The sequence below is a fragment of the Salvelinus fontinalis genome, chromosome 32, assembly GCF_029448725.1.
Source record: "Salvelinus fontinalis isolate EN_2023a chromosome 32, ASM2944872v1, whole genome shotgun sequence".
Taxonomy (NCBI): Eukaryota; Metazoa; Chordata; class Actinopteri; order Salmoniformes; family Salmonidae; genus Salvelinus; species Salvelinus fontinalis.
In genome coordinates, this window is record NC_074696.1 from 43,010,987 (window position 1) to 43,132,281 (window position 121,295).

Genomic DNA, 121,295 nt, shown 5'->3' on the forward strand with positions numbered 1-121,295 from the left:
ACTAACGGAATCCTCAACTTCTGAGCGAGTCCGCGATCTATAAAGTTCCCAGCTGCGCCTGAATCGACTAGCGCCTTATGCTGGAGAGAGGGAAAAAATTTAAGGAAACATATTAACAAAAACATGTGACCAACAGGAAGCTCTGGGAGAGTGTGGTGCTGACTCACCTGAGGTGACCGAGAAGTGTTCTGCCTGCCCTCTCGATTCCCAGATGACGTCCTCCAGCACCGACCGGAAGTGTGCCCTCTTCGGCCACAACTGGTACAGGAGGAGCCTCCTCCGATCTCCCTAGATGCTGCCCCTCCTAGCTCCATCGGGATGGGAGCAGGAGGGTCAGGAGATGGAACGGACAGGACCCTTTCAGAACGTCCGCGAGCAGCTAGCAGATGGTCTAACCGGATAGACATGTCTATTAGTTCATCCAAACTTAGCGTAGTGTCCCGACAAGCCAGCTCTCTGCGGACGTCCTCTCTCAGGCTACACCTGTAATGGTCTATCAGGGCCCTGTCGTTCCACCCTGCTCCAGCGGCCAAGGTCCGGAAATCCAGCGCAAAGTCCTGCGCGCTCCTCGTCCCCTGTCGTAGATAGAACAATCTCTCACCCACCGCTCGGCCATCTGGAGGGTGATCGAACACGGCCCGAAAACGGCGGGTGAACTCCGGGTAGTGGCCCCTCGCTGAGTTGGCCCCGTTCCAGACCGCATTGGCCCACTCTAGGGCTCTACCCGTCAGGCAGGAGACGAGGACACTCACGCTCTCATCGTCCGAGGGAGATGGTCGGACGGTGGCCAGGTACAGATCTAATTGTAGCAGGAATCCCTGGCACCCCGCCGCCGCTCCATCGTACTGGCTTGGAGGCGTAATACGCAAGGCGCTGGTACCGGATCCCGCTGGAGGAGATGGTATAGTTGCTGGAGGGAGGGTAGGTGGGTTAGTAGGGAGACCACTCCTCTCCCAACGATCCATCCTCTCCATCATAAGATCCATAGCTGATCCGATGCGATGGAGGATGGACGTGTGATGAAGGACTCTCTCCTCCATCGTGGGGAGAGGGGTGGTCGCTGCTCCTGCTGGCTCCATATGTGGTGCGGGCTTCTGTTACGATCAATGAGGACAATTGTAAGGAGTCAGGCGCAGAGAGCAAAGGTAATGGGGAAAACCACTCTTTAATGTCCAACCAGATGAACAACTGGTAACGTCAAAAACATTTGGCGTAAAAATCCGACTTGAATAAAGTACACACTGGAAAATAAATCCAGACTGTGGAAAAACCCCAACATGAAAATAACAACCTCATACAAAAACAGAGAGACAAGCCCGCACAAACAGAAACGGGCTAAACGAACTTAAATAACACCACCCTAACAACCAAACAATAACCAGGTGAAATCAATTAGTCAAAACCAAACGAAAAGGAAAAAGGGATCGGTGGCAGCTAGTAGACCGGCGACGACGACCGCCGAGCGCCACTCGAACAGGAAGGGAGGCCACCTTCGGTAATACTCGTTACATGAAGCAAAAATAGAACTGTTTGGCCATAATGACCATCGTTATGTTTGGAGGAAAAGGGGGGTGGCTTGCAAGCCGAAGAATACCATCCCAACCGTGAAGCATGGGGGTGGCAGCATCATGTTGTGGAGGTGCTTTGCATCAGGAGGGACTGGTACACGTCACAAAATAGATGGCATCATGAGGATCAAAAATGATGTGGATATATTGAAGCAACATCTCAAGACATCAGTCAGGAAGTTCAAGCCTGGTCGCAAATGGGTCTTCCAAATGGACATTGACCCCAAGCATACTTCCAAAGTTGTGGGAAAATGGCTTAAGGACAACAAAGTCAAGGTATTGGAGTGGCCATCACAAAGCCCTGGCCTCAATCCCATAGTAAATTTTTGGGCAGAACTGAAAAAGCGCGTGCGAGCAAGGAGTACTTTGTAACAATAAAATTAGAAAAAATCCAGGGGTTCTAAATACTTTTGCAAGGCACTGTACATTTACATTTAGTTAATTTAGCAGATGCTCTTATCATACCATAGTGCCATCAGACTTTTGAGGCCAATATAGGGTGAAAGGGGGCCACAAAATGGTGCACAACTATAAAGAAATAGTATAGAAAAGTATTTTCTATTTAGAAAATACAAATTACAGCTTTCGAAAGTATCTTGTTACAAAATACATTATAGTGTAGTTCAGGCCAGTATAATACAACATACAAAATACTCTGAAATAATAAAAATAGGAATTTCAAATACATGCAACAAAAATACTGCCAATCTCTGGGTACATGTGCCGTAATTGTTGGCACAGGGATAAGAAAGGATAGGAATTCTTAAAGGGACTGTGTCACAGCAGGGTCCAGGGAAAGGGTCCAGGTCTTCAGGGAAATATCTTTTGAGAATGGAAAATGTCACCACACAATGTTGATGTTGTTGTCTTTGTCTGTTCAGAGTGCTTTCAACAAGAACTGACAAAACCCTGAGACGAAGTGAATGAAAGTCCCTTGAACTTATTAGAGTCAGTGCAGATAGAAAACCTAGGCCTCGTGCTGAATGTTCTTCAATATCACATCTAAAAAAAACCTGGCATGAACCCCAGGGACAATAGGAAAGCACTGGTAAACAATACTCACAAATCCAGGGATGCACGATATATCGCTGAACATATCGGAATCGATATTAGCTAAAAATGGCAACATCGGTATCTGCCACAATGTCTAGTTTAACACCGATATTAAAAACCGATGTCAAAGCTACCATGCATACCTATATAATGTAGGTACAGGAAGTAATGACGGCACTTAAAATTTTGAGCTACACGTGCAACACAGCATTCCTAACCTAGCCCACAATGTCTGCTGTGTGGATGTGAAGATAGCCACAATAAGGATTAGGCACAGTAGTGGAATTTGCGGTTTGCCTTCAAAATAAAGGTATGCAATTGACAGTGATGCAAATGAATACAAATAATATAATTATGCCATACTTTTATTTTGAAGGCTAACCGCAAAGTACACTATTGTGGCTAACCCTTATTGTGGCTACTGAAACAGATTATGTCCTTTTGATATGTTTTTGGGGAAGCACTACATTGTTTGCATCCATGAGCTAGCTAGCTTTTTTTTATGACCAGCACTGTCCAGAGCTTGGGGAAGGGCAGGTGCGCGAGACAACTTTACCAGCGTCATAGCATATGTATCGAAGAATCGTTGTGACATATGAAATACGAGTGATAGTGTAATCAATGTGTAATAACCCACGTCAAACATTTATGAACGTGTTAAATTATTATGTGACGTGCTGTCATATTTTACATTTACATTTAAGTCATTTAGCAGACGCTCTTATCCAGAGCGACTTACAAATTGGTGCATTCACCTTATGACATCCAGTGGAACAGCCACTTTACAATAGTGCATCAGATCTTTTAAGGGGGGGGGGGGGGGGGGGGCAGAAGGATTGCTTTATCCTAGGTATTCCTTGAAGAGGTGGGGTTTCAGGTGTCTCCGGAAGGTGGTGATTGACTCCGCTGTCCTGGCGTCGTGAGGGAGTTTGTTCCACCATTGGGGTGCCAGAGCAGCGAACAGTTTTGACTGGGCTGAGCGGGAACTGTACTTCCTCAGTGGTAGGGAGGCGAGCAGGCCAGAGGTGGATGAACGCAGTGCCCTTGTTTGGGTGTAGGGCCTGATCAGAGCCTGAAGGTACTGAGGTGCCGTTCCCCTCACAGCTCCGTAGGCAAGCACCATGGTCATATTCAGGTCCTGGTTGGTCAACAAGCTTATTTGACACATCAAATAGTGTTATTTGAGGTGTATCTTTTTTGACACGCAAAGACCCAGACACGCGTTCCATAAAAATTCTGGTTGAGAATGAAACGACTGAACAAATGAACAAATGAACGAAACAGCACAGCAAGTAAGTGAAAGAAATAGATTTTGATGATGTTTTACTGGTAATGGGGACATACGTAAATGCCAACAATAACTTTTTGATCAGTGTGGCGTGTGTGTATGTGTGTGTGTAACCTTTATTTAACTAGGCAAGTCAGTTAAGAACAAATTCTTATTTACAATGACGGCCGGAAAAAGCTGGGCCAATTGTGCACCGCCCTATGGGACTCCCAATCACAGCCGGATGTGATACAGCCTGGATTCGAACCAGGTGCTGTATTGGGAGGACTGTACTGTGGCCCTCATCCCCTCCAGGTGTGCTAAACGCATGCATTCTCCAAAGGCGGCTGAGGCTAAACAACTTTTGGGTTCTCTAACCGCTCTCCATACGTGATCTAACCCAAGACAAGTCATTAAGGCAGAGTGTGCATCCCCTTAGGCAGGGGTACCCCGCATCTCTCACAATAAAACCCCATAATAGTTATGTAGTTTCTCCGTGAAAGGGAAGCCAACAGTGTGATATTACTAGGTGTCTACAGTATACACTACGCAACACTGTAATAGTCAGATACTACAGACCTTCAGCACCAGCCTTAGTCTCATACACTACCTGATGGAGAGGAGACTTGAACTGGGTGTGAACTGCCTGATCGTGGGGGTAGGGGCAGAGCACACAAATTCACTCACACGTTAGCTCAATCTTTGCTTATACGTGCGGGTTGGCTGTAACTCACGCCATGTTATAGTTTATTCTACTATAGGTGGGGGTGTTGGCAGGATGTACTGGCAGGATGTTGGCAGGATGGTCCCGTGTGGCTCAGTTGGTAGAGCATGGCGCTTGCAACGCCAAGGTTGTGGGTTCAATTCCCACGGGGGGACCAGGATGAATATGTGTGAACTTTCCAATTTGTAAGTCGCTCTGGATAAGAGCGTCTGCTAAATGACTTAAATGTAAATGTTAAATGTAAATGTAACGAGTGTGCTTAGTGCTGCAGTGGTCTGCTCTCGTTAAGCGAGCTACTGCGTAGCTCGTTCACCATGGAACACAGGAGAGTCTAGTCAAGATGGCTGCGCTCTGTGAGAGATAAGTGTGGTGCGCCTAGCGACACGTGACTCACTCTCCAGGGAGAACTACAAGCCCGCTGGAGTGAAACATACACAGACTCCGATCTTGTGGGGTTAGGTGCGGGAGGCTAACCGGGAATGTTCCGGTGGACAGACAAGACACAGACAAATAAGACAAACACTCAGGCGCAAAATACTGGTCGACCAGGTTGGTCCACTGTCATAAGTAATTAAATACAAGGACAAAACCCAAACGAGATGGCAGAAGCCAAACTGATTTGGGGGACAGCAGAGCACCCAGGTGGAGAGGCTAGCTAGCTAGCTGCTCCAAGCTATTGAATGGCTGCGTGTATACTTCTGCGCTTATACTCTCTAACATAGAGCTCTTACCAAGCCAATCCTCTCTGGAATGAGCCGAGAAAAGGAAGAGGTGGGAGTAGTGCGGCGGAAAAGTGTGCAAAGCTGTCAACAAGGCAAAGGGTGGCTACTTTGAAGAATATAAAATATAAAATATATTTTGATTTGTTAAACACTTTTTTGGTTACTACATGATTCCATGTGTGTTATTTCATAGTTTTGAGGTCTTCACTATTATTCTACAATGTAGAAAATAGTAAAAATAAAGAAAAACCCTAGAATGAGTAGGTGTCCAAACTTTTGACTGGTACTGTATATGCATGACTTACTGACATGGAGTGCTCCATGTTCCTGCTGGTAGCAAGCCTCAACCTGGATGCAGGGAAATGTCCTGCCTTGGATTATGGTTGTATCCATCTCCACCAGGCTCCTGGAAAGCATATGTTACACCTGCATAGATTAACAAAAGAAAATACTAACTGTATAAATACAGCTAAAGTCAATTGAAGTCATGATAGCCATAGGTTCTTTACAACGGAGTTTTGCAGGTTTTTGTTCCAGCACTTCATTCAAATAATTGTGGTCTATGTTGAACAAAAACTTGCACACAGTTCGGCCCCCTGGAACAGAAATCACCCACGTTTGAATTATTGAATGAGCTTCCCAAGTTGCAAGTTTAGCGACAATTCTGCATGATAGAAATAGATCCCCACGTTATTCTCTATCTAATCTTGTGAATAAATTCCAAGAACATTATGATTTTCCTGGTGGTTGGGAGGTTCCCATGTTCTTTAGATCTTTCTGAGTGTTGGAGATGTGCTTTAACCTGAGAAAAAGATCGGAGAGTGGAAAGAAATTAACCTCACTGCTCAAATTTCAGTGCTGGTTCAAGTTGTCATTAAACTATCTTTAACTACCTTTTTTGCAGTTTTGCATATTCATAAGCTTGATCAAGTTGTTGTCACCAGTTTACTTTTAGCTAGCTAATCTATTTACAGTGAAATTCATTTTTTGGGGCAACTTTTTCAGTCATCAATTAATCAATAAACAGGCAGTGGAATTTAGTTTGACAAGTGTTCAAAAGTCAGTAACAAGATGTTTGTCACCATCCAGGCCCTGTAAAGGAGTGCGTAACTAGCTGCAGGGAAGTCAGGCGCAGGAGAGCAGAAATTAGTAGCAAACGGAGCCCTTTATTGAGGCGAACCAAACACTGTACTAAGAAAACTCAACACACACGGGTTACAATAACCTGGCGCAAACCAGCCTGGAGTACACATACATTTACATATAACAATTCCACACACAGACATGGGGGGAAACAGAGGGTTATATGCAAGACGAGTAATGAGGGAATGCAAATGTAATAAATACCATTTGAAAATAACACAAGCATATTGCTATTACATTGTTATAACTAACTTCTTTCTAAGCAGGGTTTCTCACACACCCAGAGACAGATGGCTGACACAGAACATTCAGAAACACTGATAAGAAAAGGGTGCAGACACACACACATACTCAAGGACAGAGGGCTGACTACGCACACACAAAATCTCCTGTTTTAGCTGAACATTTTGATAACAAAGAACTTTTGTTGCAAGACTCAGAAGGATGACGCACAGCTCATCCGGACCAATCTGAGAAGACAACAACCTGTCCAGAACCAACCAAAGGACCAGAACTTCCAGACTCAACCTACTTTCTGTGTTGTATAAAATGTCTATGCATTCTGTTATCTGGGCTTTTTTCTGGAGGTTCTCTATGAGCTAAAGGAACGAGACCGTATACGCTTGTACCAGATATCTTCACTCTGAATAAAACTGTCACTTGTCATACAATTTACCACCTTGTCCGAATCGATCCTTGACCGGCTCACCCTTCTCCATATCCAATTATCAACAGAAACATGGTAAGCAGAGGATGGTTGCCTAGATACCCGGTCCAGAGTGGTTGATATAGATGTGAGGGGGCGAGTTGGTGAAAGGACGGTTCACGGAGGACAGGTGAAATCTTTTGGGGGGAGGACAGCAGTTCTGCTCAGCTCGAGAAACTGATCTCCTGGTCGACCATAAATAAGGTAAGCAAGACCAGTTAAATCAAACTTTGCATATTGTCGTATAGTTCTTCCAAATTTTGATCAGTGGTACCGAGTCTGGGTAAGAATTCTTGTTTAAATTTATGAGCATAGATGACATGTGAACGACAGTGAAGTGAACATATGTGGGAATAATTTGTAAGTCTTAAGCGCTATTATATAGTCCGGCTTGTGACCGGTGAGGAATAGGCTTAATTTGTGTTAAAAGCGCTATTATATAGTCCGGCTTGTGACCGGTGAGGAATAGGCTTAATGTGATAAAAAGATCTATTCGTATAGTCCGGCTTGTGACCGGTGAGGAATATAGTAAGCACTATTCAATAGTCCGGCTATTCAGTCGGTGAAGGGTAGGCTTAAAATTGGGATAGGCACTATTCAATAGTCCGGCTATTCAGCCGGTGAAGGATAGGCTTGTTCCATCCCCATTCATATAGTCCGGCTGTGACCGGTGACGAGTGGGGTAAAGTTTGTCAAGACCTATTAGTATGGTCCGGCTTGTGTCCGGTGAGGAGTAGGCTAGACTTATTCAATAGTCCGGGCGATTGTCCGGTGAAGAATAGTCTATTTGTGTTTGTAGGCGCCAGGTTGAAAAATGTTCAATGTTTAAGTGTAATGTTTCCAATGTCTAAAGTCTAAGTGTTCAACGTCTAAAGGGTAATGTTCATAATGGGAAAAATGTAAATGTTTAATGTAAAAAAATACACACTCATAACTCTTAGAGCTGTACAGAGAATGGACAGAAGATGGCAGTATTGCAGCACTCAACGGTCTCTTAGCAAACGGGAGCCTGTTTGAGTGCTGATGACAGAAAAAACTTAGAACCAATTCGGAGTAGAGAGAATACATTTAATAACTTATTTAGGTTCAATTTACAGACTAATGATATTATTGTTATGGATTGGCTGACATGCGATATAAATTTAGCGAAGTATATGGTAAGTTTACACTTTGAAATGGAAAGAGTTGAGAAGTTGATTTTACTTATAGGATAGTTTTGCTGCTAAACTTAGTTGGAGTAACTAGATGTTTTGCCTAGAGGCATGAATAAGACAGTCATTTTTGGTATTATATTGGCTAGTTGCTGCGTTCTGAATACAGGTTGAGCGCTAGTAAACGCATATCTTTATTTGAACTATACTAATCTATTTGATAAAAGTACTAAACCTGTATATTTAACATTTGATAATGATTTACCGGGTGTGGCCGTATTAAATTATGCTAGAGAAAATTGGTTGTGTCATTTAGAGGGAAAATGTGTACATTATAGCTTTGAGATACTTTTCAAAAGTTGCTGAAAGTTATGGGTTTTGGTTTAGGTAACACCAGAGAATTCGAACAATAAGTAAACGTATTCTAAACGTGATCTGTTTTCATTATGGGGAACAAAGAACGACTCGCAACCTGGTATGGCAGGCATGAGAGTTTTTAAAGGGACAGTGTACGTTTATCACAGTTGTATGGTTAGTACATGAAACATCGGGGAAATTTAAAACGAATGATTTAAGGCAGGGGTGTCAAACTCATTCCACGGAGGGCCTTGTGTCTGCAGGTTTTTGGTCTTTCCTTTCAATAAAGCCCTAGACAACCAGGTGTGGGGAGTTCCTAACTAATTAGTGATGTTAATTCATCAATCAAGTACAAGGGTGGAGCGAAAACCCGCAGACACTCGGCCCTCCATGGAATGAGTTTGACACCTGTGATTTAAGGGTATTATCATAATTATTAGGTTTTGTTTTTGTGGTAAACGTTTTGGGTTAAGGGGTTTTCCGTGTTCCGAGAGACAAGATAATATTAGGTGTTTTACTTTGAGTTTTATTTAGACAAGGGACTTTGTTAAGATAAAGGGTTCTTTTAGTAAATCTAGATATAGTATGAAACACGAATGTAAGGAGGTGATGTAACCTCTTGACCTGTCTTCATTGCATTTTCGTGTGGATTGATCACCCACAGGGGAAATGTAGTGAGGATAATGAAATTGTGGTCATTTGGGAATACTAGTTTTGAGGTAAATTGATATAATAGAGTTTATAACTCTTGACCATAATTGTAGTTTTAACCACAGAGGAGTCAGGATTCTGTTTTTAAACATTGGCGATGACGGTTTTGAATGGGCTGTTATTGAATTGGTTTGAACAGGAGATATTTTAAGCCTATAGGGCATGGAAATAAAAGTGATAGAGAGCTTATTAGTAAAGAAAGGAATTTATATGGTTAGCATTTGTTTTGGCCATAAGAAGATAGAGATAGGTTTATTAAGGTTATGTAAGGACTTTAGAGATTGACACTATAAGACATGTTGTTAATTTTAAATCCATGATTTTAGATAAAGTCAAAACAGTGAGACACTTAGTTAATGTTTGGGACCAAGCTACAGACAGATAAGGGAAAGGGCAGACAGAGTGGCCCTCCCCGCACTGCTGAGACCTTGAAGGTTTGAGAGCAGAGAAGGGAGTTTTGGAAGGGGTGCCAGGACAGAGATAACAGAATGGGTAGATAACAGTTACTGAATGGAGACAAAAGGGAGAATTGGACATGTGGAAAATAAAAGGGGCGCTCCTACATAATAATGTAGAACATAAGAAAATGTAATAAGGTTGATACCTGGGCAGAGCCAGGTATCAAACGGGGGAGGGGTACATTGTGGTCTAGGATAGGATGGGGCCTATTGGATAATAAACTAATAAAAAAAATCTTTAAAAATCTTTAAAAAAAATTCTAGCTAATAAATAGGCATAGAAGTTAAATATATAATCAGATAGAACAAATGACAAACTGTTTGTTAACCAAACCTGTATGTCCAAGATTTTATGCACTACAGGTGAATTACAGGTGAACTCACTCAATCCAGTCCCTGAGGCCTGTTGGGGGGACCATACCAAGGACTCCTGGTAACAGCTAGCTGAAGTAGCTACCCGGATTCATATCACACTGCGGGAGGGTAAGACACATTGACACTGTCGAACAAGCACAGTGTCCGAGAGGAGAACTGGAATTAACAGAATTCTGGGGGCCATCTCTCGGATGAAAATTTCCTTTTCCCGTCATTCCATCCCTGTGTTTGTTCATAGAAGTGAAGGTGTGTCTGGCTTCTTGCTGGTGATGTTTTCTCTGGGAGAGGGTGGGGCTTTACAGGATTGCTTGTGGTCCTGAGTTGTCTGTTTAGGATACGATGGGGATGTTACCATCACAGTACTGCCAGAACCACCACCAGTTCCAACAGACCAGGTTCAGCCGGCCTCCTCCACCACTTCAAGACCAAGTCCCACACCACCACCTAAGCTCTCCAATCTGGTACAGGTAATAAATGTGAAAGACATCTCAGATAGTGACCAATCTGATTCTGGTTATGAGGGTGGGGAGAACATGTGGTTGGCCTATATGAGATACACTGCCAAAACACTTAATAGAAAGGACTGTGTCGTATGTGGACATGCCAGACCTATTCTGGCTGCTCACCCATTTGCCCTAAGCAATGGGAAAGGTTGGATGTGCATATTGGAAAGTTTCTATTATACTAAGCCAAATTCAACCCTGTGTAAAACTCTGAGTCTTGTGTTCCCAGAAGTCCCTTCCCAGAAGACACCATGGGGGGTTAAGGCATATGGGGGATATTACAGCTGTAACACTGGTACAGGTAGAGGTATGGACTATGGGAGGTTCCCTGCTGCTGCCTGCATCACTAATGTCACTATTAACTAGAGGTGTTGCTGATGTATGGTGGATGTGAGGACCTGCCAGGCGGTTGACCCCATTTTGAAAGGAGATTATCAGGGAACATGTGTTTTGGCCAGTCTGATAAACACCATTGCCTATTATTGAGGTTACAGCTAACCAACTTTTGGGAGCTGCACATGACAGAGGCTTGGGACCAACCCAGGAGTCGGCAGAAACGTGACGCTCCTTGGTCCAAGAGTACAGATAACATCCACACCAACCTGTTGGGGGTCCCAATAGGGGTCCCCCACGAATTCCAGACATTAAACAGGAATGATGGCCTGTGGCATCTGATGCCCATCATTGGCCCAGCTATTGTTGATGCTAAGCATAATGCCTGGATCAATTATATCTACTATAATTAATGATGATTTGTTAAATACACCCACACAGCACTTACGGGGGTGGCTGAACAATTGGATGCCACCTCGTAGACCAAATAGACTAGCACTGGACATGATTCTGGCCGACCAGGGAGGCGTATGTAAAATGTTTGGAGAACAGTGTTGCACGTTTGTCCCTAACAATACTAGTTCGGATGGGAGCATTTCAAAAAGCTCTGAGTGGGTTGGCAAGGTTATCGGTGGAGATGGGGGGTCTTGCAGGTGTGGAGGAGAGTGGACTGTTCCCCTGGCTGGGTGGTTGGTTTGGTAAGTACACTACAGTGATGATTACTGGATTTCTGACCCTAAGTTGTTGTTTTTAATATGCTCATGTTCCGTAATGCCTGTATCATACCTTGTTTGAAGAAGTCTGTTACAGATGTGGAAAGGGCCTATGGTATGATGCCGCTGCTTGATGCTCCAGTTGGAGAGGCTGATACGAAATCAAGCTTTCGCAGGAGAGTGGGCCTGACAGAGGGGGACCCTTGGTTCGCTGTAGTTGATGTTGTCGAATGAATAAAAAGTGATGTTTGTCCTCCCTGTTGTGAAGGTTTTAAGTTCCCGGGTGGCGACGAGCCCACCTGGTACAGAGTGTATAGAGGGATGGACCTGAGGGTTTAATATGATCTAGCTTTTTATGTCACGTCTCTTTTGAGACGTGAAGAGAGGGAATCAAAACTTTTTCCTTCTGAAAAAGTTCCCTGTCTCTGCTTGTCTTAGCTATTTTTGTCACGTCTCTTTGGAGACGTGAAGAGAGGGAATCAAAACTTTCTCTCTGAGAAAGTTTCCCTGGTTGTTTACTTTTGCTTTTCTTACTTTTACCTAGTTTATGTCACGTCTCTTTGGAGACGTGAAGAGAGGGAATCAAAACTTTCTCTCTGAGAAAGTTTCCCTGGTTGTTTACTTTTGCTTTTCTTACTTTTACCTAGTTTATGTCACGTCTCTTTGGAGACGTGAAGAGAGGGAATCAAAACTTTCTCTCTGAGAAAGTTTCCCTGGTTGTTTACTTTTGCTTTTCTTACTTTTACCTAGTTTATGTCACGTCTCTTTGGAGACGTGAAGAGAGGGAATCAAAACTTTCTCTCTGAGAAAGTTTCCCTGGTTGTTTACTTTTGCTTTTCTTACTTTTACCTAGTTTATGTCACGTCTCTTTGGAGACGTGAAGAGAGGGAATCAAAACTTTCTCTCTGAGAAAGTTTCCCTGGTTGTTTACTTTTGCTTTTCTTACTTTTACCTAGTTTATGTCACGTCTCTTTGGAGACGTGAAGAGAGGGAATCAAAACTTTCTCTCTGAGAAAGTTTCCCTGGTTGTTTACTTTTGCTTTTCTTACTTTTACCTAGTTTATGTCACGTCTCTTTGGAGACGTGAAGAGAGGGAATCAAAACTTTCTCTCTGAGAAAGTTTCCCTGGTTGTTTACTTTTGCTTTTCTTACTTTTACCTAGTTTATGTCACGTCTCTTTGGAGACGTGAAGAGAGGGAATCAAAACTTTCTCTCTGAGAAAGTTTCCCTGGTTGTTTACTTTTGCTTTTCTTACTTTTACCTAGTTTATGTCACGTCTCTTTGGAGACGTGAAGAGAGGGAATCAAAACTTTCTCTCTGAGAAAGTTTCCCTGGTTGTTTACTTTTGCTTTTCTTACTTTTACCTAGTTTATGTCACGTCTCTTTGGAGACGTGAAGAGAGGGAATCAAAACTTTCTCTCTGAGAAAGTTTCCCTGGTTGTTTGCTTTTGCTTTTCTTACTTTTACCTAGTTTATGTCACGTCTCTTTGGAGACGTGAAGAGAGGGAATCAAAACTTTCTCTCTGAGAAAGTTTCCCTGGTTGTTTACTTTTGCTTTTCTTACTTTTACCTAGTTTATGTCACGTCTCTTTGGAGACGTGAAGAGAGGGAATCAAAACTTTCTCTCTGAGAAAGTTTCCCTGGTTGTTTACTTTTGCTTTTCTTACTTTTACCTAGTTTATGTCACGTCTCTTTGGAGACGTGAAGAGAGGGATTTGTAATAAATACCATTTGAAAATAACACAAGCATATTGCTATTACATTGTTATAACTAACTTCTTTCTAAGCAGGGTTTCTCACACACCCAGAGACAGATGGCTGACACAGAACATTCAGAAACACTGATAAGAAAAGGGTGCAGACACACACACATACTCAAGGACAGAGGGCTGACTACGCACACACAAAATCTCCTGTTTTAGCTGAACATTTTGATAACAAAGAACTTTTGTTGCAAGACTCAGAAGGATGACGCACAGCTCATCCGGACCAATCTGAGAAGACAACAACCTGTCCAGAACCAACCAAAGGACCAGAACTTCCAGACTCAACCTACTTTCTGTGTTGTATAAAATGTCTATGCATTCTGTTATCTGGGCTTTTTTCTGGAGGTTCTCTATGAGCTAAAGGAACGAGACCGTATACGCTTGTACCAGATATCTTCACTCTGAATAAAACTGTCACTTGTCATACAATTTACCACCTTGTCCGAATCGATCCTTGACCGGCTCACCCTTCTCCATATCCAATTATCAACACAAACCAAGTGTGCAGGAAAACAAGACAAAACAAATGGAAAATGAAAGGTGGATCAGCGATGGCTAGAAGACCAGTGACGTCGACCGCCGAACAAGGAAAGGGACCGACCTCGGTGGAAGTCGTGACAGGCCCATGTCTCAGCATGCACTAAAGCCGTTTTAGCATTTACTGCACGTTGCTGAACTATCCAACCATTTTGTTAGTGTCATTGAAATAGAAATGGGCAATTCAAATACAATATCCAGTCCTTTGGTGGTCTGGCAGTATGCTGCTTTCTACTGTTCTTACTCCCTCTACACCTGAAATGCAATAACAAAAACATGAATAACAATAATCCTGGTCAGTCAGTAACTTGGCTAACTAGGGTAATTAAACACTCATGTAAATGTGTACATCAACCAAATAATACCCAACCAGCCTAATAGTCTATTTGCAGCGAAACGTCAACAGTGAAGAGGCGACTCCGGGATGCTGGCCTTCTAGGCAGAGTTGCAGAGAAAAAGCCATATCTCAGACTGGCCAATAAAAAGAAAAGATTAAGATGGGCAAAAGAACGCAGACACTGGACAGAGGAACTCTGTCTAGAAGGCCAGCATCCCAGAGTCAACTCTTCACTGTTGACGTTGAGACTGGTGTTTTGCGGGTACTATTTAATGAAGCTGCCAGTTGAGGACTTGTGAGTCATCTGTTTCTCAAACTAGACACTCTAATGTACTTGTCCTCTTCGTCCGTTGTGCACCGGGGCCTCCTACTCCTCTTTCTATTCTGGTTAGAGCCAGTTTACGCTGTTCTGTGAAGGGAGTAGTACACAGCGTTGTACGAGATCTTCAGTTTCTTGGCAGTTTCTCGCATGGAATAGCCTTCATTTCTCAGAACAAGAATAGACTGATGAATTTCAGAAGGAAGGTCTTTGTTTCTGGCCATTTTGAGCCTGTAATCGAACCCACAAATGCTGATGCTCCAGATACTCAACTGGTCAAAATAGGGCCAGTTTTATTGCTTCTTTAATCAGATCAACAGTTTTCAGCTGTGCTTACATAATTGCAAAAGGGGTTTCTAATGATCAATTAGCCTTTTAAAATAATAAACTTGGATTAGCTAACACAACGTGCCATTGGAACACAGGAGTGATGGTTGCTGATAATGGGCCTCTATATGCCTATGTAGATATTCCATTAAAAATCAGCCATTTCCAGCTACAATAGTCATTTACAACATTAACAATGTCTACACTGTATTTCTTACCAATTTGATATTATTTCAATGGACAGAAAATGTATTTTCGTTCAAAAACAAGGACATTTCTAAGTGACCCCAAACTTTTGAACGGTACTGTATATGTGATGGTATGTAAAGACATTATGGACAGTATGCGGATAGAATATACAGTGCAGTGAAAAAGTACCTGCCCCCTTTCCATACTGAACGTTATCACATCCTCAAAATCCTCAACCAAAACCCAACACTAGACAAGAGAACCTGAGTTTACAAAAAAATACACTTGTTTTCTTTATTTAATCAACAAAGCTATACACACCCAATTCCCCTTGTAAAAAAGCAATTGCCCCCTTACACTCAACAACTGCTCCTGCCACCCCAAGCTGCAATGACTGCAACCAAACGCCTCATGCAAATCTTATTGAATGTATTCAAATGTCAAGTTACAAGTTTGTGATCGGTGTTAAATCTTTCACACATCATGAGTCAAGCTTGCAAAATGTAATTACACATTTGCAAATCGTACTTGCAACCACGAATCTCAATGTGCGACCACGAAATTCAAAATACAACTCATTATAATCCCTTAAAGAAGTGGCATATTATACTGACATTTGCTCGCATGATTAAAACAAAGATATTGACTCATCCCCAGATTGTCGTTAGATAGCAGCAAATAGTTGTGCAATGTCTTCGCATGTGGATCCTTAGACCTGTTCCAGCCACGCCCACACGTTGAAATTACACATTTCCGCATTTTAAAGTACACAGCCAAGGGTTGGGCAGGAGTGGATTTGAAACGGTACCTGCTGCAGTAGGCCTGTTAATCTGCATAGTTGAGAAATTGTAATGGCAAGGCTACTATTAAGATCCAACTTTAGTGGCTTCTTTGCCACCCAGTTCAGGATGTAATCCGACCAGGCAAATGTAAATACAGTGTTGTATGGTATAGTAGTTAATTTAGTTGGAGCTCCCATAGGTAGTAAGTAGCCTAACAAGACTGATAGCAATTTCCTATAAATAGTCCTCGTATTATTTGTCGCATATTGATAAATTCTATATTACAGATGGTTATAAAGCTGTTCCAACAGCTTCACCTGGCTATCAGCAGAGCCGTATCTGGCAGCAAAACAGTTAATTCACCTTAATTTCCTGCCTTTTAAAAAAACATAGCTGATATGGCTGACTTGCTTAATAAACAAATGTGGTTTCAACTGACAATTGAGATGTACAAACTATGGAATACCTGGACAACAAGCAGATAGACAATCCGTCAGAACAGAACAGTAGGCAAAATTAAGAGCGGAAAATAGACCTAATTATTAGGGTAAGGCACATGGGCTACTAACAGCTTACTACACAACATACACTTAGTATTACTTTCTTAGCTACAGTATACATATCTCCCTGGCATATTACATAATTAGGGCATACAACTGCTCCTTCTGCCTGAGGAGCGAGAGGGAGAGAAAAGGTTGGTTGATTTCTCTAACAAGGCTTAAGTAAAACCAGGGGTGTATTCATAATGCCAAATATGTTGCAAACGTTTTGCAACAGAAGGCCACGGTGCAACCTGTGCCGGCTCCACTCATCAGGCCTCCAGTGCACCTCCCCAGTCCGGTACGTCCTGTGCCTGCTCCTCGCACTCGTCCTGAAGTGCGTGTCACCAGTCCGGTGCCACCTGTACCGGCTCCACGCACTAGGCCTCCAGTGCGCATTCACAGTCCAGAGCTCCCGGCGACGGTTCACAGTCCGGAGCTTCCGGCGACGGTTCACGGTCCGGAGTTTCCAGCGACGCTTCCCGGTCCGGAGCCTCCGGCGACGGTTCCCGGTCCGGAGCCTCAGGCGACTGTTCCCGGTCCGGAGCTTCTAGGCACAGTGTCCAGTCCCGCTCCAAGGTCTGAGCCTTGCTCTGCGCCGGTGCCCAATCCAGGCACGGCGCCGGTGCTCAGTCCAGGCACGGCGTCCCGCTCCAAGGCAGGAGGCTTCCTCTGTGCCGGTACCCAGTTCAGGCACGGCGTCCAGTCCCACTCCATGGCCGGAGCCTTCGTCTGCGCTGGTGCTCAGTCCAGGCACGGCGTCCAACCCAGCTCCATGGCCGGAGTCCTCCTTTGTGCCGATGCCCAGTCCAGGCACGGTGTTTAGCCCGGCGCGATGGCTGAATCCCAGCTCTGGGCGGGGGCTACGACCTACACCGGAGTCCGCACCTTTGGGGGGGGGGGGGGGGGGGGGGGGGGGGTACTGTCACGCCCTGACCATAGAGAGCCCTTGTTTCTCTATGGTGTAGTAGGTCAGGGCGTGACTAGGGGGTATTCTAGTTGAATATTTCTATGTTGTGTTCTAGTTTATATTTTCTATGTTGGTGTTTTGTATGATTCCCATTTAGAGGCAGCTGGTAATCGTTGTCTCTAATTGGGGATCATATTTAAGTAGCTATTTTTCCCACCTGTGTTTGTGGGATATTATTTTGTGTTTGTGCATGTGCACCAGATAGTCACGTTTCGTTGTTCGTTTATTGTTTTGTTTTGCTGAAGTTTCACTTAGTAATAAAGATGTGGAACTCTACGTACGCTGGGCCTTGGTCCAGTTCTTACGACAACCGTGACACAGAAACCATTTACTTCAAACAGAAAACGTTTTGTATTGAAAACAAGAGTTTCTATTAGACAAATTCAGGTAGACCCCTCCCAAATAGTATCATCTCACAAGTGTCACAGGTGGATCTGAGTTCAGGTCTCCCACGGGGAAAAACAAACAAATCAAGGCGTCAGCATGCTTCAGTTGCTAGGCGAACCAAATTATTTTGCTCACATACTCCCTTAACCCCTAACCCTTAGCCAGCTAGCTAACATTAGCCAGCTAGCTAACATTAACCAGCTAGCTAATGACGGCCTACCCCGGCCAAACCTGGATGACGCTGGGCCAGTTGTGCACCGCCCTATGGGACTCCCAATCACGGGCGGATGTGATACAGCCTGGATATCATATGTGCCTCATATTTGTAACATTTGTAACATTTTGCAAATTCGTAATTTATTGTACATTTTGCTAATTTGCTATATTGTAAGTTACGTTTTGCAAATTGTAACATATTGTATGTTTTGCAAATTTGCTATATTGTAAGTTACGTTTTGCAAATTGTAACATATTGTATGTTTTGCAAATTCGTAACATATCATACGAAATGAGTGATGGACATCCACAAATGAATACATACCATACGAAACGTAACATATCATACTAAATGGAGTGTCTCTGATTTCTATACAGAATAATATGAAATGCTCGTAGGCAGTTGTAAGAGGTTGTATGTGAGTCACATTCAAAGCATTAATAAAGCACTAAAGTTGTTTTCTGATTGGGAGTTTTTTGTGATTACTTTAAATACCACTGTAGAATGTTAATCTTGAAATCAGGAACATTTATTATGACAGAGGAGTATTTGATTTCAGGTGTGCAATATTCTCAAAGCGTGAGCTGCACACATTTAGCCGTGACAGGCAGCCCAATCTCAAATCCGAACCAGTTCTAACAATGATAACAATAATCCCATCTCTTCCACATATCTGATTTCCATCGCCAAGACCTCGTACCAAAAACTGCACAGAATTTGTCACATTCCGTTCAGTACGTTCACACTTTAATTCAATCAAAGCATTGTGCAGTATCGAAATCCAAATATGTGCTTATTTTGAATGTATAGATACAGTCATTGATGTACAATAACCCTAGACATTCTGTCTGGAAATATGGGACTTTTATTGGTGAAAAGTAATGTCAATCCGCGATTAACCACTTCGATTGGTTAAGATTGTGAGGCCCTACGTAGTTAGGTGGGGGCGTACTCCTTCGTCGCCGAGTGGTGTGCGAGCGACTGGGCCGTCTCGAAAACTGTCTCGTGGGTAGACTCAAACATATGATTAATATTGACCATAGTGCATATCTATTTTGGGTCATTGTTGAGAAATACATTTAACGATACTGTTATATTTCTAGAAAAGATAGGTAAGCGTTTGCTAATTATTCATTTTTCATCTCTTTTGGCGGGTGGTTTGTTTGAATGCTGAAAGGTGTCCAGCATGCTAACAAGGCCTTAGCTAGCCCTGTTAGCTATTTTCTTGGCAAAGCGTATGAACCTTAACGTTATTTTAATTTACATTCTCGTATTTCTAACGCTAAACGTTTATTTTGCTGGGTGTAAATGTTCCAAATTGTGAATTCAGTCGAATTCGTCTTAACAATGTAGCTAACTAAATCTAGTTATGTACTGTAGCTAGCTGCAGTAATTGAGCTTGCTATTATTGGAAGGGGGCGGGACGGTGTTTAACCAAGAAATACACACCACCAACTAAGCTTGCTTCAACAAGAACATGTTTGCTAGCTAGCATAGTCATTGTTTTTGTTTACTGTCTGTTGGAGTTCACTAACTAGCTTGCTCCCGATATAACCTTACTGTTCACTTGTCCCCAGGTATTTCATATTTCAGACATCGTGGTTGTCTGCATTAAAATGAATGGTTCAGATTTTCTAGTGTAGTTATAGTATTTTAGCCAATCTGAACTAGCTATTTGATCTATTTACAATACTTGCAGAGGTTTAGCTAGATTACATGAAGTTACTATTGCTGTAGGAAAAAATGTGCACAATGTATTTTATAAAAGGGAGAGTTTATGTACCATACAAGTTGTTAGTCTTGATCTGTAAAGGGCACCTGAAGCAAATCTTCTTACTGAAATCTTGTTTTTGTCTTGTCTTTTCCCCTTTCTCTCAAGAGAATGGCTGCTGCCGCCGAGGTGAACGGTACTTCTTCCCTGGTGAGGGAGGAAGAGGAGCCTATGGAAGTCACTGCCGAAGGCGAGCACACAGAGAACTACCAGACACTCATCGACGCTGGACTGCCTCAGAAAGTGGCCGAGAGTCTCGACAACGTATTCTCAACTGGTGGGGAATCGGTCATACAATGGCTGAGTCTAATCTGTTTTCCGAAGAAGCATGATGATCTTGCTTGAGGTTCCATGAAGTGGAGAAAGGCCAGGTTGTAATGTTAGGAATCTGTTTTGTACCCTCAGGCTTGGTGGCGTATGCTGACCTGGATGAGAGGGCCATTGATGCTCTGCGGGAGTTCAATGAAGAGGGAGCGCTGTCTGTACTGTTGCAGTTCAAAGAAAGTGACCTGTCCCATGTGCAGGTGAGTCAAGGGGAGAGGAATGAAAGAGAATGAATACAAGTCAGTTTGGATGATGACGCATTAGTCTAAGACATTGACATGGAGGGGTCTATACATTTTCCTCTGCTCATAACACCAATACATGAATCATCTGTCCCGTGGTTTGCTTTCCAGAACAAAAGTGCTTTCCTTTGTGGAGTCATGAAGACGTACAGACAGAGGGAAAAGCAGGGAAGTAAAGTACAAGAATCCACCAAGGGTCCCGATGAGTCCAAGATCAAGGTAAAATGCAACGTTTAGAAAGTTGTTTCATTTGCTTAAATATAACCTGCTGTGTAACTCCTGTGCGTACACAAAGTTCTCCGTCACTGTGACGGATTTCCATCATTTGGATTCTGGAGAGATCATTTTTTAGATCAGTGTAGACCAGCTCCCCAGAGACTTTTTTTGCAGGTTTGGCGATGATATAGACCAACGGAAGCGTGTGTTTTGTGCTAAATAAATTCCCAAATGTATTATCAAAAAAAAATACGCTGTATGCACTGACCGGACATGCATGATTGTTGCTAACGCTGATGTTCAGATAAAGGGAATTTAATTGTTTATAATGCGCAGCTCTCAACTCAAACAGCGTTGTGTAGCCTAGTGTACTTATGCATTTTAGTAATTTAGCAGATGATATTATCCAGAGCGATTTGCATACATTAAAAAAAAAAAAAAAAAATGGTCCCCTGTGGGAATTGAACCCACAACCCTGGCTGCGCCATGCTTTACCACATGGGGCCACTGTAGCTGCTGGCAAAGTCATTCAAAGCCTATACTTATTGCTCAAGATGTAACTTTACAGGGCTGTTTCCCAAAAGCGTTGTAGCACTAACATCTTAATTCCATTGAACCCAAATGCACGAAAGATGATCTTAGTGCTACGATGCTTTTGTGAAACCCTGCCCTGTGCGACTATTTTTGCCATGTAATGTTAAAACAAAGTCGGACAACCCCATAGTAGAATAGTTGAACTATTTACCTAGTCGGCTTGTAGTTTTCTATTCGAAATAAATATGCTTGTCAATGCACAACAATTCTTAATGGCGCTGCCATTTACTGGTTGCTGAAATTCTAATACCGAATTTCAGTTTGACAAAACAAAGTATAGTGTAGAGAATCGTACCATCTAAACTGCTGTGAAATATACTTTACATAACAAAAAATGTAGTATTTTCAGCTGTTTGAAGCTGGTGTAAAAAAGTGAAAGACACAAATTAAACTTAAAGGAAAAATCCACCAAAAATCACTCATTACTTTAATTTACAGTGTTAAATAACACTGGAAACTATTTTTTTGTGAACAAATGTTTCATTTTGGCGTTTGTAATAAGGTTGGTAGCAACATGAAAAACTGTTGTGGAGATCTGTTGCAGCTCAAGTCGACAACAAAATCAGCAATGCTCTCTGGGCTGGCTAGGTAGGTAGCAAGCAAATGTAGCTACTCACAATACCATAGACAATATCAACATGTGAAGTAGCTAGTTAGCTGTAAAATCGCCTAAACAAACTACACTATCAATTTAGGAGTCTACAATCTCTCCATGTTCAACCTAGACAGATGTGCCTCACAGTGAAGTCTGACATTTACAACAGCAGATACTTTTGTATATATAGTGTATTTGGACACCCCTTCAAATTAGTGGGTTCCGCTATTTCAGCCACACCCGTTGCTGACAGGTTTATAAAATCAAGCACACAGCCATGCAATCTCCATAGACAAACACTGGCAGTAGAATGGCCTTACTAAAGAGCTCAGTGACTTACCGTGCCACTGTCATAGGATACCACCTTTCCAACAAGTCAGTTTTTCAAATTTCTGCCTTGCTAGAGCTTCCCCGGTCAACTGTATATGCTGAAGCATATAAAAAAATGCCTTCCCTCTTGCAACACTCAATAACGAGTTCCAAGCTGCGTCTGGAAGCAACGTCAGCACATTAACTGTTTGTATGGAGCTTCATGAAATGGGTTTCCATGGCCTAGCAGCCGCACACAAGCCTAAGATCACCATGTGCAATGGCAATTGTCGGCTGCAGTAGCGTAAAGTTCGCCGCCATTGGACGTTCTAGACGATTCTGTGCTTCCAAATTTGTGGCAACCGTTTGGGGAAAGCCCTTTCCTGTTTCAACATGACAATGCCCCAGAACACAAAGCGAGGTCCATACAGAAATGGTTTGCCGAGATCATTGTGGAAGAACTTGACTGTCCTGCACAAAGCTCTGACCTCAACCCCATCAAAAACCTTTTGGATGAATTGGATCGCCGGCTGAGAGCCAGACTATTCGCCCAACATCCGTGCCCGACCTTACTAATGCTCTTGTGGCTGAATGGAAGCAAGTCCCTGCAACAATGTTCCATTTTGTCTAGTGGAATGCCTTCCCAGAACAGTGAAGTCTGTTATAGCAGCAAAGGGTGGTGGGCAACTCCATATTAATACCCATGATTTTAGAATGAGATGTTCGGCGAGCAGGTGTCCATATACTTTTGATCAAGTAGGCTGTCCTTAGACATGGTCCTAGGGCTCAGGTCCTCCGGGAGAGAATTAGAGAGGGCGTACTTAAATTCACACATGACACCGGATAAGACAGGCAAAATACTCCAGATATAACAGACTGACCCTAGCCCCCCGACACACAAACTACTGCAGCATAAATACTAGAGGCTAAGACAGGAGGGGTTGGGAGACACTGACCCCGTCCGACGATACCCCCGGACAGGGCCTAACAGGCAGGATATAACCCCACCCACTTTGCCAAAGCACAGCCCCCACACCACTAGAGGGATATCTTCAACCACCAACTCACCATCCTGAGACAAGGCCAAGTATAGCCCACAAAGATCACAAACCCAAAGGGGGGAGCCAACCCGGACAGGAAGATCACGTCAGTGACTCAACCCACTCAAGTGACTCACCCCTCCTAGGGACGGCGTGGAAGAGCACCAGTAAGCCAGTGACTCAACCCCTGTAATAGGGTTAGAGGCAGAGAATCCCATTGGAGAGAGGGGAACCAGCCAGGCAGAGACAGCAAGGGTGGTTCATTGCGCCAGTGCCCTTCCATCACCTTCACACTCCTGGGCCAGACTACACTCAATCATAGGACCTACTGAAGAGATGAGTCTTCAATAAAGACTTAAAGGTTGAGACCGAGTCTGCGTCTCTCACATGGATAGGCAGACCATTCCATAAAAATGGAGCTCTATAGGAGAAAGCCCTGCATCCAGCTGTTTGCTTAGAAATTCTAGGGACAGTAAGGAGGCCTGCGTCTTGTGACCGTAGAGTACGTGGAGGTATGTACAGCAGGACCAAATCGGAAAGATGGGTAGGAGCAAGCCCATGTAACGCTTTGTATGTTAGCAGTAAAACCTTGAAATCAGCCCTTGCCATAACAGGAAGCAAGTGTAGAGAGGCTAGCACTGGAGTAATATGATCACATTTTTGGGTTCTAGTCAAGATTCTAGCAGCCGTGTTTAGCACTAACTGAAGTTTATTTAGTGCTTTAGCCAGAAAGTAGAGCATTGCAGTAGTCTAACCTATAAGTGACAAAAGCATGGATTGGACAAGGTTTCAGATTTTTGCAATGTTACGTAGATGGAAAAAAGCTGTCCTTGAAACAGTCTTGATGTGTTCGTCAAAAGAGAGATAAGGGTCCAGAGTAATGCCGAGGTCCTTTAGTTTTTTATTTGAGACGACTGTACAACCATCAAGATTAATTGTCAGATTCAACAGAAGATCTCTTTGTTTCTTGGTACCTAGAACAAGCATCTCTGTTTTGTCCGGGTTTAAAAGCAGAACATTTTATGTTTCCGAGTGACATCACCAAGAGGTAAAATATATAGTGGTCCTACAACGGAGCCTTGAGGAACACTGAAATTTACAGTTGATTTGTCAGAGGACAAACCATCCAGAGGCGAACTGATATCTTTCCGACAGATAAGATCTAAACCAGGTCAGAAGTCCGTGTAGACCAATTTTGGTTTTCAATCTCTCCAAAAGAATGTGGTGATCGATGGTATCAAAAGCAGCACTAAGGTCTAGGAGCACGAGGACTGATACAGAGCCTCGGTATGATGCCATTTAAAAGGTAATTTACCACCTTCACAAGTGCAGTCTCAGTGTTATGATGGGGTCTAAAACCAGACTGAAGCGTTTCGTATACATTGTTTGTCTTCAGGAAGGCAGTGAGTTGTTGGGCAACAACTTTTCTAAAATTTGAGAGGAATGGGAGATTTGATATAGGCTGATAGTTTTTTACAAATATTTTCGGGGTCACGGTCTGGCTTTTTCAAGAGAGGCTTTATTACTGCCACTTTTTAGTGAGTTTGGTACACATCAGGTGGATAGAGAGCCGTTTATTGTGTTCAACATAGGAGGCCAAGCACAGGAAGCGGCTCTTTCAGTAGTTTAGTTGGAATAAGGTCCAGTATGCAGCTTGAAGGTTTAGAGGCCATGATTATTTTCATCAGTCAACAAGCAAATACGAATACATTTATCTGCACAAAAGGACTTTATTACAGATTGAAATACTCCTCAGTTTCATCAGCTGTCCGAGTGGCTGGTCTCGGACAATCCCGGGGGTGAAGAAGCCGAACGTGGAGGTCCTGGGCTGTCGTGGTTACACGTTCATCTGACTAGTGAGGCTTGACCAGACTGGGTTATGAGTTGTGGCTAGCTTCACACGTGGAATTTGCGTTTTGCCTTCAAAATAAAAGTACCTCTTTGCAAGTGATGCAGAAGCTTACAATTGCTGGAATCATGCCATATTTAGACTAGATAATGTCAAACATGGTTGGAATGTGAAGCAATGAAATGGGGTATCAGTCCACTCGGTGACACCCACAGAGCACAACTTTGACGAGTTTATGCAAATATTAACATTGTAGCTCTTATCGTGTGACTGTGTGAAATCACATTCCCAGTCAGCCTATTTGGTGTAATGACATTCATATTGCACTGTACAGCTTTACCTAGGAATTGGGGATCAGTCTACTCAATACCCAATATATTTTTTCCCCAACGTTATCAGATTCCCTAACAGCCACGCAGTATTGTTTTTCCTCTGGAATAGTGTTCAATACACATAGGTTGACAAATGTGGTTCAATTCAGTTGTTTTAGAGTCCCGCAATAAGAGCTACGACACTAATGTTCTCTGGATGTCACTGAGTAGACCGATACCCCATGTCATTGATCCACAATTAGGTTTGCAAAGGTTTAGAAACTTTCCAGGAAAGTTTCCATGGGAAGTTAAGCCTGGGATTTTGGGGGATTTTGCTTAAATTCATCAAAGGTTAGCATTTAAAAGTGAACCTTTTTTGTGGGATACACAAGGCAATTCTAGGTCTTGTGGCATGTTTTAGTTAAACTATTCCCAATTCAGTGAAATTGCAACCCTCTGCATGCACAGTGCACTCTTCCATCACATGTACAGCTGATTCTAAAGATCTTACACACTATGAGATGCTATTGAGCCCACACTACTACACTGTCTGAGCCAAGGACTGCATGCTTTCTGGTAAGTTTTGATTACAATACTGGGTGGGGTGAATATATTTTATGACATGATTTTTTTGTTAACTAGTAAATAGTAGCATACAGCAAAGTGAGTTTAAATCATTTCTAACTTGTTAACAATTTCTGCTAGTTAGTTTTTGCTACCATGTGGGTTTTAGCTTGCTTGAGGCTGCTAAGTGTTTCCATACACGTTTCATTTAAAAACATTTATCTTACAAAGGAGTTTTGATCTAACTGCTGAACTATTTATCTGTACATTGTATTGTTTAAAAAAATATATTTACCGGAAAATGCCACGGGCACTATCTGATTTGTGGAGACATTTCACTGCAACTAATGTAGAAGGAAAAGCTGTGTACATTTGCAAATACTGTGCCAAATCATATGTGAAGAATGAAAAAAGATGCAGAATCATCTGGCCAAGTGCATAAAGTTCCCTCGGCGCTCACAACAAGCAACCTCTGACAAAAGTCTCTGCTTCTATTCGAGGTGACAATGATGAATCGGACACCTTATCAATAGCAACAGTTTCTGGTCCTCCTGGAGATGCAATGGATCATATTGCCTTTTGTTTTTCAGTGAAATCATCCCATGTGAAGAGTCAACTCATTTAATTCAAGTTCAATTCGTAACTAAAAATGTTTTTATTTCTATTGGAAGGATTTAATCATTTGCAATTGTCTACTTAAAAGGTTTCTGTCTCCATATGATATGGTAAAAAATCTACATTTTAAATGCTATTAATATTAATTCCCATATATTCCCACGGAAAGTTTCCACCTCTGAGTATTCCCCAAAATGTGCAACCCTATCCACAATACATAGGTAGGGCTGAACAGTGAGATAAGTATGCCCCCAATGCAATTCTAAGGTATAATACATCCAGTGTGATTTCAACAGAATTTTGTCAAATTAACAAATGATTAACTTTTTGTTTTTAACATTCCAACCTCGTTTAGCATGATATATTCCAATTGTGGCATAATTCTACAATTTTTATTCAATTTCATCACTGTCAATGACATACTCCTATTTTGAATGCTAACCGCAAAGTCCACTATTGTGGCTAATCCTTATTGTGGCTAGCTTCACATAGATGTGTCCGGTCACCATTAATCAAATAAGAACCGTCTTATAAATTAGGGTTATTTTAGATGACACCTAGCTAAATAGTTATAATTTGTTTCAGTAACTATCGTTTTGCTATGTTTTTGGGGAAGAACATTGTTTGCATCCTTGAGCTAGCTAGCTTTTTTTATGACCAGCACTGTAGGTGCGCGAAACAACTTTACCAGCATCATAGCATATGCATCGATAAATCATTGTGACATGAAGTACAAGTGATAGTGTAATGTGTAACTACGTAAAAAATTATGAACACGTTCAATTATTATGTGACATGCAGTCATATTCAGGTCCTGATTGGTCAACAAGCTTATTTGACACGTCAAATAGTATTATTTGACACGCAAAGACCCAAATGGATTCCATAGTATGAGAAATCCTGGTTGAGAATGAAACGATTGAACAATGAAAACACAGCAAGTAAGTGAAAGAAATAGGTTTTGATTATGTTTTACTGGTACTGGGGACATACGTAAATGCCAACAATAACTTTTTGGCGTGTGTAACCTTTATTTAATTAGGCAGGTCAGTTAAAAACAATTTTTATTTACAACTATTTAACTACTAGAATGCTTAAGGCTGCTAAAATTTAAAGTATTGGTATTGCTTATTTTGGCAAGGAAATTATCGAATATTGGTATCGGCCAAAAATGTCATTGCAGCCTGCAGATAGAAAATATCATGATTTAAAAATATATATAAATATATATATACCCTCTAAATCAAATTGGCTATGTATGGCCTGTATCCAAGGGTCTAGGAAACATTGTATCAACTTGGTCCGTTCTGAAGCTCGTGCTAGCAAACTTGCAACGTTGTGTAAAATAGTCTGGTCCCTCAGTTTCCAGCGCCAGTGAGCTCTGGACAGACACAGCTGTAGGCTATTTGCGCGAGGCATAAGAAGTAATCAGGTAGGCCTATTTTTGACATCTCCACGGAATCAGAGCATGACTTTTTTTATTTACGCTGAGTGGTTATTAAAGTTTTTAGGAACTATTGTCATTCTCAATGGATATAAAAACAGACTTCTTACTTGCTGTTGTCAGGTGAAGAGAATTACTTTGAGAAGCTCCACAGTGGTGGTGAGTTAAGACAATCAGAAATACTTTCAGATCTGCACATTTATAGCCCTACATTTGCAAGCATGCCAGGTAGCCTGCATAATCAGGTGCGCATCCTTACTCAACATTCGCAGGAGCGTTACAAATAAAAGACAATAATAAATTGACAACTTGTAAATGGAATGGAATAAACTTATTCCACACCGACAATGAGAAGTGTAAAAGACTAATAATATATTGAATGCATTAATATAAATGACCGTAACCTAACAAATGTTGTAGGTTATAAATTAAATGAATTAACGGTAAATGTACTGCTTGTGATGCTGGTGTGTGGTCCCGTGTGGCTCAGTTGGTAGAGCATGGCGCTTGCAACGCCAGGGTTGTGGGTTCATTTCCCACGGGGAGACCAGGATGAATATGTATGAACTTTCCAATTTGTAAGTCGCTCTGGATAAGAGCGTCTGCTAAATGACTTAAATGTAAATGTGTGCAGTCCCCCCAATGGATTGGTCTACTGAGACAGGAGTGACTCAGACCAGCGTCTCCTGTGCCATATTTTATTTATTTGCGACTGCTCGACTAAAATGATCTTAGTCGCCCAACCGCCTGTCGACTAAATGGAGTCAACCCTACCAACTATCAATCACTTAAGTCATGTGTTTTCAGGTAGAGCTACCTCGCGATGCAACTACTTCGTCCCTCTCAATCACGCATTCTCTCTTCTCGGTCTCCGGACAAGTAGGCGTGCAGTGGATTATGGTCATTGTAGGTAGTTTAGCACAGACAAGTGGTAATTATGTTGAATATTGGCCTGTTGGAAACTCCCTACTACATATCACAGTTAGGGCTACATCTGATTTATCTCAAGAAAAACTGAGGTGGGAAAATGCGCATTGAGCAAAAGAAATGGAATTCAAATAAGTGAACTGACATCAGTCAATTAGTTAAATGGAAAATATCGCTAGCTGTAGATGGACTAATTCTCCCATAGGAGGTGCTGCCAAACCTATTGGGTTTTTAATACATTTTTTATTTTGGATATAACGTTGAAGATTTGATGACAAGGTTTGTCTTATGTTGAAAATTGGATACCATGATGACAATCCTGTGGTTGAAATTTCGTCCTCGTGTTGTGTATTGGTTATGCTGATGTCTACATGTTCCCCAGGCTCTGTTGGAGCGGACAGGATACACCTTGGACGTCACCACGGGACAGAGGAAATATGGAGGGCCCCCACCAGAGGAAGTGTTCCAGGGAGCACAGCCTGGGATTGGAACTGAGGTAAAGTTGCCCGAGATGTACCATTATAAAATTGTGGCAAAGCCTTTGACTGATAAGAGATGCGTTTGTAAGACTTTGGCCCCAAGAATGGCAACAGACTTTTATAGCAGCACTACAGCAGTCTTCCCCTGCTGAAGTATCATGAGCTGCTCTGATTACATTGTGGAACCCTCACTGATCTAGGCTCTGTTTTCTGCCTTCAGGTGTTTGTGGGAAAGATACCCAGAGATCTGTATGAAGACGAGCTGGTGCCACTGTTTGAGAAGGCGGGAACAATCTGGGACCTGAGGCTAATGATGGACCCCCTGTCGGGTCAGAACCGGGGATACGCCTTCATCACCTTCTGCGGCAAGGATGCAGCAGCTGAGGCGGTGAAACTTGTAAGTCCCTGCAGTCAGTCAAGTCTTACTTCCCCTTCTAAGAACCAAGTGGCTTGTTTCCCAAATGCAGATGAAGCATAGTCCTTGACTAAAAATCACTTTCAATAGAGAATCTCCATTGAGTGTGCTTTTTTTTTTTTGTCTAGGGCAGTGGTTACCAACCTTTTCTGAGTCCAGATCACTTTCTGAGTCAAAATGCAAACTGAGATCTACACTTCAGATTTTTTTTTTTTATGACTTAGAAAACGTAAGCCTATGCAACGTTACATTAACCAATTAAACAGTTCTTCCGCAATTATATTTGTGCAGTAGGCTATAGGCCCAATACATTATCACTGCATATTGACTATGCTTGAATTGCCCTGCCAATGTTTTTCTTCTCAGACCATTTTATAATTATATTTGAAAAAATGACATATGATCACACTGCTAATAGATCATTTGTTGTGTTACTTTTTTTGCCTCTCACCTGACTCGTGTCCCTCTGCTCTCCCTCCCTCTGCTGAGAAAAGGGGAGTCTTTCAGCTGATGGCAACTCAAGTCACACTGCACTATTTCTGTCTCATGCACCAATTCATGTTATTACTCCGATGACCAGAGTGTAATATTCCTCTATTAAAATTGACAAGCTGCTAATAATAACAATGAAACACTTTGCTATACTCATTAATTGCAGCTGCAGAGCTGGTTGCAGCGTGAGTGGAAGTAGGGAGAAGGCACATTTTATGGCTTATAAAAGTTTTGAACAACGTGTTGACGGCTTAAGAGCTGTCATTTTTATTGTGAGGAACTGCAGTTCCTCAAGGACAAAACAGAATAATAAAGCGGATAGAACTGCAGTTCCTCGCAATAAAATGACAGATCTTAAGCCATCTTTCCTCGATTCTTGTTTTCAGTGTGATAACTATGAAATCCGGTCTGGGAAATACCTTGGAGTGTGCATATCTGTAGCAAACAACCGCCTGTTTGTTGGATCAATCCCAAAGAACAAGACCAGAGAGAGCATATTGGAGGACTTTGGCAAAGTCACAGGTCAGTGAAAGTGCAGACACCCCAATTTGGTTTACATTTGTTTTATGTTCTGTGGGTTGTCATTGGTCAGATCAGTCATGTGACGCCAGTCTCCTTCTTCCTCCAGAGGGGCTTCAGGAAGTGATCCTCTACCACCAGCCGGACGACAAGAAGAAGAACCGTGGCTTCTGTTTCCTGGAGTATGAGGACCACAAATCTGCAGCCCAGGCCCGCCGCCGCCTTATGAGCGGCAAGGTGAAGGTGTGGGGGAACCCGGTCACTGTGGAGTGGGCTGACCCGGTCGCTGAGCCCGACCCGGATATCATGGCGAAGGTAAGTCATGTCTTGCTCTCTCATTTTACAATGACCTCTCTCTGCATAAACTGAGATTAATATGGAGTTGAACTTTAATGTTTGTGTCATCAGGTGAAAGTCCTGTTTGTCAGGAAGCTAGCCACCCCGGTCACAGAGGAGCTACTGGAGAAGACCTTCTCTGCGTTTGGAAAGCTGGAGCGGGTGAAGAAGCTCAAAGACTACGCCTTTGTTCACTTTGAGGACAGGGACGCAGCTGTGAAGGTGGGGTACCCTTAGTAAAAACATAGTCCTTATTTTCTCAGTTAAAAAAATAAAAATGTTTTACCTTCGTATGTGTGATACAAATTTTCTGCTCTCCTCAGGCAATGGCAGAAATGAATGGGAAGGAGCTGGGGGGAGAGGAGATTGAGATAGTCCTGGCCAAGCCCCCTGACAAGAAAAGGAAAGAGAGGCAGGCTCAGCGCCAGACCACCAGAAACCCAGGGTGAGGTCACAGCGAGACTGTGCCTGACTAATATCTGAGTAGATCTCCTGTCTTGGGATTACGTTGAACATTATGTGTTATTCTTGTATTCTGCAGGTATGATGACTATTACTACTACCCACCGCCACGCATGCCTCCACCAGGTAGAGGCAGGGGCCGTGGTAGCAGAGGGGGCGGTGGCTACGCCGCCTACCCCCCAGACTACTACAGCTACGAGGACTACTACGATGACTACTACGGCTACGACTACCACGACTACCGCGGGGGTTACGAGGACCCGTACTACGGTTACGACGATGTGTACAGCATGAGGGGCCGTGGCAGCCGCCCCAGCAGGGGAGGGCCACCCAGGACCCGCGGAGCACAACCCCCACGGGGCCGAGGGGGCTATGCCCAGAGAGGGCCACCCATCGGCGGGCCCAGGGGTGGCAGAGGGGGCCGTGGGGGACCATTCCAACCACAGAGGGGCCGAGGTACCCGAGGAGCCAGGGGGAACCGCGGGGGCAATGTGGGCGGGAAGAGGAAGGCGGATGTCTTCAACCAGCCTGACTCCAAGCGCCGGCAGATCAACCAGCAGAACTGGGGGTCCCAGCCCATCGCCCAGCAGCCCCTGCAGCAAGGGGCCGACTATTCCGGTAACTATGGTTACAGTAATGACACCCTGGAGTTTTCACAGGATTCTTATGGGCAGCAGTGGAAGTAGACGCATCAAAAAAGGTATTTGGCAAAATAAAAACAAAAAGTACAGGGGGAGAAAACATAAGGAGATTGGCGCAATTTTTTTGATTGACTTTTTATTCTTCATCCCTCACGGAGAAAAAAAAATTCACTGAGAGAAAAAAATGGACAGACACCCCCAGAATTGGCACATGATTGGCTGGAATTGCATTTTGGCCTGAAGATGTGAATGTAACCGTTTTGCTGAATCATTTCTTACTCTTACGGTTACATGGGACAAATGTCTTAAAACACACATCACTTTTACCTTCCAACATTTTGTTTGTTTATTTTAAAGCCAACAATGAGCATTTTAAATGTGGACATTCATTTTCAAAAGTCTGAGGACATTAAAATCATGATCTTGCCTTGCAGGAAAGTTTGTGTCCAAGCCCCTCCATCCCCTACCTGTATTCCCCTTATTTCTGGTTTCTAATAGTGGCATAGTGACTTGCTTGTAAATAATTGCTTATGGCTAGAGCTTCATATTCATTTTTTGCCGTGATGGAGAAAAGAATCCACAGGAAGTAGAAAAATTGAACGTTTTGTAATGTTAAGTGTATGTCAAGCATTTCTAGAGGTAGATCAATTGTGTTTTTTAAAACTGATATTATTATATAACTTCCTATGTTTTCTTTGAACTTGCCCATTAGTTTGGTTTGGCTTACCTTAAAAGCCATTGCAGTTTGTTCTGATGTTTGTATTTATAACTTTTACGTTTGTTCCGTTTCAATAAAACTCAGTTGAGCATTATTCAATTGTCAGATACCTTCAAATTCAATGGTGTCATTCAGTATTTGAGTCTACTCCTAAACCTACCTCAAATTTCACATTTGGAACGAGATTTTGTCGGCTTTTTGCTCAAAGAATAAATAAAGATTCCAAATGAAATTGTCAAATACCGAAAGACTGGATGACAGAGAGCATAAATGATGTTTGAATGACTGAATAAAAAAGGATTTATAACCCTTTATTTTCCAGGATATGCCACCCTCTTATGATCTGGTAAAGGTTCCAAAGGTATACAAATAAAATGAACACAAGAGTTGTACATTTTGTACAACGATGCAGATATTTCTACCTCGCAATCATTTACATTGGACTCTACAGGAAGACCAGAACAACTGAGAATTCAAATACATTCCCCTTCCCTGAAGGCACTGGATCAGTTGCAACTCACCTCCACTCAAACATCATGAGGCCCAATTATTCAGTCATTTCTTATTACAGACTGGGAACCTCCAAAGGATAAAAATGATTCACAAATGATCAAAGTAATGTCTGTGCTGCTGCTGTATGTTTTGTCTTTTGCTGCTGTAGCAATGACCCTTCAAGCCCTGCTGTTGTTCCATAGAGAAATGCTTAGAGCAAATGCCTTTGGTTTCATTTATATTATTATTTGTGTTTTATCTTTTGTCCTTTTATTCCAACTTACCCAGGTGGTGAAGCGAGAGCGGCATCGCTTGAGTGAGGAAAGAACTCACCCTGAACGGTGTTCCTTACAAAAGGCCCGGGTGAGCTAGTTGAGTACTGTCTCTCCTCACCTACAACTGCTGCTAAAATCAAAGGGGGGGACTTCCAGCCACAGTCATGTTATTGTTGTTACTAATATACTACCGTGAGTGACGTAGGCCTACATTTCAATTGATTCTTTTTGTCAGTGTCAACCACATCAATCCTTGCATCCTCAAACTAGGGTAATGAAGCTTCTAAATAATTGCATTGTTATTGTAAGTATAGATAGAAGACAAATGACTTTCTCCAGATTTGAAGTTATCATCCCCCTTACTTGGGATGTAGCCTAGTCATCGTGATTGACCAAGAAGTGGTAGGTCACAGTAGTATTAAAGCCAGTTGTCCACATTTACTCAGAAGCAGATTAGTTTGTTAATCTACGGAAGGAAATGGACAAAAGCAGACAGTCCAACTCGAGGCTTTTCTATAAAGGAGATCGGCCTAAACCCCCAACGCCTGTCACTTGGACAATTCCCTATATGGTGCGCTACTTTCAAACTACCGCTAGGGCCCTGGTCAAACGCGGTGCACTACATGGGGAATAGGGTGCAATTTGGGACACACTTAGCTACACCCTGTTGTGATAATCGCTTCAGCTGTCACATTCTTTAATCTCTAGAGGCAGCTTTCTTAACGAAAGCAAGGGGGTCTAGAATTCCTTTTATTTTCTCTAACCAAGCATATTTGTTTTATTGGGCAATTCTAAACTGACATTGGCTTTCTGTATGATGGATACCTGTTACTACTGTGGTAATTGATAACTACACTGATCCCAATGCCTTTGAAGAGTACAATTTAGCCAACTGCTGGGCAAGCGACAGAACAAAAGACAGTGCCTGGAAATTGGTCTTTACATTTTAAATCCACAGGAGGGCAGTGTCTATTTGTTTTACTGACGTGCCTTATATAATGCACCAGCAAATTTTATCCATGTTGTACACAATGTAGCTTTGTATTAATGTCTGATTTTAAAGGATGCTATTTAATAAGAGTAGTTGTGTTTTATGTTGCTTCTGTCACCAGACTGTAGGGGAGCTTCCCTCAAGCTAGCCCTCACCCTGCCCTTCCTGTGGACCAGTTAGGTTGGGCTCATTTGAGATGGAGTGGATTTATGGGTAAGGTCTTGTTCCTTTTCTATTTTGTTCTGTATTATACATCTATCATTTGAAATTGGAGCCCTTCATTTATATTACAGTGTAAGAGGTACATCCATTGAAGATGCTCTGAGATGTGATGTCATAATTGTTATTCACTGACGTTTGCATAGAATATTCCAATAGGATTCCATTGATAACCTAGCATTCTGATTTTGTTTTCAAGACTCTATTGAGTTGTTGCCAAACGTATGCTATGTTTCACAGGAATGTCTGATATTTGATATGGCTTTCTCTATGTGGCCCTTTTCCAGCCCTCCTAAGGAGACCTCTGTTATTTTCTCCAAACTCCCAGCCTGGGCCACAGTGGGCATCGACATCTCCCCTGACGAACTCCTGGCATATTTCCGAGCCCAGGCTGATGAAAAAACTCCAAGGCTACTCTACTACATTGATCTCCTGTCCCCATACCTCTCACCTCTGCTGCTAGTCTTTGTCATAGCTGCTGCTGGCTACCATGCTTACAGAAAAATACGGAAATGGAAGGTAAAAAATAATATTTTCTAAAATATAAAACCTTTAATTTTTATAAATATTTTTTGGGTATTGACACTGTTTAATCTGTGGATTTCTTCTGGTCATTAATGTTTTGATGTGTCCACATCCCTATCCAGGAGTGGTCGGAGGCAGATGCCCTGTCTAAGCAGCTACATCAAGGCCTGGAACTTAAGGAGAGCCTGGCAGCAAGGGTGAGGGAGGCCAGTCAGTGCCTGGAGGCCCTGCAGGAGGCCAAGCGAGCTGTCCGGGGCAGAAGGGGCAGGCACTGTCGCCGCTGTGGCTCCTCCACCAGATACCATGAAGACAGCCTGCTGGACACCAGCAAGAGACAATAAAATATGAGGGGAAAGTTGGACTGTGTGTGTCCCATTTTTCATTAACTGAAATAAAAGATCCCATTTTCCATATGCACAAAAAGCTTATTTCTCACAAATGTTGTGCACAAATGTGTTTACATCCCTGTTAGTGATGATTTCTCCTTTGCCAAGGTAATCCATCTGACCGGTGTGGCATAAAGAAGCTGATTAAATGGCATGATTATTATACAGGAGCACCTTGTGCTGGGGTGTGTAATTGGCATGCTGACTGCAGGAAAGTCCACCAGAGCTGTTGCCAGAGAATGTGATGTTCACTTCTCTACCATAAGCCACCTCCAATGTTGTCTTAGAGAATTTGTCAGTACGTCCATCTGGCCTCACAACCACAGACCATGTGTAACCATGCTAGCCCAGGACCTCCACATCTGGCTTATTCACCTGCGTAATTGTCTGAGACCAGCCACCCGTACAAGTGATGAAACTTGAGTATTTCTGTCTGTAATAAATCCCTTTAGTGGGAGGAAAAGGTATTCTGATTAGCTCGGCCTGGCTCCCTGCTCACATCAGTCATGTAAAATCCATACATTGAACAATGAATTTATACTGAACAATATAAATGCAACAATTTCAACGAATTTGCCCTAATCTATGGATTTCTTGTGACTGGGCAGGGGCGCAGCCATGGGTGTAGGCCCAGTCAATCAGAAAAAGTTTTTCCCCACAAAAGGGCTTTTTACAGGGCCTCCCGAGTGGAGGGGCGGTCTAAGGCACTGCAGCGCTTGAGGTGTCACTACAGACCCAGGTTCGTTCACAGGCTGTCACAACAGGGAGTCTCAGAGCGGCACACAATTGGCCCAGCTCATACTGCTTAGGGGAGGGTTTGGCCGGGGGGGTAGGCCGTCATTGTAAATAAGAATTTGTTCTTAAGTAATTTGCCTTGAGGACAGCTTGGCACACTCTTAGGATTCTCTCAACCAGCTTTGTGAGGTAGTCTCCTGGAATGCATTTCAATTAACAGGTGGGCCTTGTTAATTTGTGGAATTTCTTAATGCGTTTGAGCCAATCAGTTGTGACAAGGTAGGGTTGGTATACAGAAGATGGCCCTATTTGGTAAAAGACCAAGTCCATATTATAGCAAGAACAGCTCAAATAAGCAAAGTTTCTTCAAGTGCAGTCGCAAAAACCATCAAGCCCTATGATGAATCTTGCTCTCATGAGGACCGACACAGGAAAGGAAGACCCAGAGTTACCTCTGCTGCAGAGAATATGTTCATTAGAGTTACCAGCCTCAGAAATCGGCAATTAACTAAGATTGCAGCCCAAATAAAGTCTTCACAGAGTTCAAGTAGCACACATCTCAACATCAACTGTTCAGAGGAGACTGCATGAATCAGGCCTTCATGGTCGAATTGCTGCAAAGAAACCACTACTAAAGGACGCCAATAATAAGAAGACACTTGCTTGGGCCAAGAAACACGACCACATTAGACCAGTTGAAATCTGTCCTTTGGTTTAATGGGTCCAAATTTTAGATTTTTGGTTCCAACCACCGTGTCTTTGTGAGACGCAGAGTAGGTGAACAGATGATCTCCGCATGTGTGGTTCCAATCAATCAATTTTATTTTATATAGCCCTTCGTACATCAGCTAATATCTCGAAGTGCTGTACAGAAACCCAGCCTAAAACCCCAAACAGCTAGTAATGCAGGTGTAGAAGCATGGAGGAGGAGGTGCTTTGCTGGTGACACTGTTGGTGATTTATTTAGAATTCAAGGTAAACTTTACCAGCATGGCTACTACAGCATTCTGCAGTGATACGCCATCCCATCTGGTTTGCGCTTAGTGGGACTATCATTTGTTTTTCAACAGAACAATGACCCCAAACACACCTCTAGGCTGTGTAAGGGCTATTTGACCAAGAAGGAGAGTGATGCATCAGATGACCTGGCCTCCACAATCACCCGAACTCAACCCAATTCAGATTGTTTGTAATGAGTTCGACCTCAGAGTGAAGGAAAAGCAACCAACAAGTGCTCCGCATATGTGGGAACTCCTTCAATACTTTTGGAAAAGCATTCCAGGTGACTACCTCATGAAGCTGGTTGAGAGAATGCCAAGATTGTGCAAAGCTGTCATCAAGGCAAAGGGTGACTACTTTGAAGAATCTAAATATAAAATATATTTTGATTTGTTTAACACTTTTTTGGTTACTAGATTCCATGTGTTATTTCATAGTTTTGATGTCTTCACTATCATTCTACAATGTAGAAAATGGTAAAAATAAAGAAAAACCCTTGAATTAGTAGATGTTCTTAAACTTTTCATAGGCATTTTTTTATTTATTGTTTATATACAGTTTTGTTCAAGTAAATGTTCAAGTAAATTGACTGGTTCTTCTTTGGGATTTCAAGACTGGTGTGATGTATGTGAAAGGTGGGGATATGACTTAGCTTGGCAAAAAGCAACAGTGCCTATTTCTATTGAACATGTAGTCTTTTATGACATATTTCACAGTTGTCTAGCACTATTACATCACAATAGAGGTTGTGGAATTTCATATTCTCAAGTCTGCATATACCGACTTTGGTTTCTCATGAGCATACACCTCGTTAATTGACCGGAGAAGAAAAAGAGGACACTATCAGAGATGGCGTGCATGAATCTCTGTGGGATCCCCTCGTGGTCACAAGTTGGAATGGAGTTCCCTCAAGTGGGCATTCGGGACACATCTGTCCATGGCGCTTGCAGTGATGCCATGTTCTGGGCACTTCATGAGTGGCCCAATGTCACCTTTGCTCTGGTTGTGGTCTTGCTGATCATCCTCTTCATCAGCCTTGGAATCATCAAGAGGAATCAAAACCAGGTGACTGACCAATACATTTCATCATATATGTGTCTGGGGTTTATAAGATATTTATCCATACAGTATCAGTAGTAGACAGCACACGTGAGCTTAATTCATATTTTGGAGACAAATGTATATAACTTGCAACAATGATTGAGATAGTATTGGTAATTTTCATTTCAACCGCTGCCGCCTCAGCTGCAGTACACTGCGGACATGCAGTCGATGTTTCAACAAGGATTCAGGCTACAGGAGGTGATGGAGCAGAAGTTGACAGCTCTGGACACACGACTGACCACCCTAGAAGACTTTCTCTATGGACTCTGGAGACCGTCGCGTGGAGGACGCTTCACCGGCTCGGAATCTGATGAGAGCTCCCTTCCCAGGAACACGCACAGACACTCTGAATTGTCCGACTGAAAAGTGCTTTTTCTGTTCATCGGCAGTGAAGGATAATTGGTGGACATGTTGTATCTTTTTGAACACCCGAATAATTTTTTGAGCAAAATAATAAATATTTTAACCTGTTTTCAAGTTTTTTTCAACATTTTATTAAAAGTTTTATAGTGTAAGCTTTTACATCAGCTAGCTATGTTGAATGCAATTTATTGAATTGTTTGGAAAACGTTTCAAAGGACAATCTGAAACCATACATCTTTGCAATATTTTTTATATATTTCATTGACATTTATTGAAGGTCCCTATTTTTTTATATTTTTTATATATTTATGTATTTGAGCGCAAAAACTCCAAAACTGCATTGACAGTCATGTGATCGTGGATATTGTGACGTCAGGTGAATGAAGCCTTAGCCAAGATGGCGGCTGCTGGAGGAGAGCCCTCTACCCAGAGTGGTCCGGATGATTTGTTCAATCATTTCTACACAGAGGTAAAATATATTTAGGAAATCCATGTTACTCAGTGTGTTGATATGTAACCTGACATTATGGATTTGACAAATACCGATAATTCGTCCCCTGGACCTGCATTTATGAGGCTTACAAACATCTGCTAGCTAAAAAGCTAGAGGGGCTAAAGTTAGCTAACGTTAACTTGGCTAGCTAGCTCGCATAACACGGTGTGTGTGAACGTGCTAGCTAGCTAGCTAAGCTAAGCTACCAATTGCTAACGCTAACAGAGTAGTGTTGTTTATTCGCCAGTACACTTCTCCGTAATCATTACACGCATATAGTTTGTTACACCGCTATTCTATCAGTGTAGGGGCATTTTGTTTCCCATTTAAACAGTGATGAAATGGTTGAGTATTTGATCTGTTTTGTGCTCTTGCTAGCCAGCATAGCAGATTCGACCCTCTTCACAGCTAGCTGCACTAGGTTGGACAGGCTTCCTGTGTAGATTAAGATGTATGACTCGGAAAATATACCTCAATGCAGGGATGAGAAATGCGTTGTATAGTACCCCCTAATTGTCCCATTATGCCAACTTTTACACCAAGAAGATTGAAAGACTACTCGTTTTTAGAAGTCATTCAATCTTCTCGGTGTAACAGTTAGGGTAATGGGACAATTTTAGGAGTTCAAGACATTTCTCATCCCAGGATGGAGTTTCATTTTCTGAGCCATATCTCGCACCAGCTCTGGGGTGTCTTAATCTAGTCAGGAAGCCTGGTTGACCCTAGTGCAGCTGTAAGCAAGCGGGTTGGATCTCTGGCATGAATGTAAACATGCTCAGTTCCATCTATCCAACCTTCCCCAAGTGGACTCATGAGTCATGACAGATAATGCTACGCCAGCTGGTGAAAGGGACCAAGATTATGTACATATCCATTTGCTTGCTAATATGACCATGACTGAACTTCTGTGACCCTAACTAATATGGCATGTCTCTGTCCAACAGGTAAAGCAGATAGAGAAAAGAGACTCTGTGCTAACCTCGAAGCAGCAAATAGACAGGCTGCTCAGACCTGGGTCATCCTACTTCAATTTAAACCCGTTTGAGGTAAGTGGCTAGTTCCTGTCACATGCAGCTGTAGTTGATCTATTATTATTGTGATAAGATTGTTGTGTATAACTGCGTTGAAGTGTTCTTAGAACGACACCAGCGACCTCATTAAGAGGTTCAAGCCTCTTGCCAAAATGGCTTAGGTGTTGGTGCTGACAGACACATCGTTGCAGGTTTCAACCCATTTGAGATACTTGTTGAAGGTGCTGCATTAGTGTCAGAAGTTAAATGATGTTAACTTTGTGTGACTATTTATTTGGGTGCGATGGTAAAGTGCAAGTGTGTTTCTCAAAGGAAAAGGGGTAGTGTAACATTTTTATTTAACTAGGCAAGTCAGTTAAACAAATTCTTATTTACAATGATGGCCTACCAAAAGGCCTCCTGTGGGGACAGGGGCTGGGAAAGAAAAAAAATAAAGAAAAAAAATAAAAAAAATAAGAGGGTTTTAAAATAAGCATCAACCAGTGGGTCTTGCAACCTCCTTTGCACAACACCGGCAACTTTGTCTAGCTATTTGAATCGCTTGAGGTAAATACACATCTGTGTTGCTTAAGCAATGCAGTGTAAAATTCGCTTCCAGTGAAATGCCTAATTTGAATTTCAGGTGTTACAAATTGATCCAGAGGCAACAGATGAGGAGTTGAAGAAGAGGTTCAGAGCGGTAGGTAGACTACATATCTGACAGTAGGTACCGGAGGACCCGGTCTTGGACCTACCGGTTCCAACACAGCTTCCAGGTCATAACACTGTTGAACAGCTAACCCTAGCTTTCCACCTGCACATACTGTACCTGCTAGTCATCCACACCCTATTAAAAGACTATTTGCACTGACTCTTGACACACCCATTCACACTTTCAAACATACACACTTTCACTCACTGCCATCATTGCTGTTATTATTTAATTGTACTGCTCACTTTATCTACTGTAAATAACTGTCACATTGACTATCAAAATCAACATTCCGTAGTAAATACTGTATATTCTATAGTTTTATATTTCCCACCATATCGTTATAGCTGATATCCTTAATAGTGAAACAGCCACAACCATATTACAACAACAAAGAAGTTACTGCAAACAACGAACACTGTTTTTTTCCCCTCTGACATCAATGCATGCATGAAGAAAGTAGAGCCCGACTGATATTGGATTTTGGGGTCCAATACCAATTTTAGGGAGGCAAAGGTCACCGATTATTTATATGTACAGTTGAAGTCGGAAGTTTACATATGCTTAGGTTGGAGTCATTCAAACTCGTTTTTCAACCACTCCACAAATTTCTTGTTAACAAACTATAGTTTTGGCAAGTCGGTTAGGACATCTACTTTGTGCATGACACAAGTAATTTTCCCAACAATTGTTTACAGACAGATTTTTTCACTTATAATTCACTGTATCACAATTCCAGTGGGTCAGAACTTTACATACACTAAGTTGACTGTGCCTTTAAACGGCTTGGAAAATTCCAGAAAATGATGTCATGGCTTTAGAAGCTTCTGATTGGCTAATTGACATCATTTGAGTCAATCGGAGGTGTACATGTGGATCTATTTCAAGGCCTACCTTCAAACTCAGTGCCTATTTGCTTGACATTATGGGAAAATCAAATCAGCCAAGACCTCAGAAAAAGAATCGTAGACCTCCACAAGTCTGGTTCATCCTTGGGAGCAATTTCCAAATGCCTGAAGGTACTACGTTCATCTGTACAAACAATAGTATTGCAAGTATAAACACCACGTAGCCTTCATACCGCTCAGGAAGGAGACACGTTCTGTCTCCTAGAGATGAACGTACTTTGGTGCGAAAAGTGCAAATCAATCCCAGAACAGCAAAGGACCTTGTGAAGATCCTGGAGGAAACAGGTACAAAAGTATCTATATCCACAGGAAAACGAGTCCTCTATCAACATAACCTGAGTGGCTGCTCAGCAAGGAAGAAGCCACTTCTCCAAAACTGCCATAAAAAAGCCAGACTACGGTTTGCAACTGCACATGGGGGCAAAGCTTGTACTTTTTGGAGAAATGTCCTCTGGTCTGATGAAACAAAAATAGAACTGTTTGGCCACAATGACCATAGTTATGTTTGGAGGAAAAAGGGGGCGGCTTGCAAGCCGAAGAACACTATCCCAACCGTGAAGCATGGGGGTGGCAGCATCATGTTGTGGGGGTGCTTTGCTGCAGGAGGGACTGGTGCACTTCACAAAATAGATGGCATCATGAGGATCAAAAATTATGTGGATATATTGAAGCAACATCTCAAGACATCATTCAGGAAGTTAAAGCTTGGTCGTAAATGGGTCTTCCAAATGGACAATGACCCCAAGCATACTTCCAAAGTTGTGGCAAAATGGCTGAAGGACAACAAAGTCAAGGTATTAGTGGCCATCACAAAGCCCTGACCTCAATCCCATAGAAAAATTGTGGGCAGAACTGAAAAAGCGTGTGCGAGCAAGGAGGCCTACAAACCTGACTGTTACACCAGCTCTGTCAGGAGGAATGGGACAAAATTTGCCCAACTTATTGTGGGAAGCTTGTGGAAGGCTACCTGAAACTTTGACCCAAGTTAAACAATTTAAAGGCAATGCTACCAAATACTAATTGAGTGTATGTAAACTTCTGACCCACTGGGAATGTGATGAAAGCTGAAATAAATCATTCTCTCTTATTATTCTGACATTTCACATTCTTAAAATAAAGTGGTGATCCTAACTGACCTAAGACAGGGAATTTTTACTAGGATTAAATGTCAGGAATTGTGAGTAAGTGTATTTGGCTAAGGTGTATGTAAACTTGAAAAACATACCTTTTTATAACACAATTGACGCTCCAAAAGATTAACAGATACTCTAATTGTTGATTTATTAACTAAGTATTTCAATTAACATTATTTAAGAACATTCTAATTGTGGTTTACATGATAACCATCAAAAAGCAACTATCTTCTATAAGTATGAAAGTAAATACAAAACAGTTGTTCAGTTTACCTTCTTAGACAAATCTTTAAGTTGTACCTATCTACTGCAGTGGGTAAGAATCCATAAGTGTTTGTGCTGAAGCACCACAAGCACACGAATAAACAATAAGGGCTGAATGAATTAAACTCAGTCTCAAAGTAAATCTGAAACTGCACTGTTCATAATTTATACAGAAACTTGCAGTTCGTAATGTCACCACTAGGTGTAATTTGTATTGAGTAGATACACTACAGTGCTTTACAAAAGTAATGTAAAGAAATACTTTTTTTAAATGTATTTTTTATTTAACTAGGCAATCAGTTAAGAACAATTTCATATTTACAATGACGGCCTACCCTGGGCCAAACCCTAACCCGGACAATGCTGGGCCAATTGTGCGCCGCCCTATGGTACTCCCAATCATGGCCGGTTGTGATAGCCTGGAATCGAACCAGGGTCTGTAGTGACACCTCTAGCACTGAGATGCAGTGCCTTTATGGCAACCTTGCAATGAGAGGGTTGTCACTAGTTGCCACAAAGTCATAAACCCTGCCTATTTCTACAATTTCTCTTAACCTCACTGCTAGCCTTATGACCTACCCTAACCTTAAATTAAGACCAAAAAGCAACATTTTGTTTTCCTACATTTTTTGTGACATTGTGCCAGTGGAAACCTTGTTATGACAAGCACATGCTAGCTCTTTATTAGGACAATGTTTTCTTACTGAAACCATAATGTAAATTACTGTTATTCAATACCAAATTAATTGACTGTATATTTCAACTGCAAATGGCATCCGCTGATGACTGAGCGGTCATGCAGTAAAATACTTACTGCACTGGTTTTAGTAACACACGTTCTAATTTAGCTAGCTAATTAACAACAATCTTATCTCATCATGAATGCAAGCACATCGCCTGAATGATAGATCTGCGCCAACTGTCTTGCTTTTTGCAGAAAACAAACTAAATAAGCCCACTGACATAATAGGGCCCAGACAGTAATGTATCAAGGAGGAGTGTCCGCACAGATTGCTAGCTAGCTAAGCTAACTACCTTCCTGCAGAGCTGCCAACTTTTGAAGAAAGCTTGGAGTGATATTTGCTATGTGAATTTAATTGCGCCCTGGCACAACCCCTAGATGGAAAATTGTTCTGTTTTAAATCCAATTCTATGTATTTTGACATGGCTGAGGCGTAGGACCATGGTGGATAATGTTAAAATAAAAACCACAGGTCAGGTGTATTCAGGATGCTTTGAACGTTAACACATCATTCACTGAGTTTGCTACTTAGATTACATTTAAAGTCATTTTTTTCTATATTAATTGGCAGTGGGTAACCAAATCATAGATTGCAGCCTCCTTGTCCATAGACTGCTTTCAAGGTAAGGACACAAAGATTTTGTAATTTGGGTGAACTCTCTCTTTAAAATAGGGCTGGAAGAAATTCCTGCTTGCTGTGTTGGCTTCCCCTGAAGTGCTGGGTGTTTGAGAAATGAATTGTTATAACAAGAACATTTTCAATCACCCAACCTTCAAGTGGTTTATGCCAACTAGTTGAAGCTCCTTAACATCATCTTGCTCTACATGGACAACATAGGATTGGTTGTGAGTCCCCCTACCATCTCTGCCTAGCATATGCACAATACTAAAGTGTCAAATTGTATTTGATACCTAGAGCAGTTAATATCTAATGTCTATTTATATGACTTATTCAAAACTGTCCACAAAGTACTGCAAAAATGCATAGCCTGATATAATTCATTTTCAAAGACACAAGTAGGCATATGTGATTACACTGGTAAAATTGTGAAGAAGATGAATAATACAATAAGTTAGGGGAATAACAGTACAGTGTTCTTACTGACAAGCACAGTAATTACCCTATATTTTAGCCTATTGTTAAGAATGAGAATTGTTCCACTGATCAGACTAAAAGTAAATCAATAATAGGATATCCTGAAGACAAGATGACGAAAATCTTGCTCTACACACTAACCCAATTATTTTTCAATTTATTGACGCCCCTCTAGAATAAAACGTACACTTTTGGGTTCACGATCTGTTTGACAAAATTATTTTCATAGTTACAAATCAGGTCACCCTACCAAACTTCCCTGCTATAACTTACTGTAGGTCTGCCTGCTGGCTTTCCGTTGTCACAGCCGAAACGCCAATCACCGAACGAGGGGACTAGTGTGAATTAAATCGACTTTAGTATATGCTGTCAAACGGCTGAATTCGGCAATAGAGACTGGAGTAACAGCAACCTAATTTGGTTGACAACGAACAGCGCCACCGTGCTACTCTTTTTAGAGCTGTATAAGCAGAGAACGTTATCTCTCTCTCTTCAGCGCCACTGTACCTTGAGGGGCGTTTCTTTAAAACATGCATCCAATCTCCTTTATCTTTTATATAACTAGACCAATCATATGCTTCAATGTGCCGCGGTTCAGCGCTGTGGCGAAACATCACAATTAGAGGTTCAGCTCGTGGTGTTAAATGGCAGTTGCAGATGCTCTGATTTCAAAACGATTTCGAGTCTAGTTGAAAAGTTAACGCGCTGACTATACAACGTACTAATTGAAAAGTACTGCATTTATTTTTCTAATGCGTGAGAAGAGGGTGAAATTGCGTTTGTCTCACGGCCAATGCGTGAGAGTGGGCAGCTCTGTCCCTGGCTAGATGGAGCCTGACTACATTGCTTGCTAGCTGGCCAGCTAACGTTAACTAAGTGATGATGACAGGTAGCCTAGTGGTTAGAGCGTTGGGCCAGTTACCGAAAGTGGATCGAATCCCCGAGCTGACAAGGTAAAAAATCTGTCGTTCTGCCCCTGAACAAGGCAGATAACCCACCGTCACTGTAAATAAGAGTTTGTTCTTAACTGACTTGCCTAGTAAAACATTATATATATATTTTTTGATAATAAGGCCTATTCTCACCTCGTGGTTTAGGGCAGAATTATGTTAAACGAGCAATACACAGAGCACCCCCTGGGGGAAAAACGACTGCAAATTAGCAGACGTATTTGTTATTTCGCCGCTTTATCTGTGGAATAAAGACCAATGCAAATATTTTTGTAAGGGTGCTATCGGCCAATAAAATGGGTTTATCGGTCAACTGATTTATCGGTCAGACTCTACAAAGAAGAACACTACGTATTGCAATTTTCTTTACGTTCTGCTCACACTCCTCAGCTCTGCAACAAAAACAAAGGTGGTGGCACTGTTTCCGCACACTGCAGATTCAATCTTTAATGTTCTACTGCCTTATTTGTATTGCACCGTTACCACTTATTGCCTTATATTATTATTTTGAGTTTTCATGTTTCACTGCACTGTTGAGAGAGCTCGCAAATAAAGCATTTCATTGCACCGTTTACCAGTAGTGTAAAGTACTTTAGTTAAAATTCTTGAAAGTACTACTTCACTAGTTTTTGGGGGGGTGTCTGTACTTTGCTATTTATATTTTTGACAATTTTTACTTGGGACGAGCATTTGGCCAGTAACTGCAAGGTTGACAATGTAAAAATCGGTCCTTCTGCCCCTGAACAAGGCAGTTAACCCACTGTTCCCTGGTAGGCCGTCATTGTAAATAAGGATTTGTTCTTAACTGACTTGGTTAGTTAAATTACATTTATTAAAAATATAAATATTTTACTTCTACATTCCAAAAGAAAATATTGTGCTTTTTACTCCATGCATTTTCCCTGACACCAAAAAGTACTCGTTACATTTTGAATGCTTAGCAGATCAGCACTTATCAAGAGAACACCTGATCATCCCTACTGCCTATTTTCTGGCGGACTCACTAAACACAAGTGCATCTTTTGTAACTAATGTCTGAGTGTTGGAATGTGACCCTGGCTATACATACATTTTAAAAACAAGAAAATTGTACTTTCTGGTTTGCTTAGTATAAGAATTTGAAATGATTTATACTTATGTATATTTTATCAAATAAATTTACTTTTGATACATAAGTATATTTAAAACCAATACTTTTAGACTTTTACTCAAATAGTATTTTACTGGGTGAATTTTACTTGAGTAACTTTCTATCTATACTTTTACTCAAGTATGACAATTGGGTACTTTTCCCACCACTACCATTTACACCCCAATGTGTCCTGTGTATATAAGGAATACACTTTGATTTGATATTGTTGATTCTCACACTAATGAAAGCAAACTAATTTCTCCTTCCATTTCAGTTGTCCATCTTGGTCCATCCAGACAAGAACCAGGATGATCCAGACAGAGCACAACTAGCCTTTGAAGGTAGGAATATGATTGCCATCACAGTATGTCTACATCAGTTAGCCTAATACATTCAAAGTGTTCTTAACAACTCCAATCCCACTGTATTTCTAGCTGTGGACAAGGCATACAAAAACTTGCTCGACCCAGAACAGAAGAAGAGGGCAGTTGATGTGATCCAAGCAGGAAGGGAATATGTAGAGCATAATGTGAGTAACTAACCACCTGTCCCTCTGTTCACATGTCTCATAGGTACAGTAGCTTCCCAAATAGAACCCTATTCCCTATACTGTCCACTACTTTTGACCATGACCCATAGGGTTCTGGTCAAAAGTACTGCACTATAAAGGGAATAGGGTGCCATTTGGGACACACATTTACTGTACAATTGTATTAATACTAGTGATGCCAATATTACAGTTGAGTTCATGTATTGCCACAGCATATGACACTTCAACTGCATCTTTTTCTTATTGCAACAGATGAAAGAGAAGAAGAAACAGCTGAAGAAGGATGGGAAGCCTCAATTTTTGGAGGAGGATGACCCAGAAATGGTATTGACAAGTGGTTTTAAATATAACTTGTAACAGATGTAAGGCTGTTTTTGAGATTGGGCTTATTGTTATTTTACTAAGGAAACCACTCTTCTCTTGATCGTCAGTTCAGACAGGCGGTGTACAAGCAGACTATGAAGCTGTTTGCAGAGCTTGAAATCAAGAGGAAGGAGCGGGAAGCCAAGGACATGCATGAAAGGTAATGGTGCCATTTCAGTCAACTTGCCATAGATTTTCAAGCCGATATATTTTTTTATATATATATATATATTTATATACTTTTTTTTAATCCAAACTTTAGCTAGGCTACTTGGTAACATTCAGCGTCATCTTGGTAAGCGCCTCCAGTGTATATTTGGCCTTGTGTTTTATGTTATTGTCCTGCTGAAAGGTGAATTTGTCTACTAGTGTCTGTTGGAAAGCAGACTGAACCAGATTTTCCTCTAGGATTTTGCCTGTGCTTTTCTCTATTCTGATTATTTTTATCCTAAAAAAAAATCCCTAGTCCTTGCCGATGACAAGCATACATGCAGCCGCCACCATGCTTCAAAATGTGAAATGGTACTCGGTGGTTTTGGATTTGCCCCAAACATAACACTTTGTATTCAGAACATAAAGTAATTATTTTTTGCAGTTTTACTTTAGTGCCTTGTTGCAAACAGGATGCATGTTTTGGAATATTTTTATTCTGTTCAAGCTTCCTCCTTTTCACTTAGTATTGTGGAGTAACTACAATGTGGTTGTTGATCCATCCACAGTTTTCGCCTATCACAGCCATTAGATTCTAACGGTTTGAAAGTCACCATTGGCCTCATGGTGAAATCCCTGAGCGATTTTCTTCCTCTACGGCAACTGAGTTAGGAAGGACGCCAATATCTTTGTAGTGACTGGGTGTATTGATACACCACCCAAAGTGTAATAACTTCACCATGCTCAAAGGGATATTCAATGTCTACTTTTATTTTACCCAAATAGATGCCCTTTGCGAGGCATTGGAAAACATTCCTGGTCTTTGGGGTTGAATCTGTGTTTGAAATTCGCTGCTCGACTGAGGGACCTTACAATTATCTGTATGTGTGGGGTAGTCATTTACATTTTATGTTAAACACTTATTGCACACAGTGAGTCCATGCAATTTATGTGACTTGTTAAGCACATGTTTACTCCTGAACTTATTTAGGCTTGCCATAACAAAGGGGTTGATTGACTCAACACATTTCAGCTTTACAATTATTTATTAATTAAAAAATTGATAAACATAATTCCACTTTCACATTATGGGGTATTGTGTGTAGGCCAGTGACACAAAAACGTAATCTATTTTAAATTCAAGTTGTGTAACAACAAAATGTGGAAAAATTCAAGGAGTGTGAATACTTTCTGAAGGCATTGTATATCGTCCATGAAATACAGAACATATCAGCACAAAAGACTCACAATGTGTGCAGTTACATGCACACAATAAAGTGATTGTTGTGGATAGTCAGATTAATATAATAGTTCATTTAAAACGTTTACGTGCTTTGCAAGATGAACGATTGCCTTTATAATCCTATTTACGTGGACCCATCTGAAATCAGGCTACCTGGTGGCACTCTAACTGCAGAAAATCGTTGATGAAAATAAACAATCTACCGCAGCGAACATGTTATTTTTGGGAAGCATATTTGATTCTGAGTTTGGACATACTGTATAAAGTTTGAACAAATTCTAAGACTCATACATTCAGTTGTTCGGAACACACTTCACTCGCACTAAAGAGGGAAGCTCGCTCGGCTGGTGCTAGCACATGCGCAGATCAGGTACACCGCTGGAAGACCGTTTTAAGGTGTTTAAATGTCCTAATAATTTGACAGATTGATCAGAAAAACAGGTGTTTTATTGGTGTATGCTTACTTTAAACCTGAAGCTGGCCACCGGCCAAACTGAGCAATCGGGGGGAGAAGGGCCTTGGTCAGGGAGGTCACCAGGAGCCCAATGGTCACTCTGACAGCACTCCAGATTTCCTCTGTAGAGATGGGAGACCCTTCCAGAAGGACAACCATCTCTGCAGCACTCCACCAATCAGGCCTTTATGGTAGAGTGGCCAGACGGAAGCCACTCCTCAATATAGGGCACAACCCGCTTGGAGTTAGCCAAAATGCACCTAAAGGACTCTCAGACCAGGAGAAACAAGATTCTCTCTGAACTCTGGCCTGAATGCCAAGTGTCACATCTGGAGGAAACCTGGAACCATCCCAATGGTGAAGCGTGGTGGCAGCATCATGCTGTGGGGATGTTTTTCAGCAGCAGGGACTGGGAGACTAGTCAGGATTGAGGGAAAGATGAATGGAGCAAAGTACAGAGAGATCCTTGATGAAAACCTGCTCCAGAGCGCTTAGGAACTCCGACTGGGACGAAGGTTCACCAACAGGACAATGACCCTAAGCACACAGCCATGACAACACAGGAGTGGCTTTGGGACAAGTCTCTGAAAGTTCATCCTTGAGTTGGCCGGCCAGAGCCCAGACTTCAACCTGATCGAACATCTCTGGAGAGACCTGAAAATAGCTGTGCAGCGACGCTCCCCATCCAACCTGACAGAGCTTGAGAGGATATGCAGAGAAAAATGGGAGAAACCCCCCCAAATACAGGTGTGCCAAGCTTGTAGTGTCATACCCAAGAATCCTCAAGGCTGTATTCGCTGCCAAAGGTGCTTCAACAAAGTACTGAGTAAAGGCTCTGAATACTTATGTAAACGTAATATTCGTTTTTTTATGTTAAATATATTTGCAAACATTTCTACAAACCTGTTTTTGCTTTGTTATGGGGTATTGTGTGTAGATTTCATATTTTTTTAATAAGGCTGTAACGTAACAAAATGTGGAAAAAGTCAAGGGGTCTGAATACTTTCCCGAATGCACTGTACATGGCCCTTAATGTCTTTGTGGTTGTGTTTTTGTGTCCTTAAGGAATTCAATGTTTCATGTTTTCCTTTTCAGGAAAAGGGCAAGAGAGGAAGAGATTGAGACGGCAGAGAAAGCTAAGCGAGAGAGGGAATGGCAGAAAAACTTTGAGGTATGTTGAAAAAAGGTTGTAAATACATTTTAGTCATTTTTTGGGGGTGGTAATGTTTTGAGCAGAACTTTGATCATCACCCAAAATAAGCTGGGATGAGGAGAGACGGAGTACCTACTGTTGAATAACTAGCTCTTCAGTTGTTTAACTGAGATTCAGGGGTATGGCGTTGCCACGAGCAGCAGGGTGAACTGCAGAGAGTTGTAGTTTCAGAAGTCGTCCCCGATATTGCTGTTGACTTCGTGCATCGCTGTCTCTACCTTATATTTTCACAAGGAAACAAGGGATGGGCGAGTGGACAGTTGGAGGAGTTTCCAGGCAGGCAAAAGCAAGGCTAAAAAAGAGAAGAAACCCCGGTCCTTCCTGAAGCCTCCTAAAGTCAAGATGGAGCAGAGAGAGTGACGTCTGTTGAGATGTGAGGGTTAAGGATACTACCGAGAGGCTACATCCAGATTATTCACCCTTTTCCAGAAGTGTGTACTTGCACACTCCACATGATGTTTAAAAGCATATGAGTGGTGTGTAAGCATCGGCTGGAGGGAGTTTCCACCATTGTAAAAATTCCACCATAGCAAGTGTACACTTCGGGAGAAGGATGGAGAATCGAGACTCAGCCCAACATTCTTACTTACACTTGACAGTGCATCCACCCTCCTGAGAAATGTAGTTTTGTGCTCGTTTTTTTAATGTACATAATTGTGATCTGCAACCTCCATGGGACCATCACACTTACTGGCCTCAATCAAAGTAGAAAAGATGACAGGAAATCTTAAATTTCTGTAACCACCTTAGTTTGACTGGACTTTTTGTGCTGTATTTTTTTTAAGATTTTTTTTTAACCTTTAAATAAAAGCTTGTTTGTAACAAGCCAATTTTGTGGTCTACCAAGTATTGACTCTGAAACGAGTCAATCTAGTTGAGGGTAGAATAATGAAATCCTTAGCTAACGACTGCCTTGTATTTGTGTTCGTCAGTAGGTACAAGATGCTATAACATGTTATTAAGGCATTTTCCCCTTACTGTGAAACGCAAGGAGAATATCCAGCCACTCTTGGAGGACAATGGGAGTAGTTTACTCCTCTATTCAGGCACCGTGGTTGTAAAGTGAGGAAGAGAGTATCCCCACATCTCAAGTATCCTGCCATCCAGATTATTATTTTTTCCCTTTAACTAGGCAAGTCATTTAAGAAAAAAATTCTTCTTTTTATTGACGGCTTAGGAACAGTGGGTTAACTGCCTTGTTCAGGGGCAGAACGACAGATTTTTACCTTGTCAGCTTGGGGATTCGATCTTGCAACCTTTCGGTTACTAGTCCAACACTCTAACCACTGGGCTACCTGCTGCCCCGATGATCTGCTCATCACAATTTCAAACCCACAGTGAGTTGGGATTCCACTACACAGGTCCCAATTGGCATCCTATTCCATATATAATGCACTACTTTTGACCAGAGCCATATGGGTCCCGGGGAAAATAAGTGCACTAAATAGCGACTGGGGTGTCATTTGGGACAGAGGCACAAATCCACTCCTATTCCCACGATGATACCCCCTCTGACTTTGTTTTCTCCAATACATTAAAATATTACCCCAATTGACCATTGGTCGTGATCCTATCCCTATCATCTAACCACTAGTAGTGTTCTTTAATTAGCAGTAGCATTGTGCATCCATGCTGTTTTCATATCAAATGTTTAATTGTAGCAGTGTTTCACTCAATCTACAGTACCATGGAAAGTCGAAGGCTAGTCTGTGAGAGCTGTTTTTCTGTCAGTTGAACTGTAATCGTTACACTATAACAATAAAAATGTCTAAGATATTCTTAGGAGATAGTCAGGTCGTCTGTGAGTGTGATCAAAGCAAAGACAGTTGTCAGTTTGTTCTTGCCTGTAAGTGAAGCATGACGAGGCCAAGTTTAGTCTTGTTCAACATTTTGTCTTTAATAATCATTAATTGAAAATACATTCAATTGCTCATTTTGTCAAAGACAACTAGACTAAATTGTGACAGAGCAAAAAATTATACAAATGTATATTTACTTAAAGTGCCTAAGTTGTAAATAAATTCAATGACAACTATCAAGTGTGCACATATAGGATACAACATGAGGATATTAAACTCATGGCAATACAGATAGAAATGACTACCAAAGTGTTCTCTTCGGCTACAGAGGCATAAAGAAAAGATGAAGCAATGAAATGCATCTTCAGATTCCCTGGATACCCGCAATGTCGGAGTCCCCACACCCCTAAAATATGATGTAGTCTACTGTGTTAGCCAGACAGCCACTCACAAAGTATAGACTACCGATTGTTGTCCGTGGTGCTTAAATTGCGATTTATCTATGCTGCGGCATGCCTATCGAGTCGATGTTAGGCTTTCTGTGGTGCCAGGCCATGTATAGCTTTGCTTTACCTTATGGATAAATGTTTATTGGTAGGCCTATTTGTTCATAAAGTTCTCATTTTAAACATTTCTCAAAGCTATACAAGGTGTAGCAAAGCTGCCAGTAATTAAAAGTTGGAAATTCAAACATTGCAGATTGTAAAATAAATGTTCGATGCAACAGCATACTAATCAGCTACCAATAATGTTTTAGAATATACAACTTTCCTGTATAGGCTAGGTGAACCTGCATCACGAGCCGTCCTTGCGCTGTAGTGCTGAGCGATTAACCAAAATGCCAGTTATTTTTGTTTTTTAAACAACTAATTGACCAATGTTGGTTAAATTATTTGAATTCCATTTCGTTGAGTTTTTTTTTCCTGTGAGCTCACATAGCTCCGTTTCTCTACAGACAAATCAGATCCATCCTGAACTGTGTGATGTAGTTTCCAACAGGCCAATATTCTACATAGTTTAGGGCATAAAACATAGAAATTAACTACAATGATTCATTGCGCATCTACTTGTCCGATCTGTTTCTTTTACGCCTGCTACAGAAGAGAGAATGCCGATGGTGAGATCATATACAGAGCAGCTGTTGCTTCACAAGGTATCTCTACCTGAAAATACATGATCTAAGTGGTTAATAGTTGGTATATTCAGCAGTCATAAAAGTATGCCTTGTGTATTTGAAGAACTACAAAATTGTGATTTTTGTCAGACAGCATAGGCAGCAGCTCTTTAGCGATGACATGACATGGAACGAAATGAAGTCATCAAATGTAATCTACACAGTTGAAATATTGTTAATAAATTATTGTTAAGTGATAAACAGTAATGGGCAGTCACTATCATCATTGGACTTTTAATAATTGTTTTATTCTGTGTTACAGCATTCAACCCACATAATTATCGAAAACGAAATTGAAAACCATGATAATTTTTTTAATAATCAGACTTTAAAAAGCACTAATCACTTAGCACTATTGCGCGCTCTCCTAGCTTGGATAGAAAGCTGAGTGTCCATCCTCAAGACATTAGAACCCCCCCCCCCCCCCTCCCCCCCAATCTGCGTTTCAATATCCTTCTCTGGTTCAGACTGGTCTCTGCCTGGGGCCTCCAAATCACTAAGTCCGCCCCTGATGAGAGGCTCAACTAAATATGTTGCAGAACTGCTGTATTTGAAGCACTCACACCCTTCTTCCCCGTTTCCCTGATGTTGCTGTGGCAATCAAGCTGTTTTTACCATCCCTGTAACTGTTGCTTCTGCGGTAAGATCGTTTTTATCAACTAAAACTCATAAAGAACTATGTAAAAAGCGTTAGGCTCTCGGTCTGATATGAGCTTTTGAACACTTCAGTAAGCTCCACTAATTGCACTGGTTCCGTCGTAGCCTTGACCACGGCATTTGTTCACGATATCCCCATATACTTTGTCAGTTGAATTTGTAGAGACTGATAATGTAATAACTGCCTATAATGTAATAGCTGCTTCTAATGTAATAACCTTTGCATTTATAATGTAATAAATGCTAATAATGTAATAACTTGCCAATCATGTAATAAATATGCTGAACGCATAACATAACGTTTTTGAACATGAAGTTGAACTATATAATTATTACATTATGCATTGACTTTTACATTTTATACCATGGCATTGTTGAGTACTGATTAGCTTTAAGGGCATTCAAGAGCGTGCACTACGTAAGCGATAATGCCCGAGAAGCCAGTGTTTGGAGGATATAGTGGCATGGGTGTTGTTTGAAACGAAGTCACTTTTTTACAATGGGTTACCAACGTTCAAATAATGATTGATGAATGTATTAATACTATTTCATCCTTCTACGAGATATAGTCCCGACACAAATCTAAGGTTTCTACCCAAGCATTCGTTCTATCGGTTCGGTTGCCAGAGACGCGACCCACTCGTTAAGTCTTTTTGTTCTGCATCTATGGACGCGATCGCCCCAGTCATTCGTTCTAAATGTTCCATTGCTATACTGGCTGGCAACGTTCCTAATCCCTTGCTTACTAGCTAGCCAACCACAGCTAATTTACAGTCATGTCAAACAGTGCAGCCAGAATAAAAGCAAAGTAGCTGCATTTGCGTTTGTTTGATCTGTTTTCCAGTGACATTTATATGCTTTTGTTACTTCTAGGTTAGACTACTGCAATGTTCTACTTTCCGGCTACCCGGATAAAGCACTAAATACACTTCAGTTGGTGCTAAATACGGCTGCTAGAATCCTGACTAGAACCAAAACATTTGATCATATTACTCCAATGCTAGCCTCCCTACACTGGCTTCCTGTTAAGGCCAGGGCTGATTTAAGGTGTTACTGCTAACAAACAAAGCATTACACGGGCTTGCTCCTACCTATCTTTCCGAATTGGTCCTGCCGTACATACCTACACGTACGCTAAGGTCACAAGACGCAGGCCTCCTAATTGTCCCTAGAATTTCTAAGCAAACAGCTGGAGTCAAGGCTTTCTCCTATAGAGCTCCATTTTTATGGAATGGTCTGCCTACCCATGTGAGAGACGCAGACTCGGTCTCAACTTTTAAGTCTTTACTGAAGACTCATCTCTTCAGTGGGTCATATTATTGAGTGTAGCCTGGCCCAGGAGTGTGAAGGTGAACGGAAAGGCTCTGGAGCAACGAACCGCCCTTGCTGTCTCTGCCTGGCCGGTTCCCCTCTCTCCACTGGGATTCTCTGCCTCTAACCCTATTACAGGGGCTGAGTCACTGGCTTACTGGTGCTCTTTCATGCCGTCCCTAGGAGGGGTGCGTCACTTGAGTGGGTTGAGTTACTGACGTGGTCTTCCTGTCTGGGTTTGCGCCCCCCCTTGGGTTGTGCCGTGGCGGAGATCTTTGTGGGCTATACTCTGCCTTGTCTCAGGATGGTAAGTTGGTGGTTGAAGATATCCCTCTAGTGGTGTGGGGGCTGTGCTTTGGCAAAGTGGGTGGGGTTATATCCTTCCTGTTTGGCCCTGTCCGGAGGTATCATCGGATGGGGCCACAGTGTCTCCTGACCCCTCCTGTCTCAGCCTCCAGTATTTATGCTGCAGTAGTTTATGTGTCGGGGGGCTAGGGTCAATTTGTTATATCTGGAGTACTTCTCCTGTCTTATCCGGTGTCCTGTGTGATTTAAGTATGCTCTCTCTCTTTCTCTCGCTCTATCGGAGGACCTGAGCCCTAGGACCATGCCTCGGGGCTACCTGGCATGATGACTCCTTGCTATCCCCAGTCCACCTGGCCATGCTGCTGCTCCAGTTTCAACTGTTCTGCCTGCGGCTATGGAACCCTGACCTGTTCACCGGACATGCTACCTGTCCCAGACCTGCTGTTTTCAACTCTCTAGAAACAGCAGGAGCGGTAGAGATACTCTTAATGATCGGCTATGAAAAGCCAACTGACATTTACTCCTGAGGTGCTGACTTGCTGCACCCTCGACAACTACTGTGATTATTATTATTATTTGACCATGCTGGTCATTTATGAACATTTGAACATCTTGGCCATGTTCTGTTATAATCTCCACCCGGCACAGCCAGAAGAGGACTGGCCACCATAGCTTGGTTCCTCTCTAGGTTTCTTCCTAGGTTTTGGCCTTTCTAGGGAGTTTTTCCTAGCCACGTGCTTCTACACCTGCATTGCTTGGTGTTTGGGGTTTTAGGCTGGGTTTCTGTACAGCACTTTGAGATATCAGCTGATGTAAGAAGGGCTATATAAATACATTTGATTTGATATGGATACATCCATAACAATGAGCTAATGATGAGCAATTTTGTCTGGCATAGAACATGTGCTCTCTCGTCAGGACACTGTTGTTCAGAGGAGCTAGCCAACAACACAGCCAACACAATCACTTCAAACTGAAGCTGGAAAGACTGCAAACGTGCTGCATTTAGATTAGTTTGACCTGTTTTTCTATTGATATTTCTTTGTATATATATCCATGAAAATGATGCCAGCTGATTCATGATTTCGACTGGCTGAGAAAAGCTGTCTGTCTCATCCTGACATGTTCATTACTATGGGACAGCTAGAGATCGAATTTCAATATTGAAACAATATTGCAAATGTTGGAGAGACAGACAGCAAGGTTTATACAAATCTCCGCTGTTGAAAACCAAATGCTAGTCGAAAAGAAACGGGAGTTAATGTCTACATGCTTTTTATAGTGGAGATCAAGTTTATAAATTGCCTGGCTGGGCTGATGAGACAGTGGATTGCGGAGATGGAACAGAGTGAATAGGCATTTCAACTTCATTGCTTTAGCTGGTGGGAACTTGTGGAAAAGACACCGGCTGGAATGCGGTTTTAAACCATCAGCATCCAGGATTAGACCCACTAATTGTATAATTCAATGGCTATAGTTAATTTTTACATGTTTTGTTTGAGCTGCTATTGAAAGCAAAAGTCAAATTGAAAACAGTATTGGTATTGTTGAACTCGATTTTCATAAAGGCAAGCTAGGACTGATGGTTTGGTTAGCTAAACTAGCAAGTTTGTTTGGTGACCACAGCAACTACTGAAGCTGTCTAGTGAACTTGCTAGCTACTTCAGTGGATGTTGAACACATTTCTATCAGCAAATTAACATTTCTAGTGGTTAAATTATAGCCATTGGTATAAAAGGGATAATCAACTCCGGGCTCCATGCGTTCTCTGGAAAATAGTGCTACTCTGTGGAATGTCAGTTCCTCTCCGCTAGCGTCGTGGAACACATCTTCCAAGGCGTTCATTATTTCCATAGAACCCATTTGCCCTTAGAACAGCCTCAATTCGTCAGGGCATGGACTCTACAAGGTGTCCAAACCCATGTTGACTCCAATGCTTCGCACAGTTGTATTAAGTTGACTGGATGTCCGTTCTTTGGGTGGAGGATCATTCTTGATACACACAGGAAACTGTTGAGCGTGACAAACCCAGCACCATAGCAGTTCTTGACACAAACCAGTGCACCTGGCACCTACTATCAAACCCTGTTCAAAGGCACTTAAATATCTTGCCCATTCACACACTGAATGGCACACACACTGTACAAATCCATGTCTCAAATTCTTATTTACAATGACGGCCTACCCGGCCTAACTCTACCCTGGACGACGCTGGGCCCATTGTGCGCCGCCCTATGGGACTCCCAATCATGGCCGGTTGTGATACAGCCTGGAATCAAACCAGGGTCTGTAGTGACCCCTCTGGCACTGAGATGCAGTGCCTTAGACCGCTGCACCACTTGGGAGCCAAGAGCAGGTGTTCTTAATGTTTTCTATACTCAGTGTATAGATAAAGATATCCCCTGATATTTTCTCACAGTGACCCACTACACAGCCGCCTCCAGAACAATATTTAGTTACCAAGATGTAACTAAGGACCATGTCAGGACGTTCTCAGGACTTTCATTTTAATAGCCATTAGGACATTGCATGATGGTCCCAATGGAACGTTCTCTGGGGGACCTTTTTCTAGTTCCAGGACATCACCGAGTACCATGTCAGAACATTCTCAGAACTTTCACTTTACTAGCCATTAGGATGTTTGCATGATGGTCCCAAGGGAACGTCCCTGCTAACAAAAATGTCTCATTAGGCTGTCCCCGGAACATCACAAAATGGTTGCCTAAAGTGGTCAGGACGTTATGTTATGGTCCCACAGATGTTTTTGTCTAGTACTTAGTTTGTTCCGAGGACACCACCTGACTCATTTCTCTTTTCAGGGATATACACTGCTCAAAAAAATGAAGGGAACACTAAAATAACACATCCTAGATCTGAATGAATGAAATATTCTTATTAAATACTTTTTTCTTTACATAGTTAAATGTGCTGACAACAAAATAACACAAAAATGATCAATGGAAAAATGTATCAACCCATGGAGGTCTGGATTTGGAGTCGCACTCAAAATTAAAGTGGAATCCACACTACAGGCTGAGCCAACTTTGATGTAATGTCCTTAAAACAAGTCAAAATGAGGCTCAGTAGTGTGTGTGGCCTCCACGTGCCTGTATGACCATCCTACAACGCCTGGGCATGCTCCTGATGAGGTGGCAGATGGTCTCCTGAGGGATCTCCTCCCAGACCTGGACTAAAGCATCCGCCAACTCCTGGACAGTCTGTGGTGCAACGTGGCGTTGGTGGATGAAGCGAGACATGATGTCCCAGATGTGCTCAATTGGATTCAGGTCTGGGGAACGGGCGGGCCAGTCCATAGCATCAATGCCTTCCTCTTGCAAGAACTGCTGACACACTCCAGCCACATGAGGGCTAGCATTGTCTTGCATTAGGAGGAACCCAGGGCCAACCGCACCAGCATATGGTCTCACACGGGGTCTGAGGATCTCATCTCGGTACCTAATGGCAGTCAGGCTACCTCTGGTGAGCACATGGAGGGCTGTGCGGCCCCCAAAGAAATGCCACCCCACACCATGACTGACCCACCTCCAAACCGGTCATGCTGGAGGATGTTGCAGGCAGCAGAATGTTCTCCATGGCGTCTCCAGACTCTGTCACGTCTGTCACGTGCTCAGTGTGAACCTGCTTTCATCTGTGAAGAGCACAGGGTGCCAGTGGCGAATTTGCCACTCTTGGTGTTCTCTGGCAAACGCCAAACGTCCTGCACGGTGTTGGGCTGTAAGCACAACCTCCACCTGTGGACATCGGGCCCTCATGGAGTCTGTTTCTGACCGTTTGAGCAGACACGTGCACATTTCTGGCCTGCTGGAGGTCATTTTGCAGGGCTCTGGCAGTGCTACTCCTGCTCCTCCTTGCACAAAGGCGGAGGTAGCGGTCCTGCTGCTGGGTTGTTGCCCTCCTACGGCCTCCTCCACGTCTCCTGATGTACTGGCCTGTCTCCTGGTAGCGCCTCCATGCTCTGGACACTACGCTGACAGACACAGCAAACCTTCTTGCCACAGCTCGCATTGATGTGCCATCCTGGATGAGCTGCACTACCTGAGCCACTTGTGTGGGTTGTAGACTCCGTCTCATGCTACCACTAGAGTGAAAGCACCGCCAGCATTCAAAAGTGACCAAAACATCAGCCAGGAAGCATAGGAACTGAGAAGTGGTCTGTGGTCACCACCTGCAGAACCACTCCTTTATTGGGGGTGTCTTGCTAATTGCCTATAATTTCCACCTGTTGTCTATTCCATTTGGACAACAGCATGTGAAATTTATTGTCAATCAGTGTTGCTTCCTAAGTGGACAGTTTGATTTCACAGAAGTGTGATTGACTTGGAGTTACATTGTGTTTAAGTGTTCCCTTTATTTTTTCGAGCAGTGTATATCTATTAAAAAAACATTGCATATTAGTTGAGAACAAATTGCATGCACACACACGCTCATTCGCTCCCTCATTTACAGAGATTCACTGACTGTCTGGGGCTGTGTATTGACATTACTGCTAAAGTCAGGTTTAGAGCTAGGATTCAGAAATGTGGTTTGGTGTGTAGTCAGCTATTACTGAAGCACGAAAATAAAAATAGAGTGAATATTACATTATTGGTTAAAGTTACACTATTCATAATGTAATAATCAACACAATGTAATAATTATTGCAGTAATTATTACATTGTGCGCAAAAACCTTGTTATGCATTCAGCATATTTATTACATTATCGGCATTTATTACATTATGAATGCAAAAGTTATTACATTAGCAGCTAGTACATTATTGGCAGTCATTACATTATCAGTTGCTACAAGGCCTGAGGCACTTTTTTCAGTCACATTTCTGAAGCCCAAAAAACAAACACTTAGCTTCTTAATACATATGGAAATTGAAAAGGTTTATGATTGACTTGAGGGTTACTGTCAAAATGATTTATTAAATAAAATAAAAATAGACATTGATGACAGGCGCATGGGCCCCCAGAGCTTGTGGTGTCAGATATGCTAGCGCACTTACCCCCTTCATCTTTAAACAAACTGAAAAGGTAGACTCAGCAAAATGACGTTGCCACGAGTAGCACCGCAGATACTGGGATATACGGAGATGCAAGATGGCGCTCTCACACAGTATTTGAACATGCACAGGTTCGCTTCAAGCTGTCAGAGGGTCGTAACTAGTTACCACAGCCACAAAGTCCCGCCTATTTGTACAATTTCTCTTCTTAAAGTGATTTTTAACCTAACCTTATCTACACTGCTAACCTTATGCCTAACCCCAATTGTGACTGTGGAAACCATATTTAAAAAATAGTTTTATTTAACTAGGCTAGTCAGTTCAGAACAAATTCTTATTTACAATGACGGCCTACCCTTGGCCAAATCCTAACCTGGGCCAATTGTGCGCCGCCCTTTGGGACTCCCAATCACAGCCGGTTGTGATACAGCCCGGAATCAAACCAGGGTCTTTAGTGACGCCTCTAGCACTGAGATGCAGTGCCTTAGACCGCTGCGCCACTCAGGAGCCCAACGTGGTAGGTACGGGGCCAAACAGCCTTGCACTTAGTTGTTGCGGAAATTTACCCACTATTCTGTTTACTTTCTGCATCTACATCATATTGTTGAGTCTACCTTTAAAACGTTGGCTTCATTGTGATTTCTCATCACCAAACAAGACCTGTTGTTTTCCCCCGTTGTTCAGTCTTCTCAGAATGTCTCAAGGGAAAGTGTAGGTAACCTCGTCCCCAGTCTCAAATGTTATCCCATACACATGTCAACAGAGAGAGCCTGCTGGTGGACGTGATTAAAGTGTTAGATGATATGTTGCCTCGGCCCAGGCTTTCACGCACGTGAGCGAAGCCTGGAAGCCTAGGCCAGGTTATGAGTCAAGTCTTTTGTCTCACATGACTTTACACTGGTCTCCGCCTGAGGCCATAGAGCTCTGGGCGCCTCCCGTCACGTTCAGACTGAGCCCCTGGAAGGCACCAAACAGCGAATCATCCTTCGCAGATTTCTGGTTCCTCTTGGCATTTGTCTTACTCTACACGAAGATAGAAAAAAAAAGTTCAATTATGCCTTTTGTAAGTCTAAAATCCTGGCCAACAGTACCCATGTAATCCCTTCATATAAAACGAGAGACATATGGAGGGCAGTTCAATTAGAATAGGTCTCGTGATTCCCAAGTTTCACCCATTACTCCTTCAAAATTAAATTGCTATCTTCTCAGATCAGATGTCTACTGAGTGAGTGACCTTCTGTTCTTATGACCAGTCACATGACATGCACACAGACTGAATTACCTTTGGGAGGCAGTGCTGGCTCCTGAAATGCTGACTCCTCCTTCTGATGGACCTTTCGGCAATCTTCTTCTCTCTCAGTTTCCTACAGTAGCACAATACGTAAACATTAGAGATGCTTCAGTGGCATTTTGTGAGTCTCCCAAGCAGATATACCTAAAAGTTTGATACTTATCTATGTAAGCTCTACGGGTCGGTTTCCCAGACACAGATTTAGCCTAGTCCTGGACTAAAAAGCACACTCAATTAAGAATCTCCATTGAAATTGCTTAAGTCCAGGATTAGGCTTAATTTCCTTCCGGGAAACTGGCCTTTAATGATTTTATATCTACTCAAAACAATGGCCAACCATCCCTACCTTTCTCTCTGAATGTCAGCCTGGTATGCACTGAGCCAGGAGTCTGGTACGGCTCTCTGCTTGGTGCACGTTTTGGCGCAAGGGACACTCTTCCTCCTGACTATGCTGTGCCTCCGGACTACAACTACACTCTTCCGTCTGGCCCCTGTGCTCACGACTATGCTCTTCCGTCTGGCCCCTGTGCTCTTTTTGGTGCCTATTTTGTTGTCCGGTTTGGTCCCGGTCCCTGACACATAATCGCTGAACTGCTTGATGGGATCACCCAGGGACTTAAGATCCACCATAAGATCCATCTAGTTGTGTGTGTCTGTGCTGCTTTGAGCACTACAGTAGTGTTTCAGTATCTCTCAGCTGACTGACTGGAGGAACTCGACTGATGGGCTGTTTTTCAGACCTGTCAACAGCAAAGATAGAATAACGATTGAGTTGGGAGTACAAAAGGAGGGAAATGACACAAAACGAAATGCATGCAGTGTCTCTAATTGCAAGTTGATCTGAACAGTCTTAAAAAGGGGCATTATCAATGACAATGGAACCAACGTCAACGACAATATTTAGAATACAGCCAACACATACTGATAAATAATTGCAAATACATTATCAAAACCAAAATCAATTTCAAGTGTGACGTGCATCCTTTTCTAATTGCACATACCTGTAAATATTGTCTATTTGCAGTATCCAATATAGTCAAGTACTCCAAATAACTCCTCACAGTGACAGCATTGTTTGAGGTTGGACTAGTGCGCATTTGTCCGGGAAAGTGGCTAGTCTCCTCTTATGGGGATTTAACAGATGACCCTCCTAGCTTCTCAGGCAGATTAGCTGAAGACGTAAGCGCTACTTATTTAATTAGAACCTACAGGGTCGCAAACAAACCAGTGTAAGAAAGAAACAAGCATGTCATGTTGATTTCAACGATGACATGGAATGACCTGTTCCCATTTCTTAAATTTGATTAGTTTGTAATGAACTGTCAGTATAGGCCTACGTGTTGCCAGGTGATGTTAATTTTAGTTCTGATGCAATGGATGGGTAATCTGACCATAAATCATAGTGAAAGAGGGGGTAGGGAGAGAGAACCGATGGTCTGGAGGAACAGTGTTAAAAGGAATCACTTTATTTTCAATGTCAGAGTGTGGGGAATACTATTTTCTTTAGAATAGCTGCCAATTGAAGTTAACTGATTCATTGATGCAATACCAGGTCAAGATCCTATGTGGAAACGTCTAACCTTGACCCATCAGCCTTCCACCACTTTGTACCTGATCATGTCTATACATTGACTGATGGAAATAAACTGTTGGTAATGCAAAAAAAATACACAATCTCAATTATAAAACTTGGTTACTTGGGTTATTTTTTTATTTCTATAGCTAGACGTTTAAAGGTTAATAGTTTTGTTCATCCAGTGAACTTAACTCTCAACCTAATGTCTGCCTTTGTTGCTACATATACAGTGCATTTGGAAAGTATTCAGACCCCTTCTCCACATTTTGTTACATTAGACTTATTCTAAAATTGATTACATTTTCCCCCTCAATCTACACACAATTCCCAATAATGACCAAGCGAAAAAAAGTTTAGAATTTTTAGCAAAGATAAATATATATTTTTTTAAACAAATGCCTTATGTAAATAAGTACTCAGACCCATTGTATGAGACTCAGGTGCCTCCTGTTTCCATTGATCATCCTTGAGCTGTTTCTATAACTTGGGAGTCCACCTGTGGTAAATTCAATTGATTGGACATGATTTGGAAAGGCACACACCTGTCTATAGAAAAGGTCCCACAGTTGACAGTGAATGTCAAAGCAAAAACCAAGCCATGAGGTTGAAGGAATTGTCCGTAGAGCTCCGAGACAGCATTGTGTCGAGGCACAGATCTGGGGAAGGGTATTAACACATTTCTGCAGAATTGAAGGTTCCCAAGAACACAGAGGCCTCCAACATTCTTAAATGGAAGAGGTTTGGAACCACCAAGACTCTTCCTAGAACTCAGCTGGCTGCCCAGCCAAACTGAGCAATCAGGGGAGAAGGGCCTTGGTCAGGGAGGTGACCAAGAACCCAATGGTCACTCTGACAGAGTTCCTCTGTGGAGATGGTTGTCCTCCTGGAAGGTTCTCCCATCTCTGCAGCAATCCACCAAATCAGGCTTAATTTTTTTTTTTATACATATGCAAAATGTCTTGCTTTGTCATTATGGGGTATTGTGTGTAGATTGATGAGGGTGGGGATTACATTTTAGAATAAGGCTGTAATGTAAAAAGGTCAAGGGGTCTGAATAAACTTTGTCTGCCTTAGTTTACCAGCATATATCTACAGATTCTTGCTTTGCTAAACTTTGCTCTAACTTTTATGGTAGCAGATGGGAGAAGCAGATGGGAGAAACAGACGGAGCGAGGATAAGCAGGCCAGGGACAGTGAGGCAGAGACTAAGGTAGTAGAGAGATGACGAGTTAGTGACAGATGAAGGAGTACCCATGACGTTAAGTACACCTGCCAGGCGGCTGCCACAGCAGATCCTCTTGTCCTTGGCCCTTCCCGTGGGTGAGCCTGCTATGTCAGATCTGGAAGGCAGACTTCAGAGGAGTTTCCATGGGTGAATCTCAAGCTTCCCTTGCATTCTACCTATTCCTTCTCAAAACACATTGGCGTAGAACATCTGAGGGGAGGGACCTTGGACCTCCTCTAATAGGGTTGAGGTGGGGAGAAGATCAGAATGAAGGAAATATGAAGAGTGTAGCGCTACAGACTATTTGGTTAGTAGTAGCATAGTTGGTGGTAAAATACTATGAAAGAGCCAATAGGCCAGGGTCATTAAGGGGTTTCCTGTCAGCCAGCTATATCTTATGCCAACACTAGTTGCCAGACACAGAGAAATCCTCCTAAGGGCTACAGTCACAAGGTAAATCAGGGATTCAGAAGACACAGTCAAGCATCTAAGACAAAAAGCCTTCGCATAACTGTGCCAGAGGCCAAAGCTGACATTAACAGCACTATAAGCCCTGGCAAAGGAGGACTTCACTTTAATTCTAAACAATCATACATATATACAGTTTTATACTTTTAAATCTTATACAAAAAGTACTGTACAGGGAGAGGACCAGCAGTAGCGTCTCATAATAAATACTGTAAACTGTGCTGCTGTGTGCATGTGGCATTGGGATGCCACACATGACTACTATGACCCTGTGGGTACGTGCACTCTCATAGACCACAAGCCTGATCCTATCACAAAGTATAAAAGGCAGTTTGCGTTGTGTGTGTGTGTGGGTCAGTTCCCCAGACAAGATGACCAGCTGAGAAAACACGTCTAGGCGTGAGTACTATTATTACATCAATATGGCAGCATAATCCCTCTCCTCGAAAGCATTACGTAACAGAAATAAATATAGCAATAGGAGAGGCCTGTATAAACAATGTGATGTGTCAATCACTCATTGACAAAACATGTCATCCAATTGGCTAATATTAGTCCAGATCGATGGTTCCCAAATAAATAGTGCTCTTTAAATGGAAGAACTAACCACGTTACAATTCCCCTTTTCGCCAATTGTCTGACATCAAACGAAAGGGTCACAACATTTGATTTCGTAGCGAGGATCCCTCTTGCTCTCACTAGTGTTCCACTTAAATGGACCTAGACCAGACCGGTCCTTTTCTTTACATGCGGAAGACTGGAGCTGGGTAGTTTAAGGTTGGGCTAAAAACTCTAATCTCTTCATGTCTTCTGTTGGGAGTAGAAGCCGAGAGGACTTAGAGGACTGTCCTTTTCTGAAGTTCTTCTGGTCTTCTAGCTGCCAGCATGAGCCCCTCTCCTGGCTTTGGAGGTGGGGCAGTTTAGTAAGCAGGAGGGAACAGGTTCATGCTGTGATACACCACCTTAAGCAGTCCTATCTGTCTGCTCCACCTTAAATCCCTCTATCCTTAAGAGTCTGGAGGCCCTGTGTCACCGGCTGATGTCGCGGTTGCCCTCCCAGCTCTTCCCCCCCACCGCATCGCCTGCTGTCCCCGATTCGAAGAAAGGGTGTCTGAGGGAGTTGGCCAGAACCAGGCGCTTAGTGGGCTCGTACTCCAGCATGCTCTCAATCAGGTCAAACAGCTGATGGTGCTCCTCAGCCTCCGACAACAGGTATCTCTGAGAGAGAGAGAAAAAAAGAGAGAGAGGGTATACAGAGATGTGATGAGCATAACAATGAAAACCAGGAACCGTTGATACTAGATTCGGGGTTAGGGTTGATTTAACATGTCTAAAGAGAGGATGATTTTAGAAGTTCCTGGTTAATCCGATATGAGAGGGTGAATGAGAGGTAGAGGGCAAGGAAGATAAAGTAGTGGGGTGCTACACAAGGAGGGAAAAGGAGCTGCTCTCTTACCCGTAAGGGTTTGCAGTTCTCCCTCACGTATCTCCCAGCCGATGAGCTTTCGTCCCAGTCCAGACGGCCGCGGTAAAAATATTTCTGCTTCCTGAGTTGAGAAATTGCCGCAAAGATTGAGGCGTGGCATACGGAGATAAAAAACACTTAGAAGAACAGTTTGTGTGTGCACGTGCATGCAGGGGCAGCACCCTGGAGGAGTTGCCATGGGGGTTCGACACAAGACATAATGACAAACATCAGAAACAAAAAAGGCCCTTTAAAATGTGGCATGGACCAACCTTTACTTTGATGCCCTGCGTCAACAACTAGACGCTACGGGGGTGTGTGTTGGATTGCTTTTTGACCTGCAACTAAATACACAAGATGCACCTGGTCGTGTGTATGTGTGTGAGCTCTGACCTTGTCTTGCGTATCATCCTGGAGGGCACTGGCCCCAGTATTCTCTCCATCATAGCCAGATGCTCCCTGTTATCATGAGTCTGAGGGCGGGACGAACAAACAAGATAGCCACGGTGAATCTTAATTTCATCACCATTTCTTATTCAATGTATAAAATAGCCATAAAAGTAGATAGTGGATATCAGCGATGCAAACATACATTTATCAGAGTGCTCACCTATCTTGAAACAATTTTAATAACGCTGAGTAAAATGTGGCTGAAGGTGAGAGCTTTGAATAGAATGTGTGAGCTGGCATCTATGGTGTTAGAAGCACAGCCAAGCAAAACTCAGAATACGGAGGACAACCTCAACCAAGGGTTGATCCTCAATAGGATTAGCAGCTGTGTTTCCCTGCTGCTCTCTCCGGCTCAACATGTGCGTGTTTTCTTGCACGTGTGCAAATGTATTTGTGGGTACATATGTTGGTGTGATACTGGTCCGACTCCGGGTTGACCAATCCGAGTGACCAGGCAGCAAGCTATTCTGGGCTTTGTTCAGTCCTTCCTGACAACCTGAATCGACCAATCTAGGAAGGCAGCTGTCGCCACAGACAGAATTGGGTTGGGAAGTGAGGTGGGGTTTTACCTGGAACAAGGTGAAGCCTAGATAGTACTCGAACAGGATGCAACCGATGCTCCACACGTCACAAGGCTGGCTCCAGCCCAGCTCTGCAGGACAAAACACATAATGGGTGGAAAATAACATTTCTCAGGTGGTTTCCCGGAGACAGATTAAGCCTAATGCTGGATTAAAAAGTATTTCAATTGAGATTCTCCATTTAGCTTGTCTTTTAGTCTAGGACTAGGCTTAATCTGTGTCCAGGAAATGGCCCCTTATTATTCAACGCATATTGAATTGGTGTAGGCTGGTGGAACCTAACAAAACAGCAGGAAAAACTCAATTTAAGACACTAGCCTCACTCTTTCTCCAGTGCTTCGATTTATCAAAAGCAACAACCCAAGTCTCAACACAGCAGCTTTCTGCCTAAACATTGTTTATCACTTCAGATCAAGAGGGTGAGTGTGCAGCTTTTGAGTTTCTTTAAATAGAACAAGGGAGGCCTTACCCAAGCCACATAACATGGCCAAGGGTAAGCGTACACCTTGAGCTTTTAAAATGACGTGAAAAGACAAATCAACCCTGCTCAAAGCACACTCAACTAATTATCTCATGCACTACTAAGCGAGGTTAAGCCGATCAACTGCGCTTAGTGTCTGACTGAGTTGTTCAGTGTCTACCTGACTGGAACAGAACTGGCAGGCTATGACAGTTCAACACGACTGCCAAGGAACCCCCCCCCCCCCCCCCTCTGTTTTAGAATAGCCCTCCTCGCCCAACTGAAGCAACCAGACAGACTACAGCAGTTCATTGCCAACGTAGCGGCTACACCACCCTTAGTTTAGAATAGTCCTCATTTGGGCTGTGGCGGTCATGAAATTGTCAAGCAAATAACTGCCAGTCACAGTAATTAACAAACACATTTCCTGGCTTCCAAACATTGCCTACAAGCCACTGATGCAGACCTTTAGAACATCTACATTAAACAGTCTAATAAACCCATGTAATATAGCCTACACCTTCCAAATAAATCAATTATTTTAGACAGGTCTAAAGAAGCATGATATGAAGAAAATTTAGTCTTTCAGAAGAACAGAATAGAATAGACAGAATAGAATAGAATAGACTCTTAGTTGTCCATGTTAAGCCCTGATCTGGCTATGCCATATGGCTGTGGGCTACACTAGTTCATTTAGCAGACAAGATTTGGTTAAAATTCCATGGCATTATTTTATAATATGAAGAATACAAATTGAACATAACGGAATTAAATAGGATATTTTCTCCAAACAATTTGAGTGCACACATGCGGCTATTCTATGTTGAGCGTTTAACAAAAAAAAAAGTACTCCTATATGCTTAATTTAGAGTTATTCATGTAACTTTAGTTGTGATACAAAATGTTGGGCTATATGTTTAGATTTTTAATACACCAAGGCTGCATGAGACTAATGATTTGAAAAAAGTCGCACGAAAAGGCACTAGCTCGGCTTTGTTTATTGCGCAGGCTGTACACACCTCAGTCTCTCATTCACAATGTGACAAGCACTTGATAATACCTTTAAAACATTACATTCACAGATTTCACAACACACTGTGTGCTCTCAGGCCCCTACTCCACCACATATCTTCAGTACTAAATCCATGTGTATTTATAGTGTGTATGTAATCATGTGTGTGTGTGTGTGTGTGTGTGTGTGTGTGTGTGTGTGTGTGTGTGTGTGTGTGTGTGTGTATATATATATATATATATATATATATATATATATGCATGTGTCTGTGCCAATGTTTGTGTTGCTTCACAGTCCCCGCTGTTCCATAAGGTGTTTTTTACTGCTTCTGTCAGTTACTTGATGTGGAATAGAGTTCCATGTAGTCATGGCTCTATGTAGTACTGTGTGCCTCCATAGTCTGTTCTGGACACGGGGACTGAAGAGACCTCGTGGCATGTCTTGCAGGGTATGCATGGGTGTCTGAGCTATGTGCCAGTAGTTTAGACAGACAGCTCAGTGCATTCAACATGTCAATACCTCTCATAAATAAAAGTAGTGATGAAGTCAATCTCTCCTCCACTTTGACCCAGGAGAGATTGACATGCATATTATTAATATTAGGTCTCTGTGTACATCCAAGGGCCAGCCGTACTGCCCTGTTCTGAGCCAACTGCAAAGTCCTTTTTTGTGGCACCTGACCACACGACTGAACAGTAGTCAAGGTGTGACAAAACTAGGGCCTGTAGGACCTGCCTTGTTGATAGTGTTAAGGCAGAGCGTCGCATTACTACAGACAGACTTCTCCCCATCTTAGCTACTACTGCATCAATATGCTTTGACCATGACAGTTAATCATCATCATGTGATGGGTGAATATTAACCTATTCTTGATTTAATCTTTTCTTTACATACACTAAACAACACACAGTGCATTCTGAAAGTATTCAGAACCCTTCACTTTCCACATTTTGTGGAAAAAGTGAAGGGGCCGGAATACTTTCTGAATGCACTGTATGTGTGACATTTGTTTCGATTTAGAATGACCCATTACCATGAATCGGTCTCAAAAAAAAAGTAATCTATGCACTTAAACAGCAATTGCATAGCCTATAATAATGTTGCGCAACATGGGCTCTCATGAAGTGTTTGATTAGATTTTTGATTACATTAGCATTGATGTCAGAGTTATTAGAGGGACAATAGAGTGCTGAGTACCAGGCAGTTAGCAAGTTTGGTCATTAGTAGCCTACCATCGGCAGCATCAGAGCTTGGAGAAGCCGAATTATTGTGACTAAATGGTCATGTGGAATTTGACTGCCGCCGTGAATCGTGACCACCGGTGTGGCCGTAATACGGTCACTGTTACAGCCCTAGTCCTCATCCAATTGATCAGCCAACTGGCCTGAAGGAATGGAGTCTGAAGTGGGAGGTCACTCACCTAGTATGACTTCTGGGGCGCGGTAGTGCCGTGTGGAGACGATGGTGCTGTGGTGCTCGTGGTCAAACGTGGCACTGCCAAAGTCCACCACCCGTACATCCGTGCTCTTCACGGTCCGCTCTTCGCGCTTCTGTAGGGAGTAGGGAGGAAGGTGAAAAAGGACATGGTTTAAAAACAGAAAACGTCCTAAAAATATATATATATATATATTAAAAAATAAAGTTTCCACTATCAATTAACTAATTTCAAACCTCATGAAACAAGTAAAAGGTAAACTTTTAGAAAAGGGGCCCGTGAGTGATGCCTTGATTACTCAATTTCTGATATCTAGTAACCTTGACATTAACCATACCTGTACCCAAACAGAAAATGCTTCATTTTTTTTGCGGTGGTACATTTAGGCCAATTCATCATCTGCACTTAAGGCCTGCTTAAGCAGTTGCTATGACACTCAGGTTGCATCCCAAATGGTACTCTTTAACCTATAAAGTGCATCCCAAATGGTACTCTTTAACCTATAAAGTGCATCCCAAATGGTACTCTTTAACCTATAAAGTAGACTACTTTTGACCAGGCACTGGGTAAAAGTAGTGCACTATTAGGGAATAGGGTGCAACCCTGTTGACCACAAAACAGGCTCTGAAGAAAGCCCATTATCCTGAGGCCTGACTTCTCGTCTCACCTTCTCTACGTTATAGGTCATGGTGAAGTCGGAATTGACAAACAGGATGTTTTCTGGCTTCATGTCTGTGTGTGTCAGCTTGGTATCATGAAGAACTGGCAGGAGAAAAATCACAGTTAAAATCCCAACAAACGAGACATCCACATTCGATGGTGGCGAATGAAAAGAGCACTCCTCTTCTGACAGGTGTTTGAACAAACGATGCCCTCATGTGGCTAAAGGCTTCTTATTGTAAACAACGGTGGCCTTTTATTCCAACCTCTGTCTCAAGGGGAGATCTATATAGGGGTTGTTGGAGTGAGACTTACAGTGCATTTGGAAAGTATACAGGCCTCTTCCATTATCCACATTGTTACGTTAAAGCCTTATTCTAAAATGTATTAAATAAAACATTTCAAAGTGAACACAGGTTACACATTTTAGCAAATGCATAAAATAAAAAAAATAAAAAAATACCTTATACAGTACCAGAGAAAAGTTGACACCCACTCATTCCATGGCTTTTCTTTAAATGTACTATTTTAGACATTGTAGAAGAATAGTGTAGACATCAAAACTATGAACACGTTATAACTTTTTTTTGTTTTTTTTGTTAAGACATCAAAATCGATTTTATATTTGAGATTCCTCAAAATTGCCACCCTTTGCCTTGATGACAGCTTTGCACTCTTGGCATTCTCTCAACCAGCTTCACCTGGAATGCTTTTTCAAACAGTCTTGAAGAAGTTCCCACATATACTGAGCACTTGTTGGCTGCTTTTCCTTCACTCTGCAGTTCAACTCATCCCAAACCATTTCAATTGGGTTGAGGTCAGGTGATTGTGGAGACCAGGTAATCTGGTGCAGCACTCCATCACTCTCCTCAAATAGCCCTTACACTAACTGGAGGCGTGTGGGGTCATTGTCCTGTTGAAAAACAAATGATAGTCTCACTAAGCCCAAACCAGATGGGATGGCGCATCGCTGCAGAATGCTGTGGTAGCCATCCTGGTTAAGTGTGCCTTGAATTCTAAATAAATCACAGACATGTCACCAGCAAAGCACCCCATACACCATCTCCATGCTTCACGGTGGGAACCACACATGCAGAGATCATCCATTCACCTACTCTGCGTCTCCAGAAGACACGGCGATTGGAACCAAAAATCTCCAATTTGGACTAGTCAGACCAAGGGACAGATTTCCACCGGTCTAATGTCCATTGCTTGCGTTTCTTGGTCCAAGCATCTCTTCTTATTGATGTCCTTTAATTAGTGGTTTATTTGCAGCAATCTGACAATGAAGCCATTCTTGGCATAATATGGACTTGGTGTTTTACCAAATAGGGCTACCTTCTGTATACCTTGTCACAACACAACTGATTGGCTCAAAACGCATTAAGGAAAGAAATACCACACATTAACAAGGCACACCTGTGAATTGAAATGCATTTCAGGTGACTAGCTCATGAAGCTGGTTGAGAGAATGCCAAGAGTGTGCAACTCTGTCGTCAAGGCAGCTACTTTGAAGAATCTCAAATAAAACATTTAGATTTGTTTAACACTTTTTTGGTTACTACATGAGTCCATGTGTCATTTCATAGCTGACGTCACTATTATTCTACAATGTAGAAAAAAGTAAAAATAAAGAAAAATCCTTGAATGATTATGTGTCCAAACTTTTGAGTGGTACTGTAACTATTCCACTCCTTTGCTATGAGACTTGTAATTGAGCTCAAGTGCATCCTGTTTCCATTGATCATCCTTGAGACGTTTCTACAACTTCATTGGAGTCCACACACCTGTCTAGATAAGGTCCCACAGTTGACAGAGCAAAAACCAAGCCATGAGGTTGAAGGAATTGTCCACAGAGCTACGAGATAGGATTGTGTCGAGGCACAAATCTGGAGTTGCCAAAAAAAAAATGGGTGGCAAAAAATGTCTACAGCATTGAAGGACACCAACAACACAGTGGCCTCAATCATTCTTAAATGGAAAAAGTTTGGACCCACCAAGACTCTTCCTAGAGCTGGCTGCCCAGCCAAACAGAGGAATCGGGGGAGAAGGGCCTTGGTCAGGGAGGTGACCAAGAATCCGATGGTCACTGAAGGAGCTACAGCGTTCCTCTGTGGAGATGTTCAAACCTTCCAGAAGGTCAACCATCTGTGCAGCACTCCACCAATCAGGCCTTTATGGTAGAGCGGCCAGACGGAAGCCACTCCTCAGTAAAAGGCACGAGAGCCAACAAGTTTCTCTGGTCTGATGAAACCAAGATTTAACTCTTTGGTCTGAATGCCAAGCATCACGTATGGATGAAACCTGGCACCATCCCTACGGTGAAGCGTGGTGGGGCAGCATCATGCTGTGGGGATGTTTTTCAGTGGTAGGGACTGGGAGACTAGTCAGGTTCCAGGGAAAAATAAACAGAGCAAAGTACAGCGAGATCCTTGATGAAAACCTGCTCCAGAGTGCTCAGGACCTCAGACTGGGGCGAAGGTTCACCTTCCAACAGGACAACAACCCTAAGCACACAGCCAAGACAATGAAGGCATGGCTGCGGGACAAGTCTCTGAATGTCCTTGAGTGGCCCAGCCAGAGCCCGGACTTGAACCCGATCAAACATCTCTGGTGGAATCTGAAAATAGCTGTGCAGTGACGCTCCCCCCCCAACCTGACAGAGCCTGAGAGGATCTGCAGAGAAAAGTGGGAGAAACTCCCCAAATACAAGTGTGTCAAGCTTGTAGCGTCATACTCAAGAAGACAAGACTGAAATCGCAGCCAAAGGCGCTTAAACAAAGTACTGAGTAAAAGGTCTGAATACTTATGCAAATGTAATTGTTTACTAAAAAGTGTAATACATTTGCAAACATTTCTAAAAACCTCTTATGCTTTGTCATTATGTGGTACTGTGTGTAGATTGAGGGGGGGGAAAAAACTTTAGAATAAGACTAATGTAACAAAATGTGGAAAAGGGGTCTGAATAGTTTGCAAATCCACTGTATGACCAGTTGACGGTCATGTTGAAATTGTTGAAGTGAATGTGTTCTTGATAAGTCATCTGGTTAAATAAAGGCAATACAAACAAGACAGTAGCGTAATATCGGAGTGCACGTACACTTAAGAATTATAATAAGAATTATGACTAGATGACTGGTAGTATCATAGCATCTGAGTGTACTTATGTCAGGTCATTAATGTGAAAGAGAACATGCCCTCAACGACTTAGCGGGTTAAATAAAAGTCAATTAAAAAAAAAAAAATATATATATATATATATATATATATATATATATATATATATATATATATATATATATATATATATATATATATATATATATATATATATATATATATATATATATATATATATAAAACTTACACTTGACAGACAGGCATAGCTGGTAGGCCATGTGTCGGACCTGGGCGATGGAGTAAGGCAGGTAGTTGTTCTCCTTGAGGAAGTCAAAGGTGCTGAGGGCCAGCAACTCAAAGGAGATACACATGTGTCCGTGGTAGTCGAACCAGTCATACATCTGCACACACAGGCTGGGAGTAAAGAGGAGTTTCATATTAAATAACACAAACAATTCAACAACAACGAAATGATACAGGATCGAGTCAGGCCATTTTTTCGGATCAAAAAGGGCCGTGGAAATGGGCATGTTCAGCACTGCTTGATTTGAGAACATTTTAGAGGCCCCCCCCATTGTGCATCGCTAAGCTAATTTCCTGCAATTTTACAAACTTCTCCACGGAGTCGAGACACAAGAAAATGTTTTCGTTTTAAAGCAAATTACCTGCAATTAAAAGCATTTTGCCACGGCTAATGCTTTGTTCTTTTGCTCACACCTGCTAAATTCATTGATTTGGGAATTTAATTATCCCCAACTAGCTAGCTTTTGGTGATTGTTGGTGGTCAAAAATTATATTACTTAAAGATAACGGACCTATATATTTTTGACATACTTTATATGTCAAAGAGGGCCCTATGGTGTTTAGGTATTTTTCTTAAAACAGCATTGTTGGTTAAGGGCTTGTAAGTAAGTGTTTCACTGTAAGGCTACACCTGTTATTATTTGGCACGTGACTATATTTGATTTGATTTTAGTCAGTTAAGTTTACAGCCAAAGTGTCTCCCTTCCGAAACTGTATTTCTAATACACACGAAAAATATAAACTCAACATGTAAAGGTGTTGGCTGAATGTTTCATGAGCTGAAATTAAAGATTCCAGAAATGTTCCAAGCACAAAAACCTTTAAACAAATTAGTGCACAAAATTTGAGTACATCCCTTTCGGGAAGCATTTCCCCTTTGCCAAGATAATCCATCCACCTGACAGGTGAGGCATATTAACAAGCTGTTAACAGCACGATCATTACACAGGTGCACCTTGTGCTGGGGACAATAAACAACCAATCTAAAAATGTGCAGTTTGGTCACAACACAATGCCACAGATGTCTCAAGTTGAGATGCCATTGGCATGCTGACTGCAGGACTGTCCACCCGAGTTGTTGCCAGAGAATTTAATGTTAATTCCGCTACCATAAGCCACCGAACACCGGTTTAGAGAATTTGGCAGTACGTCCAACCGGCCTCACAATCGCAGACCACATGTATGGTCGAGCGGTTTGCGGATGTCAACGTTGTGAACGGAGTGCAGGCATAAGCTACAAACAACGAACACAGTTGCATTTTATCTACGGCACCTTGAATGCACAGATATACCATGACAAGATCTTGAAGCCCCTTGTTGTGCCATTCATTCGCTGCCATCACCTGTTTGGCAATGACAATGCACAGCCCCATGTTGCAAGGATCTGTACACAATTCCCAGAAGCTGATAATGTCCCAGTTCTTCCATGGCCTGCACTTACCAGACATGTCACCCATTGAGCATGTTTGGGATGCTCTGGATCGATAGTGTGTTCCAGTTCCTGCCAATATCCAACAAGTTCGCGTAGCCATTGAAGGGGAGTGGGACAACATTCCACAGGCCACAATCAACAGCCTGATCACCTCTAAGTGAAGGAGATGTGTCGCGCTGCATAAGGCAAATGGTGGTCACACCAGACACTGACTGGTTTTCTGATCCACACTCCTACTTTTTTCCCCTACCAGATGCATATCTGTTTTCCTAGTAATGTGAAATCGATAGTTTAGGGCCTAATGAAATTTAAATGTACCGATTTCCTTATATGAACTGTATCTCAGTAAAATCTTAAATTGTTGAATTGTATATATTATTATTATTTTATTTTTTCTTCCCTTCACTGGTAATGAACAATACACCAGTGGTCTAAGTAGTAGGTGTACTCACTGTTTGTTTTCCGGGTCTTTCTCATTGATTCTCTCCAGCACATTGATCTCCAGACGAGCTGCTTCCTTGTATTTCTCCACATTTTTTATGATCTTCAAAGCAACAGTGGCTCCTCCCCTGTAAAACACAGAATGAATGAGAAAGATAAACGGTTAAGGTAAGGCTAAGGGGTATGGACGTCCCAAGGATCCCTCATAGCACTAACCTTAGGTATATTCAGACAAAGATTTTTGAATATTCTTCAGGCTTTTCCTCTGATATACACTCCACCACTGGTACCACCCTATATTAGAGCAAAAGTCTGAAGATATACCCTACCTCAGTGGATTTAGCTAGCGATTAGTATTAAAGGCTAGCCTAACAAATGTTTTAGGCACATTGGCAGCTTGCGAAGACCAACTAACTAGCGTGTTGCACAGAGCAAGTTACACAAGCGAATAGAATATCGAAACATTTGATTTATATTAAGAAGCAAAGTGGAAAGCTGCGTTCTTGTTTGGAAAAATCTGTTGACTGCATGCTGTTCTTTGGTCAATGCATGCAGAGTGAATCTCTAGCACTAGGAACTGCCTGCTTGAGTGACAGGGGGCGGGACTACGTGTGTGGGGGGGGGGGGTTGAGAAGCGGCAAAAAGGAGAGAGAGAGAACGTCAACTGAGCAATAAATCAAAAGTATTGCGCATGTCAATGTCACAATTTAGGTGCAGTCCTAACACACAATACATTAGGGAATACCTTATGGCGTAAAGCTCTTATTACCTAAAGTGAGTCATGTTAGAGGTTTATCTACATTAACCAAGAGTGCTGTTGCTTGGAAACTTGGTGTCACAGGTTTGGTAGCTAAAATAAGACTGACGGATACACTAAGATTGAAAAAGCAGGTTTCAAAAGCAATCTCTAAACATGATTTGTCCAATTCTATAACTATGAAAGTCCACCTGATTTCATAGAAGAAAACAATTGTGATGAGTAAATTCTTGTCTTTTCATGTTGATTATGCAACATCTTATGTTCCCATAATGACGTTTGGTTAATTATCACATTTAAGTTCAAACTCATATTGTGCTTCAGGGAGCCCAGGCAGGGACATTAGCATGGCACACATTTGCATGGGGTATAATCGCCCAGCCAGCTAAACTCACGGAGCCACGTCACTCTTCCATAATTACATGGGAGGGTGATATAGGCAGAGGCGGTGTCCCAAATGGCACCTAATTTCCTTTATAGTGCACTACTTTTGACCAGGGCCCACAGGGCTATGATCAAAAGTAGTGCACTATATTAGCTAATAGGCTGCCATTTGGGACACACTCTGAGTTTACACAGAGGTCTGTATGTCTAGGACTAAAACCTGTAAATAGTAAACACCTAGTGCAGGGAGAGGGAACACGTCACAGAAAACAAATAGGAATCTAGAGGCTTTAAAAAAGGCCACCAGCTAATGGCCGGAGAGCAGTTGTTTTTAATGCAGATACATACTGGCGATGGTCAATACATTGCATCACCCTCCCAAAGGTGCCTTCCCCCAGAGTGCTGACAATCTCATCTGGAAGACAGAGAGAGAGGGAGAAAGCGGGAAAGAAGGGAAGAGAAGAATTAGACATGTGGACAGGAGCAGGGAAACCAAGGCAAAAAAAGTTAGGCGTTTCAATGCTAGCGCCCATTCCCCTTTTCAGGTTGTGGACAAATGGGATGCCTATAAAAAAAATATTTACTTTTCCACAGTCCTAGATAACCTATGATTATTGGGGTCCTCATACTAACAGGGGCAGAAAAAAAAAAGATGAGGGAGTAAATTTGAGTGCCCCCCAGCAGCTTATAGGAAGGAAAACAAAAGTATATTCCCTACAGATGTGGTGGTCTGCCTATTTTAGGGCAAGGGAGTGTGAGGAATGCGTTTGGTTTTACTGGTTAACCTATGTAATTAAAGAAGACCCACTCAAGCTAAACTTTTCCTGAAATAAGTGTGAATGTGTAGACCTAGGGGGGGGGGGGGGGGGGGTGGTTCCAAACATGAATTACTGAAGATAACATACAAGTTATGCCAGGGATATGAGCTAGAAAGTGGTAAAACTATGTTAATTGTGTGGGTGTTATGAGATCATGATAACTGGTTTTTATCATGCTCTTAATTTACTATGAAGTGTAGCATTAAAAAGATGCAACACTGTCAAAGGAAAAAATTGCAACACTGCAGACAACTTAAGTTGTAGAGGCCCAATGAATGTTTACTAGCTACACCTCATGTTAGTTGAGGGAAAGCGCTAGATATGAGGGATTGGAAAAATATTTAAAACTTTCATAATTGCTTTGCCTAATTAAATGCACTACAAAAAAAATATATTTGTATATCTGGACTTGAGTTTAAACTAAAGCGCAAGAGACGATTAAGAAGTTAAGGAAATGCGGTGGTAGGGGAAGATATTTTTTATGTCGGTTGAATATCTCCGATATAAAAACATACCACAGCTAGATATCTTCAACACAACGAGCAATATTTATCTAAAACCGCTATCCTCAACATTGTGTGCAATCCACCCCGCCTTTTGAGCTAGAGCGAACAACATTCTACCATGGCATCATCATCAGGCACTCCCCTGTCAGTGAATGCTCTATGGTATTAAATACTCATATGGAGAAGGGTTACGATAGAGTAGTGGCAGTGAGTACATCTCTCTTGCAGGACGTCCCCACTCCGACAGATCAGGTGCCCTTCCTCGTCGTCCCTCACACTCAGTGCCCGCGTCCGGCTGTCGCTCCGCTGTTTGCAGCCCCCACGGCATCAGCAGGTCACGACACGACCGACAGGGGGACAGGGGGTTTTCAGGGGCAGCCGTAGCCACGGCGATGGAAGGCAGCACAGGTAGAGGAGGGAGGAGGAGGGTGTTGTAGTTGACGTAGTGGTTGTGGTGGTCATTGGGCGATTCGTATGACACCACGTGAGGAAATATATAACGATAGGGATATAGTGCAAGGGAACAAGTCAAAGATCACATTTCGTCCTCTGCTTCTCTCCCCCTCTACCTTTTAACTCGTGCTGCTTACAAATAAGGAAGCAACCTGCATATCCATTCATGAATAAAAAGCCAATTCATAAAAGAGCAAAAATATCTACAAATTATAATATTGCTCACTTAAAATTAAGCAGAGTACTTCCCAGAAAACAAATAAACTGAGAATGATAAGGAAATGAATCAGAAATAGTTTGAGATTAAAATCAGTGATACATCCCAACCTATGGTTACCTCTCATTCATGTCTACTTAATGCAGAAGGATAAAATGTGGCTGAAGCTTTATCCACAAGGTGTCAAAAAACAATCAATGTCTCACTACACAACTCATTTTATGAAAAGACTGTATAAAGTACATTTGGATTTAATTACTAAGACCAAAAAAAAAACTAAAATCCTGCTGACAAAAACAAAACAAAAAAGATTGTACTACTTACCAAGTCCAGGAGCTGTGGACAAGAGAAGGTTAAAGAGAAGTAGAGAGAAAGACATGAGGGAGAGAGAGAGAGAAGAGAAAGAAAGGAGTGGGAGGGTTAGAGGACAAGCTCGGGCTGGGCTGTACTCACCGACGAGGATGGGCTATAGGACCTGGTTCTACGCCGCCTTCGTTTGTGCTTACGCCTGCTGCCCTTCCTTCGGTATGACTCCTCCCGTTCCCTCTCACGACCCCGCCGGTAGTCGCACATGCTCGGTGATAAGTCAGGTGCGTAGTAACCATCGGCTGCTGCTCCATGTTCCCTATCCCTGTTTCCGCGATCTCTGTCTCGTTCGCGGCTCTGGTCCAGGCGCCGATAGCCCTCACAGTAGCGTCTGTCGTACGGCCTGCGGTCTGCCGAGCGATTATTGTAGCTGCGAAAGACGGCAACACAATGGGTTAGAGCAATGCTGTCTGACCATTTAAGACACATTGCTTAAACTCAGGTTACACATTATTAAATGAATGCCATCGGGCACTGGTACAGGTACATACATCTATTGAGATTTCAAGACTATGAAAACATTTCTACCAGATAAACAGTCACACAGTACAAAAGCTACCATACCAATTCATTCAGTACACAAGTGAACAAATATAATACAGCCATACAAACACACCTCCTAGAGCGAGCATAGCTTCCCTCCTGTCTGTTTCCCCGTCCCCTTCGGTCTTTGTCCCTTTCCCGGTCACTGCTAGAGGAAAAAGAGGGCGATCTGCGTTGCCTCTGCTTGCGTCCTCTGTCTCGGTCTTGATAGCTGCTCCGGCTGGCCAGTTCTGAGGACGGGTACCGTCTTGAGTGTGGCATCTGTGACAAGACAAGAGTTGTTACTTGGTATTCTCATTGCAGTTGGTGAGGGGTTGGATTGCATTCAGTATGGGAGGGTGGGATACATAACAGCTGCATTGTGGGGGAAAAGGAAGAAAAGTAGCCAAAGCAAACCTGGCGGGGAGTTATACAATTAAACATGACTTACATTTGTACATTTAAAGGCGTTGAAACACAAACTCTATATTGTGGCGGCGGGTAGCGTTTGGCCAGTAACCGAAAGGTTTCTAGATCAAATCCCCGAGCTGACAAGGTATAAATCTGTCATTCTGCCCCTGAACAAGGCAGTCAACCCACTGTTCCTAGACGTCATTGTAAATAAGAATTTGTTTTTAACTGGCTTGCCTAGTTAAACAAAGGTTAAATAAATAAATAAATACTGGTGGTTTGGCAGTATTGACGATCACAAGTGTTAAGCCAGTCAAATGTCAAGAGTACAGTAACGTTAGCCTACTGCACTCAATAACAAAAACTTAGCTAGGTTGGGATGGCCTTATAATAACAACAGTAGCTAAGAAGAACGTTAGCTGACGTACCTAGTTGACGTTACCTGGCTTAATGCAAATGTTAGTTAAGTAACTTAATGACGTGGGTTAGTCACTGTGACAGTTTAACTAAATGTGATACCTAAAAAAGACATGGGACGACCAAAATGTGCAGTTAGACAACTAAGTCAGTTCGCTAGCCATCATGACAACAAATGGCAATTTGTTGACTCAGACTAGTTAGCTAACTGCGACGTCAGAATTCAGTCGAGTTGGCTGCATAACGAACGCTTTGCTAAATTCGCTACTAAACGATGACCCGATATTTCGCAGAAATGCACCAATGTCACACGAACTGCTTTCGTTAAGAATAGCATAAATTGTCATTTTTTCGAAATAAGTAACTGTTTGGCTATTTCTGAAAATATGTCGCTAACGTTAGCAAATAGCTATTTAGAGCGGCTACCTAGCGCCCTAATACTAGCTAATTTTGACCGCCATCTTACCTAGCGTTAGCTAGCTACTTGTTAGCTTTGATTCTAACTGACTGTACTTTGACTCGCATGGATTACCTTGTCATTGAAACCCGAATACAATTACGTGTATTTCCACTTTATTGTTTACCGTTTTAGCAGCCAGGCCTGTGTGTTTATCCCACAGGAAATCCGTGTTGGCAATTGCTCGTTTTCGCTTTTCTTTTCACTGTTGGAATCCTATCTATATCTGTTCCTAGCGATGTAGCCTCATTCCAACCATCACGGTCTCGCGAGCTTACGTCTGTTTTGCGACAGAACGTAAGCTCGCGAGATCATGATGGTTAGTAAAACGCTTCTAGCGCTCATCTTCTGTGCTTGCAACTTTTAAAAACATGTAAAAAAAGATGTTTCTTTACAGGACAAGAATTGTTTCAGATCAGATCTACAGGACCGCAAATTGCGAAATTTGCCTCTAAATGGGTAAGGGAAACATATATATTTTAAATTAAACAGTGATTGTGGTTGTTTGTAGGCTTGTGTGGTCTTAAGTGAGTCTATGATCGTATGCTATCCATTTGTATTTATTGTATGCTGCTCTTTCTATGCCATTTTAATATTTGAGAAATTAACCAATGATATTAGGCCACTCTTGGTCATGATTACAGACACCTGTGTGTCTTGACACTATATATAAACGAGTCATCCCGCAGTGTCTGTTATTGTACCCTGATGAAGACAGCTTGCCTGTCGAAACGTTGGTAAATTAAATATTTTTGCATCTGAGCTCCTAGAGTGTGCGGCTCTCCTTTATTTTTAATTAAACAGTAACATACAAAACACAAAAAGACCGAACAGCCAGGCGGATTACATAGACATTACAAAGAGGAAAATTAAATAAAAACATATCCATATTATATAAAATCAAATACAGACATTTAGCTTAAAATCCTGAGTACAATAAAATATTAAATTGTGATTTACAGTATCGAAAGCTTTCTGAAAATCACCAAATAAGATAACAGGGTAGTCATCCAATACTCAACCAAATCTAACATCAGCCTCAAATTATTATACAGTGCATTCGGAAAGTAATCAGACCCCTTCACTTATTCCAAATTTTGTTACGTTACAGCATTATTCTAAAATGTATTAAATATTTTTTTCCCATCTACACACCCCATAATGATAAAGCAAAAACAAGTTCTAACATTCTTGCACATTTATTACAAATAAAAAAACATTTTATTCAGACCCCTTACTCAGTACTTTGTTTGGAGCACCTTTGGCAGCGATTACAGCCTAGAATCTTCTGGGGTTTGACGCTACAAGCTTGGCACACCTGTATTTGGGGAGTTTCTCCCATTCTTCTCTGTAGATCCTCTCAAGTTCTGTCAGGTTGGATGCGGAGCGTTGCTGCACAGCTATTTTCAGGTCTCTCTAGAGATGTTCGATCGGGTTCAAGTCCGGGCTCGGGCTGGGCCATTCAAGGACATTCAGAGACTTGTCCCGAAGCAACTCCTGCGTTGTCTTGACTGTGTGCTTAGGGCCGTTGTCCTGTTGGAAGGTGAACCTTCACGCCAGTCTGAGGTTGTGAGCGATCCGGAGCAGGTTTACGTCAAGGATCTCTCTGTACTTTGCTCCGTTCATCTTTCCCATGATCCTGACTAGTCTCCCAGTCCCTGCTGCTGAAAAACATCCCCACAGCATGATGCTGCTACCACCATGCTTTACGTAGGGATGGTGCCAGGTTTCATCCAGACGTGATACTTGGCATTCAGACCAAAAAGTTCAGACCAAAGCATCTTGTTTCTCATGTTCTGAGAGTCTTTCAGGTGCCTTTAGGCAAACTCCAAGTGGGCTGTCATGTGCCTTTTTCTGAGGAGTGGCTTCTGTCTGGTATGCACCATCAACTGTGGGACCTTTATATAGACAGGTGTTTGCCTTTCCAAATCATGTCCAATCAATTGAATTTACCACAGGTGTATTCCAAGTTGTAGAAACATCTCAAGGATGATCAATGGAAACAGGATGCACTTGAGCTCAATTTCGAGTCTCATAGCAAAGGGTCTGAATACTGTTTTTCATTTTTAATACATTTGCAAAAAATGTTTTACCTGTTTTCGCTTTGTCCTTATGGGTTATTGTGTGTAGATTAATGTGGATTTTTTAAAATCCATTTTAGAATAAGGCTGTAATGTAAAGTGAAGGGGTCTGAATAATTTCTGAATGCACTGTATATATGACACTCTTTCATAAACCCTGAATGACATTCATCAATCAGATCATTCAAGCCTGACTTTAACCTTTTCACAAAGATTGAGGCTATACTTTTGTAGTGCGCTTGGATGCCAATTAACAATAATTAAGAAATCCTAGTGTTATTTAGGTATGAGAGTAATAACCCCTTGCTTCAGAGGCAGGTATGACTTAGGTATGAGAGTAATAACCCCATGCTTCAGAGGCAGGTAATTCTCCCTTTTCTAGAGCATCAAAGGTTACAAGTAAAAATTGTGCTATTTCTTCAGAGAAGTTTTCGTAAAAATCAGGAGGTTAATCCATCACATGCTGGAGACATGTTATATTTTAATTGAGCAATCCCATATTGGATATTCATAATAGACAAATCTTGACAACAAGTCCGATTGAATTTTTCACTAACCGAGTTAACGTTCTCTATAGAATCAAGGAGTTCCTTAGAGTCACTCAAACTTATCTAAGGAATAAAGATTATCATAAAACGTAGTGGTAAAGTCTGATAACTCTCTATCCTAATCTTACATTTCCGATGTGTGTGTCGAGTTTCTCTCTTCTCTTTTCCAAATAAAAAATGTATTTACTGTTCTTTTCGCCTTTTTCAAGTCATTGTTTTCTGGACCTTATGAAGGCTCCTCTAACCTTTTCCTCAAATTATCTAGTTGGTTCTGTAAATTAGGTATTCCCCAACTGGAGTCTCAATGTCGTCGGGGGTAATCCAAATACAAATGTGATTCACATTTTAAAAAACGAATAATTTTTTTCACATTTTTTTTCACATTTTCAAACAGTACATTTATATTTTCCAACGGGGCTATACAATTGGGTGAGGTTTTTGTCTCGCCTGAGTAGCCTCGTTTCACTACCAAAAATAAAATGAAACCATCTAAAATCAAATACAGACATTTAGCTTAAAATCCTGAGTACAATAAAATATTAAATTGTGATTTACAGTATCGAAAGCTTTCTGAAAATCACCAAATAAGATAACAGGGTAGTCATCCAATACTCAACCAAATCTAACATCAGCCTCAAATTATTATACAGTGCATTCGGAAAGTAATCAGACCCCTTCACTTATTCCAAATTTTGTTACGTTACAGCATTATTCTAAAATGTATTAAATATTTTTTTCCCATCTACACACCCCATAATGATAAAGCAAAAACAAGTTCTAACATTCTTGCACATTTATTACAAATAAAAAAACATTTTATTCAGACCCCTTACTCAGTACTTTGTTTGGAGCACCTTTGGCAGCGATTACAGCCTAGAATCTTCTGGGGTTTGACGCTACAAGCTTGGCACACCTGTATTTGGGGAGTTTCTCCCATTCTTCTCTGTAGATCTTCTCAAGTTCTGTCAGGTTGGATGCGGAGCGTTGCTGCACAGCTATTTTCAGGTCTCTCTAGAGATGTTCGATCGGGTTCAGGCCCCTGAACTCTCGTGTATTTTCTGCATTATGCAATGGTATGGGCAGCGACCATGTAACACTTTTACAACATACAGAAGTGCGCTAGTAAGGATTGCTATAAGATATCATACAGTCAAAGGGTAAGTATTGACACATTTTTGGGAATTGAGAGATGAGCTTAAAGTTCTCTTTACTGGCCATAATTCTCACTTGTCTGACCGCTTGCATGATGACGAGTTTCTCACACGACTGACCTATCTGGGTGATGTTTTTTCTCGCCTGAATGATCTGAATCTAGGACTGCAGGGACTCTCCGCAATTATATTCGATGTGCAGGACAAAAATTTGGCTATGATTAAGAAGTTTTTCTGTCTGCATTAACAAGTACAACACACAGGTCTTTCCATCATTGTTTGATTTTTTTGTGTGCAAATGAACTCAAGCTTACGGACAAAGTCAAATGTTATATAGCGAAGCACCTGAGTGAGCTGGGTGCACAATTACGCAGGTTCTTTCCCAAAACAGACGACACAAACAACTGGATTCGTTATCCCTTTCATGCCCTCCCTCCAGTCCACTTAATCAGAAGCCACTGCCAGATTTCTGGATAGGGCTGTGCCCAGAATTTCTTGCCTTGGCAAATCGCGCTGTTAAGACACTGATGCCCTTTGCAACCACGTACCTATGTGAGAGTGGATTCTCAGCCCTCACTAGCATGACAACTAAATACAGGCAGCCTGTGTGTGGAAAATGATTTAAGACAGACTCTCTCCAATACAACCCAACATTGCAGAGTTATGTGCATCCTTGCAAGCACACCCTTCTCATTAACCTGTGGTGAGTTATTCACCATTTTTGATGAGCAAATAAAGTTTTATATGTAAGATGATTAAATAAAGAGAAAAATGATTGATTATAATCATCTGTGCCCTGGTCCTATAAATAAGAGCTCTTTGTCACTTGCCATGAGCCAGGTTGTGACAAAAGCTCACACTTATGTTTAATAAATGTATTGTATAGTGTGTGAGGCAGGCTTACAATAATGTCAAAAAACAACATTTGAGAGTGTGCTGATCCTGGTGCTACATGGGGTACGTAGCTGGAGGTTGAATGTTTGAAGAGGTACAGGACTATAAAGTTTGGGAACCACTGCTGTATATCATTCAATTTAGCCTTCTCATTGAGATCAAGATGCTCAATCTCCGTGATATCAGAGAGCTCAGTTACCTCACATCTTCTTAAAGGAAGCTGCTCCCCATAAGTAATACAGGCTGAGCAGATAAAAAAAAGTCAGCTCCCAATATTTCCCATACTCTGCATTAGAGATATCTAAATTCCAATTAACAAAAATTATATTCTTAAAACATTTTAAATCATGCAATAACAATTATTCAATTTCTAATAACCATCAATGGGAACTTCTCATCATTGCACATTTTAACAGTCAGCCCTATTAATTCATGATCCATCAGGACTGCAGTACTTTTTACCTCTACCGTGTAGGAAAAACACAACCTACCAGGCAGTTGTCACATCTACTTTCTATGCAAACTTTCTAAATGTCGACGACAAAATAACTGGACAAGTTAATGGAAACATAGCTACTGAAACAACCCCACTCTTCCAGCCGCAGCCAGACCAAAGACTTACTGTACTGTGTCGTGGAAATTAATGTATACAGAGACACATTGTCATTTCTTCAAACAATCATCTTTATTTAATATCTATTAATTATTGCAATAATGAAGCAGTCGACCGCATACTCTAAGGTGTGTTGCCGAGAGCTTAACCTTTACAGACAATGCAGAGTTCTTATATAGCTGACACTAAAATTGCTTAGTCATGGCTGGTTCCATCCCTCCCATGCTGATCGGGTGGGGGGCACCACAAGCCACCTTGGGTTCATCTCCTGGTTATCTGCACAGGATGTTGTTTTACTCCCAATCCGGCTTAGTTTCCCAGATGCAAGGATGAAGATGAGACAATGAGGGATGGTTCTAAACACTTCCAGCCTATTTCCATCTTGGGTCACACAAACCACATCTTGTCTATGGAATGCCAGCTGTAGGTTTTTATCACCAAGTCACTGTCAGCTCAAGCGATCTCTCGCAAAATCCATTTCTTGACAATACGCCCAGACTAACTGGAGGAAGCTAGAGTGGAAACCATCCCTTTACAGAAACACAGAATTAACAGAACAGAAATGTCTTACTATTTATTAAGTATATAAATCATTAACTATTAATATCAAACAAAATCAGGTAAATATGTAATTTCTCTCTCACAACTGTCTTTGGCCAGACCCTTCTGCACAACTGCTTGATGGTTTAATACATTTACAAAACATTTTCTTTGGAAACATTTAAGGAAAATGTGAGAATATAGTTTAACGAAATATTATTTGGGGCCGAATAACTTTGCAGAACAAATTTGGAATGCTGAAAAGGACATTTCAACATTTTTTATTTAACTAGGAGACAATACTTCCGAATGAACTTAATCGAGCAAAATTTAAGAATCGTAATATGAACAAAAACCTCAGACACCGCATGGTTTAAAATACAAAAACTAGACCACCTACTACAGTATTTTCATAAATGTACTTCAGGGGTTGAAGCTAGAATTAGACGTAAGGACATTCATAACTTTTCCCTACACTCTGGATCACAGCGACAATTTCGAATTCTTGACGACCTTTTCACACCGAGCTCACATTTATAATCCCACGCCAGTTCTGTACCAGCTCTGATGCGCCTGAAAAACACCGAGACAATATTATGATCAATATACAGAAGTGCATATTAGAATGCACATGCTTTAGTCCCCCTGGGCATTTGCTATAGAGCCAAAGACATGAGCAGAACCCGTATTAATCCTGGCTTCGCCTCTCAAAAGACCAACCATTAGCACAAGCAATAAATAATATCCCATGAGTCATAACAGAAGGTCACTAACTTGCTGGTGAAGAAAGCCACCCAGGGGAATCGAAGGTCATGTGTGTCCACAAAAACATTCTGCGCAAACAGGTTTGGGTGGCAGCTATGCTGAGAGACACAGCGGATGTGAGCTTTATGACAATTTCTATCCCCATTCGTGACGAGTAGGAGGATGACATTCGTTGTTTACTCCTGCCCTTTATTGTAGCCTGGGTAAGATGCTGAGTTGACGGATCTCTGAGAAGTATGGATATAGGTCAAATCATACAGTCGGCATACTATCCGACACGATACCCTCTGATTATTCCTCCTCATGACTCACATTGAGGTAGCGACCCACATTCCCCTCCAGCTTTGCATCGATGATGCCGTCCTCACCGTCAGAGTAAACGCCTTGTGGCGTTTGAGGCCTGCTTGTCATTTCCCTCTGCTGTACCGTCCTGCTGGTCAGAAGACTTGGCGTCAGAGCCCGATTTCTTCGCTGGGTCTATGAGAGAGTCATTTTGTGAGTCATTTGATGAGTCTGGGAACCAAAGTCCTATAACTTCTTTTAAAAATCCAGAAATAAAAGTGGAGAGTTCATGAACTCGTATCCGTCTATATTTGTGTCTGTGCTTTTTTTCCACTTTACCTTCCTTTACCTTTACCTACCTTCCAGTATTTTGAGAAACCAACATTTATCAAACCAAAAAAGAATGAATACTCTACTAAACCGCAGTAACCTTTTCATTTCCCTCAATGTTTGTTTTTCACTCAGTATACTTTTCTGTATATAGTTTCCTCTTACCCTCCTGTAGTATTTTGGCATGCCTGCGTGTGACGTAGCTCCTCTCCATAGAGGAGACATTGTGCCTGAAGTCAGAGTCGCCATCATCTTCACTGACATCGTAGTCCTTGTCCTCATAATTTTCGTCATCATCGGGTTGTTCTTCATCTTCGTCATCCGAGTTCTTCTTCATCATACGTCGCTGCTCTTTCTCGTGTTTTCCCTCTTCCTCATCCTTGCCCTCGTCATCACCTCCATCACAGTCATCATGCTCACTGTTGACGTCTTCTATGGGCTCTTCTTCTGAACCTGATGGGGAACAGAGGCCGCAACATTAGAGATGGTCAGTTCTGTTGCTTCTCTTCGCACTCCCTGTGTGTCCATCTTTTTTTGCATTCGAATAAAGATAATACACAGATAACATCAAATCCATCCTATAGTTGCCGGTGAGTCCATGATCTCTGCGTGTCTGTACCGGACTCATTGTCGGAGCAGCGTGTCTCACTCTCATAAACCTCCTTGCTCTCAGCTCCCTCTTATGTGGTTCAGGTTGACCACGTACATGTTGTCCTCTGTCCCCAAATTCTTCTTGTTCATGATTATCCCTAAGGGGAGAGGGAAAAGTTGTGAGCTTTGTGTGCAGTACAACCGGAAGAAAGACATTGCAACAGTAGAAGGAGAGAATGGAAGAGAGTAACACTAGGAGAGGTCTTGGGGATTGAGCAATAAAAGGATGCCCAAAAGATAAAGACTAGTAGTGTATGTAATCAACAGAAGTCATACTTAACAGCAGTCTGTCTGTCGGGTGAGGTTAGATTGGGTTCCTAGCTCAGTCTCACCAGTTCAAGTGCAGATGAAGGTGCCCTTGGCAACGTCATCCAGGCAGCGGATTCCCCAGCTCTTCCCCGCGGTCATGAAGAGCTGTAGCCGCAGCTGAAGGCCATGCTGAACCACCCGGTTAGAGCACACCCGTGGGTCACAGCGGCACAGTGCGTTACACTCATATATACTGCAGACAGAGGGAGGTGGAGAGGGTTGATATAATAATAATAATAATATCTATAAGAGCTTTTCAGACATTGCTCTCAAAGCATGTCACAGACGACACAAATGCATAGAAAGAGCTGAGAGCTAGAGGAGAACGATGACCAGTAAAAGCCAAAGACTGACCAGAAAAAAATAACAAAAGACCAACAGTCAAAGCGATGTTGCGACTGATGGATAATTGAAAGATGTTCATGAAGGCACATTGACAGCCTCACCCTGCGGAGAGCCGTTTCTCCAGCCTCTTGTGCCAACGTTGACGTCCTCGGGGCCGCCCGGTGACAGGGTTGGGGCCTGGATGGTCAGCTGGTGACAGGAGCATGACGACCTACAGCAACACAATACACATGTCCATAAATACACGTCAATACAACCTCCACATACCATGTAAAAAAAAGTAATGACCGTTTATGCTTTCAGGGAAAGAGGATCCTTTGCTAAATGTATTAAACTGTACCTTCTTTAAATACATTTAAGGAAATACATTGCAGTAACAGAACTTTAACCCCTGTGACACACACACGTGCACACCTGTTCCTGCAGCCGTCGGTGCAGTTGCAGCCCACCAGAAAGTCTGAGCTGGTGTTGAGGGAGACCGCGCTGGCTGCCACACGCTGCTTGTTGTAGATCACTGAGATTGGCCGGATGTTGCTGAGTTCATTGATGCAGGACATCGGCTGGTTCTCCCTGCCAAGCGTCAGGTCTAGGATGTTGATCTTGTATGGCCCGGGGTTGGTGGGTTGTAGTCACAGACACAGGTCAAGACAGAACATGTCCAGGAAGAGGAAGTCACAGCGGGTCTGTTGAAGATAGTCCTGCACCGCAGTCATGTTGCTCAGGCTGAGGCCACACGGCGACTGGTAGAAGATGTGGAAATACGTCTGAGAAAGACGGAGGGCCCGGAGGAAGGTGAGAAAACACAAAGAGAGCATAACCACACCAGAGTTTTTAATAACTACAAGGAGTATGACAATAGGATGACAACAGAATAATACATCATTTTTCATCTGTTACATTGGAAATGTGTCATTTGCTCTGCTCCCAACTCTCCAGTTAAAAATAGCAGTGTCCGGCACGATGCAGCAACCCCAAGAGCAGAGTCATCACTATAGGTAATGGCAGAGTTCTGTATCACGAAGTATGACGCTCCAGACAGACCAGTCATATAGGTGCTCACCTAATTGACCTGGGGAGAAGTTTCCCCCTAGGCACAGATCTTGGATCAGCCCCCCCTCTCCCCCCCCCCTCCCATGCTAACCTTAACCGTCAGAGAGGAAAATGCTAAACTGACCTAAGATCAACATCTAGGGGAAACTTCACCCCGCCCCCACCTTGTTATTGACCCGGCGGCGGCCCTTCAAGCGGCGGAACTCGCAGAGCAGGGGGATGAGCAGCGGGTTGAGTCCACGGTGCTCGGCCTCGACCTTTGACCGGATGCATTCCAGGCAGGCGGGGGCAGCAACGGTGGAGGGTGAAGGTGACCGAACCTTTAGCTGTGATAACAGATGACTCACCGGTTGAACGGTTCTGGCCATAGGGCCTCCTGACGTGATCAGTGAGAAGATGACATGGGTTTGAGGGAGAATGAACAAACTAGGAAATATTGCCATTCTGAAACAAGGATCCAAAGGAGTAAAGGTCAAATAGGGGGTGCTTATATTTGTCCTGTTTCACACATGTACAAGTGTGTAACCTATACAAGCGTGTGGTGTGAAACGGAAATTTGTTTTCTGCATATCCCACTCCCCCCTCGTGAGCGGGATCAGCCTTTATGGACGGTGACCCTGGAGCAATTATGGTTAAGTGCTTTCAATGAAAATGTATTCATAAAGCCCTTCTTACATCAGCTGATGTCACAAAGTGCTGTACAGAAACCCAGCCTAAAACCCCAAAACAGCAAGCAATGCAGGTGTAGAAGCACGGTGGATAGGAAAAACTCCCTAGAATCCCTAGATTCGAACTAGCAACCTTTCGGTTACTGGCCCAATGCTCTAATCGCTAGGCTACCTGCCAGCCCAAATAAAATCAAATTATAAATGCATGCAGGAAATACATATTCATGAAATTTGTGCAAGACTTTTGAAAATAGTACAGCAACACAGTATAAACACAGAGACATACATTCTACTCACCCTAAGGGTGCTGAGGCGGTGACGTGAGGTTTGCTGGCAGCGGCCGTGCTGGTCTTGTGGATAGTATTAGCAGTCTAAACTGGTTCCACTGGGTGGTGGACAACGAGAGAGTGCGCTCGCGAAATAAACACGTTGTCCACTATATGAATCCAAATACAGGAATGATTCAAAGTACTGTGCACACCATGTAAGGAAACAGACGTCTGACTTCGATGCTCATTCAGTCAGACAGACAAGGCGGTAGATGTGTTCATATTTATCTACAGGACACAGTAACACAGAGACAGACATTTACCAGCGTTGGGCCGTGTCACTGTCGGTTTATCCTTTGACTCCTCAACACGTTTCTTCATGTTGGCCATATGCTCCAGGCGCAAAGAGCCTCGATACAACCATCAGGAAATACAACCAACACAACAGGAAAAAAGGATTGGTATTATGTGCGTCAGTGAAGAACTAGACTTTAGTTAGGTAAGCATAACCAGCGCACCAAGCACAATATACTGCAAGTCAATCACTATCACTTCAATAAATGGTTACATCGTAAGCAGTTGTAGATTCTCACCTTGTAGACGACACACAACAAGCTGCAGTCGATCTGCTCTACTCCACGTTGATGGGCTGGCCTGGTCTGTACTGGACCATGGGCGGGTTGGGGGTACACCTTGATGAACTCCCTGTTGGCCTCATCCTGTATGTCCTCCCACACCTCCGGCACTTAAGACGATAGAGCGAGACAGTAGGCTTAGTTTGTGTGGGTATGTATGTGTGTTTCCCTGCATCTCACCAACACCTACATTTGCAGATTAAACTTGTTGTATGACAACAGCCACAGTATGATTTTTGTTGCTCCATACAAGCCAATGAATTGAAAAATGTATAGCTCAAAAGAGTATTACATTGGAATATATACATGTATTGTCACACAGGTGGATCTGAATTAGACATCTTTCATTTGGTAGGAGGATCAAACAGAATTGAGCCAAGAAGTATTGAGTAAATGTTAAAGATAGAAAATAATTGTCCGAGGCTGTTCTTACGTGGTCTGCAAACAATGTGAAGATCCGGCAAGCCTACATAGGAAGGTGTGCCGTCATCAAAAAAATATCAGGAACCTGAAACACAAGGGGAAGCGCAACAGAGCTTTACTAAGGCATTGATGAATCATATTTAGCATTATGTTTCCATATATAATCATCCAACCACACCCACAATAGCTATCACACACACAAACATAGGGCCGGTCCTTGCCGTTCTGCAGGCCTAGGCAAGACCAAAAAAATGTACGTTAAAAAGACAACTAAAATACTTATTTTTCCAGACTTTGAAATCATTTTCGGTTCTGAATGAAAGTTGAAAAGACGTAATTTAGAGACGTCTATGTATGGTCCAAATCAAGGCTGTTCCAGACCGGACAAAATTCATTGTCGGTGAACATCAAAAAAAGACACCCAAAGGGCGTCAGCGTCGGTCCATCCTTACTGAGGTATATCCTACAGTGTCGGGGGCCCCTATCCTAGCCTGGTAGGGGCCCCTAAATCTTTAGAAACTTATTTAGCATTTAAAAAAATGTTAGACAAAAATTATTTTAAAAATAAAAATAAATTAAAACGTATAACCATATATAACGTATAACGGACCTCGGAGGTGAGGAAGTTGTTTTGTAGCAGCAGCAGCATAACTAAACAATTTTTTTTATTGTAAAGTTAGGCACATGATGACTTAGACGCAATTAAATACGTATTCAATTTGATATGTATACTATTATTAAAACTTTTTTTCTTTCAGTAGTACATTTTTTGTATTGTAACCTTTGTAGGAGCGAACATTAAACCTAACATTCCCTATGTTTACTCACTTCCTAGTGCCTAGAGAGCCCCAGGTTGGCAGAATCTCAGCAGAAAGCTGTCAGACAGACTGATGCACAGGAGAGCAGGGAGGAGGAAGAGTTAAAGAGTAGCAGCAGTGCCAGTGAAGGACTGACAGAAGAGATTGAACAAGCAAGTAATAAGGGAAATGAAGAGTATGGACAGATTTGAAGTGAGGAAGATGAGGTTTTAGATGATCCAGCACTGTGGCCAGAGAAAGTACAAGACCATGAAAGAGAAGCTATTGTTCGCAGACTAGCCAACAGGTATGGTGAGAAGACAGAACTATATAAAATCCTGCCCCTAGACTCAGAAGGCAAGCCATTCCCCAACTATTTACAGTACAGTAAGTCAGCAAACGGAAGAGAGAAGATGCAGAGACTAGCTTATTTATAGTAAGAGTGTAAAGGAATTATATTGCATTCCATGTGTTATTTTTTCTCACGAGCAAAGTAAACCATCACCCAGTTCTCTGAATAGTAAGGATTGCTATAAGATATCATCAGTGAAATGGCGGAGACTGTATGACAAACTACCAGAGCATGAGGATGCTGTGTCTCACAAGAACTGTTACTGGAAATGGAAAAATCTGCAGCGTACCGTAACAGCTACAGGTATAGACAGTCAGCTGCAGAAACAAATCCAGTCAGAAATGTATAAAAACAGAGCACTTCTTGAAAGGATTTTGGATGGGACACTGTACTAAGCATCTAGGAATCTGCCATTCTGGGGGAAATCACTCAATCTTGATGATGTGCATAATGGACATTACCTAGGTTTACGTGAACTGTTGTCAAATTATGACCAGCTATTACGCGAGCACTTACAGAAAGTCAGGGACAAAAAGAAAGGAGCACGACTGACTCATAACCTCAGTACTGAGAGCCAAAACGAGTTTATAGGAATATGTGGTCAAAGGGTTTTGAAAACAATACTTTATGAAAGAGAAGATGCAATCTATTACTCGCTTATATGTGACGCAACTCCAGACATTTCCCGTACTGAGCTAAATGTATTATTGGTGAGATATGTACACAGAGATAAAGTTCAGGGAACAGATGAATGGGAAATAATTGAACGTTTTCTTGAATTTAAAGACTTTGCTAGAAAGACAGGCAGTGACATTTCTAAAATGATTGAGTGCAAGCACACATACTAAATAATCCACTGACCACATACCTTGTGTTTACCATACTCCTAATCTTGTGGGTGTTCATGCAGCTCAGTCGTGCCCAGAAGTATCAACCTTTTTTGGCTGTGTGAAACGTCTTTACAATCTGTTCAGTGTCAGCCCAGAGCGATGGGCCATTCAAGGAAAAGACTGGCTGCTGTCTTAACCCCCTTTCAGACACGTGATGGAGAGCGCTGCGGTCCAGCTGCAACTCATTTAGCGGTCTATCATTAAGGCCCTAGACATGCTTCCTGCTTCCTGCTTCCTGACAAACGAAGCCAAATCAGAGGCAAAAGGTTTGAAAAGCTAGTTCGTGTCTTTCAAGGCAATCTTCCTGCTCACTTTCTGGGTAACAGTTTTGCAGTGTATTGACAATTAAAAGCCTAATTCTTCAGTCAGGAAATATTTATCTGGATACTGAAGCAGCTCACATCAGGGCACTACAGGAAGAAATTCAGGCTCTGCGTAATCAATGGAACGCTCTTCTGGCAGACGCCTCCACGGTGTCAAATGAAATGGATGTAAATAGTTTCACAGTGAACAGAGGAGCTGCCAGGACAAAAAAGAAAACAGTTTCCCTGATGAGACCGAAGATGACATACCAAAGGGACAGAAGTCAGACAATGGATTTCGCAACACAGTGTTTTATATGGCTCTGGATAGTATAATCAGTCGTTTAACAGTTGCTGAAGGTGAACGTGCCTTCAGTAAGCTGAAACTTAAAGAACTATCTAAGATCTTTCTTTATTTTACCTTTATTTAACCAGGTAGGCTAGTTGCGAACAAGTTCTCATTTACAACTGCGACCTGGCCCATTGTAGATCTAAGATCTACCATGTGCCATAACAGGTTGAACAGCCTTGCCAAACAGCCGCAAAATCCTGGCAATGACCCTGGGCCCACCGTTTGACAAAAACAGGCCGTTGTATTGGCTTTATTAGTCCTGAATCCTGTGATGAATCCATTTGGCTATTTTAGCTCTGAATATCAGCTACCCAACTTTGCCAGGAGTTATCCTGAGCCTATTTGCAATGTGTTTACACAGCGGGAAATGCAAAAAGTATTTAATTTTTCGCTATGACCAGCTCATACATTTTTTTATGGCTACAAACTTGAACCCACTGATCATGACAATTTAGCACATGGGATGAAACTCCTGGACAGCAGTTGTGAGTAACGTTATTGTCCATTTTACTTTCACCTGTCCTGTTTTTAAGGATACGTTTGTTAACATGTCAGCACATGTTTTATTCGCTTTGGTGTCATTTAGGTTCGGCTATTTGATCGGAGAAACATGCATGATGTAAAAGGTTTCCTTGTCATTACATTGTTGTACATTTGATCTTCAGCCTGTAGGCTACAGAAAAAGGTCAAATACTCTATCACATGCTATATATCACATGCTATAAACAAATACACAATATGTTTTTTCACAGAATGTTGGTGGAGCACTGTAGCGATGCGTTTCTCCAACAGCACCCTGGAGAGGCGCGCTGCGAACAGACAAGATAACTATTGTGTGTCCCTGCCAGCTACAATAAATGCAGCCTCAGGATATGTGGTTTCCAGTTTACATAGAGTCAAATTAAGTTCTTTCAGGGCCGTCAAAGTGTCTGCTTGGGGGGATATACACGACTGTGATTATGATTGAAGAGAATTCTCTTGGTAGATAATGCGGTCGGCATTTGATTGTAAGGAATTCTAGGTCAGGTGAACAAAAGGACTTGAGTTCCTGTATGTTGTTATGATCACACCACGACTCGTTAATCATAAGGCACGTTCCTGACCTTATTTCCTTTGTTCAGTCTTTGTTTAGTTGGTCGGGACGTGAGCTGGGTGGGCATTCTATGTTAAGTGTTTCTATGTTGGGTTTATTGTTTGGCCTAATATGGTTCTCAATCAGAGGCAGGTGTTTGTCATTGTCTCTGATTGGGAACCATATTAAGGTTGCCTGTTTTCACTGTTTGTTTGTGGGTGATTGTTGCCGTGTCTGTGTTTGTTCGCCACACGGTACTGTTTTCGTTCGTTTGTTCACGTCGTTTATTGTTTTGTATTTTGTCAGTGTTCTGTTTGTTGGATCATCATTAAAATTCATCATCATGAACATTTACCACGCTGCGGCTTGGTCCTCCTCTCTTCCACCTAACGACGAGGTGGTGGGTGACAGAATCACCCACCACAAAAGGACCAAGCAGCGTGGTAACGGGTTAGCAGCAGCAGCAGCGGCCAAAATCTCAGGACTCCTGGACATGGGAGGAGATTTTAAACAGAGAGGGACCCTGGGCACAGGCTAGGGAATATCGTCGCCCCAAAGCTGAGCTGGAGGGAGCGAAAGCTGAGCGGCGGCGATATGAGGAGGCAGCACGGCAGCGCAACAGGTACGAGAGGCAGCCCCAGAATTTTATTTTTGGGGAGGGGGGGCGGGAGTGTGGCTAAGCCAGGTAGCAGACCTGAGCTCACTCCTCGTGCTTATTATAAGCAGCGCGTTACTGGTCAGGCACCGTGTTATGCGGTTAAGCGCACGGTGTCGCCTGTTACTTCCCCAAAGCCCGGTGCGCTATAGTGCAGCCCCCCGAAAGTGTCATGTGAGTGTGGGCATCCAGCCAGGGCGTAGTGTGCCTGCTCAGCGTGTCTGGTCTCCTGTACGCCGTTTCGGTCCAGGGTATCCTGCGCCGGCTCTGCGTGCTGAGTCTCCGGGGCGCTGGGAGGGTGCAGTGCATCCTATGCCTGCGCTCCGCTCGTGCCGGGCAAATGTGGGAGTGGAGTCTAAGGGAGAGGTGCATGTAGTAGGCACTAGATCTCCAGTGCTCACCCACAGCCCGGTTCAAACTGTGCCTGCACTCTGGACGGTCCGGGCTAGAGTAGTATTCCAGCCTGGGGGAGTGGTGCCAAGGCTGCGCACCAGAGCTCCAGTGCTCCCCCACAGCCCGGTCCTTCAGGTGCCTCCTCCTAACACCAAGCCTCCTGTAGGTCTCCCCAGCATGGTGGGTCCTGTGGCAGCCCCACGCACCAGGCTGTCTCTCCGTCTCCTCCCTACAGGTGTGCCTGTCTGCCCAGCGCCGTCTGAACTGCCCGTCTGCCCAGCGCCGTCTGAGCTGCCCGTCTGCCCAGCGCCATCTGAGCTGCCCGTCTGTCCTGAGCCTTCAAAGCCGCCCGTCTGTCCTGAGCCTTCAAAGCCGCCCGTCTGTCCTGAGCCTTCAGAGCAATCCGTCAGTCAGGAGCCGCTAGAGCCGTCCGTCAGTCGGGAGCCGCTAGAAACGTCCGTCAGTAGGGAGCCGCCAGAGCCGCCCGCCAGACAGGAGCTGCCAGAGCCGCCTGCCAGACAGCAGCTGCCAGAGCCGCCCGCCAGCCATGACCTGCCAGAGACCGTCAGTCAGCCATGACCTGCCAGAGCCGTCAGTCAGCCATGACCTGCCAGAGCCGCCAGCCAGCCATGACCTGCCAGAGCTGTCAGTCAGCCATGACCTGCCAGAGCCGCCAGCCAGCCAGGAGCTGCCAGAGCCGCCAGTCAGCCATGACCTGCCAGAGCCGTCAGTCAGCCATGACCTGCCAGAGCCGCCAGCCAGCCATGATCTGCCAGAGCCGCCAGCCAGCCATGACCTGCCAGAGCCGCCAGCCAGCCATGACCTGCCAGAGCCGCCAGCCAGCCATGACCTGCCAGAGCCGCCAGTCAGCCATGACCTGCCAGAGGCGTCAGTCAGCCATGACCTGCCAGAGCCGTCAGTCAGCCATGACCTGCCAGAGCCGTCAGTCAGCCATGACCTGCCAGAGCCGTCAGTCAGCCATGACCTGCCAGAACCGTCAGTCAGTCCGGAGCTGCTCCTCAGTCCGGAGCTGCCCCTCAGTCCCGAGCTGCCCCTCAGTCCGGTGCTGCCCCTCAGTCCGGTGCTGCCCCTTAGTCCAGTGGGGTTAATATGGAAGGTCGCCATTAAGAGGAGGCCACGGAAGCGGGGATTAACTATGGTGGGGTACTGTCACGTTCCTGACCTTATTTCCTTTGTTCAGTCTTTGTTTAGTTGGTCAGGACGTGAGCTGGGTGGGCATTCTATGTTAAGTGTTTCTATGTTGGGTTTATTGTTTGGCCTAATATGGTTCTCAATCAGAGGCAGGTGTTTGTCATTGTCTCTGATTGGGAACCATATTAAGGTTGCCTGTTTTCACTGTTTGTTTGTGGGTGATTGTTGCCGTGTCTGTGTTTGTTCGCCACACGGTACTGTTTTCGTTCGTTTGTTCACGCCGTTTATTGTTTTGTATTTTGTCAGTGTTCTGTTTGTTGGATCATCATTGAAATTCATCATCATGAACATTTACCACGCTGCGCCTTGGTCCTCCTCTCTTCCACCTAACGACGAGCGTACTTGCCTTGTTAAATAAAAGGTAATTTTATTTTTATTTTTATAAATAAAATAAAAACTCATCCCAAACCATCTCAATTGGGTTGAGATCGGGTGATTGTGGGGGTCAGGTCATCTGATGGATCACTCCATCCCTCTTCGTTCTTGGTCAAATAGCCCTTACACAGCCTGGAGGTTTGCGCAAACCAGATGGCGTGGCGTATCGCTGCATAAATGCTGTGGTAGGCATGCTGGTTAAGTTTGTCTTAAATTAAAAATAAATCACAGACACTGTCACCAGCAAAGCACCCCCACAACTCCTCCTCCATGCTTCACGGTGGGAACCACACATGCAGAGATCATCCGTTCACCTACTCTGCGTCTCACAGACACGGCGGTTGGAACCAAAAATCTCACATTTGCACTCATCAGACCAAAGGACAGATTTCCACCGGTCTAAAATCCATTGCTTGTGTTTCTTTGCCTAAGCAAGTCTCTTCTTATTGGTGTCCTTTAGTAGTGGTTTCTTTGCAGAAATTCGACCATGAATGCCTGATTCACGCTTTCTCTTCTGATCAGTTGATGTTGAGATGTGTCTGTTACTTGAACTCTGTGAAGCATTTATTTGGGCTACAATCTAAGGTGCAGTTAACTCTAATGAACTTATCCTCTGCAGCAGAGGTAACTCTTCCTTTCCTGTGGCGGTCCTCATGAGAGCCCGTTTCATCATAGAGCCTGATGGTTCTTGCCACGATGTTTACATGTTGCGTTTATGTTTTTGTTCAGTGTATTTAGTAAACAAGTTGTTAGCCAATCCAAATGTATTAGGTAGCTATGTAAACTAGTATAGTTAGCTAGGTACATGTCTAACTAGCTAGTTAGTTTTTTCTAGGCTGAATACTACGTTTCTTCGGTTAACCAAATTTATTTGCACAAAAAAAAGATTCTCGCCTGAAGCTTCACCCAAAAGCATTTACTGTCCACTTCCACTAACGACGTTAACTCAGTCAGCTAGCTAAGCTAACGTTAGCACCCAAGGCAAAGGGGAGGGTATGTCGTTGACTTCTGTTTCGGCTCTTTTTTCAACATGCTGCGGTTCGTTTTAAACGCAGGTAACTTATCGGTTTGTCCAATTTTCCCATGCATAATCTTTAGTCAACGTAAAGGCGTGCAGGCTAGTTTACTATTGATACCCCCAGCGCTGGGACTCTTCCAACCAGGGCAGTGGGCAGTAACGTTAAGGCAACATATCGATTGAATAACTCTTGCATCCTCTCTCATAGTTTCCTCAAACCCAATTGGATGAAAAAAAACCACCCATATAACCCTCTCTAAATGGTTTTGAGAAGGAGGCGATGAGAGAGGATGCAAGGAGAACGCAATCGAGGTTCTGCCTATGTAAATTGAAGTTGCAAAGCTAATGGCTTTATTCTTGAGTCAGCACACACTTTTTGTTACGTGTTTCAGGGTTAATTGATAGCTATGTTGACAGTTCTCTGACATAACCCTTTCAATACGTTTCTTCGCTGAGTGTACAAAACATTAGGGACACCTTCCTAATATTGAGTTGCACCCCATTTAACCCGCAGAACCTCCTCAATTCGTCAGGGTATTGACTCTACAAGGTGTCAGAAAGCATTCCACAGGGCAGTTGACTCTGATGCTTCCCACAGTTGTGTCAAGTTGGCTGGATGTCCTTTGGGTGGTGGACCATTCTTGATACACACGGGAAACTGTTGTGTGAAAAACCCAGCAGCGTTGCAGTTCTCGACACACTCAAACCGGTACGCCTGGCACCTACTACCACACCCTGTCCAAAGGCACTTCAATCTTTTGTCTTGCCCGTTCGCCCTCTGAATGGCACGTATACCCAATCCATGTCTAAAGGCTTCAGAAATCCTTCTTGAACCTGTCTCCTCCCCTTCATTTACACTGATTTGAAGTGGATTTAACAAGTGACATGAATAAGGGATCATAGCTTTCACCTAAATTCACCTGGTCAGTCTATGTCATGGAAATGTTTTGTACACTCAATGTATATAGGACAGTGTAAAGGGGTCTCTGCCTACATTGTGACAATTCCACATGTTCTGATTCCCAAATGTTTGGTAAACCAAAATAAGAGTATCAACCCACTCTAAATACAGTAAACATTGATCTGATAAGGTTGTCTGGCATTAAACCTGTCACGATCGTGTGGCGGATTAACGGACCAAAATGCAGCAGTTGGAAAATATGCCATCTTCTTTTATTTTAACACGAAGATGAACACGACACAAAAACACTTTAACAAAACAACAAAATAACAAAACGACCGTGAAGCTACAAACGTTGTGCACAAACATACAGGCTACTAACGTTCTTACATAGACAATTACCCACCACCAATGAGAGCCTATGGCTACCCTAAATAAGGCTCCCAATCAGAGACAACCGAAATCAGCTGTCTCTAATTGGGAACCCATTCAGGTAACCATAGACTCTCCTAGATAACTAACCAACATAGACAACGCTAGACATATACACTCAACACAAAACCATCTACTACACCCCATAACCCCTTTACCAAATAAACACCCAAAACCAACAAAACATAAACATTACCCATGTCACACCCTGACCTAACTAAAATAATAAAGAAAACAAAGAATAATAAGGCCAGGGCGTGACATAACCCCCCCCTTGAGGCGCGAACTCCGGGCGCACCATACACAGTCTAGGGGAGGGTCTGGGTGGGCTCCCCTCCACGGTGGCGGCTCCGGCTCTGGTCGTAGTCCCCACGTCACCACAGTACCTAACCACCTCCTAGGCTTCCTCCAAACGACCCCCCTCCACCTTAACCCCATTGCATTCAGGGGCAGTTCCGGACTAAGGGGCAGTACCAGGGTAAGAGGCAGTACCAGGGTCAGGGGCAGTACCAGGGTCAGGGACAGTACCAGGGTCAGGGGCAGTACCAGGGTAAGGGGCAGCACCAGGGTAAGGGGCAGCACCAGGGTAAGGGGCAGCACCAGGGTAAGGGGCAGCTCCGGACTGAGGAATGGCAGCTCCGGACTGAGGGACTGCAGCTCCGGACTGAGGGACTGCAGCTCCGGACTGAGGGATGGCCCATGGCTGGCTGACGGATCTGGCTGCTCATGGCTAGCTGACGGATCTGGCTGCTCATGGCTAGCTGACGGATCTGGCTGCTCATGGCTAGCTGACGGATCTGGCTGCTCATGGCTGGCTGACGGATCTGGCTGCTCATGGCTGGCTGACGGATCTGGCTGCTCATGGCTGGCTGACTGATCTGGCTGCTCATGGCTGGCTGACTGATCTGGCAGATCCTGTCTGGTTGGCGGCTCTGGCAAATCCTGTCTGGTTGGCGGCTCTGGCAGATCCTGTCTGACGGACGGCTCTAGCGGCTCCTGTCTGGCTGGCGGCTCTAGCGGCTCCTGTCTGGCTGGCGGCTCTAGCGGCTCCTGTCTGGCGGACGGCTCAGTGGGCTCATGGCAGACGGGCGGCTTTGCAGGCTCATGGCAGACGGGCGGCTTTGCAGGCTCATTGCAGACGGATGGCTCAGATGGCGCTGGGGAGACGGATGGCTCAGATGGCGCTGGGGAGACGGATGGCTCAGATGGCGCTGGGGAGACGAGCAGTTCAGTCATCGCTGTGCAGACGGCAGACTCCTGCCGACTGAGGCGCACTGTAGGCCTGGTGCGTGGTGCCGGGACTGGTGGCACCGGGCTGGGGACACGCATCTCAGGGCTAGTGCGGGGAGCAGGAACAGGGCATACTGGACCCTGGGGACGCACATTAGGCCTAGTGCGTGGGGCCGGAACTGGTGGTACCGGACTGGGGACACGCATCTCAGGGCTAATGCGGGGAGCAGCAACAGGATGCACAGGACTCTGGAGACGCACAAAAGGCTTAGTGCGTGGTGCCGGAATTGGTGATACCGGGCTGGAGACACGCACCATAGGACGAGTGCGTGGAGGAGGAACAGGGCTCTGGAGACACACTGGAAACCTGTTACGTGGTGTAGGCACTGGTGGCACTGAACTGGGGCGGGGAGGTGGCGCCGGAAATACCGGACCGTGCAGGCGTATTGGCTCCCTTGAGCATTGAGCCTGACCAACCTTACCTGGTTGAATGCTCCCCGTTGCCCGACCAGTGCGGGGAGGTGGAATAACCCGCACCGGGCTATGTAGGCGAACCGGGGACACCATGCGTAAGGCTGGTGCCATGTAAACCGGCCCGAGGAGACGCACTGGTGGCCAGATATGTAGGGCCGGCTTCATGACATCCGGCTCAATACTCAATCTAGCCCTGCCAGTGCGGGGAGGTGGAATAACCCGCACCGGGCTATGCACACGTACAGGAGACACCGTGCGCTCTACTGCGTAACACGGTGTCTGCCCGTACTCTCGCTCTCCACGGTAATTACAGGGAGTAGGCGCAGGTTTCCTACCTGACTTCGCCACTCTCCCTTTAAGCCCCCCCCAAATAAATTTTTTGGGTTTTCCCACAGGCTTCCTACCGCTTCGTCGTGCTGCCTCCATTCGCCGGTATCCCTCCTCGCACTGCGCCAGAGAATCCCAGGCGGGCTCCGGCACTCTCCCTGGGTTGATCGCCCACCTGTCGATCTCCTCCCACGTAGTGTAACCCAGATCCTTTGTAGGTTCCTTTTCCTGCCTCCGAGCTAGCTCCTCATATCGCCGCCTCTCTGCTTTCGCTGCCTCCAGCTCAGCTTTGGGGCGGTTATATTCTCCTGGTACCTCCCGGTCTAAAATTTCCTCCCATGTCCATAAATCCTTGTATTGCTCCTGTTGCCGCTGGTCATGCCGCTTGGTCCTATGGTGGGTAATTCTGTCACGATCGTGTGGCGGATTAACGGACCAAAATGCAGCAGTTGGAAAATATGCCATCTTCTTTTATTTTAACACGAAGATGAACACGACACAAAAACACTTTAACAAAACAACAAAATAACAAAACGACCGTGAAGCTACAAACGTTGTGCACAAACATACAGGCTACTAACGTTCTTACATAGACAATTACCCACCACCAATGAGAGCCTATGGCTACCCTAAATAAGGCTCCCAATCAGAGACAACCGAAATCAGCTGTCTCTAATTGGGAACCCATTCAGGTAACCATAGACTCTCCTAGATAACTAACCAACATAGACAACGCTAGACATATACACTCAACACAAAACCATCTACTACACCCCATAACCCCTTTACCAAATAAACACCCAAAACCAACAAAACATAAACATTACCCATGTCACACCCTGACCTAACTAAAATAATAAAGAAAACAAAGAATAATAAGGCCAGGGCGTGACAAAACCCTATACAGTCAATGCATTAAACATTCATCACTTATCAAGGAATGTGCAGACGAGAGAAATAGATACAGTACAAGTCATGCAAAAACTTTATTTACAAAAGAATAGAAAGGAACAATGCAACTCAGCTGCCATTGTGGAAATTATCCCCAGTGATAATCTTGGATTATACACTGGCCTGCGTAGGCTTAGCCTACAGTATTAGCTATTTCTGCTGCATCTCCCAAATAAACCAAAGGTTGTTGCTAAGTCAAATGACATCCCCCATTTAGGCTATCTTTTCTGAAAGCTTAGTGATGCCTGCTGTATATCTTCAGCATGGTGAGTAGCAGAATGTCAACTCTCTCCAGCACATGACTTGTAAGTGCCTCTTTTTTGGTGTGGTACTCTCGTCTTAATTGGTGATCTGTTCCTCTTGATAGGTGGAGGTTGAGATGGCACCATAAGGGTCCACCACTGTCTGAGCGCAGCGCACCACCGTCAGCAGCAGGAAGAAGCAGAGGAGGGCAAGAAAAAAGAGCGCAAAGCCCAGGTCCACGTCCACCTCCAGCTTAGACAGAGAAGGAGCTGGCTGGTGCTGGTCCATGTGGCTGATCAAGGAATGGGTCAGTAGTAGCTTGAGAGATGCTTGTGTTGCAGATCCTGGATGAACAGGATAAATGAAGACAACAGAGACTTAGCTGCTTTTCCTATGGCTTGTCTTCCAATGTATGAGACCGGTTGCCAGGTAAGTTAAAGTCTTCTCAGGTAGGTAATGTCTTGTCATGAAATTGCAATGTAAATCATATGATTATACGATATCTCATTAAAGATCCAAGTTAAGTCTTGTACGGTGGGTCACTTGCAGCATAAGTGAATGCCACATTGGGGGCCCCAGCTCAGCGTGTGTCCTCCTGTGAGAGAGGAAATATCATCATCAGCCTAAACTTAATCAAACACACTCATTGGCTCTGAGGTGTACATGTACCCTTGTTAATGTATTGCTCAGAGAAAAAACAAAGAAGACATACATACACTCATACAAAAATGTTGCTCTGACAGAGAAGAAATAGACCAAAAAATAAAACTGGCCAATGTATTGTATTTCGGAGCACCCCTTGGTATTTCCAAAATCCCAATAATGCTTAAATGTGTTTCTCTTTTCAATATTTTGCATACACGTGTCAGAAAAGTATTGTTTATTTTAGCATATTGGGGCTGCAGGTTAGTGGTTAGAGCGTTGGCCCAGTAACCGAAAGTTTGCTAGATCGAATCCCCGAGCTGACAAGGTACAAATCTGTCGTTCTGCCCCTGAGCAAGGCAGTTAACCCACTGTTCCTAGGCTGTCATTGTATATAAGAATTTGTTCTTAACTGACTTGCCTAGTTAAATAAAGGTTAAATAATCAAATAAAAATACATATTTGTGGGTTATACATCACACAATTTGAATACAGTTCATATGAAAGTTCATAGCTGTTAATACGTTTAGTTTGTGTTTTCACCAGTGCTTGACATGGACTGAAATAGGTGCCGGTACTGTTTATATTTAGGTGCAGGAGCTCCACAATACTTTTGAGCTAATATTCTTTAACAGGGGTTCCCAAACTTTTTCACTTGGGACCTCCCTTCCAGCATTGGGGAACATCTTGTATTTTGCAGTTTTAAAGCACATTTTCTTGCAATTCTATAAATGTTTTAATGTCTAATGTATTCATGTGATATTTGAGGGACAAAAAAATTACAACTATCTACGGGCTAAAAAAACGAAATAAATAAACGTTAACTGACATGGGCTATATGATCTGGACATTTCTGACAAGTTATAAATAACTCTCTGAGGTATGCAATGACTATCATGACAAGAGGAACTGATGATGCACTACCCAATCCCGAAATTGCACCTTGTGCATTCTACTATTACAACATTCAGGAGTAGGTTTAAAGCTGGACTAAGTTCCTTCATTTTTTTAATACAAAATAAAATAAATGGTGGGGGGTGCACCCCACAGTTTGGGAACTACTGTCCTATAAGAGGAACAGGAGATCAAGCAGTAGAACATTTGAGGTGACGGTACTCAGCTCCAGTGAGCTTCAACCCATGTCAAGCACTGATTTACACAAAACAGTAAAAGTACTTAGCAGTAGTCTTAGAACAAAAATGCACACATATGAAAAGCTATAACTGTGGCAAAAGAGCACTCGAATGGCCTCAATTAAACAACAAACTAAGCTTCGCACATACACCATATATACAAAAGTATGTGGACACCCCTACAAATGAGTGGATGCGGCTATTTCAGCCACACCCGTTGCTGAGAGGTTTATAAAATCGAGTACAGTCATGCAATCTCTATAGACAAACATTGGCAGTAGAATGGCCTCACTGAAGAGCTCAGTGACTTTCCATGTGGCACCGTTATAGGATGCCACCTTTCCAACAGTTCGTCAGTTCGTCAAATTTCAGCCCTGCTTGAACTGGCCGGTCAACCTTAAGTGCTATTATTGTGAAGTAGAAACGTCTAGGAGCAACAACGGCTCAGCCGCGAAGTGGTAGGCCACACAAGCTCACAGAACGGAACCACCAAGTATTGAAGCGCTTAGCAAGTAAAAATCGTCTGTCCTCGGTTGCAACACTCACTATCGAGTTCCAAACTGCCTCTGGAAGCAACGTCAGCACCAGAACTGCAATAACTGTTTGTCGGGAGCTTCATGAAATGGGTTTCCATTCCCGAGCAGCCGCACACAAGCCCAAGATCACCATGTGCAATGCCAAGCGTCAGCTGGAGTGGTGTAAACTTGCCGCCATTGGACTCTGGAGCAGTGGAAACACATTCTCTGGAATTATGAATCATGCTTCACCATCGGACGAATCTGTGTTTGGCGGATGCCAGGAGAACGCTACCTGCCCCAATGCATAGTGCCAACTGTAAAGTTTGGTGGAGGAGGAGTAATGGTCTGGGGCTGTTTTTCATGGTTCAGGCTAAACCCCTTAGTTCCAGTTGATTAGCGTTAATGGTAATCTTAACGCTACAGCATACAATGACATTGTAGACGATTCTGTCCTTCCAACTTTGTGGCAATAGTTTAGGGAAGGCACTTACCTGTTTCAGCATGACAATGCCCCCGTGCACAAAGCGAGTGAATTGGAATGCCGACTGCGACCCAGGCCTAATCGCTCGTATCAGTGCCCGACCTCACTAGTGCTCTTGTGGCTGAATGAAAGCAAGTCCCCGCAGCAGTGTTCATCTAGTGGAAAGCCTTCCCAGAAGAGTGGAGGCTGTTATAGCAGCAAAGTGGGGACCAACTCCATATTAATGCCCATGATTTTGGAATATGTCCACATACTTTTGGCAAAACAATAAATACAATCTCCCAATTTAAATGAAAATGAAAGAGCATAACTCCCTATGAATCTGAATAACATAAAACATTGATTATTACGTACATATTGTTCACTACTGAATGAGTATTTCAAACAGCTAATGATTTAAAACTCACCGTCCTTGCTTGTCTTTCACATGTAGGAAAAAATGACAGTTTTATTGATCTCTCTGTTGTTTCACAGAACTTTTCCCTACCTGCCTGCACCCCTTTTAACACGAACCACCCCCACCGTCAAGAGCCCTCATGTATCGCTCCCCTCTTAAGTTCTCTTATTGCTTTTTCTTACATAACGCAGTCCTGAGTCCTCTATTCCAGATCTCTTCATCCTCCCATCCTGTCACGATCAGAGGAAAAATGAGCACCCCACAAAATACTTCTCTACACATACACATGCAGACACACACACATCCGTGGGCACATGCGACCTCCCCTTGGCGCTAAAGTCTTCATAAATAGTTTAAGAGGAGTTGAATAACAGTCGCTGCAGTTCACATGTGAATCAAACACCCCCGTCCTTTGTTCACCTGTCAGAAAGACCTTAAGCCTGGTTACCTGCTAGACTCGACACCTCAATAACTCCAGCCACATCAAGAGTCAATGCATGTGCCTTCATCGTGGAAGACTGAAGGGTTACTAATGAGGCAGGGAAAGCTTGACTTGGATGAAGGCAAAGGTTGAGGAGGAGCAAGAGACAGAGGCCTGACGTTGGGAATGCGCTAGAGAGAAAGACGATACACATGAGCAATTAAATTCTGTAGCCGGGGGCATGACCAGGATGAAATTGAGATTGCTTCAGGGGAAGCAATGGAGATTGTTTCAGTTAGGCTGCCAGTCAAGAGGAACGATATAAAGTAGAGGCTGAGGGTGCAGGCGTAAAGTGATCCCGATCATATGCAATTAACTGAGGAGGCCTTTAGGCTGCAGCCAAACAGAGGGAGAGAGAGGAAAGAGACAGAGTATGGTATCTACATTGAACAAAGATATAAACGCAACTTGTAAAGGGTTGGTCCCATGTTTTGGGGCGGCTGGCAGCCTAATAGTTAGAGCGTTGGGCCAGTAACCGAAAGGTTGCTGGATCGAATCCTCCAGGTGACAAGGTAAAAATCAGTCCTTCTGCCCCTGAACAAGGCAGTTAACCCACTGTTCCCCAGTAGGCTGTCATTGTTCCCCAGTAGGCTGTCATTGTAAATAAGAATTTGTTCTTAACTGAATTGCCTAGTTCAATAAAAGTTCAATAAATAAAACATGTTTAAAAGAAAATCCATGAGCTGAAATAAAAGATCCCAGAATGTTTCCATATGCACAAAAAGCTTATTTCTCTCAAATTTTTGGCACAAATGTGTTTATATCCCTGTTGGTCAGCATTTCTCCTTTTCCAAGATAATCCGGATGGATTATGTCAGGTGTGGCATATCAAGAAGCTGATTAAACAGCATGATTATTATTATTATTATTACACAGGTGCAGCTTGTGCTGGGGACAATAAAAGGCCACTCTAAAATGTGCCGTTTTGTCACACAACACAATTCCACAGATGTCTCAAGTTTTGGGGGAGCGTGCAATTGGCATGCTGACTGCAGGATGTTCACCAGATCTGTTGCCAGAGAATTGAATTTTAATTTCTCTACCATAAGCAGCCTTTCAACGTCATTTTAGAGAATTGTCAGTATGTCCAACCTGACTCACAACCGCAGATCACGTGTATGGCGTTGTGTTGGCAAGCGGTTTGCTGATGTCAATGTTGTTAACAGAGTGCCCCATGGTGTCACGCGGGTGACCACATAGGGTGACCACATAGGGTGACCCTATGTGACTAGGGTGAGCATTCTAGTTTCTTGTGGTTCCCAATCAGAGGCAGCTGTCTATCGTTGTCTCTGATTGGGAATCATACTTAGGCAGTCCTTTTTCCCTCTTTCATTTGTGGGTAGTTATTTTCTGTTTAGTATCTGTTTACCTGACACAACTGTTCACTTTCGTTTTTGTTACTTTGTTTGAGTGTTTTCGATACGAAATAAAATCATGAACCTTTACCACGCTGCGCTTTGGTCCACTGTTCCTTACGACGACGAGCGTTACAGAACTACCCACCAAAAAAGGACCAAGCAGCGTGTTGAGGAGGAGCAGGGATCCTGGGCCCGGGAGAAAAAAGAGTGGAGGACATCCTGGACCTGGGAGGAGGTAATGGCAAGACCCTGCCATGGAGACAGCGAAAGAGGAACGGCGACGATATGAAACCCGAGAGGCAGCTCCAAAAATATTTTGGGGGGGGGGGGGGCACACGAGGAGAGTGGCAGAGTCAGGGTTCAGACCTGAGCCAACTCCTCGTGCTTACCGTGGGGAGCGAGTGACCAGTCAAGCACCAGGCTATCCAGTCCTGCGCACCATGCCTTCAGTGCGCATCCACAGCCCGGTGCGCTCTGTGCAAGCTCCCCGCAGTGGCCGTGCTAGAGTGGGCATTCAGCCAGGACGGATTGTAACGGCTCAGCGTTCCTGGTCTCTGGTGCGTCTCTTCGGCCCAGGCCCAGGAGCCTCCGGTCACGGTCCCCAGTCCGGGGCCTGCGGCGACGGTCCCCAGTCCGGAGCCTCCGGCAATGATCGGTGGTCTGGTTCCTCCGGCGATGATCTGCGGCCCATGATCTTCCTCCAGTGAAGGTCCATGCACCAATGTCTTACTGTATTTAAATTATTTTATTTCAACTAACTTATGTTTTAATTCAATTAAGTTTAAGTTCCACCAAAGAGGAGGGATTTGTGGGCGGAGGGTGGTCTACGTCCCGCACTGGAGCCGCCGCCGTAAGGGATGCCCACCCGGACCCTCCCCTTTAGAGTCAGGTTTTGCGGCCGGAGTCCGCACCTTTGGGGGGGTACTGTCACGCCCTGGCCATAGAGAGGTTTTTATTCTCTATTTTGGTTAGGCCAGGGTGTGACTAAGGTGGGCATTCTAGTTTCTTTATTTCTATGTTTTCTATTTCTTTGTTTTTGGCCGAGTGTGGTTCCCAATCAGAGGCAGCTGTCTATCGTTGTCTCTGATTGGGAATCATACTTAGGCAGTCCTTTTTCCCTCCACTTACCACGCTGCGCTTTGGTCCACTATTCCTTACGACGACGAGCGTTACACATGGTGGCGGTGGGGCTATGGTATGGGTAGGTATAAGCTACGGACAACAAACGCAATTGCATTTTATCGATGGCAATTTGAATGCACAAAAATACCGTGACGAGATCCTGAGGCCCATCTTTGACCAACAGCTGCATATACAGTACCAGTTAAAAATTTGGACACACCTGTTCATTCCAGAGTTTCTTCATTTTGACTATTTTCAACCCTGTAGAATAATAGTGAAGACATCAAAACTATGAAATAACCTGTCAATCCGGAACATTTCAAGAACTTTGAAAGTTTCTTCAAGAGCAGTTGCAAAAAACATCAAGCGCTATGATGAAACTGGCTCTCATGAGGACCGCCACAGGAAAGGAAGACCCAGAGTTACCTCTGCTGCAGAGGAGAAGTTCATTAGAGTTAACCGCACCTCAGATTTCAGCCCAAATAAATGCTTCACAGAGTTCAAGTAACAGACACATCTCAACATCAAAACTGTTCAGAGGAGACTGTGTGAATCAGACCTTAATGGTCGAATTCCTGCAAAGAAACCACTACTAAAGGACACCAATAATAAGAAGAGACTTGCTTGGGCCAAGAAACACGAGCAATGGACATTAGACCGGTAGAAATCTGTCCTTTGGTCTGATGAGTCCAAATTTGAGATTTTTGGTTCCAACCGCTGTGTCTTTGTGAGACGCAGAGTAGTGGGTCTGACTCTGTACTGGCACCCCCCTGTATATATTGCTATTTTTTACTGCTGCTCTTTAATTACCTGTTACTTTTATCTCTTATTCATATTTTTTGGAAACTGCACTGTTGGTTAGGGGCTCGTAAGTAAGCATTTCACTGTAAGGTTGTATTCTAAGTAAGCATGTCCCGATTTTCAGGAAAAAGTTTGACATTTCACCTAGATATCCCTAATATGATGACTGAGGTGTACAGCATAGAAGATTATCGGGTTTTGATCATCTTACTATGCTTCTTCACCCGAGATAGGCCCCAGATTGCTAATCAATAAGTTCTTTATTCTCCAGGCTCCGGCTTTGTCATCAACATGGGCAACCTTGCAATGAGTAACATTTATCCATTGTGATTTTCCCTAGACTTTTACTGCTGACCTCGTTATGAGCAAAATTGATAAGGACCTTCCCATTTTGGCCCTAACGTGTCTGTTACATATTTTTGTTACCATCATGGGTAACACCGAAAGCATACCTTGAGTCTGTGTAGATATTAGCTGTTTTTCCTTCATCCTGTTTGCATGCTTCTGTCAAAGCCACCAATTCCTCCACCTGTGCTGATGTTCCTGCAGGTTATGGTGGAAATTACAAGATTATGTTAAAATACTATTATTGCATCAAATGGTTGTTTTATGCAACAGAATAAGGGGTTGTTAGAACGCTCATCTGTGTGCGTTCTACTGCCTCTGGGAGATAACACCGACAGGAGATTTACGATTACTTTTGGGTGATAAAACCTAAAGAGACCGCATTCCAGAGCATGATTTAATGTTTCTGTTCTATATGGTACCAGGGAGAGATGACCCCAGGTCCTTGGTCTCTACACAAAGAGTACTGTTTTTACAGCACATACTGTCATTTCATACAAATCTTAACCTATTTTTCATACAAATCTTAACCTTGTGACCCATTCTATACATCCGTTGTTCGTCATGTAGGTTGAAAGGGGTGTATCTTGGCGATAAAAGACCTATGTACTTTTGTCTCGGGGCTCTCAACGAATCATCTGTGGGTGATTCGTCGACCAGCCATCGTTATCGTAGAGCACTCAATCGATTCCCTTTATATGTGTGCGTTGTCTTGACCTGCTCCCTTATTATTAAGTGAATAAAGATTTAGTTTGAGTATAACTCTGACTTGTGTGATAAGTTTGTCTCTCTTCATTTGATAGTAAAGAAAGTACCAGAAATTGACCAGAAATCCTGCAATAATGACATACACCAGGTTTCTCTTCTGCTGAACGAATCATGTTGTTGGTTTGACTTGGAACCTGCACAACTCTGATGACAGCCTGTTTATTATGTTGATTGATGTCTCTGTCCAGTCCTGACAACCTGTCGATGATGTCACCGTAGTTGTGTCTCTCCCAATCAGTAGTTGTGGAAACAAATCGTCGTGTATGGATTGTATCAACGGATGGGTGATTGCCCCATTTTGGGAGGAATTGAGTGCATCTTCATCTCCCATGTCGGGTAACCCACTGTGTCTAACCACGTCTGCTCTAAATCTTTCTTCAAATTCAACAAACAGTTATTTTGGTTATTGGACACATTTGGTTATCTCTCCCCAATTGGTGGTTGCATTGGTCAGACCCTTAAGGAAAACAGGTATGGCTCTCCATCCATCGGCCACATCTTGCTCTTCACCACCCCACAGCTCTATAAACGTTTTCTTCAAGTACGCGATGTGCACGGTTGTTCAAAACAAAGGCTAATACCTGTAACCCATCATAAGGATGTAGATTGTAGAGTTTCTTATATCGCTTCAAATGGTCCCGCGTCTTTATACCCACGTCTCGTGGATACTTCAAAGTCTTTGACCGTTCATCCAACTGTTTTGGAGATGCTGATTTGTGTGTGATTACTGTCACTGGAGGGTTGTCTTTACTTCCTTTAACAACCTGTGTTCTGGTTGGCCTAAGACATCGTTCGTCACCGCTGTCAGAATCTGTTGACTCAAAGCCAGGCAGTGCTGACCAGATGCTTGAAACCTGATCTGCCTTGCACAATTCAGTGTGAGGATAGATGGAAGGAACAGAGAGCCAACAGGTGGGGGTCAAGTCTGACTTTTTCACCTGTGTCTCCTGCAATAGTTGAATTTCTCATTTTAAGGATTTTATCTGTTCACTAAGAGCTCTCGAGCTCGCTTTATCTCTCTGCAATGTCAATGAGTTTGACATTCTTTGTATTTTTCCCCAAGCTTTTTGTATATCAGACAGATTCCAAATTTGTCAGCAATGACAGAATATTTCTTTATTATCTCTTACCTACACTCCTCTACTTTGTAATGGTTCTTCACATCACTAGACAGTGAATTTAAAATATTTTTTTATGTTCACATACGGAGCAGCCGTTCCGCCCTTTTCCAGTTTGGTTTTCTCACTTAAAAATGGCATTACATTAACTTCAAAAGTTGTATAATACAGTATATATCTATATGTTTATTTAACCCCAATATATATATATATATATATTATGAGAAGAAAGAGAAGCAGATCGAGCAGCAGAAGAAAATTCAAATGTCTTATACAAGGGGTTATACATATATATGTATAACCCCTTGAGGTCTCTAACCTCTTCTTCTAGAACACAAATTGTTTCTGTAAGGCCTGGTTACCCATAAAACTTGTGTTCACTTCAAAAGCTTGTACAATGCTCACAAGGCTTACATTTCCCACACATGTAAAAATCACTACTCAACTAGCAACTCACTTCTATGCAACAGTAAGGTTTCACACCCTTAATCAATTATAGCTTATTGAACTGATATGGCTTTAACAAAAAGGACTCAAACCTTTAATAGAGGACTCAAACCTTTAATAGAGGACTCAAACCCCTATACATCACAGATACAGTTGAAGTCGGAAGTTTACATACATCTTAGCCAAATACATTTAAACTCAGTTTTTCACAATTCCTGACATTTAATCCTAGTACAAATTCTCTGTCTTAGGTCAGTTAGGATCACCACTTTATTTTAAGAATGTGAAATGTCAGAATAATAGTAGAGAGAATGATTTATTTCAGCTTTTATTTCTAAAGTTTACATACACTCAATTAATATTTAGTAGGATTGCCTTAAATTCCTTGCTCGCACACGCTTTTTCAGTTCTGCCCACAAATGTTCTATTCACCCCCGTGCTTCACGATTGGGATGGCGTTCTTTGGCTTGCAAGCCTCCCCCTTTTTCCTCCAAACATAACAATGGTCATTATGGCCAAACAGTTCTATTTTTGTTTCATCAGACCAGAAGACATTTCTCCAAAAAATGTACGATCTTTGTCCCCATGTGCAGTTGAAAACCGTAGTCTGGCTTTTTTATGGAGGTTTTGGAGCAGTGGCTTCTTCCTTGCTGAGCAGCCTTTCAGGTTATGTCGATATAGGACTCATTTTCCTGTGGATATAGATACTTTTGTACCTGTTTCCTCCAGCATCTTCACAAGTTCCTTTGCTGTTGTTCTGGGATTGATTTGCACTTTTCGCACCAAAGTACGTTCATCTCTAGGAGACAGAACGCGTCTCCTTCCTGAGCGGTATGACGGTTGCGTGGTCCCATGGTGTTTATACTTGCGTACTATTGTTTGTACAGATGAATGTGGTACCTTCAGGCATTTGGAAATTGCTCCCAAGGATGAACCAGTCTACAATTCTTTTTCTGAGGTCTTGGCTGATTTATTTTGATTTTCCCATGATGTCAAGCAAAGAGGCGCTGAGTTTGAAGGTAGGCCATGAAATACATCCACAGGTACACCTCCAATTGACTCAAATGATGTCAATTAGCCTATCAGAAGCTTCTAAAGCCATGACATAATTTTCTGGAATTTTCCAAGCTGTTTAAAGGCACAGTCAGCTTAGTGTATGTAAACTTCTGACCCAATGGAATTGTGATATAGTGACTGATAAGCGAAATAATCTGTAATCAATTGTTGGGAAAATGACTTATATCATGCACAAAGTAGATGTTCTAACCGACAAAACTATAGTTTGTTAACAATACATTTGTGGAGTGGTTGAAAAATAGAGTTTTAATGACTTCAACCTAAGTGTATGTAAACTTCCGACTTCAACTATACGTATCACTCATTGCATGCACTAATTTTAACTTGATTTGGTTCTTTTAAATGACATAGGTCTAGACTCGCCCAGGAATATGATATGCCATCAATCATGAGATTAAGAGTTGACTCCCGGTGGTGGGTTGCGCTCAGCCCTCTCTCTTTCCCCTGGATCAACGCACAGTTGATGAGTTTTTCCCCAAAGGGACAGGATTTAATTTATAACCCCCAACTCTAGCCTGTGGTTGACTAATTAGAATTCCTTGCAGTAAAATTGGGCAAAAGGCCAAATAACAAGTATACTGTTTCAGGCCCAATGTAGACCATTCGAACCAATGAAAACTTGCCACATGTAGCTATGAGTCCAGGACTGAAACTCCTACACAGATTGTTGAACTGAAAAACAACTATTTCCATTGATCGTCAATTCCCTATTGACCTCTAGTCCTCTGCGTTGTGTATTATCTTAAAATATTCTTACACTACTTTGAAGAATCTGAAATATAATACATTTTGATTTGTTTAACACTTTTTTTGGTTTCTACATGATTCCATATGTGTTATTTCTTAGTTGTGATGTCTTCACTATTATTATACAATTTAGAAAATAGTACAAATAAAGAAAAACCCTAAAATGAGTTTGTGTGTCTTTTGACTGGTACTGTACGTATTCTCAGTCATGAGTCCATAGATTAGGGCCTAATGCATTTATTTAAATTGACAGATTTCTGGATATGAACTGCTACTTAGTCAAATCAATGAAGTTATTGCATATTGCGTTTTTTGTTGTTGTTCAGTATAGTTTCATTGACGCATGGATAAGAAAATAATTGAAAAACGATATTATTCATTAGTTCAACCACTATCTCTTGGTGGGATCGGCATCTACTCAATCTGCCACTCAAATGCTGACAAGCTTTTCAAACTTGACTGTATCATTGTTAGGCAAGCCTAAGGATCCAAAACTTATCTTATCTGCCCAACAGCTTATCTTTACACCATTTATGTGCATACTTAAAAACCTCTACGGACCCCCCATCCCGGATCCGGGATCATCCTCATCAAAAAAGCTGACTAGCATAGCCTAGCCTAGCGCCACAGGGATATCATATAATATAATTTCATGAAATCACAAGTCCAATACAGCAAATGAAAGATAAACATCTTGTGAATCCAGCCAACATTACCGATTTTTAAAATGTTTTACAGTGAAAACACAATATATATTTATGTTAGCTCACCACAATAGCCAAACACACAACGCCATGTTTCCACCGCAAAGGTAGCTTTCACAAAACCCACAAATAGAGATAAAATTAATCACTAACCTTTGAACAACTTCATCAGATGACAGTCTTATAACATAATGTTATACAATACATTTATGTTTTGTTCGAAAATGTGCATATTTATAGGTATAAATCGTAGTTTTACATTGCAGCCACCGTCACAAATAGCACCAAAACAGCCAGAATAATTACAGAGAGCAACGTGAAATACATGTTGTACAGCAAATGAAAGATAAACATCTTGTGAATCCAGACAATATTTCCAATTTTTTAAAGTGTTTTACAGCGAAAACACAACATAAATTTATGTTAGCTCACCACAATATCCAAAAACACAACGCCATTTTTCCACCGCAAAGGTAGCTTTCACAAAACCCACAAATAGAGATAAAATGAATCACTAACCTTTGAACAACATCAGATGACAGTCTTATAACATAATGTTATACAATACATTTATGTTTTGTTCGAAAATGTGCATATCTATAGCTACAAATCCTGGTTTTACATTGTGAATACGGCGCCATAATGCACCAAATTGTCCGGAGAAATTTTGGACAGTCACATAATCTAACCAAAGAACTCATCATAAACTTTACTAAAAAATACATGTTGTACAGCAAATGAAAGATACACTGGTTCTTAATGCAACCGCTGTGTTAGATTTAAAAAAATAACTTTAGTACAAAGTACAGCATGCAATATTCTGAGACAGCACCCAGCAATTCTCCGCCATGTTGGAGCCAACATATACCACAAAAATACGAAATAACATCATAAATATTCTCTTACCTTTGATGATCTTCCATCAGAATGTAGTGCAAGGAGTCCTATTGCCACAATAAATCGTTGTTTTGTTTTAGAATGTCCATTTCTTCTGTCGAATTAGCAACTTTGGCTAGCATTGTGGAGCACCCGTGTCCATCAACTCTTGGCACATGGAACGAAAAATTCCAAAAGTCACAATAAACATTGAATAAACTGGTCAAACTCGGTTGAAAATCCATCTTTATGATGTTTTTCTCATATGTATCCAATAAAGTCCGAGACGGAGCATTTCGTCGTGTTCAGCGCAGCTGAATACTGCCAATAGGGCGGACCTGTCACTCCAAAAGCTCTCATTCGGTCTCACATCAAGCTAGACACCCCATTCAACATTCTACTGCCTGTTGACATCTAGTGGAAGGCGTAAGAAGTGCATACAGATCCATAAATATAAGGCAATTGAATAGGCAAGCCCTGACACAGAGCCCCATTTTCAGAATTTTCACTTCCTGTTTGGAAGTTTGCTGCCAAATGAGTTCTGTTTTACTCACAGATTTAATTCAAACAGTTTTAGAAACTTCAGAGTGTTTTCTATCCAATAGTATTAATAATATGCATATTGTATGATCTAGAACAGAGTACGAGGCCGTTTAATTTGTGCACGATTTTTCCCCAAAGTGAAAACAGCGCCCCCTATTTCCAAGAGGTTATTAAACCAAAGACTGCTGGAGCCACCACCACCAGAGACCCATTACTCTTATCCTCCTTAAAGGAGAAGTAACATTTGGTCATGTAAACAAACCATGAATAACATGGCCAAAGGCATATTCATTCATTTTCATTAAAATGCCTGAAATATCAAAAGTACAAATATAGTAGGTAGGAAAGGGACAAGCCCCAAAAGTGGCAGCAATGTTGACGAATAAGTGACCTCATCCCCAGGCTCAATTGCTACCGCACGCAAGTTCGACAGAAAAAGAGCGCTGGCTGGAGGACGAAATTAGTGAAAAAGATCCTTTAATCCACAAAGCTGTATGGAGGATGAGTAAAATAAGATGGGGATGCTAGATGCAGCAGTAATCGTTCACTAAGAGCCAATTTATGCTTGATCCGAAAATGTGGTCGGAAGTGCCGTATGGATGTGTGATGCAAGTGCGGCGCCTCCAGAAGCGCGCAAAGGCCAAATTGAGCTCCGTACCGCACCGCTTGGAGGACGACGTTAGGTCCGCATTAACATGATTGGTTGACGGTGAGGGCAGAAGGTCCTGTATAAACACAAACTCACTTCCTTGACAACTTCCTTTCACAACAGCTCTGCTCCACAAAGCGCAAGAAGTATGAATGCCCTACCACTGTAAATTCTTCTTGCGCTTCGCTGAGCAGCGCAAAGCTGTTGTGAAGGAAATGGTCAAGGCAGTGTGTGTTTATACAGGACCTCCCGCCCTCACCTACTGTCAACAAATCATGTCAATGCGGAGCTATATGGCGCCCTCCACATTGTTACAACATTTGAGAGGCACACAGCAATGCCTGCCTCCTGAAACGCCACAATTGCGTCACACCATCCATACGGCGCGTCAGACAACATTTTTGGATGAAGCATAAATTAGCTCTTAAAGATCATTGTGTCTTTTACTGCCAACAGACTCTGGGGAATATCAATTGCTTACTCTTCACATACCCTCTCTTTCTCAAAACCCATTGGATGAGAAAGCCAGAGGTCCCGCTCCTCTGATCTTTCCTCCA

The 121,295-nt window shown here is 42.8% G+C and overlaps 5 protein-coding genes, 1 long non-coding RNA gene and 1 other non-coding gene across 14 annotated transcripts; 4 read left to right on the plus strand and 3 right to left on the minus strand.

Moving 5' to 3' along the window:
* The first annotated feature begins 4,692 nt into the window (after positions 1–4,692).
* Positions 4,693–4,769, plus strand: trnaa-ugc (transfer RNA alanine (anticodon UGC)). The gene has a single exon. It is a non-coding gene; the product is annotated as a tRNA-Ala (tRNA).
* Positions 4,770–8,943: 4,174 nt separating this feature from the next.
* On the plus strand, positions 8,944–13,983 carry LOC129831393 (uncharacterized). The gene is made up of 2 exons (XR_008755707.1): positions 8,944–10,702; positions 10,968–13,983. It is a non-coding gene; the product is annotated as an uncharacterized LOC129831393 (long non-coding RNA).
* Positions 13,984–19,107: 5,124 nt separating this feature from the next.
* LOC129831394 (heterogeneous nuclear ribonucleoprotein R-like) lies at positions 19,108–36,477 on the plus strand. Of its 7 annotated transcripts, none has more exons than XR_008755708.1 (14): positions 19,108–19,266; positions 20,034–20,202; positions 20,331–20,449; positions 20,603–20,710; positions 29,338–29,451; positions 29,655–29,831; positions 30,728–30,863; positions 30,970–31,175; positions 31,269–31,418; positions 31,520–31,641; positions 31,738–32,276; positions 34,897–34,988; positions 35,282–35,513; positions 35,642–36,477. XR_008755708.1 is itself a non-coding variant. In XM_055894757.1 (13 exons), the coding sequence occupies exons 2-12, from the start codon at positions 20,037–20,039 to the stop codon at positions 33,827–33,829; spliced, it is 1,869 nt and encodes a 622-aa protein (XP_055750732.1). In that variant the 5' UTR covers positions 19,108–19,266; positions 20,034–20,036; the 3' UTR covers positions 33,830–33,872; positions 34,897–34,987. The 7 variants fall into 7 exon arrangements, 4 of the variants coding, with proteins under 4 accessions (XP_055750732.1, XP_055750731.1, XP_055750729.1 ...); XR_008755709.1 differs by having other exon boundaries at positions 35,323–35,513; XR_008755710.1 differs by lacking the exons at positions 35,282–35,513; positions 35,642–36,477 and adding an exon at positions 33,798–33,976 and having other exon boundaries at positions 34,897–34,967.
* Positions 36,478–39,468: 2,991 nt separating this feature from the next.
* LOC129831396 (dnaJ homolog subfamily C member 8-like) lies at positions 39,469–53,301 on the plus strand. The gene is made up of 9 exons (XM_055894760.1): positions 39,469–39,575; positions 40,544–40,645; positions 41,253–41,309; positions 47,821–47,887; positions 47,981–48,075; positions 48,349–48,420; positions 48,528–48,619; positions 51,402–51,477; positions 51,754–53,301. The coding sequence occupies exons 1-9, from the start codon at positions 39,504–39,506 to the stop codon at positions 51,877–51,879; spliced, it is 759 nt and encodes a 252-aa protein (XP_055750735.1). The 5' UTR covers positions 39,469–39,503; the 3' UTR covers positions 51,880–53,301.
* Positions 53,302–61,115: 7,814 nt separating this feature from the next.
* On the minus strand, positions 61,116–64,649 carry si:ch211-81a5.8 (uncharacterized protein LOC560648 homolog). Its single transcript, XM_055894761.1, has 3 exons — positions 63,412–64,649; positions 63,057–63,138; positions 61,116–62,797 (listed from the first exon to the last, which is right to left on the minus strand). Exons 1-3 carry the CDS (start codon positions 63,702–63,704, stop codon positions 62,657–62,659), a joined length of 516 nt encoding a protein of 171 aa, XP_055750736.1. The 5' UTR covers positions 63,705–64,649; the 3' UTR covers positions 61,116–62,656.
* Positions 64,650–64,753: 104 nt separating this feature from the next.
* Positions 64,754–83,278, minus strand: clk2a (CDC-like kinase 2a). Of its 2 annotated transcripts, XM_055894758.1 has the most exons (13): positions 83,129–83,278; positions 81,811–81,998; positions 81,282–81,564; positions 80,374–80,464; positions 79,183–79,249; positions 77,705–77,821; positions 75,765–75,931; positions 72,405–72,499; positions 71,723–71,852; positions 68,819–68,901; positions 68,193–68,272; positions 67,791–67,881; positions 64,754–67,552 (listed from the first exon to the last, which is right to left on the minus strand). In XM_055894758.1, the coding sequence occupies exons 2-13, from the start codon at positions 81,996–81,998 to the stop codon at positions 67,364–67,366; spliced, it is 1,581 nt and encodes a 526-aa protein (XP_055750733.1). In that variant the 5' UTR covers positions 83,129–83,278; the 3' UTR covers positions 64,754–67,363. The 2 variants fall into 2 exon arrangements, with proteins under 2 accessions (XP_055750733.1, XP_055750734.1); XM_055894759.1 differs by lacking the exons at positions 80,374–80,464; positions 81,811–81,998; positions 83,129–83,278 and having other exon boundaries at positions 81,282–81,371.
* A 5,101-nt stretch (positions 83,279–88,379) lies between these two features.
* setdb1a (SET domain bifurcated histone lysine methyltransferase 1a) lies at positions 88,380–106,819 on the minus strand. The gene is given in 10 exon segments (XM_055893161.1): positions 88,380–90,658; positions 90,825–90,885; positions 90,887–90,954; positions 91,189–91,358; positions 91,612–91,645; positions 91,648–91,721; positions 91,925–92,274; positions 92,725–92,886; positions 94,091–94,242; positions 106,675–106,819. Coding segments are annotated over 10 exon segments (1,542 nt in total). The 3' UTR covers positions 88,380–90,332.
* Positions 106,820–121,295: the final 14,476 nt, after the last annotated feature.

Bases quoted from the DNA above. Each gene is read 5' to 3' on its own strand.
- LOC129831394 (XM_055894754.1), top strand. From the start codon at position 20,037: ATGGCTGCTGCCGCCGAGGTGAACGGTACTTCTTCCCTGGTGAGGGAG. The intron at 20,203-20,330 runs GTGGGGAATCGG...TTGTACCCTCAG, and splicing joins CGACAACGTATTCTCAACTG to GCTTGGTGGCGTATGCTGAC. The intron at 20,450-20,602 runs GTGAGTCAAGGG...TTTGCTTTCCAG, and splicing joins GTGACCTGTCCCATGTGCAG to AACAAAAGTGCTTTCCTTTG.
- LOC129831396 (XM_055894760.1), top strand. From the start codon at position 39,504: ATGGCGGCTGCTGGAGGAGAGCCCTCTACCCAGAGTGGTCCGGATGAT. The intron at 40,646-41,252 runs GTAAGTGGCTAG...TTTGAATTTCAG, and splicing joins TCAATTTAAACCCGTTTGAG to GTGTTACAAATTGATCCAGA. The intron at 48,076-48,348 runs GTGAGTAACTAA...TTATTGCAACAG, and splicing joins GGGAATATGTAGAGCATAAT to ATGAAAGAGAAGAAGAAACA.
- si:ch211-81a5.8 (XM_055894761.1), bottom strand. From the start codon at position 63,704: ATGGATCTTATGGTGGATCTTAAGTCCCTGGGTGATCCCATCAAGCAG. The intron at 63,139-63,411 runs GTAGGGATGGTT...GTGCTACTGTAG, and splicing joins GCTGACATTCAGAGAGAAAG to GAAACTGAGAGAGAAGAAGA. The intron at 62,798-63,056 runs GTAATTCAGTCT...ATCTTCGTGTAG, and splicing joins GCCAGCACTGCCTCCCAAAG to AGTAAGACAAATGCCAAGAG.
- clk2a (XM_055894758.1), bottom strand. From the start codon at position 81,998: ATGCCACACTCAAGACGGTACCCGTCCTCAGAACTGGCCAGCCGGAGC. The intron at 68,902-71,722 runs GTGAGTGACCTC...TTTGTCCTGCAG, and splicing joins CGCCCCAGAAGTCATACTAG to AGCTGGGCTGGAGCCAGCCT. The intron at 67,882-68,192 runs GTCAGAGCTCAC...TTCTCAACTCAG, and splicing joins AGGATGATACGCAAGACAAG to GAAGCAGAAATATTTTTACC.